Source organism: Gorilla gorilla, chromosome 7 (assembly GCF_029281585.2).
Source record: "Gorilla gorilla gorilla isolate KB3781 chromosome 7, NHGRI_mGorGor1-v2.1_pri, whole genome shotgun sequence".
NCBI classification, from domain to species: Eukaryota; Metazoa; Chordata; class Mammalia; order Primates; family Hominidae; genus Gorilla; species Gorilla gorilla.
In genome coordinates, this window is record NC_073231.2 from 11,651,790 (window position 1) to 11,776,279 (window position 124,490).

The 124,490-nt window shown below is 47.9% G+C and overlaps 10 protein-coding genes and 6 pseudogenes across 10 annotated transcripts; all 16 read left to right on the forward strand.

Moving 5' to 3' along the window:
- Window positions 1-42,411: 42,411 nt before the first annotated feature.
- LOC134758981 (ubiquitin carboxyl-terminal hydrolase 17-like protein 22) lies at window positions 42,412-44,207 on the forward strand. The gene has a single exon (XM_063708959.1). It carries the CDS (start codon window positions 42,412-42,414, stop codon window positions 44,002-44,004), a length of 1,593 nt encoding a protein of 530 aa, XP_063565029.1. The 3' UTR covers window positions 44,005-44,207.
- A 2,665-nt stretch (window positions 44,208-46,872) lies between these two features.
- Window positions 46,873-55,268, forward strand: LOC134759084 (putative ubiquitin carboxyl-terminal hydrolase 17-like protein 23). Its single transcript, XM_063709230.1, has 2 exons — window positions 46,873-47,964; window positions 55,187-55,268. The coding sequence occupies exons 1-2, from the start codon at window positions 47,156-47,158 to the stop codon at window positions 55,266-55,268; spliced, it is 891 nt and encodes a 296-aa protein (XP_063565300.1). The 5' UTR covers window positions 46,873-47,155.
- Window positions 55,269-55,931: 663 nt separating this feature from the next.
- LOC134758982 (ubiquitin carboxyl-terminal hydrolase 17-like protein 6) lies at window positions 55,932-58,238 on the forward strand. Its single transcript, XM_063708960.1, has one exon. The coding sequence runs from the start codon at window positions 56,646-56,648 to the stop codon at window positions 58,236-58,238; it is 1,593 nt and encodes a 530-aa protein (XP_063565030.1). The 5' UTR covers window positions 55,932-56,645.
- A 2,705-nt stretch (window positions 58,239-60,943) lies between these two features.
- On the forward strand, window positions 60,944-62,979 carry LOC134758983 (ubiquitin carboxyl-terminal hydrolase 17-like protein 22). The gene has a single exon (XM_063708962.1). It carries the CDS (start codon window positions 61,387-61,389, stop codon window positions 62,977-62,979), a length of 1,593 nt encoding a protein of 530 aa, XP_063565032.1. The 5' UTR covers window positions 60,944-61,386.
- A 2,866-nt stretch (window positions 62,980-65,845) lies between these two features.
- LOC134758985 (ubiquitin carboxyl-terminal hydrolase 17-like protein 6) lies at window positions 65,846-67,728 on the forward strand (annotated as a pseudogene).
- Window positions 67,729-70,569: 2,841 nt separating this feature from the next.
- Window positions 70,570-72,473, forward strand: LOC134758986 (ubiquitin carboxyl-terminal hydrolase 17-like protein 6; annotated as a pseudogene).
- Window positions 72,474-75,307: 2,834 nt separating this feature from the next.
- LOC134758987 (ubiquitin carboxyl-terminal hydrolase 17-like protein 22) lies at window positions 75,308-77,190 on the forward strand (annotated as a pseudogene).
- Window positions 77,191-80,055: 2,865 nt separating this feature from the next.
- On the forward strand, window positions 80,056-81,981 carry LOC134758988 (ubiquitin carboxyl-terminal hydrolase 17-like protein 6; annotated as a pseudogene).
- Window positions 81,982-84,291: 2,310 nt separating this feature from the next.
- On the forward strand, window positions 84,292-86,717 carry LOC134758989 (ubiquitin carboxyl-terminal hydrolase 17-like protein 6). Its single transcript, XM_063708963.1, has one exon. It carries the CDS (start codon window positions 85,091-85,093, stop codon window positions 86,681-86,683), a length of 1,593 nt encoding a protein of 530 aa, XP_063565033.1. The 5' UTR covers window positions 84,292-85,090; the 3' UTR covers window positions 86,684-86,717.
- Window positions 86,718-89,115: 2,398 nt separating this feature from the next.
- LOC134758990 (ubiquitin carboxyl-terminal hydrolase 17-like protein 6) lies at window positions 89,116-91,440 on the forward strand. The gene has a single exon (XM_063708964.1). It carries the CDS (start codon window positions 89,814-89,816, stop codon window positions 91,404-91,406), a length of 1,593 nt encoding a protein of 530 aa, XP_063565034.1. The 5' UTR covers window positions 89,116-89,813; the 3' UTR covers window positions 91,407-91,440.
- A 2,834-nt stretch (window positions 91,441-94,274) lies between these two features.
- LOC134758991 (ubiquitin carboxyl-terminal hydrolase 17-like protein 6) lies at window positions 94,275-96,150 on the forward strand. Its single transcript, XM_063708965.1, has one exon. The coding sequence runs from the start codon at window positions 94,558-94,560 to the stop codon at window positions 96,148-96,150; it is 1,593 nt and encodes a 530-aa protein (XP_063565035.1). The 5' UTR covers window positions 94,275-94,557.
- A 2,862-nt stretch (window positions 96,151-99,012) lies between these two features.
- LOC134759085 (putative ubiquitin carboxyl-terminal hydrolase 17-like protein 23) lies at window positions 99,013-102,660 on the forward strand. Its single transcript, XM_063709231.1, is given in 3 exon segments — window positions 99,013-99,346; window positions 99,348-99,853; window positions 102,579-102,660. Coding segments are annotated over 3 exon segments (639 nt in total). The 5' UTR covers window positions 99,013-99,295.
- A 1,100-nt stretch (window positions 102,661-103,760) lies between these two features.
- On the forward strand, window positions 103,761-105,643 carry LOC134758992 (ubiquitin carboxyl-terminal hydrolase 17-like protein 22; annotated as a pseudogene).
- Window positions 105,644-113,536: 7,893 nt separating this feature from the next.
- Window positions 113,537-115,129, forward strand: LOC134758993 (ubiquitin carboxyl-terminal hydrolase 17-like protein 22). Its single transcript, XM_063708966.1, has one exon. The coding sequence runs from the start codon at window positions 113,537-113,539 to the stop codon at window positions 115,127-115,129; it is 1,593 nt and encodes a 530-aa protein (XP_063565036.1).
- Window positions 115,130-118,003: 2,874 nt separating this feature from the next.
- On the forward strand, window positions 118,004-121,652 carry LOC129524393 (putative ubiquitin carboxyl-terminal hydrolase 17-like protein 23). The gene is given in 3 exon segments (XM_063709232.1): window positions 118,004-118,337; window positions 118,339-118,844; window positions 121,571-121,652. Coding segments are annotated over 3 exon segments (639 nt in total). The 5' UTR covers window positions 118,004-118,286.
- A 1,102-nt stretch (window positions 121,653-122,754) lies between these two features.
- Window positions 122,755-124,490, forward strand: part of LOC134758994 (ubiquitin carboxyl-terminal hydrolase 17-like protein 6) — a 1,883-nt pseudogene continuing 147 nt past the window's right edge.

The window sequence follows — 124,490 nt, forward strand, 5'->3', positions numbered from 1 at the left end:
GAACGCTTCCCTGCAGTGCCTGACATACACACCGCCCCTTGCCAACTACATGCTGTCCCGGGAGCACTCTCAAACGTGTCATCGTCACAAGGGCTGCATGCTCTGTACTATGCAAGCTCACATCACACGGGCCCTCTACCGTCCTGGCCATGTCATCCAGCCCTCACAGGCATTGGCTGCTGGCTTCCATAGAGGCAAGCAGGAAGATGCCCATGAATTTCTCATGTTCACTGTGGATGCCATGAAAAAGGCATGCCTTCCCGGGCACAAGCAGGTAGATCATCACTCCAAGGACACCACCCTCATCCACCAAATATTTGGAGGGTACTGGAGATCTCAAATCAAGTGTCTCCACTGCCACGGCATTTCAGACACCTTTGACCCTTACCTGGACATCGCCCTGGATATCCAGGCAGCTCAGAGTGTCAAGCAAGCTTTGGAACAGTTGGTGAAGCCCGAAGAACTCAATGGAGAGAATGCCTATCATTGTGCTCTTTGTCTCCAGAAGGCGCCTGCCTCCAAGACGTTAACTTTACACACTTCTGCCAAGGTCCTCATCCTTGTATTGAAGAGATTCTCCGATGTCACAGGCAACAAACTTGCCAAGAATGTGCAATATCCTGAGTGCCTTGACATGCAGCCATACATGTCTCAGCAGAACACAGGACCTCTTGTCTATGTCCTCTATGCTGTGCTGGTCCACGCTGGGTGGAGTTGTCACAACGGACATTACTTCTCTTATGTCAAAGCTCAAGAAGGCCAGTGGTATAAAATGGATGATGCCGAAGTCACTGCCTCTGGCATCACTTCTGCCCTGAGTCAACAGGCCTATGTCCTCTTTTACATCCAGAAGAGTGAATGGGAAAGACACAGTGAGAGTGTGTCAAGAGGCAGGGAACCAAGAGCCCTTGGCGCTGAAGACACAGACAGGCGAGCAACGCAAGGAGAGCTCAAGAGAGACCACCCCTGCCTCCAGGTACCCGAGTTGGACGAGCACTTGGTGGAAAGAGACACTCAGGAAAGCACCCTAGACCACTGGAAATTCCTCCAAGAGCAAAACAAAACGAAGCCTGAGTTCAACGTCAGAAAAGTCGAAGGTACCTTGCCTCCCAACGTACTTGTGATTCGTCAATCAAAATACAAGTGTGGGATGAAAAACCATCATCCTGAACAGCAAAGCTCCCTGCTAAACCTCTCTTCGACGAACCCGACAGATCAGGAGTCCATGAACACGGGCACACTCCCTTCTCTGCAAGGGAGGACCAGGAGACCCAAAGGGAAGAACAAACACAGCAAGAGGGCTCTGCTTGTGTGCCAGTGATCTCTGTTTAAGTGCCGACCCACACGTAGGGGTGCACACGCACACACACACACACACACACACACACAAACAGAAATACACCCACAAGCGTGCACGGAAACGCACACACACCCACACAAACACGAACACCGTCAATCCTACATAAAGTAATGAGGAGCCCAAGATTCTGTCTCTACAACAGGGACAACTGGATAGTGATGGCTGCGTCTCAGGATGAGCCCACACCTGGGAAACATCAAGTTTTGGAGTGGTGAGTCTTCCGAACATCTGGAGGGACTGTCTGTGTGTCTGTGTTCATGGTAGATGACATTCAGTGTGTATTTCTGAATATGACCTATTGACGTGTAGGTTTACGTGTGAGGTTACTGCAGGAGACAGGGTTTACTATTTTCTCTTGGAGTGTGTTTCATTCGTCAGTTGTTGGTCGGCAAGAGAAGGTGAAATTTTGCTCATGTGGGACATCCGTGGATCATTCTCGCCACCTTGAATGGTGGAAACTGGAATTCAATTGGAAGATAGGAACGGTGCTCTTCTTTCTTACCCTGGCTCGCCCATTTTAGTTTGGTTTCTGAATGGACCTCAGACGCCCTGGGACTTGTGCTCCTGCTGGAACCCACATAACGCCGGAAACAGACAGACCGACTTGCCTGTTTCACGGTGTCCACTTCCAATGAGTCGAAACAGAAAATTTTCCCACTGGCATGGAAGTCATTGGGAACAAAGTCTTATTGATAATAAAGGAAATCCAACACTAGAGTGTGTGTACTCAACTAAAATACATTCAGTCAGCCCTGAAATAAATCTCATTTGGTGTGTTTAAAAACGGCATATGTGCAGATTCCAGGTCATTCGTCCAGCTGCGAAAGCTGCATCTCTGAAGCACAGACCCTGTCCTGCAATCAGACTTATTTATCCGACATGGTGTTCCTGTGGAAATAATTGTGGGAAATGGTCCCTTCCTTTTCTGTATTTGCTGATTAGATTTCATGGTCCCTTTCTTGCTAGGTGCAGTGATCAAAGTTGACCAACCCCTGAGGAAAGCTGTCCAGGACACAACTCAGGGCTCCGTAGAACCACAGAATCTTGGGCGCAACCCTCCTCAAGCACCCAAATATGCATACGAACAGGGTCTGTGTGTGACGTGTGTGAAAACTAGTCTGATGAACATGACTCCCAGAAGGGTTATCGATTGGGCTCTCCTCAAAATCAGTTATGAGCATTAAAGAACACCGATGCCCAGGTCCCAGCTCCAAGAATAAGACCCTCCAGCGTCTTGTGTGAAGCCACGGCATCTGGATTGCTCATGCTTCTGGGGAACATTCTCCTGAAAATGGTGGCTCCTTTCTCCCTGTGGAGCACCTTTCTAAGCAGTGCCCTTTCTTCACCCAGGACACTTTACATCAGGCACAGGAAGCCTTCTGATGGAGCACACCTGGCCCATGAAAACTAAAGGGAAAGAAAAGGGGCCAAAGGTCACAGTCCTCTCATTCCACCATTCTCCTTAAAATCATCCTAATTTCATGGGCCCTGAGGCCACGGCTGTCTCTTTACACCTCGAGGCCTTGGCGCCGGGCCTCAATTCTGTCCTGTTGCTTACTGTCTAAGACATTATGGGAAAATCCCTAGAGCCAGGATCTTCATTCCTGGTAAGCCAGAGAGCCTGGAGACACACCCAAATTCTGTCCCTCTTAGTTCAGGGAACATGTCCATTTTCGTCAGCATTAAAAGTTTTGCACCAAATATGCTAATTGCAGTTCCACCATACCATGCGTAACTGGAAATGGAGGCAACATCTCAGATCCTGAACAATTGATGCGAGAATCCAGGAGACACACGGCTTATTTTTGCCTTTTCCCACTGAAACAAGGGCCAGTATTAACAATGTTAAGCTATCCTCGGTTTCACTCCCTGCTTTTAAATCTCTCCGGTGTTTGCTTCTTGAGACAGGGCCTCACACCCGTCACCCGGGCTTTTTGACGGTGCAGTTTTCGGTGTTTGCTTTTGTCAAATTTAGAACTTTCCACTTCATCTCTATCCAATGTTGATCCATTATCACATACGTATGAAAATATTATCACCCATGCTGTGAGACACGTTGTTGTTATTTTCGTCAATTCTTCAAGAAACCAAAGGTCATACTTGGGATACCTTGTGATTTCTCAAATTTTTTGTTTCATGTTTTCTTAAACTGCCGTCGCAAGTCCGAAACCACACACTATACAATGTCATGACCATCTCTCTTTTCTGGCAAACATAAATTTGTGGAATGTCATCAGTCTCTCGGTGATTGCACGATTTCCCCAAATTCTTTCACACTCTACATTGTGCACTGAGTATCTCTTCAGACTTCAGTGCATGTTTCTACCATTGATGCTTTCTTATTTGGAAATCTAGCTTCCACAAGAGCATTTCATGCAAAGACTGGTCTTGTTCTCCACTGGCAGGTAATTTCACTCGGATATAGAATCAATAGGCTGAACGTGGAAAGGTTATCGCTGGAATGGGCTGTTTGATTCCACAGATCTCTCCTTTCTTATTAAGGAAGAAATACACTGTGCTAATTACTATACTTCATTGACTATTCTCAGGTCAGAAAGCGCACTTCCGACTTCTTGTCCTTCCATCGCTGAGAGGATGATGGTATCTGCCAAAAGCACATACTTGGAAGTACATCCCGGCACAAACACACACACACGCACACGCACGCACACGCACACACACACACACACACACACACAAACACACACGTAGGTTTCATAGGTAAAGATTTCTTCCCTGACATTGTTTTACCTAAAATAAGGCAACTGTGTGGCCACTGTCCCAACCCGGTTACACTCATGTTACGTGTGCCTATCAGCCTGAGGAGTAATTTGATTCAGGTGTTCTAGAAGTCATGATGTGGGCTGTGCCTGTTGAATTCCCAGCGATGCAAGGGGACACACCCTGTGACTCATTCCTTAATTGAGTGCTGATATTTGATTGGTTTATGGAGCACCTGATGGGTGGGTGGGGTGTTCGCGGTTGGTGGGGGTGAGTTCTATAAGGGCTGATGCGGCCAGAGAGCTCGTCATTTGAAGACTCTCTCGGAAGAGATAGCGTCTTTCTGCAACCTGCGGTCCCAGCAGAAAAACCTTGTGATCCTTGTTCCAGGCGACATGGAGGACGACTCACTCTACTTGGGAGGTGAGTGGCAGTTCAACCACTTTTCAAAACTCACATCTTCTCGGCCAGATGCAGCTTTTGCTGAAATCCAGCGGACTTCTCTCCCTGAGAAGTCACCACTCTCATGTGAGACCCGTGTCGACTTCTGTGATGATTTGGCTCCTGTGGCAAGACAGCTTGCTCCCAGGGAGAAGCTTCCTCTGAGTAGCAGGAGACCTGCTGCGGTGGGGGCTGGGCTCCAGAATATGGGAAATACCTGCTACGTGAACGCTTCCCTGCAGTGCCTGACATACACACCGCCCCTTGCCAACTACATGCTGTCCCGGGAGCACTCTCAAACGTGTCATCGTCACAAGGGCTGCATGCTCTGTACTATGCAAGCTCACATCACACGGGCCCTCTACCGTCCTGGCCATGTCATCCAGCCCTCACAGGCATTGGCTGCTGGCTTCCATAGAGGCAAGCAGGAAGATGCCCATGAATTTCTCATGTTCACTGTGGATGCCATGAAAAAGGCATGCCTTCCCGGGCACAAGCAGGTAGATCATCACTCCAAGGACACCACCCTCATCCACCAAATATTTGGAGGGTACTGGAGATCTCAAATCAAGTGTCTCCACTGCCACGGCATTTCAGACACCTTTGACCCTTACCTGGACATCGCCCTGGATATCCAGGCAGCTCAGAGTGTCAAGCAAGCTTTGGAACAGTTGGTGAAGCCCGAAGAACTCAATGGAGAGAATGCCTATCATTGTGGTCTTTGTCTCCAGAAGGCGCCTGCCTCCAAGACGTTAACTTTACACACTTCTGCCAAGGTCCTCATCCTTGTATTGAAGAGATTCTCCGATGTCACAGGCAACAAACTTGCCAAGAATGTGCAATATCCTGAGTGCCTTGACATGCAGCCATACATGTCTCAGCAGAACACAGGACCTCTTGTCTATGTCCTCTATGCTGTGCTGGTCCACGCTGGGTGGAGTTGTCACAACGGACATTACTTCTCTTATGTCAAAGCTCAAGAAGGCCAGTGGTATAAAATGGATGATGCCGAAGTCACTGCCTCTGGCATCACTTCTGCCCTGAGTCAACAGGCCTATGTCCTCTTTTACATCCAGAAGAGTGAATGGGAAAGACACAGTGAGAGTGTGTCAAGAGGCAGGGAACCAAGAGCCCTTGGCGCTGAAGACACAGACAGGCGAGCAACGCAAGGAGAGCTCAAGAGAGACCACCCCTGCCTCCAGGTACCCGAGTTGGACGAGCACTTGGTGGAAAGAGACACTCAGGAAAGCACCCTAGACCACTGGAAATTCCTCCAAGAGCAAAACAAAACGAAGCCTGAGTTCAACGTCAGAAAAGTCGAAGGTACCTTGCCTCCCAACGTACTTGTGATTCGTCAATCAAAATACAAGTGTGGGATGAAAAACCATCATCCTGAACAGCAAAGCTCCCTGCTAAACCTCTCTTCGACGAACCCGACAGATCAGGAGTCCATGAACACGGGCACACTCCCTTCTCTGCAAGGGAGGACCAGGAGATCCAAAGGGAAGAACAAACACAGCAAGAGGGCTCTGCTTGTGTGCCAGTGATCTCTGTTTAAGTGCCGACCCACACGTAGGGGTGCACACGCACACACACACACACACACACACACACACAAACAGAAATACACCCACAAGCGTGCACGGAAACACACACACACCCACACAAACACGAACACCGTCAATCCTACATAAAGTAATGAGGAGCCCAAGATTCTGTCTCTACAACAGGGACAACTGGATAGTGATGGCTGCGTCTCAGGATGAGCCCACACCTGGGAAACATCAAGTTTTGGAGTGGTGAGTCTTCCGAACATCTGGAGGGACTGTCTGTGTGTCTGTGTTCATGGTAGATGACATTCAGTGTGTATTTCTGAATATGACCTATTGACGTGTAGGTTTACGTGTGAGGTTACTGCAGGAGACAGGGTTTACTATTTTCTCTTGGAGTGTGTTTCATTCGTCAGTTGTTGGTCGGCAAGAGAAGGTGAAATTTTGCTCATGTGGGACATCCGTGGATCATTCTCGCCACCTTGAATGGTGGAAACTGGAATTCAATTGGAAGATAGGAACGGTGCTCTTCTTTCTTACCCTGGCTCGCCCATTTTAGTTTGGTTTCTGAATGGACCTCAGACGCCCTGGGACTTGTGCTCCTGCTGGAACCCACATAACGCCGGAAACAGACAGACCGACTTGCCTGTTTCACGGTGTCCACTTCCAATGAGTCGAAACAGAAAATTTTCCCACTGGCATGGAAGTCATTGGGAACAAAGTCTTATTGATAATAAAGGAAATCCAACACTGGAGTGTGTGTACTCAACTAAAATACATTCAGTCCGCCCTGAAATAAATCTCATTTGGTGTGTTTAAAAACGGCATATGTGCAGATTCCAGGTCATTCGTCCAGCTGCGAAAGCTGCATCTCTGAAGCACAGACCCTGTCCTGCAATCAGACTTATTTATCCGACATGGTGTTCCTGTGGAAATAATTGTGGGAAATGGTCCCTTCCTTTTCTGTATTTGCTGATTAGATTTCATGGTCCCTTTCTTGCTAGGTGCAGTGATCAAAGTTGACCAACCCCTGAGGAAAGCTGTCCAGGACACAACTCAGGGCTCCGTAGAACCACAGAATCTTGGGCGCAACCCTCCTCAAGCACCCAAATATGCATACGAACAGGGTCTGTGTGTGACGTGTGTGAAAACTAGTCTGATGAACATGACTCCCAGAAGGGTTATCGATTGGGCTCTCCTCAAAATCAGTTATGAGCATTAAAGAACACCGATGCCCAGGTCCCAGCTCCAAGAATAAGACCCTCCAGCGTCTTGTGTGAAGCCACGGCATCTGGATTGCTCATGCTTCTGGGGATCATTCTCCTGAAAATGGTGGCTCCTTTCTCCCTGTGGAGCACCTTTCTAAGCAGTGCCCTTTCTTCACCCAGGACACTTTACATCAGGCACAGGAAGCCTTCTGATGGAGCACACCTGGCCCATGAAAACTAAAGGGAAAGAAAAGGGGCCAAAGGTCACAGTCCTCTCATTCCACCATTCTCCTTAAAATCATCCTAATTTCATGGGCCCTGAGGCCACGGCTGTCTCTTTACACCTCGAGGCCTTGGCGCCGGGCCTCAATTCTGTCCTGTTGCTTACTGTCTAAGACATTATGGGAAAATCCCTAGAGCCAGGATCTTCATTCCTGGTAAGCCAGAGAGCCTGGAGACACACCCAAATTCTGTCCCTCTTAGTTCAGGGAACATGTCCATTTTCGTCAGCATTAAAAGTTTTGCACCAAATATGCTAATTGCAGTTCCACCATACCATGCGTAACTGGAAATGGAGGCAACATCTCAGATCCTGAACAATTGATGCGAGAATCCAGGAGACACACGGCTTATTTTTGCCTTTTCCCACTGAAACAAGGGCCAGTATTAACAATGTTAAGCTATCCTCGGTTTCACTCCCTGCTTTTAAATCTCTCCGGTGTTGGCTTCTTGAGACAGGGCCTCACACCCGTCACCCGGGCTTTTTGACGGTGCAGTTTTCGGTGTTTGCTTTTGTCAAATTTAGAACTTTCCACTTCATCTCTATCCAATGTTGATCCATTATCACATACGTATGAAAATATTATCACCCATGCTGTGAGACACGTTGTTGTTATTTTCGTCAATTCTTTAAGAAACCAAAGGTCATACTTGGGATACCTTGTGATTTCTCAAATTTTTTGTTTCATGTTTTCTTAAACTGCCGTCGCAAGTCCGAAACCACACACTATACAATGTCATGACCATCTCTCTTTTCTGGCAAACATAAATTTGTGGAATGTCATCAGTCTCTCGGTGATTGCACGATTTCCCCAAAGTCTTTCACACTCTACATTGTGCACTGAGTATCTCTTCAGACTTCAGTGCATGTTTCTACCATTGATGCTTTCTTATTTGGAAATCTAGCTTCCACAAGAGCATTTCATGCAAAGACTGGTCTTGTTCTCCACTGGCAGGTAATTTCACTCGGATATAGAATCAATAGGCTGAACGTGGAAAGGTTATCGCTGGAATGGGCTGTTTGATTCCACAGATCTCTCCTTTCTCATTAAGGAAGAAATACACTGTGCTAATTACTATACTTCATTGACTATTCTCAGGTCAGAAAGCGCACTTCCGACTTCTTGTCCTTCCATCGCTGAGAGGATGATGGTATCTGCCAAAAGCACATACTTGGAAGTACATCCCGGCACAAACACACACACACGCACACGCACGCACACGCACACACACACACACACACACACACACACAAACACACACGTAGGTTTCATAGGTAAAGATTTCTTCCCTGACATTGTTTTACCTAAAATAAGGCAACTGTGTGGCCACTGTCCCAACCCGGTTACACTCATGTTACGTGTGCCTATCAGCCTGAGGAGTAATTTGATTCAGGTGTTCTAGAAGTCATGATGTGGGCTGTGCCTGTTGAATTCCCAGCGATGCAAGGGGACACACCCTGTGACTCATTCCTTAATTGAGTGCTGATATTTGATTGGTTTATGGAGCACCTGATGGGTGGGTGGGGTGTTCGCGGTTGGTGGGGGTGAGTTCTATAAGGGCTGATGCGGCCAGAGAGCTCGTCATTTGAAGACTCTCTCGGAAGAGATAGCGTCTTTCTGCAACCTGCGGTCCCAGCAGAAAAACCTTGTGATCCTTGTTCCAGGCGACATGGAGGACGACTCACTCTACTTGGGAGGTGAGTGGCAGTTCAACCACTTTTCAAAACTCACATCTTCTCGGCCAGATGCAGCTTTTGCTGAAATCCAGCGGACTTCTCTCCCTGAGAAGTCACCACTCTCATGTGAGACCCGTGTCGACTTCTGTGATGATTTGGCTCCTGTGGCAAGACAGCTTGCTCCCAGGGAGAAGCTTCCTCTGAGTAGCAGGAGACCTGCTGCGGTGGGGGCTGGGCTCCAGAATATGGGAAATACCTGCTACGTGAACGCTTCCCTGCAGTGCCTGACATACACACCGCCCCTTGCCAACTACATGCTGTCCCGGGAGCACTCTCAAACGTGTCATCGTCACAAGGGCTGCATGCTCTGTACTATGCAAGCTCACATCACACGGGCCCTCTACCGTCCTGGCCATGTCATCCAGCCCTCACAGGCATTGGCTGCTGGCTTCCATAGAGGCAAGCAGGAAGATGCCCATGAATTTCTCATGTTCACTGTGGATGCCATGAAAAAGGCATGCCTTCCCGGGCACAAGCAGGTAGATCATCACTCCAAGGACACCACCCTCATCCACCAAATATTTGGAGGGTACTGGAGATCTCAAATCAAGTGTCTCCACTGCCACGGCATTTCAGACACCTTTGACCCTTACCTGGACATCGCCCTGGATATCCAGGCAGCTCAGAGTGTCAAGCAAGCTTTGGAACAGTTGGTGAAGCCCGAAGAACTCAATGGAGAGAATGCCTATCATTGTGCTCTTTGTCTCCAGAAGGCGCCTGCCTCCAAGACGTTAACTTTACACACTTCTGCCAAGGTCCTCATCCTTGTATTGAAGAGATTCTCCGATGTCACAGGCAACAAACTTGCCAAGAATGTGCAATATCCTGAGTGCCTTGACATGCAGCCATACATGTCTCAGCAGAACACAGGACCTCTTGTCTATGTCCTCTATGCTGTGCTGGTCCACGCTGGGTGGAGTTGTCACAACGGACATTACTTCTCTTATGTCAAAGCTCAAGAAGGCCAGTGGTATAAAATGGATGATGCCGAAGTCACTGCCTCTGGCATCACTTCTGCCCTGAGTCAACAGGCCTATGTCCTCTTTTACATCCAGAAGAGTGAATGGGAAAGACACAGTGAGAGTGTGTCAAGAGGCAGGGAACCAAGAGCCCTTGGCGCTGAAGACACAGACAGGCGAGCAACGCAAGGAGAGCTCAAGAGAGACCACCCCTGCCTCCAGGTACCCGAGTTGGACGAGCACTTGGTGGAAAGAGACACTCAGGAAAGCACCCTAGACCACTGGAAATTCCTCCAAGAGCAAAACAAAACGAAGCCTGAGTTCAACGTCAGAAAAGTCGAAGGTACCTTGCCTCCCAACGTACTTGTGATTCGTCAATCAAAATACAAGTGTGGGATGAAAAACCATCATCCTGAACAGCAAAGCTCCCTGCTAAACCTCTCTTCGACGAACCCGACAGATCAGGAGTCCATGAACACGGGCACACTCCCTTCTCTGCAAGGGAGGACCAGGAGATCCAAAGGGAAGAACAAACACAGCAAGAGGGCTCTGCTTGTGTGCCAGTGATCTCTGTTTAAGTGCCGACCCACACGTAGGGGTGCACACGCACACACACACACACACACACACACACACAAACAGAAATACACCCACAAGCGTGCACGGAAACACACACACACCCACACAAACACGAACACCGTCAATCCTACATAAAGTAATGAGGAGCCCAAGATTCTGTCTCTACAACAGGGACAACTGGATAGTGATGGCTGCGTCTCAGGATGAGCCCACACCTGGGAAACATCAAGTTTTGGAGTGGTGAGTCTTCCGAACATCTGGAGGGACTGTCTGTGTGTCTGTGTTCATGGTAGATGACATTCAGTGTGTATTTCTGAATATGACCTATTGACGTGTAGGTTTACGTGTGAGGTTACTGCAGGAGACAGGGTTTACTATTTTCTCTTGGAGTGTGTTTCATTCGTCAGTTGTTGGTCGGCAAGAGAAGGTGAAATTTTGCTCATGTGGGACATCCGTGGATCATTCTCGCCACCTTGAATGGTGGAAACTGGAATTCAATTGGAAGATAGGAACGGTGCTCTTCTTTCTTACCCTGGCTCGCCCATTTTAGTTTGGTTTCTGAATGGACCTCAGACGCCCTGGGACTTGTGCTCCTGCTGGAACCCACATAACGCCGGAAACAGACAGACCGACTTGCCTGTTTCACGGTGTCCACTTCCAATGAGTCGAAACAGAAAATTTTCCCACTGGCATGGAAGTCATTGGGAACAAAGTCTTATTGATAATAAAGGAAATCCAACACTGGAGTGTGTGTACTCAACTAAAATACATTCAGTCCGCCCTGAAATAAATCTCATTTGGTGTGTTTAAAAACGGCATATGTGCAGATTCCAGGTCATTCGTCCAGCTGCGAAAGCTGCATCTCTGAAGCACAGACCCTGTCCTGCAATCAGACTTATTTATCCGACATGGTGTTCCTGTGGAAATAATTGTGGGAAATGGTCCCTTCCTTTTCTGTATTTGCTGATTAGATTTCATGGTCCCTTTCTTGCTAGGTGCAGTGATCAAAGTTGACCAACCCCTGAGGAAAGCTGTCCAGGACACAACTCAGGGCTCCGTAGAACCACAGAATCTTGGGCGCAACCCTCCTCAAGCACCCAAATATGCATACGAACAGGGTCTGTGTGTGACGTGTGTGAAAACTAGTCTGATGAACATGACTCCCAGAAGGGTTATCGATTGGGCTCTCCTCAAAATCAGTTATGAGCATTAAAGAACACCGATGCCCAGGTCCCAGCTCCAAGAATAAGACCCTCCAGCGTCTTGTGTGAAGCCACGGCATCTGGATTGCTCATGCTTCTGGGGATCATTCTCCTGAAAATGGTGGCTCCTTTCTCCCTGTGGAGCACCTTTCTAAGCAGTGCCCTTTCTTCACCCAGGACACTTTACATCAGGCACAGGAAGCCTTCTGATGGAGCACACCTGGCCCATGAAAACTAAAGGGAAAGAAAAGGGGCCAAAGGTCACAGTCCTCTCATTCCACCATTCTCCTTAAAATCATCCTAATTTCATGGGCCCTGAGGCCACGGCTGTCTCTTTACACCTCGAGGCCTTGGCGCCGGGCCTCAATTCTGTCCTGTTGCTTACTGTCTAAGACATTATGGGAAAATCCCTAGAGCCAGGATCTTCATTCCTGGTAAGCCAGAGAGCCTGGAGACACACCCAAATTCTGTCCCTCTTAGTTCAGGGAACATGTCCATTTTCGTCAGCATTAAAAGTTTTGCACCAAATATGCTAATTGCAGTTCCACCATACCATGCGTAACTGGAAATGGAGGCAACATCTCAGATCCTGAACAATTGATGCGAGAATCCAGGAGACACACGGCTTATTTTTGCCTTTTCCCACTGAAACAAGGGCCAGTATTAACAATGTTAAGCTATCCTCGGTTTCACTCCCTGCTTTTAAATCTCTCCGGTGTTGGCTTCTTGAGACAGGGCCTCACACCCGTCACCCGGGCTTTTTGACGGTGCAGTTTTCGGTGTTTGCTTTTGTCAAATTTAGAACTTTCCACTTCATCTCTATCCAATGTTGATCCATTATCACATACGTATGAAAATATTATCACCCATGCTGTGAGACACGTTGTTGTTATTTTCGTCAATTCTTTAAGAAACCAAAGGTCATACTTGGGATACCTTGTGATTTCTCAAATTTTTTGTTTCATGTTTTCTTAAACTGCCGTCGCAAGTCCGAAACCACACACTATACAATGTCATGACCATCTCTCTTTTCTGGCAAACATAAATTTGTGGAATGTCATCAGTCTCTCGGTGATTGCACGATTTCCCCAAAGTCTTTCACACTCTACATTGTGCACTGAGTATCTCTTCAGACTTCAGTGCATGTTTCTACCATTGATGCTTTCTTATTTGGAAATCTAGCTTCCACAAGAGCATTTCATGCAAAGACTGGTCTTGTTCTCCACTGGCAGGTAATTTCACTCGGATATAGAATCAATAGGCTGAACGTGGAAAGGTTATCGCTGGAATGGGCTGTTTGATTCCACAGATCTCTCCTTTCTCATTAAGGAAGAAATACACTGTGCTAATTACTATACTTCATTGACTATTCTCAGGTCAGAAAGCGCACTTCCGACTTCTTGTCCTTCCATCGCTGAGAGGATGATGGTATCTGCCAAAAGCACATACTTGGAAGTACATCCCGGCACAAACACACACACACGCACACGCACGCACACGCACACACACACACACACACACACACACACAAACACACACGTAGGTTTCATAGGTAAAGATTTCTTCCCTGACATTGTTTTACCTAAAATAAGGCAACTGTGTGGCCACTGTCCCAACCCGGTTACACTCATGTTACGTGTGCCTATCAGCCTGAGGAGTAATTTGATTCAGGTGTTCTAGAAGTCATGATGTGGGCTGTGCCTGTTGAATTCCCAGCGATGCAAGGGGACACACCCTGTGACTCATTCCTTAATTGAGTGCTGATATTTGATTGGTTTATGGAGCACCTGATGGGTGGGTGGGGTGTTCGCGGTTGGTGGGGGTGAGTTCTATAAGGGCTGATGCGGCCAGAGAGCTCGTCATTTGAAGACTCTCTCGGAAGAGATAGCGTCTTTCTGCAACCTGCGGTCCCAGCAGAAAAACCTTGTGATCCTTGTTCCAGGCGACATGGAGGACGACTCACTCTACTTGGGAGGTGAGTGGCAGTTCAACCACTTTTCAAAACTCACATCTTCTCGGCCAGATGCAGCTTTTGCTGAAATCCAGCGGACTTCTCTCCCTGAGAAGTCACCACTCTCATGTGAGACCCGTGTCGACTTCTGTGATGATTTGGCTCCTGTGGCAAGACAGCTTGCTCCCAGGGAGAAGCTTCCTCTGAGTAGCAGGAGACCTGCTGCGGTGGGGGCTGGGCTCCAGAATATGGGAAATACCTGCTACGTGAACGCTTCCCTGCAGTGCCTGACATACACACCGCCCCTTGCCAACTACATGCTGTCCCGGGAGCACTCTCAAACGTGTCATCGTCACAAGGGCTGCATGCTCTGTACTATGCAAGCTCACATCACACGGGCCCTCTACCGTCCTGGCCATGTCATCCAGCCCTCACAGGCATTGGCTGCTGGCTTCCATAGAGGCAAGCAGGAAGATGCCCATGAATTTCTCATGTTCACTGTGGATGCCATGAAAAAGGCATGCCTTCCCGGGCACAAGCAGGTAGATCATCACTCCAAGGACACCACCCTCATCCACCAAATATTTGGAGGGTACTGGAGATCTCAAATCAAGTGTCTCCACTGCCACGGCATTTCAGACACCTTTGACCCTTACCTGGACATCGCCCTGGATATCCAGGCAGCTCAGAGTGTCAAGCAAGCTTTGGAACAGTTGGTGAAGCCCGAAGAACTCAATGGAGAGAATGCCTATCATTGTGCTCTTTGTCTCCAGAAGGCGCCTGCCTCCAAGACGTTAACTTTACACACTTCTGCCAAGGTCCTCATCCTTGTATTGAAGAGATTCTCCGATGTCACAGGCAACAAACTTGCCAAGAATGTGCAATATCCTGAGTGCCTTGACATGCAGCCATACATGTCTCAGCAGAACACAGGACCTCTTGTCTATGTCCTCTATGCTGTGCTGGTCCACGCTGGGTGGAGTTGTCACAACGGACATTACTTCTCTTATGTCAAAGCTCAAGAAGGCCAGTGGTATAAAATGGATGATGCCGAAGTCACTGCCTCTGGCATCACTTCTGCCCTGAGTCAACAGGCCTATGTCCTCTTTTACATCCAGAAGAGTGAATGGGAAAGACACAGTGAGAGTGTGTCAAGAGGCAGGGAACCAAGAGCCCTTGGCGCTGAAGACACAGACAGGCGAGCAACGCAAGGAGAGCTCAAGAGAGACCACCCCTGCCTCCAGGTACCCGAGTTGGACGAGCACTTGGTGGAAAGAGACACTCAGGAAAGCACCCTAGACCACTGGAAATTCCTCCAAGAGCAAAACAAAACGAAGCCTGAGTTCAACGTCAGAAAAGTCGAAGGTACCTTGCCTCCCAACGTACTTGTGATTCGTCAATCAAAATACAAGTGTGGGATGAAAAACCATCATCCTGAACAGCAAAGCTCCCTGCTAAACCTCTCTTCGACGAACCCGACAGATCAGGAGTCCATGAACACGGGCACACTCCCTTCTCTGCAAGGGAGGACCAGGAGATCCAAAGGGAAGAACAAACACAGCAAGAGGGCTCTGCTTGTGTGCCAGTGATCTCTGTTTAAGTGCCGACCCACACGTAGGGGTGCACACGCACACACACACACACACACACACACAAACAGAAATACACCCACAAGCGTGCACGGAAACACACACACACCCACACAAACACGAACACCGTCAATCCTACATAAAGTAATGAGGAGCCCAAGATTCTGTCTCTACAACAGGGACAACTGGATAGTGATGGCTGCGTCTCAGGATGAGCCCACACCTGGGAAACATCAAGTTTTGGAGTGGTGAGTCTTCCGAACATCTGGAGGGACTGTCTGTGTGTCTGTGTTCATGGTAGATGACATTCAGTGTGTATTTCTGAATATGACCTATTGACGTGTAGGTTTACGTGTGAGGTTACTGCAGGAGACAGGGTTTACTATTTTCTCTTGGAGTGTGTTTCATTCGTCAGTTGTTGGTCGGCAAGAGAAGGTGAAATTTTGCTCATGTGGGACATCCGTGGATCATTCTCGCCACCTTGAATGGTGGAAACTGGAATTCAATTGGAAGATAGGAACGGTGCTCTTCTTTCTTACCCTGGCTCGCCCATTTTAGTTTGGTTTCTGAATGGACCTCAGACGCCCTGGGACTTGTGCTCCTGCTGGAACCCACATAACGCCGGAAACAGACAGACCGACTTGCCTGTTTCACGGTGTCCACTTCCAATGAGTCGAAACAGAAAATTTTCCCACTGGCATGGAAGTCATTGGGAACAAAGTCTTATTGATAATAAAGGAAATCCAACACTAGAGTGTGTGTACTCAACTAAAATACATTCAGTCAGCCCTGAAATAAATCTCATTTGGTGTGTTTAAAAACGGCATATGTGCAGATTCCAGGTCATTCGTCCAGCTGCGAAAGCTGCATCTCTGAAGCACAGACCCTGTCCTGCAATCAGACTTATTTATCCGACATGGTGTTCCTGTGGAAATAATTGTGGGAAATGGTCCCTTCCTTTTCTGTATTTGCTGATTAGATTTCATGGTCCCTTTCTTGCTAGGTGCAGTGATCAAAGTTGACCAACCCCTGAGGAAAGCTGTCCAGGACACAACTCAGGGCTCCGTAGAACCACAGAATCTTGGGCGCAACCCTCCTCAAGCACCCAAATATGCATACGAACAGGGTCTGTGTGTGACGTGTGTGAAAACTAGTCTGATGAACATGACTCCCAGAAGGGTTATCGATTGGGCTCTCCTCAAAATCAGTTATGAGCATTAAAGAACACCGATGCCCAGGTCCCAGCTCCAAGAATAAGACCCTCCAGCGTCTTGTGTGAAGCCACGGCATCTGGATTGCTCATGCTTCTGGGGATCATTCTCCTGAAAATGGTGGCTCCTTTCTCCCTGTGGAGCACCTTTCTAAGCAGTGCCCTTTCTTCACCCAGGACACTTTACATCAGGCACAGGAAGCCTTCTGATGGAGCACACCTGGCCCATGAAAACTAAAGGGAAAGAAAAGGGGCCAAAGGTCACAGTCCTCTCATTCCACCATTCTCCTTAAAATCATCCTAATTTCATGGGCCCTGAGGCCACGGCTGTCTCTTTACACCTCGAGGCCTTGGCGCCGGGCCTCAATTCTGTCCTGTTGCTTACTGTCTAAGACATTATGGGAAAATCCCTAGAGCCAGGATCTTCATTCCTGGTAAGCCAGAGAGCCTGGAGACACACCCAAATTCTGTCCCTCTTAGTTCAGGGAACATGTCCATTTTCGTCAGCATTAAAAGTTTTGCACCAAATATGCTAATTGCAGTTCCACCATACCATGCGTAACTGGAAATGGAGGCAACATCTCAGATCCTGAACAATTGATGCGAGAATCCAGGAGACACACGGCTTATTTTTGCCTTTTCCCACTGAAACAAGGGCCAGTATTAACAATGTTAAGCTATCCTCGGTTTCACTCCCTGCTTTTAAATCTCTCCGGTGTTGGCTTCTTGAGACAGGGCCTCACACCCGTCACCCGGGCTTTTTGACGGTGCAGTTTTCGGTGTTTGCTTTTGTCAAATTTAGAACTTTCCACTTCATCTCTATCCAATGTTGATCCATTATCACATACGTATGAAAATATTATCACCCATGCTGTGAGACACGTTGTTGTTATTTTCGTCAATTCTTTAAGAAACCAAAGGTCATACTTGGGATACCTTGTGATTTCTCAAATTTTTTGTTTCATGTTTTCTTAAACTGCCGTCGCAAGTCCGAAACCACACACTATACAATGTCATGACCATCTCTCTTTTCTGGCAAACATAAATTTGTGGAATGTCATCAGTCTCTCGGTGATTGCACGATTTCCCCAAAGTCTTTCACACTCTACATTGTGCACTGAGTATCTCTTCAGACTTCAGTGCATGTTTCTACCATTGATGCTTTCTTATTTGGAAATCTAGCTTCCACAAGAGCATTTCATGCAAAGACTGGTCTTGTTCTCCACTGGCAGGTAATTTCACTCGGATATAGAATCAATAGGCTGAACGTGGAAAGGTTATCGCTGGAATGGGCTGTTTGATTCCACAGATCTCTCCTTTCTTATTAAGGAAGAAATACACTGTGCTAATTACTATACTTCATTGACTATTCTCAGGTCAGAAAGCGCACTTCCGACTTCTTGTCCTTCCATCGCTGAGAGGATGATGGTATCTGCCAAAAGCACATACTTGGAAGTACATCCCGGCACAAACACACACACACGCACACGCACGCACACGCACACACACACACACACACACACACACAAACACACACGTAGGTTTCATAGGTAAAGATTTCTTCCCTGACATTGTTTTACCTAAAATAAGGCAACTGTGTGGCCACTGTCCCAACCCGGTTACACTCATGTTACGTGTGCCTATCAGCCTGAGGAGTAATTTGATTCAGGTGTTCTAGAAGTCATGATGTGGGCTGTGCCTGTTGAATTCCCAGCGATGCAAGGGGACACACCCTGTGACTCATTCCTTAATTGAGTGCTGATATTTGATTGGTTTATGGAGCACCTGATGGGTGGGTGGGGTGTTCGCGGTTGGTGGGGGTGAGTTCTATAAGGGCTGATGCGGCCAGAGAGCTCGTCATTTGAAGACTCTCTCGGAAGAGATAGCGTCTTTCTGCAACCTGCGGTCCCAGCAGAAAAACCTTGTGATCCTTGTTCCAGGCGACATGGAGGACGACTCACTCTACTTGGGAGGTGAGTGGCAGTTCAACCACTTTTCAAAACTCACATCTTCTCGGCCAGATGCAGCTTTTGCTGAAATCCAGCGGACTTCTCTCCCTGAGAAGTCACCACTCTCATGTGAGACCCGTGTCGACTTCTGTGATGATTTGGCTCCTGTGGCAAGACAGCTTGCTCCCAGGGAGAAGCTTCCTCTGAGTAGCAGGAGACCTGCTGCGGTGGGGGCTGGGCTCCAGAATATGGGAAATACCTGCTACGTGAACGCTTCCCTGCAGTGCCTGACATACACACCGCCCCTTGCCAACTACATGCTGTCCCGGGAGCACTCTCAAACGTGTCATCGTCACAAGGGCTGCATGCTCTGTACTATGCAAGCTCACATCACACGGGCCCTCTACCGTCCTGGCCATGTCATCCAGCCCTCACAGGCATTGGCTGCTGGCTTCCATAGAGGCAAGCAGGAAGATGCCCATGAATTTCTCATGTTCACTGTGGATGCCATGAAAAAGGCATGCCTTCCCGGGCACAAGCAGGTAGATCATCACTCCAAGGACACCACCCTCATCCACCAAATATTTGGAGGGTACTGGAGATCTCAAATCAAGTGTCTCCACTGCCACGGCATTTCAGACACCTTTGACCCTTACCTGGACATCGCCCTGGATATCCAGGCAGCTCAGAGTGTCAAGCAAGCTTTGGAACAGTTGGTGAAGCCCGAAGAACTCAATGGAGAGAATGCCTATCATTGTGCTCTTTGTCTCCAGAAGGCGCCTGCCTCCAAGACGTTAACTTTACACACTTCTGCCAAGGTCCTCATCCTTGTATTGAAGAGATTCTCCGATGTCACAGGCAACAAACTTGCCAAGAATGTGCAATATCCTGAGTGCCTTGACATGCAGCCATACATGTCTCAGCAGAACACAGGACCTCTTGTCTATGTCCTCTATGCTGTGCTGGTCCACGCTGGGTGGAGTTGTCACAACGGACATTACTTCTCTTATGTCAAAGCTCAAGAAGGCCAGTGGTATAAAATGGATGATGCCGAAGTCACTGCCTCTGGCATCACTTCTGCCCTGAGTCAACAGGCCTATGTCCTCTTTTACATCCAGAAGAGTGAATGGGAAAGACACAGTGAGAGTGTGTCAAGAGGCAGGGAACCAAGAGCCCTTGGCGCTGAAGACACAGACAGGCGAGCAACGCAAGGAGAGCTCAAGAGAGACCACCCCTGCCTCCAGGTACCCGAGTTGGACGAGCACTTGGTGGAAAGAGACACTCAGGAAAGCACCCTAGACCACTGGAAATTCCTCCAAGAGCAAAACAAAACGAAGCCTGAGTTCAACGTCAGAAAAGTCGAAGGTACCTTGCCTCCCAACGTACTTGTGATTCGTCAATCAAAATACAAGTGTGGGATGAAAAACCATCATCCTGAACAGCAAAGCTCCCTGCTAAACCTCTCTTCGACGAACCCGACAGATCAGGAGTCCATGAACACGGGCACACTCCCTTCTCTGCAAGGGAGGACCAGGAGATCCAAAGGGAAGAACAAACACAGCAAGAGGGCTCTGCTTGTGTGCCAGTGATCTCTGTTTAAGTGCCGACCCACACGTAGGGGTGCACACGCACACACACACACACACACACACACACAAACAGAAATACACCCACAAGCGTGCACGGAAACACACACACACCCACACAAACACGAACACCGTCAATCCTACATAAAGTAATGAGGAGCCCAAGATTCTGTCTCTACAACAGGGACAACTGGATAGTGATGGCTGCGTCTCAGGATGAGCCCACACCTGGGAAACATCAAGTTTTGGAGTGGTGAGTCTTCCGAACATCTGGAGGGACTGTCTGTGTGTCTGTGTTCATGGTAGATGACATTCAGTGTGTATTTCTGAATATGACCTATTGACGTGTAGGTTTACGTGTGAGGTTACTGCAGGAGACAGGGTTTACTATTTTCTCTTGGAGTGTGTTTCATTCGTCAGTTGTTGGTCGGCAAGAGAAGGTGAAATTTTGCTCATGTGGGACATCCGTGGATCATTCTCGCCACCTTGAATGGTGGAAACTGGAATTCAATTGGAAGATAGGAACGGTGCTCTTCTTTCTTACCCTGGCTCGCCCATTTTAGTTTGGTTTCTGAATGGACCTCAGACGCCCTGGGACTTGTGCTCCTGCTGGAACCCACATAACGCCGGAAACAGACAGACCGACTTGCCTGTTTCACGGTGTCCACTTCCAGTGAGTCGAAACAGAAAATTTTCCCACTGGCATGGAAGTCATTGGGAACAAAGTCTTATTGATAATAAAGGAAATCCAACACTAGAGTGTGTGTACTCAACTAAAATACATTCAGTCAGCCCTGAAATAAATCTCATTTGGTGTGTTTAAAAACGGCATATGTGCAGATTCCAGGTCATTCGTCCAGCTGCGAAAGCTGCATCTCTGAAGCACAGACCCTGTCCTGCAATCAGACTTATTTATCCGACATGGTGTTCCTGTGGAAATAATTGTGGGAAATGGTCCCTTCCTTTTCTGTATTTGCTGATTAGATTTCATGGTCCCTTTCTTGCTAGGTGCAGGGATCAAAGTTGACCAACCCCTGAGGAAAGCTGTCCAGGACACAACTCAGGGCTCCGTAGAACCACAGAATCTTGGGCGCAACCCTCCTCAAGCACCCAAATGTGCATACGAACAGGGTCTGTGTGTGACGTGTGTGAAAACTACAGTCTGATGAACATGACTCCCAGAAAGGTTATCGATTGGGCTCCCCTCAAAATCAGTTATGAGCATTAAAGAACACCGATGCCCAGGTCCCAGCTCCAAGAATAAGACCCTCCAGCGTCTTGTGTGAAGCCACGGCATCTGGATTGCTCATGCTTCTGGGGATCATTCTCCTGAAAATGGTGGCTCCTTTCTCCCTGTGGAGCACCTTTCTAAGCAGTGCCCTTTCTTCACCCAGGACACTTTACATCAGGCACAGGAAGCCTTCTGATGGAGCACACCTGGCCCATGAAAAGTAAAGGGAAAGAAAAGGGGCCAAAGGTCACAGTCCTCTCATTCCACCATTCTCCTTAAAATCATCCTAATTTCATGGGCCCTGAGGCCACGGCTGTCTCTTTACACCTCGAGGCCTTGGCGCCGGGCCTCAATTCTGTCCTGTTGCTTACTGTCTAAGACATTATGGGGAAATCCCTGGAGCCAGGATCTTCATTCCTGGTAAGCCAGAGAGCCTGGAGACACACCCAAATTCTGTCCCTCTTAGTTCAGGGAACATGTCCATTTTCGTCAGCATTAAAAGTTTTGCACCAAATGTGCTAACTGCAGTTCCACCATACCATGCGTAACTGGAAATGGAGGCAACATCTCAGATCCTGAACAATTGATGCGAGAATCCAGGAGACACACGGCTTATTTTTGCCTTTTCCCACTGAAACAAGGGCCAGTATTAACAATGTTAAGCTATCCTCGGTTTCACTCCCTGCTTTTAAATCTCTCCGGTGTTTGCTTCTTGAGACAGGGCCTCACACCCGTCACCCGGGCTTTCTGACGGTGCAGTTTTCGGTGTTTGCTTTTGTCAAATTTAGAACTTTCCACTTCATCTCTATCCAATGTTGATCCATTATCACATACGTATGAAAATATTATCACCCATGCTGTGAGACACGTTGTTGTTATTTTCGTCAATTCTTTAAGAAACCAAAGGTCATACTTGGGATACCTTGTGATTTCTCAAATTTTTTGTTTCATGTTTTCTTAAACTGCCGTCGCACGTCCGAAACCACACACTATACAATGTCATGACCATCTCTCTTTTCTGGCAAACATAAATTTGCGGAATGTCATCAGTCTCTCGGTGATTGCACGATTTCCCCAAAGTCTTTCACACTCTACATTGTGCACTGAGTATCTCTTCAAACTTCAGTGCATGTTTCTACCATTGATGCTTTCTTATTTGGCAATCTAGCTTCCACAAGAGCATTTCATGCAAAGACTGCTCTTGTTCTCCACTGGCAGGTAATTTCACTCGGATATAGAATCAATAGGCTGAACGTGGAAAGGTTATCGCTGGAATGGGCTGTTTGATTCCACAGATCTCTCCTTTCTTATTAAGGAAGAAATACACTGTGCTAATTACTATACTTCATTGACTATTCTCAGGTCAGAAAGCGCACTTCCGACTTCTTGTCCTTCCATCGCTGAGAGGATGATGGTATCTGCAAAAGGCACATACTTGGAAGTACATCCCGGCACAAACACACACACACGCACACGCACGCACACGCACACACACACACACACACACACACACAAACACACACGTAGGTTTCATAGGTAAAGATTTCTTCCCTGACATTGTTTTACCTAAAATAAGGCAACTGTGTGGCCACTGTCCCAACCCGGTTACACTCATGTTACATGTGCCTATCAGCCTGAGGAGTAATTTGATTCAGGTGTTCTAGAAGTCATGATGTGGGCTGTGCCTGTTGAATTCCCAGCGATGCAAGGGGACACACCCTGTGACTCATTCCTTAATTGAGTGCTGATATTTGATTGGTTTATGGAGCACCTGATGGGTGGGTGGGGTGTTCGCGGTTGGTGGGGGTGAGTTCTATAAGGGCTGATGCGGCCAGAGAGCTCGTCATTTGAAGACTCTCTCGGAAGAGATAGCGTCTTTCTGCAACCTGCGGTCCCAGCAGAAAAACCTTGTGATCCTTGTTCCAGGCGACATGGAGGACGACTCACTCTACTTGGGAGGTGAGTGGCAGTTCAACCACTTTTCAAAACTCACATCTTCTCGGCCAGATGCAGCTTTTGCTGAAATCCAGCGGACTTCTCTCCCTGAGAAGTCACCACTCTCATGTGAGACCCGTGTCGACTTCTGTGATGATTTGGCTCCTGTGGCAAGACAGCTTGCTCCCAGGGAGAAGCTTCCTCTGAGTAGCAGGAGACCTGCTGCGGTGGGGGCTGGGCTCCAGAATATGGGAAATACCTGCTACGTGAACGCTTCCCTGCAGTGCCTGACATACACACCGCCCCTTGCCAACTACATGCTGTCCCGGGAGCACTCTCAAACGTGTCATCGTCACAAGGGCTGCATGCTCTGTACTATGCAAGCTCACATCACACGGGCCCTCTACCGTCCTGGCCATGTCATCCAGCCCTCACAGGCATTGGCTGCTGGCTTCCATAGAGGCAAGCAGGAAGATGCCCATGAATTTCTCATGTTCACTGTGGATGCCATGAAAAAGGCATGCCTTCCCGGGCACAAGCAGGTAGATCATCACTCCAAGGACACCACCCTCATCCACCAAATATTTGGAGGGTACTGGAGATCTCAAATCAAGTGTCTCCACTGCCACGGCATGTCAGACACCTTTGACCCTTACCTGGACATCGCCCTGGATATCCAGGCAGCTCAGAGTGTCAAGCAAGCTTTGGAACAGTTGGTGAAGCCCGAAGAACTCAATGGAGAGAATGCCTATCATTGTGCTCTTTGTCTCCAGAAGGCGCCTGCCTCCAAGACGTTAACTTTACACACTTCTGCCAAGGTCCTCATCCTTGTATTGAAGAGATTCTCCGATGTCACAGGCAACAAACTTGCCAAGAATGTGCAATATCCTGAGTGCCTTGACATGCAGCCATACATGTCTCAGCAGAACACAGGACCTCTTGTCTATGTCCTCTATGCTGTGCTGGTCCACGCTGGGTGGAGTTGTCACAACGGACATTACTTCTCTTATGTCAAAGCTCAAGAAGGCCAGTGGTATAAAATGGATGATGCCGAAGTCACTGCCTCTGGCATCACTTCTGCCCTGAGTCAACAGGCCTATGTCCTCTTTTACATCCAGAAGAGTGAATGGGAAAGACACAGTGAGAGTGTGTCAAGAGGCAGGGAACCAAGAGCCCTTGGCGCTGAAGACACAGACAGGCGAGCAATGCAAGGAGAGCTCAAGAGAGACCACCCCTGCCTCCAGGTACCCGAGTTGGACGAGCACTTGGTGGAAAGAGACACTCAGGAAAGCACCCTAGACCACTGGAAATTCCTCCAAGAGCAAAACAAAACGAAGCCTGAGTTCAACGTCAGAAAAGTCGAAGGTACCTTGCCTCCCAACGTACTTGTGATTCGTCAATCAAAATACAAGTGTGGGATGAAAAACCATCATCCTGAACAGCAAAGCTCCCTGCTAAACCTCTCTTCGACGAACCCGACAGATCAGGAGTCCATGAACACGGGCACACTCGCTTCTCTGCAAGGGACGACCAGGAGATCCAAAGGGAAGAACAAACACAGCAAGAGGGCTCTGCTTGTGTGCCAGTGATCTCAGTTGAAGTGTCGACCCACACGTAGGGGTGCACACGCACACACACACACACACACACAAACAGAAATACACCCACAAGCGCGCACGGAAACACAAACACACCCACACAAACACGAACACCGTCAATCCTACATAAAGTAATGAGGAGCCCAAGATTCTGTCTCTACAACAGGGACAACTGGATAGTGATGGCTGCGTCTCAGGATGAGCAAACACCTGGGAAACATCAAGTTTTGGAGTGGTGAGTCTTCCGAACATCTGGAGGGACTGTCTGTGTGTCTGTGTTCATGGTAGATGACATTCAGTGTGTATTTCTGAATATGACCTATTGACGTGTAGGTTTACGTATGAGGTTATTGCAGGAGACAGGGTTTACTATTTTCTCTTGGAGTGTGTTTCATTCGTCAGTTGTTGGTCGGCAAGAGAAGGTGAAATTTTGCTCATGTGGGACATCCGTGGATCATTCTCGCCACCTTGAATGGTGGAAACTGGAATTCAATTGGAAGATAGGAACGGTGCTCTTCTTTCTTACCCTGGCTCGCCCATTTTAGTTTGGTTTCTGAATGGACCTCAGACGCCCTGGGACTTGTGCTCCTGCTGGAACCCACATAACGCCGGAAACAGACAGACCGACTTGCCTGTTTCACGGTTTCCACTTCCAATGAGTCGAAACAGAAAATTTTCCCACTGGCATGGAAGTCATTGGGAACAAACTCTTATTGATAATAAAGGAAATCCAACACTGGAGTGTGTGTACTCAACTAAAATACATTCAGTCAGCCCTGAAATAAATCTCATTTGGTGTGTTTAAAGACGGCATATGTGTAGATTCCAGGTCATTCGTCCAGCTGCGAAAGCTGCATCTCTGAAGCACAGACCCTGTCCTGCAATCAGACTTATTTATCCGACATGGTGTTCCTGTGGAAATAATTGTGGGAAATGGTCCCTTCCTTTTCTGTATTTGCTGATTAGATTTCATGGTCCCTTTCTTGCTAGGTGCAGGGATCAAAGTTGACCAACCCCTGAGGAAAGCTGTCCAGGACACAACTCAGGGCTCCGTAGAACCACAGAATCTTGGGCGCAACCCTCCTCAAGCACCCAAATGTGCATACGAACAGGGTCTGTGTGTGACGTGTGTGAAAACTACAGTCTGATGAACATGACTCCCAGAAGGGTTATCGATTGGGCTCTCCTCAAAATCAGTTATGAGCATTAAAGAACACCGATGCCCAGGTCCCAGCTCCAAGAATAAGACCCTCCAGCGTCTTGTGTGAAGCCACGGCATCTGGATTGCTCATGCTTCTGGGGATCATTCTCCTGAAAATGGTGGCTCCTTTCTCCCTGTGGAGCACCTTTCTAAGCAGTGCCCTTTCTTCACCCAGGACACTTTACATCAGGCACAGGAAGCCTTCTGATGGAGCACACCTGGCCCATGAAAAGTAAAGGGAAAGAAAAGGGGCCAAAGGTCACAGTCCTCTCATTCCACCATTCTCCTTAAAATCATCCTAATTTCATGGGCCCTGAGGCCACGGCTGTCTCTTTACACCTCGAGGCCTTGGCGCCGGGCCTCAATTCTGTCCTGTTGCTTACTGTCTAAGACATTATGGGAAAATCCCTAGAGCCAGGATCTTCATTCCTGGTAAGCCAGAGAGCCTGGAGACACACCCAAATTCTGTCCCTCTTAGTTCAGGGAACATGTCCATTTTCGTCAGCATTAAAAGTTTTGCACCAAATGTGCTAATTGCAGTTCCACCATACCATGCGTAACTGGAAATGGAGGCAACATCTCAGATCCTGAACAATTGATGCGAGAATCCAGGAGACACACGGCTTATTTTTGCCTTTTCCCACTGAAACAAGGGCCAGTATTAACAATGTTAAGCTATCCTCGGTTTCACTCCCTGCTTTTAAATCTCTCCGGTGTTTGCTTCTTGAGACAGGGCCTCACACCCGTCACCCGGGCTTTTTGACGGTGCAGTTTTCGGTGTTTGCTTTTGTCAAATTTAGAACTTTTCATTTCATCTCTATCCAATGTTGATCCATTATCACATACGTATGAAAATATTATCACCCATGCTGTGAGACACGTTGTTGTTATTTTCGTCAATTCTTTAAGAAACCAAAGGTCATACTTGGGATACCTTGTGATTTCTCAAATTTTTTGTTTCATGTTTTCTTAAACTGCCGTCGCACGTCCGAAACCACACACTATACAATGTCATGACCATCTCTCTTTTCTGGCAAACATAAATTTGCGGAATGTCATCAGTCTCTCGGTGATTGCACGATTTCCCCAGTCTTTCACACTCTACATTGTGCACTGAGTATCTCTTCAAACTTCAGTGCATGTTTCTACCATTGATGCTTTCTTATTTGGCAATCTAGCTTCCACAAGAGCATTTCATGCAAAGACTGGTCTTGTTCTCCACTGGTAGGTAATTTCACTCGGATATAGAATCAATAGGCTGAACGTGGAAAGGTTATCGCTGGAATGGGCTGTTTGATTCCACAGATCTCTCCTTTCTTATTAAGGAAGAAATACACTGTGCTAATTACTATACTTCATTGACTATTCTCAGGTCAGAAAGCGCACTTCTGACTTCTTGTCCTTCCATCGCTGAGAGGATGATGGTATCTGCAAAAAGCACATACTTGGAAGTACATCCCGGCACAAACACACACACACGCACACGCACGCACACGCACACACACACACACACACACACAAACACACACATAGGTTTCATAGGTAAAGATTTCTTCCCTGACATTGTTTTACCTAAAATAAGGCAACTGTGTGGCCACTGTCCCAACCCGGTTACACTCATGTTACATGTGCCTATCAGCCTGAGGAGTAATTTGATTCAGGTGTTCTAGAAGTCATGATGTGGGCTGTGCCTGTTGAATTCCCAGCGATGCAAGGGGACACACCCTGTGACTCATTCCTTAATTGAGTGCTGATATTTGATTGGTTTATGGAGCACCTGATGGGTGGGTGGGGTGTTCGCGGTTGGTGGGGGTGAGTTCTATAAGGGCTGATGCGGCCAGAGAGCTCGTCATTTGAAGACTCTCTCGGAAGAGATAGCGTCTTTCTGCAACCTGCGGTCCCAGCAGAAAAACCTTGTGATCCTTGTTCCAGGCGACATGGAGGACGACTCACTCTACTTGGGAGGTGAGTGGCAGTTCAACCACTTTTCAAAACTCACATCTTCTTGGCCAGATGCAGCTTTTGCTGAAATCCAGCGGACTTCTCTCCCTGAGAAGTCACCACTCTCATGTGAGACCCGTGTCGACTTCTGTGATGATTTGGCTCCTGTGGCAAGACAGCTTGCTCCCAGGGAGAAGCTTCCTCTGAGTAGCAGGAGACCTGCTGCGGTGGGGGCTGGGCTCCAGAATATGGGAAATACCTGCTACGTGAACGCTTCCCTGCAGTGCCTGACATACACACCGCCCCTTGCCAACTACATGCTGTCCCGGGAGCACTCTCAAACGTGTCATCGTCACAAGGGCTGCATGCTCTGTACTATGCAAGCTCACATCACACGGGCCCTCTACCGTCCTGGCCATGTCATCCAGCCCTCACAGGCATTGGCTGCTGGCTTCCATAGAGGCAAGCAGGAAGATGCCCATGAATTTCTCATGTTCACTGTGGATGCCATGAAAAAGGCATGCCTTCCCGGGCACAAGCAGGTAGATCATCACTCCAAGGACACCACCCTCATCCACCAAATATTTGGAGGGTACTGGAGATCTCAAATCAAGTGTCTCCACTGCCACGGCATTTCAGACACCTTTGACCCTTACCTGGACATCGCCCTGGATATCCAGGCAGCTCAGAGTGTCAAGCAAGCTTTGGAACAGTTGGTGAAGCCCGAAGAACTCAATGGAGAGAATGCCTATCATTGTGCTCTTTGTCTCCAGAAGGCGCCTGCCTCCAAGACGTTAACTTTACACACTTCTGCCAAGGTCCTCATCCTTGTATTGAAGAGATTCTCCGATGTCACAGGCAACAAACTTGCCAAGAATGTGCAATATCCTGAGTGCCTTGACATGCAGCCATACATGTCTCAGCAGAACACAGGACCTCTTGTCTATGTCCTCTATGCTGTGCTGGTCCACGCTGGGTGGAGTTGTCACAACGGACATTACTTCTCTTATGTCAAAGCTCAAGAAGGCCAGTGGTATAAAATGGATGATGCCGAAGTCACTGCCTCTGGCATCACTTCTGCCCTGAGTCAACAGGCCTATGTCCTCTTTTACATCCAGAAGAGTGAATGGGAAAGACACAGTGAGAGTGTGTCAAGAGGCAGGGAACCAAGAGCCCTTGGCGCTGAAGACACAGACAGGCGAGCAACGCAAGGAGAGCTCAAGAGAGACCACCCCTGCCTCCAGGTACCCGAGTTGGACGAGCACTTGGTGGAAAGAGACACTCAGGAAAGCACCCTAGACCACTGGAAATTCCTCCAAGAGCAAAACAAAACGAAGCCTGAGTTCAACGTCAGAAAAGTCGAAGGTACCTTGCCTCCCAACGTACTTGTGATTCGTCAATCAAAATACAAGTGTGGGATGAAAAACCATCATCCTGAACAGCAAAGCTCCCTGCTAAACCTCTCTTCGACGAACCCGACAGATCAGGAGTCCATGAACACGGGCACACTCGCTTCTCTGCAAGGGACGACCAGGAGATCCAAAGGGAAGAACAAACACAGCAAGAGGGCTCTGCTTGTGTGCCAGTGATCTCAGTTGAAGTGTCGACCCACACGTAGGGGTGCACACGCACACACACACACACACACACAAACAGAAATACACCCACAAGCGCGCACGGAAACACAAACACACCCACACAAACACGAACACCGTCAATCCTACATAAAGTAATGAGGAGCCCAAGATTCTGTCTCTACAACAGGGACAACTGGATAGTGATGGCTGCGTCTCAGGATGAGCAAACACCTGGGAAACATCAAGTTTTGGAGTGGTGAGTCTTCCGAACCTCTGGAGGGACTGTCTGTGTGTCTGTGTTCATGGTAGTTGACATTCAGTGTGTTTTTCTGAATATGACCTATTGACGTGTAGGTTTACGTGTGAGGTTATTGCAGGAGACAGGGTTTACTATTTTCTCTTGGGGTGTGTTTCATTCGTCAGTTGTTGGTCGGCAAGAGAAGGTGAAATTTTGCTCATGTGGGACATCCGTGGATCATTCTCGCCACCTTGAATGGTGGAAACTGGAATTAAATTGGAAGATAGGAACGGTGCTCTTCTTTCTTACCCTGGCTCGCCCATTTTAGTTTGGTTTCTGAATGGACCTCAGACGCCCTGGGACTTGTGCTCCTGCTGGAACCCACATAACGCCGGAAACAGACAGACCGACTTGCCTGTTTCACGGTTTCCACTTCCAATGAGTCGAAACAGAAAATTTTCCCACTGGCATGGAAGTCATTGGGAACAAAGTCTTATTGATAATAAAGGAAATCCAACACTGGAGTGTGTGTACTCAACTAAAATACATTCAGTCAGCCCTGAAATAAATCTCATTTGGTGTGTTTAAAGACGGCATATGTGTAGATTCCAGGTCATTCGTCCAGCTGCGAAAGCTGCATCTCTGAAGCACAGACCCTGTCCTGCAATCAGACTTATTTATCCGACATGGTGTTCCTGTGGAAATAATTGTGGGAAATGGTCCCTTCCTTTTCTGTATTTGCTGATTAGATTTCATGGTCCCTTTCTTGCTAGGTGCAGGGATCAAAGTTGACCAACCCCTGAGGAAAGCTGTCCAGGACACAACTCAGGGCTCCGTAGAACCACAGAATCTTGGGCGCAACCCTCCTCAAGCACCCAAATGTGCATACGAACAGGGTCTGTGTGTGACGTGTGTGAAAACTACAGTCTGATGAACATGACTCCCAGAAGGGTTATCGATTGGGCTCTCCTCAAAATCAGTTATGAGCATTAAAGAACACCGATGCCCAGGTCCCAGCTCCAAGAATAAGACCCTCCAGCGTCTTGTGTGAAGCCACGGCATCTGGATTGCTCATGCTTCTGGGGATCATTCTCCTGAAAATGGTGGCTCCTTTCTCCCTGTGGAGCACCTTTCTAAGCAGTGCCCTTTCTTCACCCAGGACACTTTACATCAGGCACAGGAAGCCTTCTGATGGAGCACACCTGGCCCATGAAAAGTAAAGGGAAAGAAAAGGGGCCAAAGGTCACAGTCCTCTCATTCCACCATTCTCCTTAAAATCATCCTAATTTCATGGGCCCTGAGGCCACGGCTGTCTCTTTACACCTCGAGGCCTTGGCGCCGGGCCTCAATTCTGTCCTGTTGCTTACTGTCTAAGACATTATGGGAAAATCCCTAGAGCCAGGATCTTCATTCCTGGTAAGCCAGAGAGCCTGGAGACACACCCAAATTCTGTCCCTCTTAGTTCAGGGAACATGTCCATTTTCGTCAGCATTAAAAGTTTTGCACCAAATGTGCTAATTGCAGTTCCACCATACCATGCGTAACTGGAAATGGAGGCAACATCTCAGATCCTGAACAATTGATGCGAGAATCCAGGAGACACACGGCTTATTTTTGCCTTTTCCCACTGAAACAAGGGCCAGTATTAACAATGTTAAGCTATCCTCGGTTTCACTCCCTGCTTTTAAATCTCTCCGGTGTTGGCTTCTTGAGACAGGGCCTCACACCCGTCACCCGGGCTTTTTGACGGTGCAGTTTTCGGTGTTTGCTTTTGTCAAATTTAGAACTTTTCATTTCATCTCTATCCAATGTTGATCCATTATCACATACGTATGAAAATATTATCACCCATGCTGTGAGACACGTTGTTGTTATTTTCGTCAATTCTTTAAGAAACCAAAGGTCATACTTGGGATACCTTGTGATTTCTCAAATTTTTTGTTTCATGTTTTCTTAAACTGCCGTCGCACGTCCGAAACCACACACTATACAATGTCATGACCATCTCTCTTTTCTGGCAAACATAAATTTGCGGAATGTCATCAGTCTCTCGGTGATTGCACGATTTCCCCAAAGTCTTTCACACTCTACATTGTGCACTGAGTATCTCTTCAAACTTCAGTGCATGTTTCTACCATTGATGCTTTCTTATTTGGCAATCTAGCTTCCACAAGAGCATTTCATGCAAAGACTGGTCTTGTTCTCCACTGGCAGGTAATTTCACTCGGATATAGAATCAATAGGCTGAACGTGGAAAGGTTATCGCTGGAATGGGCTGTTTGATTCCACAGATCTCTCCTTTCTTATTAAGGAAGAAATACACTGTGCTAATTACTATACTTCATTGACTATTCTCAGGTCAGAAAGCGCACTTCCGACTTCTTGTCCTTCCATCGCTGAGAGGATGATGGTATCTGCCAAAAGCACATACTTGGAAGTACATCCCGGCACAAACACACACACACGCACACGCACGCACACGCACACACACACACACACACACACAAACACACACATAGGTTTCATAGGTAAAGATTTCTTCCCTGACATTGTTTTACCTAAAATAAGGCAACTGTGTGGCCACTGTCCCAACCCGGTTACACTCATGTTACATGTGCCTATCAGCCTGAGGAGTAATTTGATTCAGGTGTTCTAGAAGTCATGATGTGGGCTGTGCCTGTTGAATTCCCAGCGATGCAAGGGGACACACCCTGTGACTCATTCCTTAATTGAGTGCTGATATTTGATTGGTTTATGGAGCACCTGATGGGTGGGTGGGGTGTTCGCGGTTGGTGGGGGTGAGTTCTATAAGGGCTGATGCGGCCAGAGAGCTCGTCATTTGAAGACTCTCTCGGAAGAGATAGCGTCTTTCTGCAACCTGCGGTCCCAGCAGAAAAACCTTGTGATCCTTGTTCCAGGCGACATGGAGGACGACTCACTCTACTTGGGAGGTGAGTGGCAGTTCAACCACTTTTCAAAACTCACATCTTCTCGGCCAGATGCAGCTTTTGCTGAAATCCAGCGGACTTCTCTCCCTGAGAAGTCACCACTCTCATGTGAGACCCGTGTCGACTTCTGTGATGATTTGGCTCCTGTGGCAAGACAGCTTGCTCCCAGGGAGAAGCTTCCTCTGAGTAGCAGGAGACCTGCTGCGGTGGGGGCTGGGCTCCAGAATATGGGAAATACCTGCTACGTGAACGCTTCCCTGCAGTGCCTGACATACACACCGCCCCTTGCCAACTACATGCTGTCCCGGGAGCACTCTCAAACGTGTCATCGTCACAAGGGCTGCATGCTCTGTACTATGCAAGCTCACATCACACGGGCCCTCTACCGTCCTGGCCATGTCATCCAGCCCTCACAGGCATTGGCTGCTGGCTTCCATAGAGGCAAGCAGGAAGATGCCCATGAATTTCTCATGTTCACTGTGGATGCCATGAAAAAGGCATGCCTTCCCGGGCACAAGCAGGTAGATCATCACTCCAAGGACACCACCCTCATCCACCAAATATTTGGAGGGTACTGGAGATCTCAAATCAAGTGTCTCCACTGCCACGGCATGTCAGACACCTTTGACCCTTACCTGGACATCGCCCTGGATATCCAGGCAGCTCAGAGTGTCAAGCAAGCTTTGGAACAGTTGGTGAAGCCCGAAGAACTCAATGGAGAGAATGCCTATCATTGTGCTCTTTGTCTCCAGAAGGCGCCTGCCTCCAAGACGTTAACTTTACACACTTCTGCCAAGGTCCTCATCCTTGTATTGAAGAGATTCTCCGATGTCACAGGCAACAAACTTGCCAAGAATGTGCAATATCCTGAGTGCCTTGACATGCAGCCATACATGTCTCAGCAGAACACAGGACCTCTTGTCTATGTCCTCTATGCTGTGCTGGTCCACGCTGGGTGGAGTTGTCACAACGGACATTACTTCTCTTATGTCAAAGCTCAAGAAGGCCAGTGGTATAAAATGGATGATGCCGAAGTCACTGCCTCTGGCATCACTTCTGCCCTGAGTCAACAGGCCTATGTCCTCTTTTACATCCAGAAGAGTGAATGGGAAAGACACAGTGAGAGTGTGTCAAGAGGCAGGGAACCAAGAGCCCTTGGCGCTGAAGACACAGACAGGCGAGCAACGCAAGGAGAGCTCAAGAGAGACCACCCCTGCCTCCAGGTACCCGAGTTGGACGAGCACTTGGTGGAAAGAGACACTCAGGAAAGCACCCTAGACCACTGGAAATTCCTCCAAGAGCAAAACAAAACGAAGCCTGAGTTCAACGTCAGAAAAGTCGAAGGTACCTTGCCTCCCAACGTACTTGTGATTCGTCAATCAAAATACAAGTGTGGGATGAAAAACCATCATCCTGAACAGCAAAGCTCCCTGCTAAACCTCTCTTCGACGAACCCGACAGATCAGGAGTCCATGAACACGGGCACACTCGCTTCTCTGCAAGGGACGACCAGGAGATCCAAAGGGAAGAACAAACACAGCAAGAGGGCTCTGCTTGTGTGCCAGTGATCTCAGTTGAAGTGTCGACCCACACGTAGGGGTGCACACGCACACACACACACACACACACAAACAGAAATACACCCACAAGCGCGCACGGAAACACAAACACACCCACACAAACACGAACACCGTCAATCCTACATAAAGTAATGAGGAGCCCAAGATTCTGTCTCTACAACAGGGACAACTGGATAGTGATGGCTGCGTATCAGGATGAGCAAACACCTGGGAAACATCAAGTTTTGGAGTGGTGAGTCTTCCGAACCTCTGGAGGGACTGTCTGTGTGTCTGTGTTCATGGTAGTTGACATTCAGTGTGTTTTTCTGAATATGACCTATTGACGTGTAGGTTTACGTGTGAGGTTATTGCAGGAGACAGGGTTTACTATTTTCTCTTGGGGTGTGTTTCCTTCGTCAGTTGTTGGTCGGCAAGAGAAGGTGAAATTTTGCTCATGTGGGACATCCGTGGATCATTCTCGCCACTTTGAATGATGGAAACTGGAATTCAATTGGAAGATAGGAAAGGTGCTCTTCTTTCTTACCCTTTCTCGCCCATTTTAGTTTGGTTTGTGAATGGACCTCAGACGCCCTGGGACTTGTGCTCTTGCTGGAACCCACATAACGCCGGAAACAGACAGACCGACTTGCCTGTTTCACGGTGTCCACTTCCAATGAGTCGAAACAGAAAATTTTCCCACTGCCATGGAAGTCATTTGCAACAAAGTCTTATTGATAATAAAGGAAATCCAACACTGGAGTGTGTGTACTCAACTAAAATACATTCAGTCAGCCCTGAAATAAATCTCATTTGCTGTGTTTAAAAACGGCATATGTGCAGATTCCAGGTCATTCGTCCAGCTGCGAAAGCTGCATCTCTGAAGCACAGACCCTGTCCTGCAATCAGACTTATTTATCCGACATGGTGTTCCTGTGGAAATAATTGTGGGAAATGGTCCCTTCCTTTTCTGTATTTGCTGATTAGATTTCATGGTCCCTTTCTTGCTAGGTGCAGGGATCAAAGTTGACCAACCCCTGAGGAAAGCTGTCCAGGACACAACTCAGGGCTCCGTAGAACCACAGAATCTTGGGCGCAACCCTCCTCATGCACCCAAATGTGCATACGAACAGGGTCTGTGTGTGACGTGTGTGAAAACTACAGTCTGATGAACATGACTCCCAGAAGGGTTATCGATTGGGCTCTCCTCAAAATCAGTTATGAGCATTAAAGAACACCGATGCCCAGGTCCCAGCTCCAAGAATAAGACCCTCCAGCGTCTTGTGTGAAGCCACGGCATCTGGATTGCTCATGCTTCTGGGGATCATTCTCCTGAAAATGGTGGCTCCTTTCTCCCTGTGGAGCACCTTTCTAAGCAGTGCCCTTTCTTCACCCAGGACACTTTACATCAGGCACAGGAAGCCTTCTGATGGAGCACACCTGGCCCATGAAAACTAAATTGAAAGAAAAGGGGCCAAAGGTCACAGTCCTCTCATTCCACCATTCTCCTAAAAATCATCCTAATTTCATGGGCCCTGAGGCCACGGCTGTCTCTTTACACCTCGAGGCCTTGGCGCCGGGCCTCAATTCTGTCCTGTTGCTTACTGTCTAAGACATTATGGGAAAATCCCTAGAGCCAGGATCTTCATTCCTGGTAAGCCAGAGAGCCTGGAGACACACCCAAATTCTGTCCCTCTTAGTTCAGGGAACATGTCCGTTTTCGTCATCATTGAAAGTTTTGCACCAAATGTGTTAAATGCAGTTCCACCATACCATGCGTAACTGGAAATGGAGGCAACATCTCAGATCCTGAACAATTGATGCGAGAATCCAGGAGACACACGGCTTATTTTTGCCTTTTCCCACTGAAACAAGGGCCAGTATTAACAATGTTAAGCTATCCTCCGTTTCACTCCCTGCTTTTAAATCTCTCCGGTGTTGGCTTCTTGAGACAGGGCCTCACACCCGTCACCCGGGCTTTTTGACGGTGCAGTTTTCGGTGTTTGCTTTTGTCAAATTTAGAACTTTTCATTTGATCTCTATCCAATGTTGATCCATTATCACATACGTATGAAAATATTATCACCCATGCTGTGAGACACGTTGTTGTTATTTTCGTCAATTCTTTAAGAAACCAAAGGTCATACTTGGGATACCTTGTGATTTCTCAAATTTTTTGTTTCATGTTTTCTTAAACTGCCGTCGCAAGTCCGAAACCACACACTATACAATGTCATGACCATCTCTCTTTTCTGGCAAACATAAATTTGCGGAATGTCATCAATTAGTCTCTCGGTGATTGCATGATTTCCCCAAAGTCTTTCACACTCTACATTGTGCACTGAGTATCTCTTCAAACTTCAGTGCATGTTTCTACCATTGATGCTTTCTTATTTGGCAATCTAGCTTCCACAAGAGCATTTCATGCAAAGACTGGTCTTGTTCTCCACTGGCAGGTAATTTCACTCTTATAGAGAATCAATAGGCTGAACGAGGAAAGGTTATCGCTGGAATGGACTGTTTGATTCCACGGATCTCTCCTTTCTCATTAAGGAAGAAATACACTGTGCTAATTACTATAGTTCATTGACTATTCTCAGGTCAGAAAGCGCACTTCCGACTTCTTGTCCTTCCATCGCTGAGAGGATGATGGTATCTGCAAAAAGCACATACTTGGAAGTACATCCCGGCACAAACACACACACACGCACACCACGCACACACACACACACAAACACACACATAGGTTTCATAGGTAAAGATTTCTTCCCTGACATTGTTTTACCTAAAATAAGGCAACTGTGTGGCCACTGTCCCAACCCGGTTACACTCATGTTACATGTGCCTATCAGCCTGAGGAGTAATTTGATTCAGGTGTTCTAGAAGTCATGATGAGGGCTGTGTCTGTTGAATTCCCAGCGATGCAAGGGGACACACCCTGTGACTCATTCCTTAATTGAGTGCTGATATTTGATTGGTTTATGGAGCACCTGATGGGTGGGTGGGGTGTTCGCGGTTGGTGGGGGTGAGTTCTATAAGGGCTGATGCGGCCAGAGAGCTCGTCATTTGAAGACTCTCTCGGAAGAGATAGCGTCTTTCTGCAACCTGCGGTCCCAGCAGAAAAACCTTGTGATCCTTGTTCCAGGCGACATGGAGGACGACTCACTCTACTTGGGAGGTGAGTGGCAGTTCAACCACTTTTCAAAACTCACATCTTCTCGGCCAGATGCAGCTTTTGCTGAAATCCAGCGGACTTCTCTCCCTGAGAAGTCACCACTCTCATGTGAGACCCGTGTCGACTTCTGTGATGATTTGGCTCCTGTGGCAAGACAGCTTGCTCCCAGGGAGAAGCTTCCTCTGAGTAGCAGGAGACCTGCTGCGGTGGGGGCTGGGCTCCAGAATATGGGAAATACCTGCTACGTGAACGCTTCCCTGCAGTGCCTGACATACACACCGCCCCTTGCCAACTACATGCTGTCCCGGGAGCACTCTCAAACGTGTCATCGTCACAAGGGCTGCATGCTCTGTACTATGCAAGCTCACATCACACGGGCCCTCTACCGTCCTGGCCATGTCATCCAGCCCTCACAGGCATTGGCTGCTGGCTTCCATAGAGGCAAGCAGGAAGATGCCCATGAATTTCTCATGTTCACTGTGGATGCCATGAAAAAGGCATGCCTTCCCGGGCACAAGCAGGTAGATCATCACTCCAAGGACACCACCCTCATCCACCAAATATTTGGAGGGTACTGGAGATCTCAAATCAAGTGTCTCCACTGCCACGGCATGTCAGACACCTTTGACCCTTACCTGGACATCGCCCTGGATATCCAGGCAGCTCAGAGTGTCAAGCAAGCTTTGGAACAGTTGGTGAAGCCCGAAGAACTCAATGGAGAGAATGCCTATCATTGTGCTCTTTGTCTCCAGAAGGCGCCTGCCTCCAAGACGTTAACTTTACACACTTCTGCCAAGGTCCTCATCCTTGTATTGAAGAGATTCTCCAATGTCACAGGCAACAAACTTGCCAAGAATGTGCAATATCCTGAGTGCCTTGACATGCAGCCATACATGTCTCAGCAGAACACAGGACCTCTTGTCTATGTCCTCTATGCTGTGCTGGTCCACGCTGGGTGGAGTTGTCACAACGGACATTACTTCTCTTATGTCAAAGCTCAAGAAGGCCAGTGGTATAAAATGGATGATGCCGAAGTCACTGCCTCTGGCATCACTTCTGCCCTGAGTCAACAGGCCTATGTCCTCTTTTACATCCAGAAGAGTGAATGGGAAAGACACAGTGAGAGTGTGTCAAGAGGCAGGGAACCAAGAGCCCTTGGCGCTGAAGACACAGACAGGCGAGCAACGCAAGGAGAGCTCAAGAGAGACCACCCCTGCCTCCAGGTAACCGAGTTGGGCGAGCAATTGGTGGAAAGAGACACTCAGGAAAGCACCCTAGACCACTGGAAATTCCTCCAAGAGCAAAACTAAACGAAGCCTGAGTTCAACGTCAGAAAAGTCGAAGGTACCTTGCCTCCCAACGTACTTGTGATTCATCAATCAAAATACAAGTGTGGGATGAAAAACCATCATCCTGAACAGCAAAGTTCCCTGCTAAACCTCTCTTCGACGAACCCGACAGATCAGGAGTCCATGAACACGGGCACACTCGCTTCTCTGCAAGGGAGGACCAGGAGATCCAAAGGGAAGAACAAACACAGCAAGAGGGCTCTGCTTGTGTGCCAGTGATCTCAGTTGAAGTGTGGACCCACACGTAGGGGTGCACACGCACACACACACACACACACACAAACAGAAATACACCCACAAGCGCGCACGGAAACACAAACACACCCACACAAACACGAACACCGTCAATCCTACATAAAGTAATGAGGAGCCCAAGATTCTGTCTCTACAACAGGGACAACTGGATAGTGATGGCTGCGTCTCAGGATGAGCCCACACCTGGGAAACGTCAAGTTTTGGAGTGGTGAGTCTTCCGAACATCTGGAGGGACTGTCTGTGTGTCTGTGTTCATGGTAGATGACATTCAGTGTGTATTTCTGAATATGACCTATTGACGTGTAGGTTTACGTATGAGGTTATTGCAGGAGACAGGGTTTACTATTTTCTCTTGGGGTGTGTTTCATTCGTCAGTTGTTGGTCGGCAAGAGAAGGTGAAATTTTGCTCATGTGGGACATCCGTGGATCATTCTCGCCACCTTGAATGGTGGAAACTGGAATTCAATTGGAAGATAGGAACGGTGCTCTTCTTTCTTACCCTGGCTCGCCCATTTTAGTTTGGTTTCTGAATGGACCTCAGACGCCCTGGGACTTGTGCTCCTGCTGGAACCCACATAACGCCGGAAACAGACAGACCGACTTGCCTGTTTCACGGTGTCCACTTTCAATGAGTCGAAACAGAAAATTTTCCCACTGGCATGGAAGTCATTGGGAACAAAGTCTTATTGATAATAAAGGAAATCCAACACTGGAGTGTGTGTACTCAACTAAAATACATTCAGTCCGCCCTGAAATAAATCTCATTTGGTGTGTTTAAAAACGGCATATGTGCAGATTCCAGGTCATTCGTCCAGCTGCGAAAGCTGCATCTCTGAAGCACAGACCCTGTCCTGCAATCAGACTTATTTATCCGACATGGTGTTCCTGTGGAAATAATTGTGGGAAATGGTCCCTTCCTTTTCTGTATTTGCTGATTAGATTTCATGGTCCCTTTCTTGCTAGGTGCAGTGATCAAAGTTGACCAACCCCTGAGGAAAGCTGTCCAGGACACAACTCAGGGCTCCGTAGAACCACAGAATCTTGGGCGCAACCCTCCTCAAGCACCCAAATGTGCATACGAACAGGGTCTGTGTGTGACGTGTGTGAAAACTACAGTCTGATGAACATGACTCCCAGAAGGGTTATCGATTGGGCTCTCCTCAAAATCAGTTATGAGCATTAAAGAACACCGATGCCCAGGTCCCAGCTCCGAGAATAAGACCCTCCAGCGTCTTGTGTGAAGCCACGGCATCTGGATTGCTCATGCTTCTGGGGATCATTCTCCTGAAAATGGTGGCTCCTTTCTCCCTGTGGAGCACCTTTCTAAGCAGTGCCCTTTCTTCACCCAGGACACTTTACATCAGGCACAGGAAGCCTTCTGATGGAGCACACCTGGCCCATGAAAACTAAAGGGAAAGAAAAGGGGCCAAAGGTCACAGTCCTCTCATTCCACCATTCTCCTTAAAATCATCCTAATTTCATGGGCCCTGAGGCCACGGCTGTCTCTTTACACCTCGAGGCCTTGGCGCCGGGCCTCAATTCTGTCCTGTTGCTTACTGTCTAAGACATTATGGGAAAATCCCTAGAGCCAGGATCTTCATTCCTGGTAAGCCAGAGAGCCTGGAGACACACCCAAATTCTGTCCCTCTTAGTTCAGGGAACATGTCCGTTTTCGTCATCATTGAAAGTTTTGCACCAAATGTGTTAAATGCAGTTCCACCATACCATGCGTAACTGGAAATGGAGGCAACATCTCAGATCCTGAACAATTGATGCGAGAATCCAGGAGACACACGGCTTATTTTTGCCTTTTCCCACTGAAACAAGGGCCAGTATTAACAATGTTAAGCTATCCTCCGTTTCACTCCCTGCTTTTAAATCTCTCCGGTGTTGGCTTCTTGAGACAGGGCCTCACACCCGTCACCCGGGCTTTTTGACGGTGCAGTTTTCGGTGTTTGCTTTTGTCAAATTTAGAACTTTTCATTTGATCTCTATCCAATGTTGATCCATTATCACATACGTATGAAAATATTATCACCCATGCTGTGAGACACGTTGTTGTTATTTTCGTCAATTCTTTAAGAAACCAAAGGTCATACTTGGGATACCTTGTGATTTCTCAAATTTTTTGTTTCATGTTTTCTTAAACTGCCGTCGCACGTCCGAAACCACACACTATACAATGTCATGACCATCTCTCTTTTCTGGCAAACATAAATTTGCGGAATGTCATCAATTAGTCTCTCGGTGATTGCATGATTTCCCCAAAGTCTTTCACACTCTACATTGTGCACTGAGTATCTCTTCAAACTTCAGTGCATGTTTCTACCATTGATGCTTTCTTATTTGGCAATCTAGCTTCCACAAGAGCATTTCATGCAAAGACTGGTCTTGTTCTCCACTGGCAGGTAATTTCACTCTTATAGAGAATCAATAGGCTGAACGAGGAAAGGTTATCGCTGGAATGGACTGTTTGATTCCACGGATCTCTCCTTTCTCATTAAGGAAGAAATACACTGTGCTAATTACTATAGTTCATTGACTATTCTCAGGTCAGAAAGCGCACTTCCGACTTCTTGTCCTTCCATCGCTGAGAGGATGATGGTATCTGCCAAAAGCACATACTTGGAAGTACACCCCGGCACAAACACACACACACACACACACACAAACACACACGTAGGTTTCATAGGTAAAGATTTCTTCCCTGACATTGTTTTACCTAAAATAAGGCAACTGTGTGGCCACTCCCAACCCGGTTACACTCATGTTACATGTGCCTATCAGCCTGAGGAGTAATTTGATTCAGGTGTTCTAGAAGTCATGATGTGGGCTGTGCCTGTTGAATTCCCAGCGATGCAAGGGGACACACCCTGTGACTCATTCCTTAATTGAGTGCTGATATTTGATTGGTTTATGGAGCACCTGATGGGTGGGTGGGGTGTTCGCGGTTGGTGGGGGTGAGTTCTATAAGGGCTGATGTGGCCAGAGAGCTCGTAATTTGAAGACTCTCTCGGAAGAGATAGCGTCTTTCTGCAACCTGCGGTCCCAGCAGAAAAACCTTGTGATCCTTGTTCCAGGCGACATGGAGGACGACTCACTCTACTTGGGAGGTGAGTGGCAGTTCAACCACTTTTCAAAACTCACATCTTCTCGGCCAGATGCAGCTTTTGCTGAAATCCAGCGGACTTCTCTCCCTGAGAAGTCACCACTCTCATGTGAGACCCGTGTCGACTTCTGTGATGATTTGGCTCCTGTGGCAAGACAGCTTGCTCCCAGGGAGAAGCTTCCTCTGAGTAGCAGGAGACCTGCTGCGGTGGGGGCTGGGCTCCAGAATATGGGAAATACCTGCTACGTGAACGCTTCCCTGCAGTGCCTGACATACACACCGCCCCTTGCCAACTACATGCTGTCCCGGGAGCACTCTCAAACGTGTCATCGTCACAAGGGCTGCATGCTCTGTACTATGCAAGCTCACATCACACGGGCCCTCTACCGTCCTGGCCATGTCATCCAGCCCTCACAGGCATTGGCTGCTGGCTTCCATAGAGGCAAGCAGGAAGATGCCCATGAATTTCTCATGTTCACTGTGGATGCCATGAAAAAGGCATGCCTTCCCGGGCACAAGCAGGTAGATCATCACTCCAAGGACACCACCCTCATCCACCAAATATTTGGAGGGTACTGGAGATCTCAAATCAAGTGTCTCCACTGCCACGGCATTTCAGACACCTTTGACCCTTACCTGGACATCGCCCTGGATATCCAGGCAGCTCAGAGTGTCAAGCAAGCTTTGGAACAGTTGGTGAAGCCCGAAGAACTCAATGGAGAGAATGCCTATCATTGTGGTCTTTGTCTCCAGAAGGCGCCTGCCTCCAAGACGTTAACTTTACACACTTCTGCCAAGGTCCTCATCCTTGTATTGAAGAGATTCTCCGATGTCACAGGCAACAAACTTGCCAAGAATGTGCAATATCCTGAGTGCCTTGACATGCAGCCATACATGTCTCAGCAGAACACAGGACCTCTTGTCTATGTCCTCTATGCTGTGCTGGTCCACGCTGGGTGGAGTTGTCACAACGGACATTACTTCTCTTATGTCAAAGCTCAAGAAGGCCAGTGGTATAAAATGGATGATGCCGAAGTCACTGCCTCTGGCATCACTTCTGCCCTGAGTCAACAGGCCTATGTCCTCTTTTACATCCAGAAGAGTGAATGGGAAAGACACAGTGAGAGTGTGTCAAGAGGCAGGGAACCAAGAGCCCTTGGCGCTGAAGACACAGACAGGCGAGCAACGCAAGGAGAGCTCAAGAGAGACCACCCCTGCCTCCAGGTACCCGAGTTGGGCGAGCAATTGGTGGAAAGAGACACTCAGGAAAGCACCCTAGACCACTGGAAATTCCTCCAAGAGCAAAACAAAACGAAGCCTGAGTTCAACGTCAGAAAAGTCGAAGGTACCTTGCCTCCCAACGTACTTGTGATTCATCAATCAAAATACAAGTGTGGGATGAAAAACCATCATCCTGAACAGCAAAGTTCCCTGCTAAACCTCTCTTCGACGAACCCGACAGATCAGGAGTCCATGAACACGGGCACACTCGCTTCTCTGCAAGGGCGGACCAGGAGATCCAAAGGGAAGAACAAACACAGCAAGAGGGCTCTGCTTGTGTGCCAGTGATCTCAGTTGAAGTGTCGACCCACACGTAGGGGTGCACACGCACACACACACACACACACACAAACAGAAATACACCCACAAGCGCGCACGGAAACACAAACACACCCACACAAACACGAACACCGTCAATCCTACATAAAGTAATGAGGAGCCCAAGATTCTGTCTCTACAACAGGGACAACTGGATAGTGATGGCTGCGTCTCAGGATGAGCCCACACCTGGGAAACGTCAAGTTTTGGAGTGGTGAGTCTTCCGAACATCTGGAGGGACTGTCTGTGTGTCTGTGTTCATGGTAGATGACATTCAGTGTGTATTTCTGAATATGACCTATTGACGTGTAGGTTTACGTATGAGGTTATTGCAGGAGACAGGGTTTACTATTTTCTCTTGGGGTGTGTTTCATTCGTCAGTTGTTGGTCGGCAAGAGAAGGTGAAATTTTGCTCATGTGGGACATCCGTGGATCATTCTCGCCACCTTGAATGGTGGAAACTGGAATTCAATTGGAAGATAGGAACGGTGCTCTTCTTTCTTACCCTGGCTTGCCCATTTTAGTTTGGTTTCTGAATGGACCTCAGACGCCCTGGGACTTGTGCTCCTGCTGGAACCCACATAACGCCGGAAACAGACAGACCGACTTGCCTGTTTCACGGTGTCCACTTTCAATGAGTCGAAACAGAAAATTTTCCCACTGCCATGGAAGTCATTGGGAACAAAGTCTTATTGATAATAAAGGAAATCCAACACTGGAGTGTGTGTACTCAACTAAAATACATTCAGTCAGCCCTGAAATAAATCTCATTTGGTGTGTTTAAAAACGGCATATGTGCAGATTCCAGGTCATTCGTCCAGCTGCGAAAGCTGCATCTCTGAAGCACAGACCCTGTCCTGCAATCAGACTTATTTATCCGACATGGTGTTCCTGTGGAAATAATTGTGGGAAATGGTCCCTTCCTTTTCTGTATTTGCTGATTAGATTTCATGGTCCCTTTCTTGCTAGGTGCAGTGATCAAAGTTGACCAACCCCTGAGGAAAGCTGTCCAGGACACAACTCAGGGCTCCGTAGAACCACAGAATCTTGGGCGCAACCCTCCTCAAGCACCCAAATGTGCATACGAACAGGGTCTGTGTGTGACGTGTGTGAAAACTACAGTCTGATGAACATGACTCCAAGAAGGGTTATCGATTGGGCTCCCCTCAAAATCAGTTATGAGCATTAAAGAACACCGATGCCCAGGTCCCAGCTCCAAGAATAAGACCCTCCAGCGTCTTGTGTGAAGCCACGGCATCTGGATTGCTCATGCTTCTGGGGATCATTCTCCTGAAAATGGTGGCTCCTTTCTCCCTGTGGAGCACCTTTCTAAGCAGTGCCCTTTCTTCACCCAGGACACTTTACATCAGGCACAGGAAGCCTTCTGATGGAGCACACCTGGCCCATGAAAACTAAAGGGAAAGAAAAGGGGCCAAAGGTCACAGTCCTCTCATTCCACCATTCTCCTTAAAATCATCCTAATTTCATGGGCCCTGAGGCCACGGCTGTCTCTTTACACCTCGAGGCCTTGGCGCCGGGCCTCAATTCTGTCCTGTTGCTTACTGTCTAAGACATTATGGGAAAATCCCTAGAGCCAGGATCTTCATTCCTGGTAAGCCAGAGAGCCTGGAGACACACCCAAATTCTGTCCCTCTTAGTTCAGGGAACATGTCCGTTTTCGTCATCATTGAAAGTTTTGCACCAAATGTGTTAAATGCAGTTCCACCATACCATGCGTAACTGGAAATGGAGGCAACATCTCAGATCCTGAACAATTGATGCGAGAATCCAGGAGACACACGGCTTATTTTTGCCTTTTCCCACTGAAACAAGGGCCAGTATTAACAATGTTAAGCTATCCTCCGTTTCACTCCCTGCTTTTAAATCTCTCCGGTGTTGGCTTCTTGAGACAGGGCCTCACACCCGTCACCCGGGCTTTTTGACGGTGCAGTTTTCGGTGTTTGCTTTTGTCAAATTTAGAACTTTTCATTTCATCTCTATCCAATGTTGATCCATTATCACATACGTATGAAAATATTATCACCCATGCTGTGAGACACGTTGTTGTTATTTTCGTCAATTCTTTAAGAAACCAAAGGTCATACTTGGGATACCTTGTGATTTCTCAAATTTTTTGTTTCATGTTTTCTTAAACTGCCGTCGCACGTCCGAAACCACACACTATACAATGTCATGACCATCTCTCTTTTCTGGCAAACATAAATTTGCGGAATGTCATCAATTAGTCTCTCGGTGATTGCATGATTTCCCCAAAGTCTTTCACACTCTACATTGTGCACTGAGTATCTCTTCAAACTTCAGTGCATCTTTCTACCATTGATGCTTTCTTATTTGGCAATCTAGCTTCCACAAGAGCATTTCATGCAAAGACTGGTCTTGTTCTCCACTGGCAGGTAATTTCACTCTTATAGAGAATCAATAGGCTGAACGAGGAAAGGTTATCGCTGGAATGGACTGTTTGATTCCACGGATCTCTCCTTTCTCATTAAGGAAGAAATACACTGTGCTAATTACTATACTTCATTGACTATTCTCAGGTCAGAAAGCGCACTTCCGACTTCTTGTCCTTCCATCGCTGAGAGGATGATGGTATCTGCCAAAAGCACATACTTGGAAGTACACCCCGGCACAAACACACACACACGCACACGCACGCCCACGCACACACACACACACACACACACAAACACACACGTAGGTTTCATAGGTAAAGATTTCTTCCCTGACATTGTTTTACCTAAAATAAGGCAACTGTGTGGCCACTCCCAACCCGGTTACACTCATGTTACATGTGCCTATCAGCCTGAGGAGTAATTTGATTCAGGTGTTCTAGAAGTCATGATGTGGGCTGTGCCTGTTGAATTCCCAGCGATGCAAGGGGACACACCCTGTGACTCATTCCTTAATTGAGTGCTGATATTTGATTGGTTTATGGAGCACCTGATGGGTGGGTGGGGTGTTCGCGGTTGGTGGGGGTGAGTTCTATAAGGGCTGATGCGGCCAGAGAGCTCGTCATTTGAAGACTCTCTCGGAAGAGATAGCGTCTTTCTGCAACCTGCGGTCCCAGCAGAAAAACCTTGTGATCCTTGTTCCAGGCGACATGGAGGACGACTCACTCTACTTGGGAGGTGAGTGGCAGTTCAACCACTTTTCAAAACTCACATCTTCTCGGCCAGATGCAGCTTTTGCTGAAATCCAGCGGACTTCTCTCCCTGAGAAGTCACCACTCTCATGTGAGACCCGTGTCGACTTCTGTGATGATTTGGCTCCTGTGGCAAGACAGCTTGCTCCCAGGGAGAAGCTTCCTCTGAGTAGCAGGAGACCTGCTGCGGTGGGGGCTGGGCTCCAGAATATGGGAAATACCTGCTACGTGAACGCTTCCCTGCAGTGCCTGACATACACACCGCCCCTTGCCAACTACATGCTGTCCCGGGAGCACTCTCAAACGTGTCATCGTCACAAGGGCTGCATGCTCTGTACTATGCAAGCTCACATCACACGGGCCCTCTACCGTCCTGGCCATGTCATCCAGCCCTCACAGGCATTGGCTGCTGGCTTCCATAGAGGCAAGCAGGAAGATGCCCATGAATTTCTCATGTTCACTGTGGATGCCATGAAAAAGGCATGCCTTCCCGGGCACAAGCAGGTAGATCATCACTCCAAGGACACCACCCTCATCCACCAAATATTTGGAGGGTACTGGAGATCTCAAATCAAGTGTCTCCACTGCCACGGCATGTCAGACACCTTTGACCCTTACCTGGACATCGCCCTGGATATCCAGGCAGCTCAGAGTGTCAAGCAAGCTTTGGAACAGTTGGTGAAGCCCGAAGAACTCAATGGAGAGAATGCCTATCATTGTGCTCTTTGTCTCCAGAAGGCGCCTGCCTCCAAGACGTTAACTTTACACACTTCTGCCAAGGTCCTCATCCTTGTATTGAAGAGATTCTCCAATGTCACAGGCAACAAACTTGCCAAGAATGTGCAATATCCTGAGTGCCTTGACATGCAGCCATACATGTCTCAGCAGAACACAGGACCTCTTGTCTATGTCCTCTATGCTGTGCTGGTCCACGCTGGGTGGAGTTGTCACAACGGACATTACTTCTCTTATGTCAAAGCTCAAGAAGGCCAGTGGTATAAAATGGATGATGCCGAAGTCACTGCCTCTGGCATCACTTCTGCCCTGAGTCAACAGGCCTATGTCCTCTTTTACATCCAGAAGAGTGAATGGGAAAGACACAGTGAGAGTGTGTCAAGAGGCAGGGAACCAAGAGCCCTTGGCGCTGAAGACACAGACAGGCGAGCAACGCAAGGAGAGCTCAAGAGAGACCACCCCTGCCTCCAGGTACCCGAGTTGGACGAGCACTTGGTGGAAAGAGACACTCAGGAAAGCACCCTAGACCACTGGAAATTCCTCCAAGAGCAAAACAAAACGAAGCCTGAGTTCAACGTCAGAAAAGTCGAAGGTACCTTGCCTCCCAACGTACTTGTGATTCATCAATCAAAATACAAGTGTGGGATGAAAAACCATCATCCTGAACAGCAAAGCTCCCTGCTAAACCTCTCTTCGACGAACCCGACAGATCAGGAGTCCATGAACACGGGCACACTCCCTTCTCTGCAAGGGAGGACCAGGAGATCCAAAGGGAAGAACAAACACAGCAAGAGGGCTCTGCTTGTGTGCCAGTGATCTCAGTTGAAGTGTCGACCCACACGTAGGGGTGCACACGCACACACACACACACACACACACACAAACAGAAATACACCCACAAGCGCGCACGGAAACACAAACACACCCACACAAACACGAACACCGTCAATCCTACATAAAGTAATGAGGAGCCCAAGATTCTGTCTCTACAACAGGGACAACTGGATAGTGATGGCTGCGTCTCAGGATGAGCCCACACCTGGGAAACATCAAGTTTTGGAGTGGTGAGTCTTCCGAACATCTGGAGGGACTGTCTGTGTGTCTGTGTTCATGGTAGATGACATTCAGTGTGTATTTCTGAATATGACCTATTGACGTGTAGGTTTACGTATGAGGTTATTGCAGGAGACAGGGTTTACTATTTTCTCCTGGGGTGTGTTTCATTCGTCAGTTGTTGGTCGGCAAGAGAAGGTGAAATTTTGCTCATGTGGGACATCCGTGGATCATTCTCGCCACCTTGAATGGTGGAAACTGGAATTCAATTGGAAGATAGGAACGGTGCTCTTCTTTCTTACCCTGGCTCGCCCATTTTAGTTTGGTTTCTGAATGGACCTCAGACGCCCTGGGACTTGTGCTCTTGCTGGAACCCACATAACGCCGGAAACAGACAGACCGACTTGCCTGTTTCACGGTGTCCACTTCCAATGAGTCGAAACAGAAAATTTTCCCACTGGCATGGAAGTCATTGGGAACAAAGTGTTATTGATAATAAAGGAAATCCAACACTGGAGTGTGTGTACTCAACTAAAATACATTCAGTCAGCCCTGAAATAAATCTCATTTGGTGTGTTTAAAAACGGCATATGTGCAGATTCCAGGTCATTCGTCCAGCTGCGAAAGCTGCATCTCTGAAGCACAGACCCTGTCCTGCAATCAGACTTATTTATCCGACATGGTGTTCCTGTGGAAATAATTGTGGGAAATGGTCCCTTCCTTTTCTGTATTTGCTGATTAGATTTCATGGTCCCTTTCTTGCTAGGTGCAGTGATCAAAGTTGACCAACCCCTGAGGAAAGCTGTCCAGGACACAACTCAGGGCTCCGTAGAACCACAGAATCTTGGGCGCAACCCTCCTCAAGCACCCAAATGTGCATACGAACAGGGTCTGTGTGTGACGTGTGTGAAAACTACAGTCTGATGAACATGACTCCCAGAAGGGTTATCGATTGGGCTCCCCTCAAAATCAGTTATGAGCATTAAAGAACACCGATGCCCAGGTCCCAGCTCCAAGAATAAGACCCTCCAGCGTCTTGTGTGAAGCCACGACATCTGGATTGCTCATGCTTCTGGGGATCATTCTCCTGAAAATGGTGGCTCCTTTCTCCCTGTGGAGCACCTTTCTAAGCAGTGCCCTTTCTTCACCCAGGACACTTTACATCAGGCACAGGAAGCCTTCTGATGGAGCACACCTGGCCCATGAAAACTAAAGGGAAAGAAAAGGGGCCAAAGGTCACAGTCCTCTCATTCCACCATTCTCCTTAAAATCATCCTAATTTCATGGGCCCTGAGGCCACGGCTGTCTCTTTACACCTCGAGGCCTTGGCGCCGGGCCTCAATTCTGTCCTGTTGCTTACTGTCTAAGACATTATGGGGAAATCCCTAGAGCCAGGATCTTCATTCCTGGTAAGCCAGAGAGCCTGGAGACACACCCAAATTCTGTCCCTCTTAGTTCAGGGAACATGTCCATTTTCGTCAGCATTAAAAGTTTTGCACCAAATGTGCTAACTGCAGTTCCACCATACCATGCGTAACTGGAAATGGAGGCAACATCTCAGATCCTGAACAATTGATGCGAGAATCCAGGAGACACACGGCTTATTTTTGCCTTTTCCCACTGAAACAAGGGCCAGTATTAACAATGTTAAGCTATCCTCGGTTTCACTCCCTGCTTTTAAATCTCTCCGGTGTTTGCTTCTTGAGACAGGGCCTCACACCCGTCACCCGGGCTTTTTGACGGTGCAGTTTTCGGTGTTTGCTTTTGTCAAATTTAGAACTTTTCATTTCATCTCTATCCAATGTTGATCCATTATCACATACGTATGAAAATATTATCACCCATGCTGTGAGACACGTTGTTGTTATTTTCGTCAATTCTTTAATAAACCAAAGGTCATACTTGGGATACCTTGTGATTTCTCAAATTTTTTGTTTCATGTTTTCTTAAACTGCCGTCGCACGTCCGAAACCACACACTATACAATGTCATGACCATCTCTCTTTTCTGGCAAACATAAATTTGCGGAATGTCATCAATTAGTCTCTCGGTGATTGCATGATTTCCCCAAAGTCTTTCACACTCTACATCGTGCACTGAGTATCTCTTCAAACTTCAGTGCATGTTTCTACCATTGATGCTTTCTTATTTGGCAATCTAGCTTCCACAAGAGCATTTCATGCAAAGACTGGTCTTGTTCTCCACTGGCAGGTAATTTCACTCTTATAGAGAATCAATAGGCTGAACGTGGAAAGGTTATCGCTGGAATGGACTGTTTGATTCCACGGATCTCTCCTTTCTTATTAAGGAAGAAATACACTGTGCTAATTACTATACTTCATTGACTATTCTCAGGTCAGAAAGCGCACTTCCGACTTCTTGTCCTTCCATCGCTGAGAGGATGATGGTATCTGCCAAAAGCACATACTTGGAAGTACATCCCGGCACAAACACACACACACGCACACGCACGCACACGCACACACACACACACACACAAACACACACATAGGTTTCATAGGTAAAGATTTCTCCCCTGACATTGTTTTACCTAAAATAAGGCAACTGTGTGGCCACTGTCCCAACCCGGTTACACTCATGTTACATGTGCCTATCAGCCTGAGGAGTAATTTGATTCAGGTGTTCTAGAAGTCATGATGTGGGCTGTGCCTGTTGAATTCCCAGCGATGCAAGGGGACACACCCTGTGACTCATTCCTTAATTGAGTGCTGATATTTGATTGGTTTATGGAGCACCTGATGGGTGGGTGGGGTGTTCGCGGTTGGTGGGGGTGAGTTCTATAAGGGCTGATGCGGCCAGAGAGCTCGTCATTTGAAGACTCTCTCGGAAGAGATAGCGTCTTTCTGCAACCTGCGGTCCCAGCAGAAAAACCTTGTGATCCTTGTTCCAGGCGACATGGAGGACGACTCACTCTACTTGGGAGGTGAGTGGCAGTTCAACCACTTTTCAAAACTCACATCTTCTCGGCCAGATGCAGCTTTTGCTGAAATCCAGCGGACTTCTCTCCCTGAGAAGTCACCACTCTCATGTGAGACCCGTGTCGACTTCTGTGATGATTTGGCTCCTGTGGCAAGACAGCTTGCTCCCAGGGAGAAGCTTCCTCTGAGTAGCAGGAGACCTGCTGCGGTGGAGGCTGGGCTCCAGAATATGGGAAATACCTGCTACGTGAACGCTTCCCTGCAGTGCCTGACATACACACCGCCCCTTGCCAACTACATGCTGTCCCGGGAGCACTCTCAAACGTGTCATCGTCACAAAGGCTGCATGCTCTGTACTATGCAAGCTCACATCACACGGGCCCTCTACCGTCCTGGCCATGTCATCCAGCCCTCACAGGCATTGGCTGCTGGCTTCCATAGAGGCAAGCAGGAAGATGCCCATGAATTTCTCATGTTCACTGTGGATGCCATGAAAAAGGCATGCCTTCCCGGGCACAAGCAGGTAGATCATCACTCCAAGGACACCACCCTCATCCACCAAATATTTGGAGGGTACTGGAGATCTCAAATCAAGTGTCTCCACTGCCACGGCATGTCAGACACCTTTGACCCTTACCTGGACATCGCCCTGGATATCCAGGCAGCTCAGAGTGTCAAGCAAGCTTTGGAACAGTTGGTGAAGCCCGAAGAACTCAATGGAGAGAATGCCTAACATTGTGCTCTTTGTCTCCAGAAGGCGCCTGCCTCCAAGACGTTAACTTTACACACTTCTGCCAAGGTCCTCATCCTTGTATTGAAGAGATTCTCCGATGTCACAGGCAACAAACTTGCCAAGAATGTGCAATATCCTGAGTGCCTTGACATGCAGCCATACATGTCTCAGCAGAACACAGGACCTCTTGTCTATGTCCTCTATGCTGTGCTGGTCCACGCTGGGTGGAGTTGTCACAACGGACATTACTTCTCTTATGTCAAAGCTCAAGAAGGCCAGTGGTATAAAATGGATGATGCCGAAGTCACTGCCTCTGGCATCACTTCTGCCCTGAGTCAACAGGCCTATGTCCTCTTTTACATCCAGAAGAGTGAATGGGAAAGACACAGTGAGAGTGTGTCAAGAGGCAGGGAACCAAGAGCCCTTGGCGCTGAAGACACAGACAGGCGAGCAACGCAAGGAGAGCTCAAGAGAGACCACCCCTGCCTCCAGGTACCCGAGTTGGGCGAGCACTTGGTGGAAAGAGACACTCAGGAAAGCACCCTAGACCACTGGAAATTCCTCCAAGAGCAAAACAAAACGAAGCCTGAGTTCAACGTCAGAAAAGTCGAAGGTACCTTGCCTCCCAACGTACTTGTGATTCATCAATCAAAATACAAGTGTGGGATGAAAAACCATCATCCTGAACAGCAAAGCTCCCTGCTAAACCTCTCTTCGACGAACCCGACAGATCAGGAGTGCATGAACATGGGCACACTCGCTTCTCTGCAAGGGACGACCAGGAGATCCAAAGGGAAGAACAAACACAGCAAGAGGGCTCTGCTTGTGTGCCAGTGATCTCAGTTGAATTGCCGACCCACACGTAGGGGTGCACACGCACACACACACACACACACACACACAAACAGAAGTACACCCACAAGCGCGCACGGAAACACAAACACACCCACACAAACACGAACACCGTCAATCCTACATAAAGTCATGAGGAGCCCAAGATTCTGTCTCTACAACAGGGACAACTGGATACTGATGGCTGCGTCTCAGGATGAGCCCACACCTGGGAAACATCAAGTTTTGGGGTGGTGAGTCTTCCGAACCTCTGGAGGGACTGTCTGTGTGTCTGTGTTCATGGTAGATGACATTCAGTGTGTATTTCTGAATATGACCTATTGACGTGTAGGTTTACGTGTGAGGTTATTGCAGGAGACAGGGTTTACTATTTTCTCTTGGGGTGTGTTTCATTCGTCAGTTGTTGGTCGGCAAGAGAAGGTGAAATTTTGCCCATGTGGGACATCCGTGGATCATTCTCGCCACCTTGAATGGTGGAAACTGGAATTCAATTGGAAGATAGGAACGATGCTCTTCTTTCTTACCCTGGCTCGCCCATTTTAGTTTGGTTTCTGAATGGACCTCAGACGCCCTGGGACTTGTGCTCTTGCTGGAACCCACATAACGCCGGAAACAGACAGACCGACTTGCCTGTTTCACGGTGTCCACTTCCAATGAGTCGAAACAGAAAATTTTCCCACTGGCATGGAAGTCATTTGGAACAAAGTGTTATTGATAATAAAGGAAATCCAACACTGGAGTGTGTGTACTCAACTAAAATACATTCAGTCAGCCCTGAAATAAATCTCATTTGGTGTGTTTAAAAACGGCATATGTGCAGATTCCAGGTCATTCGTCCAGCTGCGAAAGCTGCATCTCTGAAGCACAGACCCTGTCCTGCAATCAGACTTATTTATCCGACATGGTGTTCCTGTGGAAATAATTGTGGGAAATGGTCCCTTCCTTTTCTGTATTTGCTGATTAGATTTCATGGTCCCTTTCTTGCTAGGTGCAGTGATCAAAGTTGACCAACCCCTGAGGAAAGCTGTCCAGGACACAACTCAGGGCTCCGTAGAACCACAGAATCTTGGGCGCAACCCTCCTCAAGCACCCAAATGTGCATACGAACAGGGTCTGTGTGTGACGTGTGTGAAAACTACAGTCTGATGAACATGACTCCCAGAAGGGTTATCGATTGGGCTCCCCTCAAAATCAGTTATGAGCATTAAAGAACACCGATGCCCAGGTCCCAGCTCCAAGAATAAGACCCTCCAGCGTCTTGTGTGAAGCCACGGCATCTGGATTGCTCATGCTTCTGGGGATCATTCTCCTGAAAATGGTGGATCCTTTCTCCCTGTGGAGCACCTTTCTAAGCAGTGCCCTTTCTTCACCCAGGACACTTTACATCAGGCACAGGAAGCCTTCTGATGGAGCACACCTGGCCCATGAAAAGTAAAGGGAAAGAAAAGGGGCCAAAGGTCACAGTCCTCTCATTCCACCATTCTCCTTAAAATCATCCTAATTTCATGGGCCCTGAGGCCACGGCTGTCTCTTTACACCTCGAGGCCTTGGCGCCGGGCCTCAATTCTGTCCTGTTGTTTACTGTCTAAGACATTATGGGAAAATCCCTAGAGCCAGGATCTTCATTCCTGGTAAGCCAGAGAGCCTGGAGACACACCCAAATTCTGTCCCTCTTAGTTCAGGGAACATGTCCATCTTCGTCAGCTTTAAAAGTTTTGCACCAAATGTGTTAACTGCAGTTGCACCATACCATGCGTAACTGGAAATGGAGGCAACATCTCAGATCCTGAACAATTGATGCGAGAATCCAGGACACACGCCTTATTTTTGCCTTTTCCCACTGAAACAAAGGCCAGTATTAACAATGTTAAGCTATCCTCGGTTTCACTCCCTGCTTTTAAATCTCTCCGGTGTCTGCTTCTTGAGACAGGGCCTCACACCCGTCACCCGGGCTTTTTGACGGTGCAGTTTTCGGTGTTTGCTTTTGTCAAATTTAGAACTTTTCATTTCATCTCTATCCAATGTTGATCCATTATCACATACGTATGAAAATATTATCACCCATGCTGTGAGACACGTTGTTGTTATTTTCGTCAATTCTTTAATAAACCAAAGGTCATACTTGGGATACCTTGTGATTTCTCAAATTTTTTGTTTCATGTTTTCTTAAACTGCCGTCGCACGTCCGAAACCACACACTATACAATGTCATGACCATCTCTCTTTTCTGGCAAACATAAATTTGCGGAATGTCATCAATTAGTCTCTCGGTGATTGCATGATTTCCCCAAAGTCTTTCACACTCTACATCGTGCACTGAGTATCTCTTCAAACTTCAGTGCATGTTTCTACCATTGATGCTTTCTTATTTGGCAATCTAGCTTCCACAAGAGCATTTCATGCAAAGACTGGTCTTGTTCTCCACTGGCAGGTAATTTCACTCTTATAGAGAATCAATAGGCTGAACGTGGAAAGGTTATCGCTGGAATGGACTGTTTGATTCCACGGATCTCTCCTTTCTTATTAAGGAAGAAATACACTGTGCTAATTACTATACTTCATTGACTATTCTCAGGTCAGAAAGCGCACTTCCGACTTCTTGTCCTTCCATCGCTGAGAGGATGATGGTATCTGCCAAAAGCACATACTTGGAAGTACATCCCGGCACAAACACACACACACGCACACGCACGCACACGCACACACACACACACACACAAACACACACATAGGTTTCATAGGTAAAGATTTCTCCCCTGACATTGTTTTACCTAAAATAAGGCAACTGTGTGGCCACTGTCCCAACCCGGTTACACTCATGTTACATGTGCCTATCAGCCTGAGGAGTAATTTGATTCAGGTGTTCTAGAAGTCATGATGTGGGCTGTGCCTGTTGAATTCCCAGCGATGCAAGGGGACACACCCTGTGACTCATTCCTTAATTGAGTGCTGATATTTGATTGGTTTATGGAGCACCTGATGGGTGGGTGGGGTGTTCGCGGTTGGTGGGGGTGAGTTCTATAAGGGCTGATGCGGCCAGAGAGCTCGTCATTTGAAGACTCTCTCGGAAGAGATAGCGTCTTTCTGCAACCTGCGGTCCCAGCAGAAAAACCTTGTGATCCTTGTTCCAGGCGACATGGAGGACGACTCACTCTACTTGGGAGGTGAGTGGCAGTTCAACCACTTTTCAAAACTCACATCTTCTCGGCCAGATGCAGCTTTTGCTGAAATCCAGCGGACTTCTCTCCCTGAGAAGTCACCACTCTCATGTGAGACCCGTGTCGACTTCTGTGATGATTTGGCTCCTGTGGCAAGACAGCTTGCTCCCAGGGAGAAGCTTCCTCTGAGTAGCAGGAGACCTGCTGCGGTGGGGGCTGGGCTCCAGAATATGGGAAATACCTGCTACGTGAACGCTTCCCTGCAGTGCCTGACATACACACCGCCCCTTGCCAACTACATGCTGTCCCGGGAGCACTCTCAAACGTGTCATCGTCACAAGGGCTGCATGCTCTGTACTATGCAAGCTCACATCACACGGGCCCTCTACCGTCCTGGCCATGTCATCCAGCCCTCACAGGCATTGGCTGCTGGCTTCCATAGAGGCAAGCAGGAAGATGCCCATGAATTTCTCATGTTCACTGTGGATGCCATGAAAAAGGCATGCCTTCCCGGGCACAAGCAGGTAGATCATCACTCCAAGGACACCACCCTCATCCACCAAATATTTGGAGGGTACTGGAGATCTCAAATCAAGTGTCTCCACTGCCACGGCATTTCAGACACCTTTGACCCTTACCTGGACATCGCCCTGGATATCCAGGCAGCTCAGAGTGTCAAGCAAGCTTTGGAACAGTTGGTGAAGCCCGAAGAACTCAATGGAGAGAATGCCTATCATTGTGCTCTTTGTCTCCAGAAGGCGCCTGCCTCCAAGACGTTAACTTTACACACTTCTGCCAAGGTCCTCATCCTTGTATTGAAGAGATTCTCCGATGTCACAGGCAACAAACTTGCCAAGAATGTGCAATATCCTGAGTGCCTTGACATGCAGCCATACATGTCTCAGCAGAACACAGGACCTCTTGTCTATGTCCTCTATGCTGTGCTGGTCCACGCTGGGTGGAGTTGTCACAACGGACATTACTTCTCTTATGTCAAAGCTCAAGAAGGCCAGTGGTATAAAATGGATGATGCCGAAGTCACTGTCTCTGGCATCACTTCTGCCCTGAGTCAACAGGCCTATGTCCTCTTTTACATCCAGAAGAGTGAATGGGAAAGACACAGTGAGAGTGTGTCAAGAGGCAGGGAACCAAGAGCCCTTGGCGCTGAAGACACAGACAGGCGAGCAACGCAAGGAGAGCTCAAGAGAGACCACCCCTGCCTCCAGGTACCTGAGTTGGACGCGCACTTGGTGGAAAGAGACACTCAGGAAAGCACCCTAGACCACTGGAAATTCCTCCAAGAGCAAAACAAAACGAAGCCTGAGTTCAACGTCAGAAAAGTCGAAGGTACATTGCCTCCCAACGTACATGTGATTCGTCAATCAAAATACAAGTGTGGGATGAAAAACAATCATCCTGAACAGCAAAGCTCCCTGCTAAACCTCTCTTCGACGAACCCGACAGATCAGGAGTCCATGAACACAGGCACACTCGCTTCTCTGCAAGGGACGACCAGGAGATCCAAAGGGAAGAACAAACACAGCAAGAGGGCTCTGCTTGTGTGCCAGTGATCTCAGTTTCAGCGCCGACCCACACGTAGGGGTGCACACGCACACACACACACACACACAAACAGAAGTACACCCACAAGCACGCACGGAAACACACACACACCCACACAAACACGAACACCGTCAATCCTAAATAAAATGAGGAGGAGCCCAAGATTCTGTCTCTACAACAGGGACAACTGGATAGTGATGGCTGTGTCTCAGGATGAGCCCACACATGGGAAACATCAAGTTTTGGGGTGGTGAGTCTTCCGAACCTCTGGAGGGACTGTCTGTGTGTCTGTGTTCATGGTAGATGACATTCAGTGTGTATTTCTGAATATGACCTATTGACGTGTAGGTTTACGTGTGAGGTTATTGCAGGAGACAGGGTTTACTATTTTCTCTTGGGGTGTGTTTCATTCGTCAGTTGTTGGTCGGCAAGAGAAGGTGAAATTTTGCTCATGTGGGACATCCGTGGATCATTCTCGCCAGCTTGAATGGTGGAAACTGGAATTCAATTGGAAGATAGGAACGGTGCTCTTCTTTCTTACCCTGGCTCGCCCATTTTAGTTTGGTTTCTGAATGGACCTCAGACGCCCTGGGACTTGTGCTCTTGCTGGAACCCACATAACGCCGGAAACAGACAGACCGACTTGCCTGTTTCACGGTGTCCACTTCCAATGAGTCGAAACAGAAAATTTTCCCACTGGCATGGAAGTCATTGGGAACAAAGTGTTATTGATAATAAAGGAAATCCAACACTGGAGTGTGTGTACTCAACTAAATACATTCAGTCAGCCCTGAAATAAATCTCATTTGGTGTGTTTAAAAACGGCATATGTGCAGATTCCAGGTCATTCGTCCAGCTGCGAAAGCTGCATCTCTGAAGCACAGACCCTGTCCTGCAATCAGACTTATTTATCCGACATGGTGTTCCTGTGGAAATAATTGTGGTAAATGGTCCCTTCCTTTTCTGTATTTGCTGATTAGATTTCATGGTCCCTTTCTTGCTAGGTGCAGGGATCAAAGTTGACCAACCCCTGAGGAAAGCTGTCCAGGACACAACTCAGGGCTCCGTAGAACCACAGAATCTTGGGCGCAACCCTCCTCAAGCACCCAAATGTGCATACGAACAGGGTCTGTGTGTGACGTGTGTGAAAACTACAGTCTGATGAACATGACTCCCAGAAGGGTTATCGATTGGGCTCCCCTCAAAATCAGTTATGAGCATTAAAGAACACCGATGCCCAGGTCCCAGCTCCAAGAATAAGACCCTCCAGCGTCTTGTGTGAAGCCACGGCATCTGGATTGCTCATGCTTCTGGGGATCATTCTCCTGAAAATGGTGGCTCCTTTCTCCCTGTGGAGCACCTTTCTAAGCAGTGCCCTTTCTTCACCCAGGACACTTTACATCAGGCACAGGAAGCCTTCTGATGGAGCACACCTGGCCCATGAAAACTAAAGGGAAAGAAAAGGGGCCAAAGGTCACAGTCCTCTCATTCCACCATTCTCCTTAAAATCATCCTAATTTCATGGGCCCTGAGGCCACGGCTGTCTCTTTACACCTCGAGGCCTTGGCGCCGGGCCTCAATAATGTCCTGTTGCTTACTGTCTAAGACATTATGGGGAAATCCCTAGAGCCAGGATCTTCATTCCTGGTAAGCCAGAGAGCCTGGAGACACACCCAAATTCTGTCCCTCTTAGTTCAGGGAACATGTCCATTTTCGTCAGCATTAAAAGTTTTGCACCAAATGTGCTAACTGCAGTTCCACCATACCATGCGTAACTGGAAATGGAGGCAACATCTCAGATCCTGAACAATTGATGCGAGAATCCAGGACACACACGGCTTATTTTTGCCTTTTCCCACTGAAACAAGGGCCAGTATTAACAATGTTAAGCTATCCTCGGTTTCACTCCCTGCTTTTAAATCTCTCCGGTGTTTGCTTCTTGAGACAGGGCCTCACACCCGTCACCCGGGCTTTTTGACGGTGCAGTTTTCGGTGTTTGCTTTTGTCAAATTTAGAACTTTTCATTTCATCTCTATCCAATGTTGATCCATTATCACATACGTATGAAAATATTATCACCCATGCTGTGAGACACGTTGTTGTTATTTTCGTCAATTCTTTAATAAACCAAAGGTCATACTTGGGATACCTTGTGATTTCTCAAATTTTTTGTTTCATGTTTTCTTAAACTGCCGTCGCACGTCCGAAACCACACACTATACAATGTCATGACCATCTCTCTTTTCTGGCAAACATAAATTTGCGGAATGTCATCAATTAGTCTCTCGGTGATTGCATGATTTCCCCAAAGTCTTTCACACTCTACATCGTGCACTGAGTATCTCTTCAAACTTCAGTGCATGTTTCTACCATTGATGCTTTCTTATTTGGCAATCTAGCTTCCACAAGAGCATTTCATGCAAAGACTGGTCTTGTTCTCCACTGGCAGGTAATTTCACTCTTATAGAGAATCAATAGGCTGAACGTGGAAAGGTTATCGCTGGAATGGACTGTTTGATTCCACGGATCTCTCCTTTCTTATTAAGGAAGAAATACACTGTGCTAATTACTATACTTCATTGACTATTCTCAGGTCAGAAAGCGCACTTCCGACTTCTTGTCCTTCCATCGCTGAGAGGATGATGGTATCTGCCAAAAGCACATACTTGGAAGTACATCCTGGCACAAACACACACACACGCACACGCACGCACACGCACACACACACACACACACACAAACACACACATAGGTTTCATAGGTAAAGATTTCTCCCCTGACATTGTTTTACCTAAAATAAGGCAACTGTGTGGCCACTGTCCCAACCCGGTTACACTCATGTTACATGTGCCTATCAGCCTGAGGAGTAATTTGATTCAGGTGTTCTAGAAGTCATGATGTGGGCTGTGCCTGTTGAATTCCCAGCGATGCAAGGGGACACACCCTGTGACTCATTCCTTAATTGAGTGCTGATATTTGATTGGTTTATGGAGCACCTGATGGGTGGGTGGGGTGTTCGCGGTTGGTGGGGGTGAGTTCTATAAGGGCTGATGCGGCCAGAGAGCTCGTCATTTGAAGACTCTCTCGGAAGAGATAGCGTCTTTCTGCAACCTGCGGTCCCAGCAGAAAAACCTTGTGATCCTTGTTCCAGGCGACATGGAGGACGACTCACTCTACTTGGGAGGTGAGTGGCAGTTCAACCACTTTTCAAAACTCACATCTTCTCGGCCAGATGCAGCTTTTGCTGAAATCCAGCGGACTTCTCTCCCTGAGAAGTCACCACTCTCATGTGAGACCCGTGTCGACTTCTGTGATGATTTGGCTCCTGTGGCAAGACAGCTTGCTCCCAGGGAGAAGCTTCCTCTGAGTAGCAGGAGACCTGCTGCGGTGGGGGCTGGGCTCCAGAATATGGGAAATACCTGCTACGTGAACGCTTCCCTGCAGTGCCTGACATACACACCGCCCCTTGCCAACTACATGCTGTCCCGGGAGCACTCTCAAACGTGTCATCGTCACAAAGGCTGCATGCTCTGTACTATGCAAGCTCACATCACACGGGCCCTCTACCGTCCTGGCCATGTCATCCAGCCCTCACAGGCATTGGCTGCTGGCTTCCATAGAGGCAAGCAGGAAGATGCCCATGAATTTCTCATGTTCACTGTGGATGCCATGAAAAAGGCATGCCTTCCCGGGCACAAGCAGGTAGATCATCACTCCAAGGACACCACCCTCATCCACCAAATATTTGGAGGGTACTGGAGATCTCAAATCAAGTGTCTCCACTGCCACGGCATTTCAGACACCTTTGACCCTTACCTGGACATCGCCCTGGATATCCAGGCAGCTCAGAGTGTCAAGCAAGCTTTGGAACAGTTGGTGAAGCCCGAAGAACTCAATGGAGAGAATGCCTATCATTGTGCTCTTTGTCTCCAGAAGGCGCCTGCCTCCAAGACGTTAACTTTACACACTTCTGCCAAGGTCCTCATCCTTGTATTGAAGAGATTCTCCGATGTCACAGGCAACAAACTTGCCAAGAATGTGCAATATCCTGAGTGCCTTGACATGCAGCCATACATGTCTCAGCAGAACACAGGACCTCTTGTCTATGTCCTCTATGCTGTGCTGGTCCACGCTGGGTGGAGTTGTCACAACGGACATTACTTCTCTTATGTCAAAGCTCAAGAAGGCCAGTGGTATAAAATGGATGATGCCGAAGTCACTGCCTCTGGCATCACTTCTGCCCTGAGTCAACAGGCCTATGTCCTCTTTTACATCCAGAAGAGTGAATGGGAAAGACACAGTGAGAGTGTGTCAAGAGGCAGGGAACCAAGAGCCCTTGGCGCTGAAGACACAGACAGGCGAGCAACGCAAGGAGAGCTCAAGAGAGACCACCCCTGCCTCCAGGTACCCGAGTTGGACGAGCACTTGGTGGAAAGAGACACTCAGGAAAGCACCCTAGACCACTGGAAATTCCTCCAAGAGCAAAACAAAACGAAGCCTGAGTTCAACGTCAGAAAAGTCGAAGGTACCTTGCCTCCCAACGTACTTGTGATTCATCAATCAAAATACAAGTGTGGGATGAAAAACCATCATCCTGAACAGCAAAGCTCCCTGCTAAACCTCTCTTCGACGAACCCGACAGATCAGGAGTGCATGAACATGGGCACACTCGCTTCTCTGCAAGGGACGACCAGGAGATCCAAAGGGAAGAACAAACACAGCAAGAGGGCTCTGCTTGTGTGCCAGTGATCTCAGTTGAATTGCCGACCCACACGTAGGGGTGCACACGCACACACACACACACACACACACAAACAGAAGTACACCCACAAGCGCGCACGGAAACACAAACACACCCACACAAACACGAACACCGTCAATCCTACATAAAGTAATGAGGAGCCCAAGATTCTGTCTCTACAACAGGGACAACTGGATACTGATGGCTGCGTCTCAGGATGAGCCCACACCTGGGAAACATCAAGTTTTGGGGTGGTGGGTCTTCCGAACCTCTGGAGGGACTGTCTGTGTGTCTGTGTTCATGGTAGATGACATTCAGTGTGTATTTCTGAATATGACCTATTGACGTGTAGGTTTACGTGTGAGGTTATTGCAGGAGACAGGGTTTACTATTTTCTCTTGGGGTGTGTTTCATTCGTCAGTTGTTGGTCGGCAAGAGAAGGTGAAATTTTGCCCATGTGGGACATCCGTGGATCATTCTCGCCACCTTGAATGGTGGAAACTGGAATTCAATTGGAAGATAGGAACGATGCTCTTCTTTCTTACCCTGGCTCGCCCATTTTAGTTTGGTTTCTGAATGGACCTCAGACGCCCTGGGACTTGTGCTCTTGCTGGAACCCACATAACGCCGGAAACAGACAGACCGACTTGCCTGTTTCACGGTGTCCACTTCCAATGAGTCGAAACAGAAAATTTTCCCACTGGCATGGAAGTCATTTGGAACAAAGTGTTATTGATAATAAAGGAAATGCAACACTGGAGTGTGTGTACTCAACTAAAATACATTCAGTCAGCCCTGAAATAAATCTCATTTGGTGTGTTTAAAAACGGCATATGTGCAGATTCCCGGTCATTCGTCCAGCTGCAAAAGCTGCATCTCTGAAGCACAGACCCTGTCCTGCAATCAGACTTACTTATCCGACATGGTGTTCCTGTGGAACTAATTGTGGGAAATGGTCCCTTCCTTTTCTGTATTTGCTGATTAGATTTCATGGTCCCTTTCTTGCTAGGTGCAGTGATCAAAGTTGACCAACCCCTGAGGAAAGCTGTCCAGGACACAACTCAGGGCTCCGTAGAACCACAGAATCTTGGGCGCAACCCTCCTCAAGCACCCAAATGTGCATACGAACAGGGTCTGTGTGTGACGTGTGTGAAAACTACAGTCTGATGAACATGACTCCCAGAAGGGTTATCGATTGGGCTCCCCTCAAAATCAGTTATGAGCATTAAAGAACACCGATGCCCAGGTCCCAGCTCCAAGAATAAGACCCTCCAGCGTCTTGTGTGAAGCCACGGCATCTGGATTGCTCATGCTTCTGGGGATCATTCTCCTGAAAATGGTGGCTCCTTTCTCCCTGTGGAGCACCTTTCTAAGCAGTGCCCTTTCTTCACCCAGGACACTTTACATCAGGCACAGGAAGCCTTCCGATGGAGCACACCTGGCCCATGAAAAGTAAAGGGAAAGAAAAGGGGCCAAAGGTCACAGTCCTCATTCCACCATTCTCCTTAAAATCATCCTAATTTCATGGGCCCTGAGGCCACGGCTGTCTCTTTACACCTCGAGGCCTTGGCGCCGGGCCTCAATTCTGTCCTGTTGTTTACTGTCTAAGACATTATGGGAAAATCCCTAGAGCCAGGATCTTCATTCCTGGTAAGCCAGAGAGCCTGGAGACACACCCAAATTCTGTCCCTCTTAGTTCAGGGAACATGTCCATCTTCGCCAGCTTTAAAAGTTTTGCACCAAATGTGTTAACTGCAGTTGCACCATACCATGCGTAACTGGAAATGGAGGCAACATCTCAGATCCTGAACAATTGATGCGAGAATCCAGGACACACGCCTTATTTTTGCCTTTTCCCACTGAAACAAAGGCCAGTATTAACAATGTTAAGCTATCCTCGGTTTCACTCCCTGCTTTTAAATCTCTCCGGTGTCTGCTTCTTGAGACAGGGCCTCACACCCGTCACCCGGGCTTTTTGACGGTGCAGTTTTCGGTGTTTGCTTTTGTCAAATTTAGAACTTTTCATTTCATCTCTATCCAATGTTGATCCATTATCACATACGTATGAAAATATTATCACCCATGCTGTGAGACACGTTGTTGTTATTTTCAACAATTCTTTAATAAACCAAAGGTCATACTTGGGATACCTTGTGATTTCTCAAATTTTTTGTTTCATGTTTTCTTAAACTGCCGTCCCACGTCTGAAACCACACACTATACAATGTCATGACCATCTCTCTTTTCTGGCAAACATAAATTTGCGGAATGTCATCAATTAGTCTCTCGGTGATTGCATGATTTCCCCAAAGTCTTTCACACTCTACATTGTGCACTGAGTATCTCTTCAAACTTCAGTGCATGTTTCTACCATTGATGCTTTCTTATTTGGCAATCTAGCTTCCACAAGAGCATTTCATGCAAAGACTGGTCTTGTTCTCCACTGGCAGGTAATTTCACTCTTATAGAGAATCAATAGGCTGAACGAGGAAAGGTTATCGCTGGAATGGACTGTTTGATTCCACGGATCTCTCCTTTCTCATTAAGGAAGAAATACACTGTGCTAATTACTATACTTCATTGACTATTCTCAGGTCAGAAAGCGCACTTCCGACTTCTTGTCCTTCCATCGCTGAGAGGATGATGGTATCTGCCAAAAGCACATACTTGGAAGTACACCCCGGCACAAACACACACACACGCACACGCACGCCCACGCACACACACACACACACACACACAAACACACACGTAGGTTTCATAGGTAAAGATTTCTTCCCTGACATTGTTTTACCTAAAATAAGGCAACTGTGTGGCCACTCCCAACCCGGTTACACTCATGTTACATGTGCCTATCAGCCTGAGGAGTAATTTGATTCAGGTGTTCTAGAAGTCATGATGTGGGCTGTGCCTGTTGAATTCCCAGCGATGCAAGGGGACACACCCTGTGACTCATTCCTTAATTGAGTGCTGATATTTGATTGGTTTATGGAGCACCTGATGGGTGGGTGGGGTGTTCGCGGTTGGTGGGGGTGAGTTCTATAAGGGCTGATGCGGCCAGAGAGCTCGTCATTTGAAGACTCTCTCGGAAGAGATAGCGTCTTTCTGCAACCTGCGGTCCCAGCAGAAAAACCTTGTGATCCTTGTTCCAGGCGACATGGAGGACGACTCACTCTACTTGGGAGGTGAGTGGCAGTTCAACCACTTTTCAAAACTCAAAACTCACATCTTCTCGGCCAGATGCAGCTTTTGCTGAAATCCAGCGGACTTCTCTCCCTGAGAAGTCACCACTCTCATGTGAGACCCGTGTCGACTTCTGTGATGATTTGGCTCCTGTGGCAAGACAGCTTGCTCCCAGGGAGAAGCTTCCTCTGAGTAGCAGGAGACCTGCTGCGGTGGGGGCTGGGCTCCAGAATATGGGAAATACCTGCTACGTGAACGCTTCCCTGCAGTGCCTGACATACACACCGCCCCTTGCCAACTACATGCTGTCCCGGGAGCACTCTCAAACGTGTCATCGTCACAAGGGCTGCATGCTCTGTACTATGCAAGCTCACATCACACGGGCCCTCTACCGTCCTGGCCATGTCATCCAGCCCTCACAGGCATTGGCTGCTGGCTTCCATAGAGGCAAGCAGGAAGATGCCCATGAATTTCTCATGTTCACTGTGGATGCCATGAAAAAGGCATGCCTTCCCGGGCACAAGCAGGTAGATCATCACTCCAAGGACACCACCCTCATCCACCAAATATTTGGAGGGTACTGGAGATCTCAAATCAAGTGTCTCCACTGCCACGGCATTTCAGACACCTTTGACCCTTACCTGGACATCGCCCTGGATATCCAGGCAGCTCAGAGTGTCAAGCAAGCTTTGGAACAGTTGGTGAAGCCCGAAGAACTCAATGGAGAGAATGCCTATCATTGTGCTCTTTGTCTCCAGAAGGCGCCTGCCTCCAAGACGTTAACTTTACACACTTCTGCCAAGGTCCTCATCCTTGTATTGAAGAGATTCTCCGATGTCACAGGCAACAAACTTGCCAAGAATGTGCAATATCCTGAGTGCCTTGACATGCAGCCATACATGTCTCAGCAGAACACAGGACCTCTTGTCTATGTCCTCTATGCTGTGCTGGTCCACGCTGGGTGGAGTTGTCACAACGGACATTACTTCTCTTATGTCAAAGCTCAAGAAGGCCAGTGGTATAAAATGGATGATGCCGAAGTCACTGCCTCTGGCATCACTTCTGCCCTGAGTCAACAGGCCTATGTCCTCTTTTACATCCAGAAGAGTGAATGGGAAAGACACAGTGAGAGTGTGTCAAGAGGCAGGGAACCAAGAGCCCTTGGCGCTGAAGACACAGACAGGCGAGCAACGCAAGGAGAGCTCAAGAGAGACCACCCCTGCCTCCAGGTACCTGAGTTGGACGCGCACTTGGTGGAAAGAGACACTCAGGAAAGCACCCTAGACCACTGGAAATTCCTCCAAGAGCAAAACAAAACGAAGCCTGAGTTCAACGTCAGAAAAGTCGAAGGTACATTGCCTCCCAACGTACATGTGATTCGTCAATCAAAATACAAGTGTGGGATGAAAAACCATCATCCTGAACAGCAAAGCTCCCTGCGAAACCTCTCTTCGACGAACCCGACAGATCAGGAGTCCATGAACACAGGCACACTCGCTTCTCTGCAAGGGACGACCAGGAGATCCAAAGGGAAGAACAAACACAGCAAGAGGGCTCTGCTTGTGTGCCAGTGATCTCAGTTTCAGCACAGACCCACACGTAGGGGTGCACACGCACACACACACACACACAAACAGAAGTACACCCACAAGCGCGCACGGAAACACACACACACCCACACAAACACGAACACCGTCAATCCTACATAAAATAAGGAGGAGCCCAAGATTCTGTCTCTACAACAGGGACAACTGGATAGTGATGGCTGTGTCTCAGGATGAGCCCACACATGGGAAACATCAAGTTTTGGGGTGGTGAGACTTCCGAACCTCTGGGGGGACTGTCTGTGTGTCTGTGTTCATGGTAGATGACATTCAGTGTGTATTTCTGAATATGACCTATTGACGTGTAGGTTTACGTGTGAGGTTATTGCAGGAGACAGGGTTTACTATTTTCTCTTGGGGTGTGTTTCATTCGTCAGTTGTTGGTCGGCAAGAGAAGGTGAAATTTTGCTCATGTGGGACATCCGTGGATCATTCTCGCCACCTTGAATGGTGGAAACTGGAATTCAATTGGAAGATAGGAACGGTGCTCTTCTTTCTTACCCTGGCTCGCCCATTTTAGTTTGGTTTCTGAATGGACCTCAGACGCCCTGGGACTTGTGCTCTTGCTGGAACCCACATAACGCCGGAAACAGACAGACCGACTTGCCTGTTTCACGGTGTCCACTTCCAATGAGTCGAAACAGAAAATTTTCCCACTGGCATGGAAGTCATTGGGAACAAAGTGTTATTGATAATAAAGGAAATCCAACACTGGAGTGTGTGTACTCAACTAAAATACATTCAGTCAGCCCTGAAATAAATCTCATTTGGTGTGTTTAAAAACGGCATATGTGCAGATTCCAGGTCATTCGTCCAGCTGCGAAAGCTGCATCTCTGAAGCACAGACCCTGTCCTGCAATCAGACTTATTTATCCGACATGGTGTTCCTGTGGAAATAATTGTGGGAAATGGTCCCTTCCTTTTCTGTATTTGCTGATTAGATTTCATGGTCCCTTTCTTGCTAGGTGCAGTGATCAAAGTTGACCAACCCCTGAGGAAAGCTGTCCAGGACACAACTCAGGGCTCCGTAGAACCACAGAATCTTGGGCGCAACCCTCCTCAAGCACCCAAATGTGCATACGAACAGGGTCTGTGTGTGACGTGTGTGAAAACTACAGTCTGATGAACATGACTCCCAGAAGGGTTATCGATTGGGCTCCCCTCAAAATCAGTTATGAGCATTAAAGAACACCGATGCCCAGGTCCCAGCTCCAAGAATAAGACCCTCCAGCGTCTTGTGTGAAGCCACGGCATCTGGATTGCTCATGCTTCTGGGGATCATTCTCCTGAAAATGGTGGATCCTTTCTCCCTGTGGAGCACCTTTCTAAGCAGTGCCCTTTCTTCACCCAGGACACTTTACATCAGGCACAGGAAGCCTTCTGATGGAGCACACCTGGCCCATGAAAAGTAAAGGGAAAGAAAAGGGGCCAAAGGTCACAGTCCTCTCATTCCACCATTCTCCTTAAAATCATCCTAATTTCATGGGCCCTGAGGCCACGGCTGTCTCTTTACACCTCGAGGCCTTGGCGCCGGGCCTCAATTCTGTCCTGTTGTTTACTGTCTAAGACATTATGGGAAAATCCCTAGAGCCAGGATCTTCATTCCTGGTAAGCCAGAGAGCCTGGAGACACACCCAAATTCTGTCCCTCTTAGTTCAGGGAACATGTCCATCTTCGTCAGCTTTAAAAGTTTTGCACCAAATGTGTTAACTGCAGTTGCACCATACCATGCGTAACTGGAAATGGAGGCAACATCTCAGATCCTGAACAATTGATGCGAGAATCCAGGACACACGCCTTATTTTTGCCTTTTCCCACGGAAACAAAGGCCAGTATTAACAATGTTAAGCTATCCTCGGTTTCACTCCCTGCTTTTAAATCTCTCCGGTGTCTGCTTCTTGAGACAGGGCCTCACACCCGTCACCCGGGCTTTTTGACGGTGCAGTTTTCGGTGTTTGCTTTTGTCAAATTTAGAACTTTTCATTTCATCTCTATCCAATGTTGATCCATTATCACATACGTATGAAAATATTATCACCCATGCTGTGAGACACGTTGTTGTTATTTTCAACAATTCTTTAATAAACCAAAGGTCATACTTGGGATACCTTGTGATTTCTCAAATTTTTTGTTTCATGTTTTCTTAAACTGCCGTCCCACGTCTGAAACCACACACTATACAATGTCATGACCATCTCTCTTTTCTGGCAAACATAAATTTGCGGAATGTCATCAATTAGTCTCTCGGTGATTGCATGATTTCCCCAAAGTCTTTCACACTCTACATTGTGCACTGAGTATCTCTTCAAACTTCAGTGCATGTTTCTACCATTGATGCTTTCTTATTTGGCAATCTAGCTTCCACAAGAGCATTTCATGCAAAGACTGGTCTTGTTCTCCACTGGCAGGTAATTTCACTCTTATAGAGAATCAATAGGCTGAACGAGGAAAGGTTATCGCTGGAATGGACTGTTTGATTCCACGGATCTCTCCTTTCTCATTAAGGAAGAAATACACTGTGCTAATTACTATAGTTTATTGACTATTCTCAGGTCAGAAAGCGCACTTCCGACTTCTTGTCCTTCCATCGCTGAGAGGATGATGGTATCTGCCAAAAGCACATACTTGGAAGTACACCCCGGCACAAACACACACACACGCACACGCACGCACACGCACACACACACACACACACACAAACACACACGTAGGTTTCATAGGTAAAGATTTCTTCCCTGACATTGTTTTACCTAAAATAAGGCAACTGTGTGGCCACTGTCCCAACCCGGTTACACTCATGTTACATGTGCCTATCAGCCTGAGGAGTAATTTGATTCAGGTGTTCTAGAAGTCATGATGTGGGCTGTGCCTGTTGAATTCCCAGCGATGCAAGGGGACACACCCTGTGACTCATTCCTTAATTGAGTGCTGATATTTGATTGGTTTATGGAGCACCTGATGGGTGGGTGGGGTGTTCGCGGTTGGTGGGGGTGAGTTCTATAAGGGCTGATGCGGCCAGAGAGCTCGTCATTTGAAGACTCTCTCGGAAGAGATAGCGTCTTTCTGCAACCTGCGGTCCCAGCAGAAAAACCTTGTGATCCTTGTTCCAGGCGACATGGAGGACGACTCACTCTACTTGGGAGGTGAGTGGCAGTTCAACCACTTTTCAAAACTCAAAACTCACATCTTCTCGGCCAGATGCAGCTTTTGCTGAAATCCAGCGGACTTCTCTCCCTGAGAAGTCACCACTCTCATGTGAGACCCGTGTCGACTTCTGTGATGATTTGGCTCCTGTGGCAAGACAGCTTGCTCCCAGGGAGAAGCTTCCTCTGAGTAGCAGGAGACCTGCTGCGGTGGGGGCTGGGCTCCAGAATATGGGAAATACCTGCTACGTGAACGCTTCCCTGCAGTGCCTGACATACACACCGCCCCTTGCCAACTACATGCTGTCCCGGGAGCACTCTCAAACGTGTCATCGTCACAAGGGCTGCATGCTCTGTACTATGCAAGCTCACATCACACGGGCCCTCTACCGTCCTGGCCATGTCATCCAGCCCTCACAGGCATTGGCTGCTGGCTTCCATAGAGGCAAGCAGGAAGATGCCCATGAATTTCTCATGTTCACTGTGGATGCCATGAAAAAGGCATGCCTTCCCGGGCACAAGCAGGTAGATCATCACTCCAAGGACACCACCCTCATCCACCAAATATTTGGAGGGTACTGGAGATCTCAAATCAAGTGTCTCCACTGCCACGGCATTTCAGACACCTTTGACCCTTACCTGGACATCGCCCTGGATATCCAGGCAGCTCAGAGTGTCAAGCAAGCTTTGGAACAGTTGGTGAAGCCCGAAGAACTCAATGGAGAGAATGCCTATCATTGTGCTCTTTGTCTCCAGAAGGCGCCTGCCTCCAAGACGTTAACTTTACACACTTCTGCCAAGGTCCTCATCCTTGTATTGAAGAGATTCTCCGATGTCACAGGCAACAAACTTGCCAAGAATGTGCAATATCCTGAGTGCCTTGACATGCAGCCATACATGTCTCAGCAGAACACAGGACCTCTTGTCTATGTCCTCTATGCTGTGCTGGTCCACGCTGGGTGGAGTTGTCACAACGGACATTACTTCTCTTATGTCAAAGCTCAAGAAGGCCAGTGGTATAAAATGGATGATGCCGAAGTCACTGCCTCTGGCATCACTTCTGCCCTGAGTCAACAGGCCTATGTCCTCTTTTACATCCAGAAGAGTGAATGGGAAAGACACAGTGAGAGTGTGTCAAGAGGCAGGGAACCAAGAGCCCTTGGCGCTGAAGACACAGACAGGCGAGCAACGCAAGGAGAGCTCAAGAGAGACCACCCCTGCCTCCAGGTACCTGAGTTGGACGCGCACTTGGTGGAAAGAGACACTCAGGAAAGCACCCTAGACCACTGGAAATTCCTCCAAGAGCAAAACAAAACGAAGCCTGAGTTCAACGTCAGAAAAGTCGAAGGTACATTGCCTCCCAACGTACATGTGATTCGTCAATCAAAATACAAGTGTGGGATGAAAAACCATCATCCTGAACAGCAAAGCTCCCTGCGAAACCTCTCTTCGACGAACCCGACAGATCAGGAGTCCATGAACACAGGCACACTCGCTTCTCTGCAAGGGACGACCAGGAGATCCAAAGGGAAGAACAAACACAGCAAGAGGGCTCTGCTTGTGTGCCAGTGATCTCAGTTTCAGCGCAGACCCACACGTAGGGGTGCACACGCACACACACACACACACAAACAGAAGTACACCCACAAGCGTGCACGGAAACACACACACACCCACACAAACACGAACACCGTCAATCCTACATAAAATAAGGAGGAGCCCAAGATTCTGTCTCTACAACAGGGACAACTGGATAGTGATGGCTGTGTCTCAGGATGAGCCCACACATGGGAAACATCAAGTTTTGGGGTGGTGAGACTTCCGAACCTCTGGAGGGACTGTCTGTGTGTCTGTGTTCATGGTAGATGACATTCAGTGTGTATTTCTGAATATGACCTATTGACGTGTAGGTTTACGTGTGAGGTTATTGCAGGAGACAGGGTTTACTATTTTCTCTTGGGGTGTGTTTCATTCGTCAGTTGTTGGTCGGCAAGAGAAGGTGAAATTTTGCTCATGTGGGACATCCGTGGATCATTCTCGCCACCTTGAATGGTGGAAACTGGAATTCAATTGGAAGATAGGAACGGTGCTCTTCTTTCTTACCCTGGCTCGCCCATTTTAGTTTGGTTTCTGAATGGACCTCAGACGCCCTGGGACTTGTGCTCTTGCTGGAACCCACATAACGCCGGAAACAGACAGACCGACTTGCCTGTTTCACGGTGTCCACTTCCAATGAGTCGAAACAGAAAATTTTCCCACTGGCATGGAAGTCATTGGGAACAAAGTGTTATTGATAATAAAGGAAATCCAACACTGGAGTGTGTGTACTCAACTAAAATACATTCAGTCAGCCCTGAAATAAATCTCATTTGGTGTGTTTAAAAACGGCATATGTGCAGATTCCAGGTCATTCGTCCAGCTGCGAAAGCTGCATCTCTGAAGCACAGACCCTGTCCTGCAATCAGACTTATTTATCCGACATGGTGTTCCTGTGGAAATAATTGTGGGAAATGGTCCCTTCCTTTTCTGTATTTGCTGATTAGATTTCATGGTCCCTTTCTTGCTAGGTGCAGTGATCAAAGTTGACCAACCCCTGAGGAAAGCTGTCCAGGACACAACTCAGGGCTCCGTAGAACCACAGAATCTTGGGCGCAACCCTCCTCAAGCACCCAAATGTGCATACGAACAGGGTCTGTGTGTGACGTGTGTGAAAACTACAGTCTGATGAACATGACTCCCAGAAGGGTTATCGATTGGGCTCCCCTCAAAATCAGTTATGAGCATTAAAGAACACCGATGCCCAGGTCCCAGCTCCAAGAATAAGACCCTCCAGCGTCTTGTGTGAAGCCACGGCATCTGGATTGCTCATGCTTCTGGGGATCATTCTCCTGAAAATGGTGGATCCTTTCTCCCTGTGGAGCACCTTTCTAAGCAGTGCCCTTTCTTCACCCAGGACACTTTACATCAGGCACAGGAAGCCTTCTGATGGAGCACACCTGGCCCATGAAAAGTAAAGGGAAAGAAAAGGGGCCAAAGGTCACAGTCCTCTCATTCCACCATTCTCCTTAAAATCATCCTAATTTCATGGGCCCTGAGGCCACGGCTGTCTCTTTACACCTCGAGGCCTTGGCGCCGGGCCTCAATTCTGTCCTGTTGTTTACTGTCTAAGACATTATGGGAAAATCCCTAGAGCCAGGATCTTCATTCCTGGTAAGCCAGAGAGCCTGGAGACACACCCAAATTCTGTCCCTCTTAGTTCAGGGAACATGTCCATCTTCGTCAGCTTTAAAAGTTTTGCACCAAATGTGTTAACTGCAGTTGCACCATACCATGCGTAACTGGAAATGGAGGCAACATCTCAGATCCTGAACAATTGATGCGAGAATCCAGGACACACGCCTTATTTTTGCCTTTTCCCACGGAAACAAAGGCCAGTATTAACAATGTTAAGCTATCCTCGGTTTCACTCCCTGCTTTTAAATCTCTCCGGTGTCTGCTTCTTGAGACAGGGCCTCACACCCGTCACCCGGGCTTTTTGACGGTGCAGTTTTCGGTGTTTGCTTTTGTCAAATTTAGAACTTTTCATTTCATCTCTATCCAATGTTGATCCATTATCACATACGTATGAAAATATTATCACCCATGCTGTGAGACACGTTGTTGTTATTTTCAACAATTCTTTAATAAACCAAAGGTCATACTTGGGATACCTTGTGATTTCTCAAATTTTTTGTTTCATGTTTTCTTAAACTGCCGTCCCACGTCTGAAACCACACACTATACAATGTCATGACCATCTCTCTTTTCTGGCAAACATAAATTTGCGGAATGTCATCAATTAGTCTCTCGGTGATTGCATGATTTCCCCAAAGTCTTTCACACTCTACATTGTGCACTGAGTATCTCTTCAAACTTCAGTGCATGTTTCTACCATTGATGCTTTCTTATTTGGCAATCTAGCTTCCACAAGAGCATTTCATGCAAAGACTGGTCTTGTTCTCCACTGGCAGGTAATTTCACTCTTATAGAGAATCAATAGGCTGAACGAGGAAAGGTTATCGCTGGAATGGACTGTTTGATTCCACGGATCTCTCCTTTCTCATTAAGGAAGAAATACACTGTGCTAATTACTATAGTTCATTGACTATTCTCAGGTCAGAAAGCGCACTTCCGACTTCTTGTCCTTCCATCGCTGAGAGGATGATGGTATCTGCCAAAAGCACATACTTGGAAGTACACCCCGGCACAAACACACACACACGCACACGCACAAACACACACGTAGGTTTCATAGGTAAAGATTTCTTCCCTGACATTGTTTTACCTAAAATAAGGCAACTGTGTGGCCACTGTCCCAACCCGGTTACACTCATGTTACATGTGCCTATCAGCCTGAGGAGTAATTTGATTCAGGTGTTCTAGAAGTCATGATGTGGGCTGTGCCTGTTGAATTCCCAGCGATGCAAGGGGACACACCCTGTGACTCATTCCTTAATTGAGTGCTGATATTTGATTGGTTTATGGAGCACCTGATGGGTGGGTGGGGTGTTCGCGGTTGGTGGGGGTGAGTTCTATAAGGGCTGATGCGGCCAGAGAGCTCGTCATTTGAAGACTCTCTCGGAAGAGATAGCGTCTTTCTGCAACCTGCGGTCCCAGCAGAAAAACCTTGTGATCCTTGTTCCAGGCGACATGGAGGACGACTCACTCTACTTGGGAGGTGAGTGGCAGTTCAACCACTTTTCAAAACTCAAAACTCACATCTTCTCGGCCAGATGCAGCTTTTGCTGAAATCCAGCGGACTTCTCTCCCTGAGAAGTCACCACTCTCATGTGAGACCCGTGTCGACTTCTGTGATGATTTGGCTCCTGTGGCAAGACAGCTTGCTCCCAGGGAGAAGCTTCCTCTGAGTAGCAGGAGACCTGCTGCGGTGGGGGCTGGGCTCCAGAATATGGGAAATACCTGCTACGTGAACGCTTCCCTGCAGTGCCTGACATACACACCGCCCCTTGCCAACTACATGCTGTCCCGGGAGCACTCTCAAACGTGTCATCGTCACAAGGGCTGCATGCTCTGTACTATGCAAGCTCACATCACACGGGCCCTCTACCGTCCTGGCCATGTCATCCAGCCCTCACAGGCATTGGCTGCTGGCTTCCATAGAGGCAAGCAGGAAGATGCCCATGAATTTCTCATGTTCACTGTGGATGCCATGAAAAAGGCATGCCTTCCCGGGCACAAGCAGGTAGATCATCACTCCAAGGACACCACCCTCATCCACCAAATATTTGGAGGGTACTGGAGATCTCAAATCAAGTGTCTCCACTGCCACGGCATTTCAGACACCTTTGACCCTTACCTGGACATCGCCCTGGATATCCAGGCAGCTCAGAGTGTCAAGCAAGCTTTGGAACAGTTGGTGAAGCCCGAAGAACTCAATGGAGAGAATGCCTATCATTGTGCTCTTTGTCTCCAGAAGGCGCCTGCCTCCAAGACGTTAACTTTACACACTTCTGCCAAGGTCCTCATCCTTGTATTGAAGAGATTCTCCGATGTCACAGGCAACAAACTTGCCAAGAATGTGCAATATCCTGAGTGCCTTGACATGCAGCCATACATGTCTCAGCAGAACACAGGACCTCTTGTCTATGTCCTCTATGCTGTGCTGGTCCACGCTGGGTGGAGTTGTCACAACGGACATTACTTCTCTTATGTCAAAGCTCAAGAAGGCCAGTGGTATAAAATGGATGATGCCGAAGTCACTGCCTCTGGCATCACTTCTGCCCTGAGTCAACAGGCCTATGTCCTCTTTTACATCCAGAAGAGTGAATGGGAAAGACACAGTGAGAGTGTGTCAAGAGGCAGGGAACCAAGAGCCCTTGGCGCTGAAGACACAGACAGGCGAGCAACGCAAGGAGAGCTCAAGAGAGACCACCCCTGCCTCCAGGTACCTGAGTTGGACGCGCACTTGGTGGAAAGAGACACTCAGGAAAGCACCCTAGACCACTGGAAATTCCTCCAAGAGCAAAACAAAACGAAGCCTGAGTTCAACGTCAGAAAAGTCGAAGGTACATTGCCTCCCAACGTACATGTGATTCGTCAATCAAAATACAAGTGTGGGATGAAAAACCATCATCCTGAACAGCAAAGCTCCCTGCTAAACCTCTCTTCAACGAACCCGACAGATCAGGAGTCCATGAACACAGGCACACTCGCTTCTCTGCAAGGGACGACCAGGAGATCCAAAGGGAAGAACAAACACAGCAAGAGGGCTCTGCTTGTGTGCCAGTGATCTCAGTTTCAGCGCCGACCCACACGTAGGGGAGCACACGCACACACACACACACACACACACACACAAACAGAAATACACCCACAAGCGCGCACGGAAACACACACACACCCACACAAACACGAACACCGTCAATCCTAAATAAAATGAGGAGGAGCCCAAGATTCTGTCTCTACAACAGGGACAACTGGATAGTGATGGCTGTGTCTCAGGATGAGCCCACACATGGGAAACATCAAGTTTTGGGGTGGTGGGTCTTCCGAACCTCTGGAGGGACTGTCTGTGTGTCTGTGTTCATGGTAGATGACATTCAGTGTGTATTTCTGAATATGACCTATTGACGTGTAGGTTTACGTGTGAGGTTATTGCAGGAGACAGGGTTTACTATTTTCTCTTGGGGTGTGTTTCATTCGTCAGTTGTTGGTCGGCAAGAGAAGGTGAAATTTTGCTCATGTGGGACATCCGTGGATCATTCTCGCCAGCTTGAATGGTGGAAACTGGAATTCAATTGGAAGATAGGAACGGTGCTCTTCTTTCTTACCCTGGCTCGCCCATTTTAGTTTGGTTTCTGAATGGACCTCAGACGCCCTGGGACTTGTGCTCTTGCTGGAACCCACATAACGCCGGAAACAGACAGACCGACTCGCCTGTTTCACGGTGTCCACTTCCAATGAGTCGAAACAGAAAATTTTCCCACTGGCATGGAAGTCATTGGGAACAAAGTGTTATTGATAATAAAGGAAATCCAACACTGGAGTGTGTGTACTCAACTAAAATACATTCAGTCAGCCCTGAAATAAATCTCATTTGGTGTGTTTAAAAACGGCATATGTGCAGATTCCAGGTCATTCGTCCAGCTGCGAAAGCTGCATCTCTGAAGCACAGACCCTGTCCTGCAATCAGACTTATTTATCCGACATGGTGTTCCTGTGGAAATAATTGTGGGAAATGGTCCCTTCCTTTTCTGTATTTGCTGATTAGATTTCATGGTCCCTTTCTTGCTAGGTGCAGTGATCAAAGTTGACCAACCCCTGAGGAAAGCTGTCCAGGACACAACTCAGGGCTCCGTAGAACCACAGAATCTTGGGCGCAACCCTCCTCAAGCACCCAAATGTGCATACGAACAGGGTCTGTGTGTGACGTGTGTGAAAACTACAGTCTGATGAACATGACTCCCAGAAGGGTTATCGATTGGGCTCCCCTCAAAATCAGTTATGAGCATTAAAGAACACCGATGCCCAGGTCCCAGCTCCAAGAATAAGACCCTCCAGCGTCTTGTGTGAAGCCACGGCATCTGGATTGCTCATGCTTCTGGGGATCATTCTCCTGAAAATGGTGGCTCCTTTCTCCCTGTGGAGCACCTTTCTAAGCAGTGCCCTTTCTTCACCCAGGACACTTTACATCAGGCACAGGAAGCCTTCTGATGGAGCACACCTGGCCCATGAAAACTAAAGGGAAAGAAAAGGGGCCAAAGGTCACAGTCCTCTCATTCCACCATTCTCCTTAAAATCATCCTAATTTCATGGGCCCTGAGGCCACGGCTGTCTCTTTACACCTCGAGGCCTTGGCGCCGGGCCTCAATTCTGTCCTGTTGCTTACTGTCTAAGACATTATGGGGAAATCCCTAGAGCCAGGATCTTCATTCCTGGTAAGCCAGAGAGCCTGGAGACACACCCAAATTCTGTCCCTCTTAGTTCAGGGAACATGTCCATTTTCGTCAGCATTAAAAGTTTTGCACCAAATGTGCTAACTGCAGTTCCACCATACCATGCGTAACTGGAAATGGAGGCAACATCTCAGATCCTGAACAATTGATGCGAGAATCCAGGAGACACACGGCTTATTTTTGCCTTTTCCCACTGAAACAAGGGCCAGTATTAACAATGTTAAGCTATCCTCGGTTTCACTCCCTGCTTTTAAATCTCTCCGGTGTTTGCTTCTTGAGACAGGGCCTCACACCCGTCACCCGGGCTTTTTGACGGTGCAGTTTTCGGTGTTTGCTTTTGTCAAATTTAGAACTTTTCATTTCATCTCTATCCAATGTTGATCCATTATCACATACGTATGAAAATATTATCACCCATGATGTGAGACACGTTGTTGTTATTTTCGTCAATTCTTTAATAAACCAAAGGTCATACTTGGGATACCTTGTGATTTCTCAAATTTTTTGTTTCATGATTTCTTAAACTGCCGTCGCACGTCCGAAACCACACACTATACAATGTCATGACCATCTCTCTTTTCTGGCAAACATAAATTTGCGGAATGTCATCAATTAGTCTCTCGGTGATTGCATGATTTCCCCAAAGTCTTTCACACTCTACATCGTGCACTGAGTATCTCTTCAAACTTCAGTGCATGTTTCTACCATTGATGCTTTCTTATTTGGCAATCTAGCTTCCACAAGAGCATTTCATGCAAAGACTGGTCTTGTTCTCCACTGGCAGGTAATTTCACTCTTATAGAGAATCAATAGGCTGAACGTGGAAAGGTTATCGCTGGAATGGACAGTTTGATTCCACGGATCTCTCCTTTCTTATTAAGGAAGAAATACACTGTGCTAATTACTATACTTCATTGACTATTCTCAGGTCAGAAAGCGCACTTCCGACTTCTTGTCCTTCCATCGCTGAGAGGATGATGGTATCTGCCAAAAGCACATACTTGGAAGTACATCCCGGCACAAACACACACACACGCACACGCACGCACACGCACACACACACACACACACAAACACACACATAGGTTTCATAGGTAAAGATTTCTCCCCTGACATTGTTTTACCTAAAATAAGGCAACTGTGTGGCCACTGTCCCAACCCGGTTACACTCATGTTACATGTGCCTATCAGCCTGAGGAGTAATTTGATTCAGGTGTTCTAGAAGTCATGATGTGGGCTGTGCCTGTTGAATTCCCAGCGATGCAAGGGGACACACCCTGTGACTCATTCCTTAATTGAGTGCTGATATTTGATTGGTTTATGGAGCACCTGATGGGTGGGTGGGGTGTTCGCGGTTGGTGGGGGTGAGTTCTATAAGGGCTGATGCGGCCAGAGAGCTCGTCATTTGAAGACTCTCTCGGAAGAGATAGCGTCTTTCTGCAACCTGCGGTCCCAGCAGAAAAACCTTGTGATCCTTGTTCCAGGCGACATGGAGGACGACTCACTCTACTTGGGAGGTGAGTGGCAGTTCAACCACTTTTCAAAACTCAAAACTCACATCTTCTCGGCCAGATGCAGCTTTTGCTGAAATCCAGCGGACTTCTCTCCCTGAGAAGTCACCACTCTCATGTGAGACCCGTGTCGACTTCTGTGATGATTTGGCTCCTGTGGCAAGACAGCTTGCTCCCAGGGAGAAGCTTCCTCTGAGTAGCAGGAGACCTGCTGCGGTGGGGGCTGGGCTCCAGAATATGGGAAATACCTGCTACGTGAACGCTTCCCTGCAGTGCCTGACATACACACCGCCCCTTGCCAACTACATGCTGTCCCGGGAGCACTCTCAAACGTGTCATCGTCACAAGGGCTGCATGCTCTGTACTATGCAAGCTCACATCACACGGGCCCTCTACCGTCCTGGCCATGTCATCCAGCCCTCACAGGCATTGGCTGCTGGCTTCCATAGAGGCAAGCAGGAAGATGCCCATGAATTTCTCATGTTCACTGTGGATGCCATGAAAAAGGCATGCCTTCCCGGGCACAAGCAGGTAGATCATCACTCCAAGGACACCACCCTCATCCACCAAATATTTGGAGGGTACTGGAGATCTCAAATCAAGTGTCTCCACTGCCACGGCATTTCAGACACCTTTGACCCTTACCTGGACATCGCCCTGGATATCCAGGCAGCTCAGAGTGTCAAGCAAGCTTTGGAACAGTTGGTGAAGCCCGAAGAACTCAATGGAGAGAATGCCTATCATTGTGCTCTTTGTCTCCAGAAGGCGCCTGCCTCCAAGACGTTAACTTTACACACTTCTGCCAAGGTCCTCATCCTTGTATTGAAGAGATTCTCCGATGTCACAGGCAACAAACTTGCCAAGAATGTGCAATATCCTGAGTGCCTTGACATGCAGCCATACATGTCTCAGCAGAACACAGGACCTCTTGTCTATGTCCTCTATGCTGTGCTGGTCCACGCTGGGTGGAGTTGTCACAACGGACATTACTTCTCTTATGTCAAAGCTCAAGAAGGCCAGTGGTATAAAATGGATGATGCCGAAGTCACTGCCTCTGGCATCACTTCTGCCCTGAGTCAACAGGCCTATGTCCTCTTTTACATCCAGAAGAGTGAATGGGAAAGACACAGTGAGAGTGTGTCAAGAGGCAGGGAACCAAGAGCCCTTGGCGCTGAAGACACAGACAGGCGAGCAACGCAAGGAGAGCTCAAGAGAGACCACCCCTGCCTCCAGGTAACCGAGTTGGGCGAGCACTTGGTGGAAAGAGACACTCAGGAAAGCACCCTAGACCACTGGAAATTCCTCCAAGAGCAAAACAAAACGAAGCCTGAGTTCAACGTCAGAAAAGTCGAAGGTACCTTGCCTCCCAACGTACTTGTGATTCATCAATCAAAATACAAGTGTGGGATGAAAAACCATCATCCTGAACAGCAAAGCTCCCTGCTAAACCTCTCTTCGACGAACCCGACAGATCAGGAGTGCATGAACATGGGCACACTCGCTTCTCTGCAAGGGACGACCAGGAGATCCAAAGGGAAGAACAAACACAGCAAGAGGGCTCTGCTTGTGTGCCAGTGATCTCAGTTGAAGTGCCGACCCACACGTAGGGGTGCACACGCACACACACACACACACAAACAGAAGTACACCCACAAGCGCGCACGGAAACACAAACACACCCACACAAACACGAACACCGTCAATCCTACATAAAGTCATGAGGAGCCCAAGATTCTGTCTCTACAACAGGGACAACTGGATACTGATGGCTGCGTCTCAGGATGAGCCCACACCTGGGAAACATCAAGTTTTGGGGTGGTGAGTCTTCCGAACCTCTGGAGGGACTGTCTGTGTGTCTGTGTTCATGGTAGATGACATTCAGTGTGTATTTCTGAATATGACCTATTGACGTGTAGGTTTACGTGTGAGGTTATTGCAGGAGACAGGGTTTACTATTTTCTCTTGGGGTGTGTTTCATTCGTCAGTTGTTGGTCGGCAAGAGAAGGTGAAATTTTGCCCATGTGGGACATCCGTGGATCATTCTCGCCACCTTGAATGGTGGAAACTGGAATTCAATTGGAAGATAGGAACGATGCTCTTCTTTCTTACCCTGGCTCGCCCATTTTAGTTTGGTTTCTGAATGGACCTCAGACGCCCTGGGACTTGTGCTCTTGCTGGAACCCACATAACGCCGGAAACAGACAGACCGACTTGCCTGTTTCACGGTGTCCACTTCCAATGAGTCGAAACAGAAAATTTTCCCACTGGCATGGAAGTCATTTGGAACAATGTCTTATTGATAATAAAGGAAATGCAACACTGGAGTGTGTGTACTCAACTAAAATACATTCAGTCAGCCCTGAAATAAATCTCATTTGGTGTGTTTAAAAACGGCATATGTGCAGATTCCAGGTCATTCGTCCAGCTGCGAAACCTGCATCTCTGAAGCACAGACCCTGTCCTGCAATCAGACTTATTTATCCGACATGGTGTTCCTGTGGAAATAATTGTGGGAAATGGTCTCTTCCTTTTCTGTATTTGCTGATTAGATTTCATGGTCCCTTTCTTGCTAGGTGCAGTGATCAAAGTTGACCAACCCCTGAGGAAAGCTGTCCAGGACACAACTCAGGGCTCCGTAGAACCACAGAATCTTGGGCGCAACCCTCCTCAAGCACCCAAATGTGCATACGAACAGGGTCTGTGTGTGACGTGTGTGAAAACTACAGTCTGATGAACATGACTCCCAGAAGGGTTATCGATTGGGCTCCCCTCAAAATCAGTTATGAGCATTAAAGAACACCGATGCCCAGGTCCCAGCTCCAAGAATAAGACCCTCCAGCGTCTTGTGTGAAGCCACGGCATCTGGATTGCTCATGCTTCTGGGGATCATTCTCCTGAAAATGGTGGCTCCTTTCTCCCTGTGGAGCACCTTTCTAAGCAGTGCCCTTTCTTCACCCAGGACACTTTACATCAGGCACAGGAAGCCTTCTGATGGAGCACACCTGGCCCATGAAAAGTAAAGGGAAAGAAAAGGGGCCAAAGGTCACAGTCCTCTCATTCCACCATTCTCCTTAAAATCATCCTAATTTCATGGGCCCTGAGGCCACGGCTGTCTCTTTACACCTCGAGGCCTTGGCGCCGGGCCTCAATAATGTCCTGTTGCTTACTGTCTAAGACATTATGGGGAAATCCCTAGAGCCAGGATCTTCATTCCTGGTAAGCCAGAGAGCCTGGAGACACACCCAAATTCTGTCCCTCTTAGTTCAGGGAACATGTCCATTTTCGTCAGCATTAAAAGTTTTGCACCAAATGTGCTAACTGCAGTTCCACCATACCATGCGTAACTGGAAATGGAGGCAACATCTCAGATCCTGAACAATTGATGCGAGAATCCAGGACACACACGGCTTATTTTTGCCTTTTCCCACTGAAACAAGGGCCAGTATTAACAATGTTAAGCTATCCTCGGTTTCACTCCCTGCTTTTAAATCTCTCCGGTGTTTGCTTCTTGAGACAGGGCCTCACACCCGTCACCCGGGCTTTTTGACGGTGCAGTTTTCGGTGTTTGCTTTTGTCAAATTTAGAACTTTTCATTTCATCTCTATCCAATGTTGATCCATTATCACATACGTATGAAAATATTATCACCCATGATGTGAGACACGTTGTTGTTATTTTCGTCAATTCTTTAATAAACCAAAGGTCATACTTGGGATACCTTGTGATTTCTCAAATTTTTTGTTTCATGATTTCTTAAACTGCCGTCGCACGTCCGAAACCACACACTATACAATGTCATGACCATCTCTCTTTTCTGGCAAACATAAATTTGCGGAATGTCATCAATTAGTCTCTCGGTGATTGCATGATTTCCCCAAAGTCTTTCACACTCTACATCGTGCACTGAGTATCTCTTCAAACTTCAGTGCATGTTTCTACCATTGATGCTTTCTTATTTGGCAATCTAGCTTCCACAAGAGCATTTCATGCAAAGACTGGTCTTGTTCTCCACTGGCAGGTAATTTCACTCTTATAGAGAATCAATAGGCTGAACGTGGAAAGGTTATCGCTGGAATGGACTGTTTGATTCCACGGATCTCTCCTTTCTTATTAAGGAAGAAATACACTGTGCTAATTACTATACTTCATTGACTATTCTCAGGTCAGAAAGCGCACTTCCGACTTCTTGTCCTTCCATCGCTGAGAGGATGATGGTATCTGCCAAAAGCACATACTTGGAAGTACATCCCGGCACAAACACACACACACGCACACGCACGCACACGCACACACACACACACACACAAACACACACATAGGTTTCATAGGTAAAGATTTCTCCCCTGACATTGTTTTACCTAAAATAAGGCAACTGTGTGGCCACTGTCCCAACCCGGTTACACTCATGTTACATGTGCCTATCAGCCTGAGGAGTAATTTGATTCAGGTGTTCTAGAAGTCATGATGTGGGCTGTGCCTGTTGAATTCCCAGCGATGCAAGGGGACACACCCTGTGACTCATTCCTTAATTGAGTGCTGATATTTGATTGGTTTATGGAGCACCTGATGGGTGGGTGGGGTGTTCGCGGTTGGTGGGGGTGAGTTCTATAAGGGCTGATGCGGCCAGAGAGCTCGTCATTTGAAGACTCTCTCGGAAGAGATAGCGTCTTTCTGCAACCTGCGGTCCCAGCAGAAAAACCTTGTGATCCTTGTTCCAGGCGACATGGAGGACGACTCACTCTACTTGGGAGGTGAGTGGCAGTTCAACCACTTTTCAAAACTCACATCTTCTCGGCCAGATGCAGCTTTTGCTGAAATCCAGCGGACTTCTCTCCCTGAGAAGTCACCACTCTCATGTGAGACCCGTGTCGACTTCTGTGATGATTTGGCTCCTGTGGCAAGACAGCTTGCTCCCAGGGAGAAGCTTCCTCTGAGTAGCAGGAGACCTGCTGCGGTGGGGGCTGGGCTCCAGAATATGGGAAATACCTGCTACGTGAACGCTTCCCTGCAGTGCCTGACATACACACCGCCCCTTGCCAACTACATGCTGTCCCGGGAGCACTCTCAAACGTGTCATCGTCACAAGGGCTGCATGCTCTGTACTATGCAAGCTCACATCACACGGGCCCTCTACCGTCCTGGCCATGTCATCCAGCCCTCACAGGCATTGGCTGCTGGCTTCCATAGAGGCAAGCAGGAAGATGCCCATGAATTTCTCATGTTCACTGTGGATGCCATGAAAAAGGCATGCCTTCCCGGGCACAAGCAGGTAGATCATCACTCCAAGGACACCACCCTCATCCACCAAATATTTGGAGGGTACTGGAGATCTCAAATCAAGTGTCTCCACTGCCACGGCATTTCAGACACCTTTGACCCTTACCTGGACATCGCCCTGGATATCCAGGCAGCTCAGAGTGTCAAGCAAGCTTTGGAACAGTTGGTGAAGCCCGAAGAACTCAATGGAGAGAATGCCTATCATTGTGCTCTTTGTCTCCAGAAGGCGCCTGCCTCCAAGACGTTAACTTTACACACTTCTGCCAAGGTCCTCATCCTTGTATTGAAGAGATTCTCCGATGTCACAGGCAACAAACTTGCCAAGAATGTGCAATATCCTGAGTGCCTTGACATGCAGCCATACATGTCTCAGCAGAACACAGGACCTCTTGTCTATGTCCTCTATGCTGTGCTGGTCCACGCTGGGTGGAGTTGTCACAACGGACATTACTTCTCTTATGTCAAAGCTCAAGAAGGCCAGTGGTATAAAATGGATGATGCCGAAGTCACTGCCTCTGGCATCACTTCTGCCCTGAGTCAACAGGCCTATGTCTTCTTTTACATCCAGAAGAGTGAATGGGAAAGACACAGTGAGAGTGTGTCAAGAGGCAGGGAACCAAGAGCCCTTGGCGCTGAAGACACAGACAGGCGAGCAACGCAAGGAGAGCTCAAGAGAGACCACCCCTGCCTCCAGGTAACCGAGTTGGGCGAGCACTTGGTGGAAAGAGACACTCAGGAAAGCACCCTAGACCACTGGAAATTCCTCCAAGAGCAAAACAAAACGAAGCCTGAGTTCAACGTCAGAAAAGTCGAAGGTACCTTGCCTCCCAACGTACTTGTGATTCATCAATCAAAATACAAGTGTGGGATGAAAAACCATCATCCTGAACAGCAAAGCTCCCTGCTAAACCTCTCTTCGACGAACCCGACAGATCAGGAGTGCATGAACATGGGCACACTCGCTTCTCTGCAAGGGACGACCAGGAGATCCAAAGGGAAGAACAAACACAGCAAGAGGGCTCTGCTTGTGTGCCAGTGATCTCAGTTGAAGTGCCGACCCACACGTAGGGGTGCACACGCACACACACACACACACACAAACAGAAGTACACCCACAAGCGTGCACGGAAACACAAACACACCCACGCAAACACGAACACCGTCAATCCTACATAAAGTCATGAGGAGCCCAAGATTCTGTCCCTACAACAGGGACAACTGGATACTGATGGCTGCGTCTCAGGATGAGCCCACACCTGGGAAACATCAAGTTTTGGGGTGGTGAGTCTTCCGAACCTCTGGAGGGACTGTCTGTGTGTCTGTGTTCATGGTAGATGACATTCAGTGTGTATTTCTGAATATGACCTATTGACGTGTAGGTTTACGTGTGAGGTTATTGCAGGAGACAGGGTTTACTATTTTCTCTTGGGGTGTGTTTCATTCGTCAGTTGTTGGTCGGCAAGAGAAGGTGAAATTTTGCCCATGTGGGACATCCGTGGATCATTCTCGCCACCTTGAATGGTGGAAACTGGAATTCAATTGGAAGACAGGAACGATGCTCTTCTTTCTTACCCTGGCTCGCCCATTTTAGTTTGGTTTCTGAATGGACCTCAGACGCCCTGGGACTTGTGCTCTTGCTGGAACCCACATAACGCCGGAAACAGACAGACCGACTTGCCTGTTTCACGGTGTCCACTTCCAATGAGTCGAAACAGAAAATTTTCCCACTGGCATGGAAGTCATTTGGAACAATGTCTTATTGATAATAAAGGAAATGCAACACTGGAGTGTGTGTACTCAACTAAAATACATTCAGTCAGCCCTGAAATAAATCTCATTTGGTGTGTTTAAAAACGGCATATGTGCAGATTCCCGGTCATTCGTCCAGCTGCAAAAGCTGCATCTCTGAAGCACAGACCCTGTCCTGCAATCAGACTTACTTATCCGACATGGTGTTCCTGTGGAACTAATTGTGGGAAATGGTCCCTTCCTTTTCTGTATTTGCTGATTAGATTTCATGGTCCCTTTCTTGCTAGGTGCAGTGATCAAAGTTGACCAACCCCTGAGGAAAGCTGTCCAGGACACAACTCAGGGCTCCGTAGAACCACAGAATCTTGGGCGCAACCCTCCTCAAGCACCCAAATGTGCATACGAACAGGGTCTGTGTGTGACGTGTGTGAAAACTACAGTCTGATGAACATGACTCCCAGAAGGGTTATCGATTGGGCTCCCCTCAAAATCAGTTATGAGCATTAAAGAACACCGATGCCCAGGTCCCAGCTCCAAGAATAAGACCCTCCAGCGTCTTGTGTGAAGCCACGGCATCTGGATTGCTCATGCTTCTGGGGATCATTCTCCTGAAAATGGTGGCTCCTTTCTCCCTGTGGAGCACCTTTCTAAGCAGTGCCCTTTCTTCACCCAGGACACTTTACATCAGGCACAGGAAGCCTTCTGATGGAGCACACCTGGCCCATGAAAACTAAAGGGAAAGAAAAGGGGCCAAAGGTCACAGTCCTCTCATTCCACCATTCTCCTTAAAATCATCCTAATTTCATGGGCCCTGAGGCCACGGCTGTCTCTTTACACCTCGAGGCCTTGGCGCCGGGCCTCAATTCTGTCCTGTTGCTTACTGTCTAAGACATTATGGGGAAATCCCTAGAGCCAGGATCTTCATTCCTGGTAAGCCAGAGAGCCTGGAGACACACCCAAATTCTGTCCTTCTTAGTTCAGGGAACATGTCCATTTTCGTCAGCATTAAAAGTTTTGCACCAAATGTGCTAACTGCAGTTCCACCATACCATGCGTAACTGGAAATGGAGGCAACATCTCAGATCCTGAACAATTGATGCGAGAATCCAGGACACACACGGCTTATTTTTGCCTTTTCCCACTGAAACAAGGGCCAGTATTAACAATGTTAAGCTATCCTCGGTTTCACTCCCTGCTTTTAAATCTCTCCGGTGTTTGCTTCTTGAGACAGGGCCTCACACCCGTCACCCGGGCTTTTTGACGGTGCAGTTTTCGGTGTTTGCTTTTGTCAAATTTAGAACTTTTCATTTCATCTCTATCCAATGTTGATCCATTACACATACGTATGAAAATATTATCACCCATGATGTGAGACACGTTGTTGTTATTTTCGTCAATTCTTTAATAAACCAAAGGTCATACTTGGGATACCTTGTGATTTCTCAAATTTTTTGTTTCATGATTTCTTAAACTGCCGTCGCACGTCCGAAACCACACACTATACAATGTCATGACCATCTCTCTTTTCTGGCAAACATAAATTTGCGGAATGTCATCAATTAGTCTCTCGGTGATTGCATGATTTCCCCAAAGTCTTTCACACTCTACATCGTGCACTGAGTATCTCTTCAAACTTCAGTGCATGTTTCTACCATTGATGCTTTCTTATTTGGCAATCTAGCTTCCACAAGAGCATTTCATGCAAAGACTGGTCTTGTTCTCCACTGGCAGGTAATTTCACTCTTATAGAGAATCAATAGGCTGAACGTGGAAAGGTTATCGCTGGAATGGACTGTTTGATTCCACGGATCTCTCCTTTCTTATTAAGGAAGAAATACACTGTGCTAATTACTATACTTCATTGACTATTCTCAGGTCAGAAAGCGCACTTCCGACTTCTTGTCCTTCCATCGCTGAGAGGATGATGGTATCTGCCAAAAGCACATACTTGGAAGTACATCCCGGCACAAACACACACACACGCACACACACACACACACACAAACACACACATAGGTTTCATAGGTAAAGATTTCTCCCCTGACATTGTTTTACCTAAAATAAGGCAACTGTGTGGCCACTGTCCCAACCCGGTTACACTCATGTTACATGTGCCTATCAGCCTGAGGAGTAATTTGATTCAGGTGTTCTAGAAGTCATGATGTGGGCTGTGCCTGTTGAATTCCCAGCGATGCAAGGGGACACACCCTGTGACTCATTCCTTAATTGAGTGCTGATATTTGATTGGTTTATGGAGCACCTGATGGGTGGGTGGGGTGTTCGCGGTTGGTGGGGGTGAGTTCTATAAGGGCTGATGCGGCCAGAGAGCTCGTCATTTGAAGACTCTCTCGGAAGAGATAGCGTCTTTCTGCAACCTGCGGTCCCAGCAGAAAAACCTTGTGATCCTTGTTCCAGGCGACATGGAGGACGACTCACTCTACTTGGGAGGTGAGTGGCAGTTCAACCACTTTTCAAAACTCACATCTTCTCGGCCAGATGCAGCTTTTGCTGAAATCCAGCGGACTTCTCTCCCTGAGAAGTCACCACTCTCATGTGAGACCCGTGTCGACTTCTGTGATGATTTGGCTCCTGTGGCAAGACAGCTTGCTCCCAGGGAGAAGCTTCCTCTGAGTAGCAGGAGACCTGCTGCGGTGGGGGCTGGGCTCCAGAATATGGGAAATACCTGCTACGTGAACGCTTCCCTGCAGTGCCTGACATACACACCGCCCCTTGCCAACTACATGCTGTCCCGGGAGCACTCTCAAACGTGTCATCGTCACAAGGGCTGCATGCTCTGTACTATGCAAGCTCACATCACACGGGCCCTCTACCGTCCTGGCCATGTCATCCAGCCCTCACAGGCATTGGCTGCTGGCTTCCATAGAGGCAAGCAGGAAGATGCCCATGAATTTCTCATGTTCACTGTGGATGCCATGAAAAAGGCATGCCTTCCCGGGCACAAGCAGGTAGATCATCACTCCAAGGACACCACCCTCATCCACCAAATATTTGGAGGGTACTGGAGATCTCAAATCAAGTGTCTCCACTGCCACGGCATTTCAGACACCTTTGACCCTTACCTGGACATCGCCCTGGATATCCAGGCAGCTCAGAGTGTCAAGCAAGCTTTGGAACAGTTGGTGAAGCCCGAAGAACTCAATGGAGAGAATGCCTATCATTGTGCTCTTTGTCTCCAGAAGGCGCCTGCCTCCAAGACGTTAACTTTACACACTTCTGCCAAGGTCCTCATCCTTGTATTGAAGAGATTCTCCGATGTCACAGGCAACAAACTTGCCAAGAATGTGCAATATCCTGAGTGCCTTGACATGCAGCCATACATGTCTCAGCAGAACACAGGACCTCTTGTCTATGTCCTCTATGCTGTGCTGGTCCACGCTGGGTGGAGTTGTCACAACGGACATTACTTCTCTTATGTCAAAGCTCAAGAAGGCCAGTGGTATAAAATGGATGATGCCGAAGTCACTGCCTCTGGCATCACTTCTGCCCTGAGTCAACAGGCCTATGTCTTCTTTTACATCCAGAAGAGTGAATGGGAAAGACACAGTGAGAGTGTGTCAAGAGGCAGGGAACCAAGAGCCCTTGGCGCTGAAGACACAGACAGGCGAGCAACGCAAGGAGAGCTCAAGAGAGACCACCCCTGCCTCCAGGTAACCGAGTTGGGCGAGCACTTGGTGGAAAGAGACACTCAGGAAAGCACCCTAGACCACTGGAAATTCCTCCAAGAGCAAAACAAAACGAAGCCTGAGTTCAACGTCAGAAAAGTCGAAGGTACCTTGCCTCCCAACGTACTTGTGATTCATCAATCAAAATACAAGTGTGGGATGAAAAACCATCATCCTGAACAGCAAAGCTCCCTGCTAAACCTCTCTTCGACGAACCCGACAGATCAGGAGTGCATGAACATGGGCACACTCGCTTCTCTGCAAGGGACGACCAGGAGATCCAAAGGGAAGAACAAACACAGCAAGAGGGCTCTGCTTGTGTGCCAGTGATCTCAGTTGAAGTGCCGACCCACACGTAGGGGTGCACACGCACACACACACACACACACAAACAGAAGTACACCCACAAGCGTGCACGGAAACACAAACACACCCACGCAAACACGAACACCGTCAATCCTACATAAAGTCATGAGGAGCCCAAGATTCTGTCCCTACAACAGGGACAACTGGATACTGATGGCTGCGTCTCAGGATGAGCCCACACCTGGGAAACATCAAGTTTTGGGGTGGTGAGTCTTCCGAACCTCTGGAGGGACTGTCTGTGTGTCTGTGTTCATGGTAGATGACATTCAGTGTGTATTTCTGAATATGACCTATTGACGTGTAGGTTTACGTGTGAGGTTATTGCAGGAGACAGGGTTTACTATTTTCTCTTGGGGTGTGTTTCATTCGTCAGTTGTTGGTCGGCAAGAGAAGGTGAAATTTTGCCCATGTGGGACATCCGTGGATCATTCTCGCCACCTTGAATGGTGGAAACTGGAATTCAATTGGAAGACAGGAACGATGCTCTTCTTTCTTACCCTGGCTCGCCCATTTTAGTTTGGTTTCTGAATGGACCTCAGACGCCCTGGGACTTGTGCTCTTGCTGGAACCCACATAACGCCGGAAACAGACAGACCGACTTGCCTGTTTCACGGTGTCCACTTCCAATGAGTCGAAACAGAAAATTTTCCCACTGGCATGGAAGTCATTTGGAACAATGTCTTATTGATAATAAAGGAAATGCAACACTGGAGTGTGTGTACTCAACTAAAATACATTCAGTCAGCCCTGAAATAAATCTCATTTGGTGTGTTTAAAAACGGCATATGTGCAGATTCCCGGTCATTCGTCCAGCTGCAAAAGCTGCATCTCTGAAGCACAGACCCTGTCCTGCAATCAGACTTACTTATCCGACATGGTGTTCCTGTGGAACTAATTGTGGGAAATGGTCCCTTCCTTTTCTGTATTTGCTGATTAGATTTCATGGTCCCTTTCTTGCTAGGTGCAGTGATCAAAGTTGACCAACCCCTGAGGAAAGCTGTCCAGGACACAACTCAGGGCTCCGTAGAACCACAGAATCTTGGGCGCAACCCTGCTCAAGCACCCAAATGTGCATACGAACAGGGTCTGTGTGTGACGTGTGTGAAAACTACAGTCTGATGAACATGACTCCCAGAAGGGTTATCGATTGGGCTCCCCTCAAAATCAGTTATGAGCATTAAAGAACACCGATGCCCAGGTCCCAGCTCCAAGAATAAGACCCTCCAGCGTCTTGTGTGAAGCCACGGCATCTGGATTGCTCATGCTTCTGGGGATCATTCTCCTGAAAATGGTGGATCCTTTCTCCCTGTGGAGCACCTTTCTAAGCAGTGCCCTTTCTTCACCCAGGACACTTTACATCAGGCACAGGAAGCCTTCCGATGGAGCACACCTGGCCCATGAAAAGTAAAGGGAAAGAAAAGGGGCCAAAGGTCACAGTCCTCATTCCACCATTCTCGTTAAAATCATCCTAATTTCATGGGCCCTGAGGCCACGGCTGTCTCTTTACACCTCGAGGCCTTGGCGCCGGGCCTCAATTCTGTCCTGTTGTTTACTGTCTAAGACATTATGGGAAAATCCCTAGAGCCAGGATCTTCATTCCTGGTAAGCCAGAGAGCCTGGAGACACACCCAAATTCTGTCCCTCTTAGTTCAGGGAACATGTCCATCTTCGTCAGCTTTAAAAGTTTTGCACCAAATGTGTTAACTGCAGTTGCACCATACCATGCGTAACTGGAAATGGAGGCAACATCTCAGATCCTGAACAATTGATGCGAGAATCCAGGACACACGTCTTATTTTTGCCTTTTCCCACTGAAACAAAGGCCAGTATTAACAATGTTAAGCTATCCTCGGTTTCACTCCCTGCTTTTAAATCTCTCCGGTGTCTGCTTCTTGAGACAGGGCCTCACACCCGTCACCCGGGCTTTTTGACGGTGCAGTTTTCGGTGTTTGCTTTTGTCAAATTTAGAACTTTTCATTTCATCTCTATCCAATGTTGATCCATTATCACATACGTATGAAAATATTATCACCCATGCTGTGAGACACGTTGTTGTTATTTTCAACAATTCTTTAATAAACCAAAGGTCATACTTGGGATACCTTGTGATTTCTCAAATTTTTTGTTTCATGTTTTCTTAAACTGCCGTCCCACGTCCGAAACCACACACTATACAATGTCATGACCATCTCTCTTTTCTGGCAAACATAAATTTGCGGAATGTCATCAATTAGTCTCTCGGTGATTGCATGATTTCCCCAAAGTCTTTCACACTCTACATTGTGCACTGAGTATCTCTTCAAACTTCAGTGCATGTTTCTACCATTGATGCTTTCTTATTTGGCAATCTAGCTTCCACAAGAGCATTTCATGCAAAGACTGGTCTTGTTCTCCACTGGCAGGTAATTTCACTCTTATAGAGAATCAATAGGCTGAACGAGGAAAGGTTATCGCTGGAATGGACTGTTTGATTCCACGGATCTCTCCTTTCTCATTAAGGAAGAAATACACTGTGCTAATTACTATAGTTCATTGACTATTCTCAGGTCAGAAAGCGCACTTCCGACTTCTTGTCCTTCCATCGCTGAGAGGATGATGGTATCTGCCAAAAGCACATACTTGGAAGTACACCCCGGCACAAACACACACACACGCACACGCACGCCCACGCACACACACACACACACACACATACACAAACACACACATAGGTTTCATAGGTAAAGATTTCTTCCCTGACATTGTTTTACCTAAAATAAGGCAACTGTGTGGCCACTGTCCCAACCCGGTTACACTCATGTTACATGTGCCTATCAGCCTGAGGAGTAATTTGATTCAGGTGTTCTAGAAGTCATGATGTGGGCTGTGCCTGTTGAATTCCCAGCGATGCAAGGGGACACACCCTGTGACTCATTCCTTAATTGAGTGCTGATATTTGATTGGTTTATGGAGCACCTGATGGGTGGGTGGGGTGTTCGCGGTTGGTGGGGGTGAGTTCTATAAGGGCTGATGCGGCCAGAGAGCTCGTCATTTGAAGACTCTCTCGGAAGAGATAGCGTCTTTCTGCAACCTGCGGTCCCAGCAGAAAAACCTTGTGATCCTTGTTCCAGGCGACATGGAGGACGACTCACTCTACTTGGGAGGTGAGTGGCAGTTCAACCACTTTTCAAAACTCACATCTTCTCGGCCAGATGCAGCTTTTGCTGAAATCCAGCGGACTTCTCTCCCTGAGAAGTCACCACTCTCATGTGAGACCCGTGTCGACTTCTGTGATGATTTGGCTCCTGTGGCAAGACAGCTTGCTCCCAGGGAGAAGCTTCCTCTGAGTAGCAGGAGACCTGCTGCGGTGGGGGCTGGGCTCCAGAATATGGGAAATACCTGCTACGTGAACGCTTCCCTGCAGTGCCTGACATACACACCGCCCCTTGCCAACTACATGCTGTCCCGGGAGCACTCTCAAACGTGTCATCGTCACAAGGGCTGCATGCTCTGTACTATGCAAGCTCACATCACACGGGCCCTCTACCGTCCTGGCCATGTCATCCAGCCCTCACAGGCATTGGCTGCTGGCTTCCATAGAGGCAAGCAGGAAGATGCCCATGAATTTCTCATGTTCACTGTGGATGCCATGAAAAAGGCATGCCTTCCCGGGCACAAGCAGGTAGATCATCACTCCAAGGACACCACCCTCATCCACCAAATATTTGGAGGGTACTGGAGATCTCAAATCAAGTGTCTCCACTGCCACGGCATTTCAGACACCTTTGACCCTTACCTGGACATCGCCCTGGATATCCAGGCAGCTCAGAGTGTCAAGCAAGCTTTGGAACAGTTGGTGAAGCCCGAAGAACTCAATGGAGAGAATGCCTATCATTGTGCTCTTTGTCTCCAGAAGGCGCCTGCCTCCAAGACGTTAACTTTACACACTTCTGCCAAGGTCCTCATCCTTGTATTGAAGAGATTCTCCGATGTCACAGGCAACAAACTTGCCAAGAATGTGCAATATCCTGAGTGCCTTGACATGCAGCCATACATGTCTCAGCAGAACACAGGACCTCTTGTCTATGTCCTCTATGCTGTGCTGGTCCACGCTGGGTGGAGTTGTCACAACGGACATTACTTCTCTTATGTCAAAGCTCAAGAAGGCCAGTGGTATAAAATGGATGATGCCGAAGTCACTGCCTCTGGCATCACTTCTGCCCTGAGTCAACAGGCCTATGTCCTCTTTTACATCCAGAAGAGTGAATGGGAAAGACACAGTGAGAGTGTGTCAAGAGGCAGGGAACCAAGAGCCCTTGGCGCTGAAGACACAGACAGGCGAGCAACGCAAGGAGAGCTCAAGAGAGACCACCCCTGCCTCCAGGTACCTGAGTTGGACGCGCACTTGGTGGAAAGAGACACTCAGGAAAGCACCCTAGACCACTGGAAATTCCTCCAAGAGCAAAACAAAACGAAGCCTGAGTTCAACGTCAGAAAAGTCGAAGGTACATTGCCTCCCAACGTACATGTGATTCGTCAATCAAAATACAAGTGTGGGATGAAAAACCATCATCCTGAACAGCAAAGCTCCCTGCGAAACCTCTCTTCGACGAACCCGACAGATCAGGAGTCCATGAACACAGGCACACTCGCTTCTCTGCAAGGGACGACCAGGAGATCCAAAGGGAAGAACAAACACAGCAAGAGGGCTCTGCTTGTGTGCCAGTGATCTCAGTTTCAGCGCAGACCCACACGTAGGGGTGCACACGCACACACACACACACACAAACAGAAGTACACCCACAAGCGTGCACGGAAACACACACACACCCACACAAACACGAACACCGTCAATCCTACATAAAATAAGGAGGAGCCCAAGATTCTGTCTCTACAACAGGGACAACTGGATAGTGATGGCTGTGTCTCAGGATGAGCCCACACATGGGAAACATCAAGTTTTGGGGTGGTGAGACTTCCGAACCTCTGGAGGGACTGTCTGTGTGTCTGTGTTCATGGTAGATGACATTCAGTGTGTATTTCTGAATATGACCTATTGACGTGTAGGTTTACGTGTGAGGTTATTGCAGGAGACAGGGTTTACTATTTTCTCTTGGGGTGTGTTTCATTCGTCAGTTGTTGGTCGGCAAGAGAAGGTGAAATTTTGCTCATGTGGGACATCCGTGGATCATTCTCGCCACCTTGAATGGTGGAAACTGGAATTCAATTGGAAGATAGGAACGGTGCTCTTCTTTCTTACCCTGGCTCGCCCATTTTAGTTTGGTTTCTGAATGGACCTCAGACGCCCTGGGACTTGTGCTCTTGCTGGAACCCACATAACGCCGGAAACAGACAGACCGACTTGCCTGTTTCACGGTGTCCACTTCCAATGAGTCGAAACAGAAAATTTTCCCACTGGCATGGGAGTCATTGGGAACAAAGTCTTATTGATAATAAAGGAAATCCAACACTGGAGTGTGTGTACTCAACTAAAATACATTCAGTCAGCCCTGAAATAAATCTCATTTGGTGTGTTTAAAAACGGCATATGTGCAGATTCCAGGTCATTCGTCCAGCTGCAAAAGCTGCATCTCTGAAGCCCAGACCCTGTCCTGCAATCAGACTTATTTATCCGACATGGTGTTCCTGTGGAAATAATTGTGGGAAATGGTCCCTTCCTTTTCTGTATTTGCTGATTAGATTTCATGGTCCCTTTCTTGCTAGGTGCAGTGATCAAAGTTGACCAACCCCTGAGGAAAGCTGTCCAGGACACAACTCAGGGCTCCGTAGAACCACAGAATCTTGGGCGCAACCCTCCTCAAGCACCCAAATGTGCATACGAACAGGGTCTGTGTGTGACGTGTGTGAAAACTACAGTCTGATGAACATGACTCCCAGAAGGGTTATCGATTGGGCTCCCCTCAAAATCAGTTATGAGCATTAAAGAACACCGATGCCCAGGTCCCAGCTCCAAGAATAAGACCCTCCAGCGTCTTGTGTGAAGCCACGGCATCTGGATTGCTCATGCTTCTGGGGATCATTCTCCTGAAAATGGTGGCTCCTTTCTCCCTGTGGAGCACCTTTCTAAGCAGTGCCCTTTCTTCACCCAGGACACTTTACATCAGGCACAGGAAGCCTTCTGATGGAGCACACCTGGCCCATGAAAACTAAAGGGAAAGAAAAGGGGCCAAAGGTCACAGTCCTCTCATTCCACCATTCTCCTTAAAATCATCCTAATTTCATGGGCCCTGAGGCCACGGCTGTCTCTTTACACCTCGAGGCCTTGGCGCCGGGCCTCAATTCTGTCCTGTTGTTTACTGTCTAAGACATTATGGGAAAATCCCTAGAGCCAGGATCTTCATTCCTGGTAAGCCAGAGAGCCTGGAGACACACCCAAATTCTGTCCCTCTTAGTTCAGGGAACATGTCCATCTTCGTCAGCTTTAAAAGTTTTGCACCAAATGTGTTAACTGCAGTTGCACCATACCATGCGTAACTGGAAATGGAGGCAACATCTCAGATCCTGAACAATTGATGCGAGAATCCAGGACACACGCCTTATTTTTGCCTTTTCCCACTGAAACAAAGGCCAGTATTAACAATGTTAAGCTATCCTCGGTTTCACTCCCTGCTTTTAAATCTCTCCGGTGTCTGCTTCTTGAGACAGGGCCTCACACCCGTCACCCGGGCTTTTTGACGGTGCAGTTTTCGGTGTTTGCTTTTGTCAAATTTAGAACTTTTCATTTCATCTCTATCCAATGTTGATCCATTATCACATACGTATGAAAATATTATCACCCATGCTGTGAGACACGTTGTTGTTATTTTCAACAATTCTTTAATAAACCAAAGGTCATACTTGGGATACCTTGTGATTTCTCAAATTTTTTGTTTCATGTTTTCTTAAACTGCCGTCGCACGTCCGAAACCACACACTATACAATGTCATGACCATCTCTCTTTTCTGGCAAACATAAATTTGCGGAATGTCATCAATTAGTCTCTCGGTGATTGCATGATTTCCCCAAAGTCTTTCACACTCTACATTGTGCACTGAGTATCTCTTCAAACTTCAGTGCATGTTTCTACCATTGATGCTTTCTTATTTGGCAATCTAGCTTCCACAAGAGCATTTCATGCAAAGACTGGTCTTGTTCTCCACTGGCAGGTAATTTCACTCTTATAGAGAATCAATAGGCTGAACGAGGAAAGGTTATCGCTGGAATGGACTGTTTGATTCCACGGATCTCTCCTTTCTCATTAAGGAAGAAATACACTGTGCTAATTACTATAGTTCATTGACTATTCTCAGGTCAGAAAGCGCACTTCCGACTTCTTGTCCTTCCATCGCTGAGAGGATGATGGTATCTGCCAAAAGCACATACTTGGAAGTACACCCCGGCACAAACACACACACACGCACACGCACGCCCACGCACACACACACACACACACACACAAACACACACGTAGGTTTCATAGGTAAAGATTTCTTCCCTGACATTGTTTTACCTAAAATAAGGCAACTGTGTGGCCACTCCCAACCCGGTTACACTCATGTTACATGTGCCTATCAGCCTGAGGAGTAATTTGATTCAGGTGTTCTAGAAGTCATGATGTGGGCTGTGCCTGTTGAATTCCCAGCGATGCAAGGGGACACACCCTGTGACTCATTCCTTAATTGAGTGCTGATATTTGATTGGTTTATGGAGCACCTGATGGGTGGGTGGGGTGTTCGCGGTTGGTGGGGGTGAGTTCTATAAGGGCTGATGCGGCCAGAGAGCTCGTCATTTGAAGACTCTCTCGGAAGAGATAGCGTCTTTCTGCAACCTGCGGTCCCAGCAGAAAAACCTTGTGATCCTTGTTCCAGGCGACATGGAGGACGACTCACTCTACTTGGGAGGTGAGTGGCAGTTCAACCACTTTTCAAAACTCAAAACTCACATCTTCTCGGCCAGATGCAGCTTTTGCTGAAATCCAGCGGACTTCTCTCCCTGAGAAGTCACCACTCTCATGTGAGACCCGTGTCGACTTCTGTGATGATTTGGCTCCTGTGGCAAGACAGCTTGCTCCCAGGGAGAAGCTTCCTCTGAGTAGCAGGAGACCTGCTGCGGTGGGGGCTGGGCTCCAGAATATGGGAAATACCTGCTACGTGAACGCTTCCCTGCAGTGCCTGACATACACACCGCCCCTTGCCAACTACATGCTGTCCCGGGAGCACTCTCAAACGTGTCATCGTCACAAGGGCTGCATGCTCTGTACTATGCAAGCTCACATCACACGGGCCCTCTACCGTCCTGGCCATGTCATCCAGCCCTCACAGGCATTGGCTGCTGGCTTCCATAGAGGCAAGCAGGAAGATGCCCATGAATTTCTCATGTTCACTGTGGATGCCATGAAAAAGGCATGCCTTCCCGGGCACAAGCAGGTAGATCATCACTCCAAGGACACCACCCTCATCCACCAAATATTTGGAGGGTACTGGAGATCTCAAATCAAGTGTCTCCACTGCCACGGCATTTCAGACACCTTTGACCCTTACCTGGACATCGCCCTGGATATCCAGGCAGCTCAGAGTGTCAAGCAAGCTTTGGAACTGTTGGTGAAGCCCGAAGAACTCAATGGAGAGAATGCCTATCATTGTGCTCTTTGTCTCGAGAAGGCGCCTGCCTCCAAGACGTTAACTTTACACACTTCTGCCAAGGTCCTCATCCTTGTATTGAAGAGATTCTCCGATGTCACAGGCAACAAACTTGCCAAGAATGTGCAATATCCTGAGTGCCTTGACATGCAGCCATACATGTCTCAGCAGAACACAGGACCTCTTGTCTATGTCCTCTATGCTGTGCTGGTCCACGCTGGGTGGAGTTGTCACAACGGACATTACTTCTCTTATGTCAAAGCTCAAGAAGGCCAGTGGTATAAAATGGATGATGCCGAAGTCACTGCCTCTGGCATCACTTCTGCCCTGAGTCAACAGGCCTATGTCCTCTTTTACATCCAGAAGAGTGAATGGGAAAGACACAGTGAGAGTGTGTCAAGAGGCAGGGAACCAAGAGCCCTTGGCGCTGAAGACACAGACAGGCGAGCAACGCAAGGAGAGCTCAAGAGAGACCACCCTGCCTCCAGGTACCCGAGTTGGACGCGCACTTGGTGGAAAGAGACACTCAGGAAAGCACCCTAGACCACTGGAAATTCCTCCAAGAGCAAAACAAAACGAAGCCTGAGTTCAACGTCAGAAAAGTCGAAGGTACATTGCCTCCCAACGTACATGTGATTCGTCAATCAAAATACAAGTGTGGGATGAAAAACCATCATCCTGAACAGCAAAGCTCCCTGCGAAACCTCTCTTCGACGAACCCGACAGATCAGGAGTCGATGAACACAGGCACACTCGCTTCTCTGCAAGGGACGACCAGGAGATCCAAAGGGAAGAACAAACACAGCAAGAGGGCTCTGCTTGTGTGCCAGTGATCTCAGTTTCAGCGCAGACCCACACGTAGGGGAGCACACACACACACACACACACACAAACAGAAGTACACCCACAAGCTTGCACGGAAACACACACACACCCACACAAACACGAACACCGTCAATCCTAAATAAAATGAGGAGGAGCCCAAGATTCTGTCTCTACAACAGGGACAACTGGATAGTGATGGCTGTGTCTCAGGATGAGCCCACACATGGGAAACATCAAGTTTTGGGGTGGTGAGTCTTCCGAACCTCTGGAGGGACTGTCTGTGTGTCTGTGTTCATGGTAGATGACATTCAGTGTGTATTTCTGAATATGACCTATTGACGTGTAGGTTTACGTGTGAGGTTATTGCAGGAGACAGGGTTTACTATTTTCTCTTGGGGTGTGTTTCATTCGTCAGTTGTTGGTCGGCAAGAGAAGGTGAAATTTTGCTCATGTGGGACATCCGTGGATCATTCTCGCCAGCTTGAATGGTGGAAACTGGAATTCAATTGGAAGATAGGAACGGTGCTCTTCTTTCTTACCCTGGCTCGCCCATTTTAGTTTGGTTTCTGAATGGACCTCAGACGCCCTGGGACTTGTGCTCTTGCTGGAACCCACATAACGCCGGAAACAGACAGACCGACTTGCCTGTTTCACGGTGTCCACTTCCAATGAGTCGAAACAGAAAATTTTCCCACTGGCATGGAAGTCATTGGGAACAAAGTCTTATTGATAATAAAGGAAATCCAACACTGGAGTGTGTGTACTCAACTAAAATACATTCAGTCAGCCCTGAAATAAATCTCATTTGGTGTGTTTAAAAACGGCATATGTGCAGATTCCAGGTCATTCGTCCAGCTGCGAAAGCTGCATCTCTGAAGCACAGACCCTGTCCTGCAATCAGACTTATTTATCCGACATGGTGTTCCTGTGGAAATAATTGTGGGAAATGGTCCCTTCCTTTTCTGTATTTGCTGATTAGATTTCATGGTCCCTTTCTTGCTAGGTGCAGTGATCAAAGTTGACCAACCCCTGAGGAAAGCTGTCCAGGACACAACTCAGGGCTCCGTAGAACCACAGAATCTTGGGCGCAACCCTCCTCAAGCACCCAAATGTGCATACGAACAGGGTCTGTGTGTGACGTGTGTGAAAACTACAGTCTGATGAACATGACTCCCAGAAGGGTTATCGATTGGGCTCCCCTCAAAATCAGTTATGAGCATTAAAGAACACCGATGCCCAGGTCCCAGCTCCAAGAATAAGACCCTCCAGCGTCTTGTGTGAAGCCACGGCATCTGGATTGCTCATGCTTCTGGGGATCATTCTCCTGAAAATGGTGGATCCTTTCTCCCTGTGGAGCACCTTTCTAAGCAGTGCCCTTTCTTCACCCAGGACACTTTACATCAGGCACAGGAAGCCTTCTGATGGAGCACACCTGGCCCATGAAAAGTAAAGGGAAAGAAAAGGGGCCAAAGGTCACAGTCCTCTCATTCCACCATTCTCCTTAAAATCATCCTAATTTCATGGGCCCTGAGGCCACGGCTGTCTCTTTACACCTCGAGGCCTTGGCGCCGGGCCTCAATTCTGTCCTGTTGTTTACTGTCTAAGACATTATGGGAAAATCCCTAGAGCCAGGATCTTCATTCCTGGTAAGCCAGAGAGCCTGGAGACACACCCAAATTCTGTCCCTCTTAGTTCAGGGAACATGTCCATCTTCGTCAGCTTTAAAAGTTTTGCACCAAATGTGTTAACTGCAGTTGCACCATACCATGCGTAACTGGAAATGGAGGCAACATCTCAGATCCTGAACAATTGATGCGAGAATCCAGGACACACGCCTTATTTTTGCCTTTTCCCACGGAAACAAAGGCCAGTATTAACAATGTTAAGCTATCCTCGGTTTCACTCCCTGCTTTTAAATCTCTCCGGTGTCTGCTTCTTGAGACAGGGCCTCACACCCGTCACCCGGGCTTTTTGACGGTGCAGTTTTCGGTGTTTGCTTTTGTCAAATTTAGAACTTTTCATTTCATCTCTATCCAATGTTGATCCATTATCACATACGTATGAAAATATTATCACCCATGCTGTGAGACACGTTGTTGTTATTTTCAACAATTCTTTAATAAACCAAAGGTCATACTTGGGATACCTTGTGATTTCTCAAATTTTTTGTTTCATGTTTTCTTAAACTGCCGTCGCACGTCCGAAACCACACACTATACAATGTCATGACCATCTCTCTTTTCTGGCAAACATAAATTTGCGGAATGTCATCAATTAGTCTCTCGGTGATTGCATGATTTCCCCAAAGTCTTTCACACTCTACATTGTGCACTGAGTATCTCTTCAAACTTCAGTGCATGTTTCTACCATTGATGCTTTCTTATTTGGCAATCTAGCTTCCACAAGAGCATTTCATGCAAAGACTGGTCTTGTTCTCCACTGGCAGGTAATTTCACTCTTATAGAGAATCAATAGGCTGAACGAGGAAACGTTATCGCTGGAATGGACTGTTTGATTCCACGGATCTCTCCTTTCTCATTAAGGAAGAAATACACTGTGCTAATTACTATACTTCATTGACTATTCTCAGGTCAGAAAGCGCACTTCCGACTTCTTGTCCTTCCATCGCTGAGAGGATGATGGTATCTGCCAAAAGCACATACTTGGAAGTACACCCCGGCACAAACACACACACACGCACACGCACGCCCACGCACACACACACACACACACACACACAAACACACACGTAGGTTTCATAGGTAAAGATTTCTTCCCTGACATTGTTTTACCTAAAATAAGGCAACTGTGTGGCCACTGTCCCAACCCGGTTACACTCATGTTACATGTGCCTATCAGCCTGAGGAGTAATTTGATTCAGGTGTTCTAGAAGTCATGATGTGGGCTGTGCCTGTTGAATTCCCAGCGATGCAAGGGGACACACCCTGTGACTCATTCCTTAATTGAGTGCTGATATTTGATTGGTTTATGGAGCACCTGATGGGTGGGTGGGGTGTTCGCGGTTGGTGGGGGTGAGTTCTATAAGGGCTGATGCGGCCAGAGAGCTCGTCATTTGAAGACTCTCTCGGAAGAGATAGCGTCTTTCTGCAACCTGCGGTCCCAGCAGAAAAACCTTGTGATCCTTGTTCCAGGCGACATGGAGGACGACTCACTCTACTTGGGAGGTGAGTGGCAGTTCAACCACTTTTCAAAACTCAAAACTCACATCTTCTCGGCCAGATGCAGCTTTTGCTGAAATCCAGCGGACTTCTCTCCCTGAGAAGTCACCACTCTCATGTGAGACCCGTGTCGACTTCTGTGATGATTTGGCTCCTGTGGCAAGACAGCTTGCTCCCAGGGAGAAGCTTCCTCTGAGTAGCAGGAGACCTGCTGCGGTGGGGGCTGGGCTCCAGAATATGGGAAATACCTGCTACGTGAACGCTTCCCTGCAGTGCCTGACATACACACCGCCCCTTGCCAACTACATGCTGTCCCGGGAGCACTCTCAAACGTGTCATCGTCACAAGGGCTGCATGCTCTGTACTATGCAAGCTCACATCACACGGGCCCTCTACCGTCCTGGCCATGTCATCCAGCCCTCACAGGCATTGGCTGCTGGCTTCCATAGAGGCAAGCAGGAAGATGCCCATGAATTTCTCATGTTCACTGTGGATGCCATGAAAAAGGCATGCCTTCCCGGGCACAAGCAGGTAGATCATCACTCCAAGGACACCACCCTCATCCACCAAATATTTGGAGGGTACTGGAGATCTCAAATCAAGTGTCTCCACTGCCACGGCATTTCAGACACCTTTGACCCTTACCTGGACATCGCCCTGGATATCCAGGCAGCTCAGAGTGTCAAGCAAGCTTTGGAACAGTTGGTGAAGCCCGAAGAACTCAATGGAGAGAATGCCTATCATTGTGCTCTTTGTCTCCAGAAGGCGCCTGCCTCCAAGACGTTAACTTTACACACTTCTGCCAAGGTCCTCATCCTTGTATTGAAGAGATTCTCCGATGTCACAGGCAACAAACTTGCCAAGAATGTGCAATATCCTGAGTGCCTTGACATGCAGCCATACATGTCTCAGCAGAACACAGGACCTCTTGTCTATGTCCTCTATGCTGTGCTGGTCCACGCTGGGTGGAGTTGTCACAACGGACATTACTTCTCTTATGTCAAAGCTCAAGAAGGCCAGTGGTATAAAATGGATGATGCCGAAGTCACTGCCTCTGGCATCACTTCTGCCCTGAGTCAACAGGCCTATGTCCTCTTTTACATCCAGAAGAGTGAATGGGAAAGACACAGTGAGAGTGTGTCAAGAGGCAGGGAACCAAGAGCCCTTGGCGCTGAAGACACAGACAGGCGAGCAACGCAAGGAGAGCTCAAGAGAGACCACCCCTGCCTCCAGGTACCCGAGTTGGGCGAGCACTTGGTGGAAAGAGACACTCAGGAAAGCACCCTAGACCACTGGAAATTCCTCCAAGAGCAAAACAAAACGAAGCCTGAGTTCAACGTCAGAAAAGTCGAAGGTACCTTGCCTCCCAACGTACTTGTGATTCATCAATCAAAATACAAGTGTGGGATGAAAAACCATCATCCTGAACAGCAAAGCTCCCTGCTAAACCTCTCTTCGACGAACCCGACAGATCAGGAGTGCATGAACATGGGCACACTCGCTTCTCTGCAAGGGACGACCAGGAGATCCAAAGGGAAGAACAAACACAGCAAGAGGGCTCTGCTTGTGTGCCAGTGATCTCAGTTGAATTGCCGACCCACACGTAGGGGTGCACACGCACACACACACACACACACACACAAACAGAAGTACACCCACAAGCGCGCACGGAAACACAAACACACCCACACAAACACGAACACCGTCAATCCTACATAAAGTCATGAGGAGCCCAAGATTCTGTCTCTACAACAGGGACAACTGGATACTGATGGCTGCGTCTCAGGATGAGCCCACACCTGGGAAACATCAAGTTTTGGGGTGGTGAGTCTTCCGAACCTCTGGAGGGACTGTCTGTGTGTCTGTGTTCATGGTAGATGACATTCAGTGTGTATTTCTGAATATGACCTATTGACGTGTAGGTTTACGTGTGAGGTTATTGCAGGAGACAGGGTTTACTATTTTCTCTTGGGGTGTGTTTCATTCGTCAGTTGTTGGTCGGCAAGAGAAGGTGAAATTTTGCCCATGTGGGACATCCGTGGATCATTCTCGCCACCTTGAATGGTGGAAACTGGAATTCAATTGGAAGACAGGAACGATGCTCTTCTTTCTTACCCTGGCTCGCCCATTTTAGTTTGGTTTCTGAATGGACCTCAGACGCCCTGGGACTTGTGCTCTTGCTGGAACCCACATAACGCCGGAAACAGACAGACCGACTTGCCTGTTTCACGGTGTCCACTTCCAATGAGTCGAAACAGAAAATTTTCCCACTGGCATGGAAGTCATTTGGAACAATGTCTTATTGATAATAAAGGAAATGCAACACTGGAGTGTGTGTACTCAACTAAAATACATTCAGTCAGCCCTGAAATAAATCTCATTTGGTGTGTTTAAAAACGGCATATGTGCAGATTCCAGGTCATTCGTCCAGCTGCAAAAGCTGCATCTCTGAAGCACAGACCCTGTCCTGCAATCAGACTTACTTATCCGACATGGTGTTCCTGTGGAACTAATTGTGGGAAATGGTCCCTTCCTTTTCTGTATTTGCTGATTAGATTTCATGGTCCCTTTCTTGCTAGGTGCAGTGATCAAAGTTGACCAACCCCTGAGGAAAGCTGTCCAGGACACAACTCAGGGCTCCGTAGAACCACAGAATCTTGGGCGCAACCCTGCTCAAGCACCCAAATGTGCATACGAACAGGGTCTGTGTGTGACGTGTGTGAAAACTACAGTCTGATGAACATGACTCCCAGAAGGGTTATCGATTGGGCTCCCCTCAAAATCAGTTATGAGCATTAAAGAACACCGATGCCCAGGTCCCAGCTCCAAGAATAAGACCCTCCAGCGTCTTGTGTGAAGCCACGGCATCTGGATTGCTCATGCTTCTGGGGATCATTCTCCTGAAAATGGTGGCTCCTTTCTCCCTGTGGAGCACCTTTCTAAGCAGTGCCCTTTCTTCACCCAGGACACTTTACATCAGGCACAGGAAGCCTTCTGATGGAGCACACCTGGCCCATGAAAACTAAAGGGAAAGAAAAGGGGCCAAAGGTCACAGTCCTCTCATTCCACCATTCTCCTTAAAATCATCCTAATTTCATGGGCCCTGAGGCCACGGCTGTCTCTTTACACCTCGAGGCCTTGGCGCCGGGCCTCAATTCTGTCCTGTTGCTTACTGTCTAAGACATTATGGGGAAATCCCTAGAGCCAGGATCTTCATTCCTGGTAAGCCAGAGAGCCTGGAGACACACCCAAATTCTGTCCCTCTTAGTTCAGGGAACATGTCCATTTTCGTCAGCATTAAAAGTTTTGCACCAAATGTGCTAACTGCAGTTCCACCATACCATGCGTAACTGGAAATGGAGGCAACATCTCAGATCCTGAACAATTGATGCGAGAATCCAGGACACACACGGCTTATTTTTGCCTTTTCCCACTGAAACAAGGGCCAGTATTAACAATGTTAAGCTATCCTCGGTTTCACTCCCTGCTTTTAAATCTCTCCGGTGTTTGCTTCTTGAGACAGGGCCTCACACCCGTCACCCGGGCTTTTTGACGGTGCAGTTTTCGGTGTTTGCTTTTGTCAAATTTAGAACTTTTCATTTCATCTCTATCCAATGTTGATCCATTATCACATACGTATGAAAATATTATCACCCATGATGTGAGACACGTTGTTGTTATTTTCGTCAATTCTTTAATAAACCAAAGGTCATACTTGGGATACCTTGTGATTTCTCAAATTTTTTGTTTCATGATTTCTTAAACTGCCGTCGCACGTCCGAAACCACACACTATACAATGTCATGACCATCTCTCTTTTCTGGCAAACATAAATTTGCGGAATGTCATCAATTAGTCTCTCGGTGATTGCATGATTTCCCCAAAGTCTTTCACACTCTACATCGTGCACTGAGTATCTCTTCAAACTTCAGTGCATGTTTCTACCATTGATGCTTTCTTATTTGGCAATCTAGCTTCCACAAGAGCATTTCATGCAAAGACTGGTCTTGTTCTCCACTGGCAGGTAATTTCACTCTTATAGAGAATCAATAGGCTGAACGTGGAAAGGTTATCGCTGGAATGGACTGTTTGATTCCACGGATCTCTCCTTTCTTATTAAGGAAGAAATACACTGTGCTAATTACTATACTTCATTGACTATTCTCAGGTCAGAAAGCGCACTTCCGACTTCTTGTCCTTCCATCGCTGAGAGGATGATGGTATCTGCCAAAAGCACATACTTGGAAGTACATCCCGGCACAAACACACACACACGCACACGCACGCACACGCACACACACACACACACACAAACACACACATAGGTTTCATAGGTAAAGATTTCTCCCCTGACATTGTTTTACCTAAAATAAGGCAACTGTGTGGCCACTGTCCCAACCCGGTTACACTCATGTTACATGTGCCTATCAGCCTGAGGAGTAATTTGATTCAGGTGTTCTAGAAGTCATGATGTGGGCTGTGCCTGTTGAATTCCCAGCGATGCAAGGGGACACACCCTGTGACTCATTCCTTAATTGAGTGCTGATATTTGATTGGTTTATGGAGCACCTGATGGGTGGGTGGGGTGTTCGCGGTTGGTGGGGGTGAGTTCTATAAGGGCTGATGCGGCCAGAGAGCTCGTCATTTGAAGACTCTCTCGGAAGAGATAGCGTCTTTCTGCAACCTGCGGTCCCAGCAGAAAAACCTTGTGATCCTTGTTCCAGGCGACATGGAGGACGACTCACTCTGCTCGGGAGGTGAGTGGCAGTTCAACCACTTTTCAAAACTCACATCTTCTCGGCCAGATGCAGCTTTTGCTGAAATCCAGCGGACTTCTCTCCCTGAGAAGTCACCACTCTCATGTGAGACCCGTGTCGACTTCTGTGATGATTTGGCTCCTGTGGCAAGACAGCTTGCTCCCAGGGAGAAGCTTCCTCTGAGTAGCAGGAGACCTGCTGCGGTGGGGGCTGGGCTCCAGAATATGGGAAATACCTGCTACGTGAACGCTTCCCTGCAGTGCCTGACATACACACCGCCCCTTGCCAACTACATGCTGTCCCGGGAGCACTCTCAAACGTGTCATCGTCACAAGGGCTGCATGCTCTGTACTATGCAAGCTCACATCACACGGGCCCTCTACCGTCCTGGCCATGTCATCCAGCCCTCACAGGCATTGGCTGCTGGCTTCCATAGAGGCAAGCAGGAAGATGCCCATGAATTTCTCATGTTCACTGTGGATGCCATGAAAAAGGCATGCCTTCCCGGGCACAAGCAGGTAGATCATCACTCCAAGGACACCACCCTCATCCACCAAATATTTGGAGGGTACTGGAGATCTCAAATCAAGTGTCTCCACTGCCACGGCATTTCAGACACCTTTGACCCTTACCTGGACATCGCCCTGGATATCCAGGCAGCTCAGAGTGTCAAGCAAGCTTTGGAACAGTTGGTGAAGCCCGAAGAACTCAATGGAGAGAATGCCTATCATTGTGCTCTTTGTCTCCAGAAGGCGCCTGCCTCCAAGACGTTAACTTTACACACTTCTGCCAAGGTCCTCATCCTTGTATTGAAGAGATTCTCCGATGTCACAGGCAACAAACTTGCCAAGAATGTGCAATATCCTGAGTGCCTTGACATGCAGCCATACATGTCTCAGCAGAACACAGGACCTCTTGTCTATGTCCTCTATGCTGTGCTGGTCCACGCTGGGTGGAGTTGTCACAACGGACATTACTTCTCTTATGTCAAAGCTCAAGAAGGCCAGTGGTATAAAATGGATGATGCCGAAGTCACTGCCTCTGGCATCACTTCTGCCCTGAGTCAACAGGCCTATGTCCTCTTTTACATCCAGAAGAGTGAATGGGAAAGACACAGTGAGAGTGTGTCAAGAGGCAGGGAACCAAGAGCCCTTGGCGCTGAAGACACAGACAGGCGAGCAACGCAAGGAGAGCTCAAGAGAGACCACCCCTGCCTCCAGGTACCCGAGTTGGGCGAGCACTTGGTGGAAAGAGACACTCAGGAAAGCACCCTAGACCACTGGAAATTCCTCCAAGAGCAAAACAAAACGAAGCCTGAGTTCAACGTCAGAAAAGTCGAAGGTACCTTGCCTCCCAACGTACTTGTGATTCACCAATCAAAATACAAGTGTGGGATGAAAAACCATCATCCTGAACAGCAAAGCTCCCTGCTAAACCTCTCTTCGACGAACCCGACAGATCAGGAGTGCATGAACATGGGCACACTCGCTTCTCTGCAAGGGACGACCAGGAGATCCAAAGGGAAGAACAAACACAGCAAGAGGGCTCTGCTTGTGTGCCAGTGATCTCAGTTGAAGTGCCGACCCACACGTAGGGGTGCACACGCACACACACACACACACACACAAACAGAAGTACACCCACAAGCGCGCACGGAAACACAAACACACCCACACAAACACGAACACCGTCAATCCTACATAAAGTCATGAGGAGCCCAAGATTCTGTCTCTACAACAGGGACAACTGGATACTGATGGCTGCGTCTCAGGATGAGCCCACACCTGGGAAACATCAAGTTTTGGGGTGGTGAGTCTTCCGAACCTCTGGAGGGACTGTCTGTGTGTCTGTGTTCATGGTAGATGACATTCAGTGTGTATTTCTGAATATGACCTATTGACGTGTAGGTTTACGTGTGAGGTTATTGCAGGAGACAGGGTTTACTATTTTCTCTTGGGGTGTGTTTCATTCGTCAGTTGTTGGTCGGCAAGAGAAGGTGAAATTTTGCCCATGTGGGACATCCGTGGATCATTCTCGCCACCTTGAATGGTGGAAACTGGAATTCAATTGGAAGATAGGAACGATGCTCTTCTTTCTTACCCTGGCTCGCCCATTTTAGTTTGGTTTCTGAATGGACCTCAGACGCCCTGGGACTTGTGCTCTTGCTGGAACCCACATAACGCCGGAAACAGACAGACCGACTTGCCTGTTTCACGGTGTCCACTTCCAATGAGTCGAAACAGAAAATTTTCCCACTGGCATGGAAGTCATTTGGAACAATGTCTTATTGATAATAAAGGAAATGCAACACTGGAGTGTGTGTACTCAACTAAAATACATTCAGTCAGCCCTGAAATAAATCTCATTTGGTGTGTTTAAAAACGGCATATGTGCAGATTCCAGGTCATTCGTCCAGCTGCGAAAGCTGCATCTCTGAAGCACAGACCCTGTCCTGCAATCAGACTTATTTATCCGACATGGTGTTCCTGTGGAAATAATTGTGGGAAATGGTCCCTTCCTTTTCTGTATTTGCTGATTAGATTTCATGGTCCCTTTCTTGCTAGGTGCAGTGATCAAAGTTGACCAACCCCTGAGGAAAGCTGTCCAGGACACAACTCAGGGCTCCGTAGAACCACAGAATCTTGGGCGCAACCCTCCTCAAGCACCCAAATGTGCATACGAACAGGGTCTGTGTGTGACGTGTGTGAAAACTACAGTCTGATGAACATGACTCCCAGAAGGGTTATCGATTGGGCTCCCCTCAAAATCAGTTATGAGCATTAAAGAACACCGATGCCCAGGTCCCAGCTCCAAGAATAAGACCCTCCAGCGTCTTGTGTGAAGCCACGGCATCTGGATTGCTCATGCTTCTGGGGATCATTCTCCTGAAAATGGTGGCTCCTTTCTCCCTGTGGAGCACCTTTCTAAGCAGTGCCCTTTCTTCACCCAGGACACTTTACATCAGGCACAGGAAGCCTTCTGATGGAGCACACCTGGCCCATGAAAAGTAAAGGGAAAGAAAAGGGGCCAAAGGTCACAGTCCTCTCATTCCACCATTCTCCTTAAAATCATCCTAATTTCATGGGCCCTGAGGCCACGGCTGTCTCTTTACACCTCGAGGCCTTGGCGCCGGGCCTCAATAATGTCCTGTTGCTTACTGTCTAAGACATTATGGGGAAATCCCTAGAGCCAGGATCTTCATTCCTGGTAAGCCAGAGAGCCTGGAGACACACCCAAATTCTGTCCCTCTTAGTTCAGGGAACATGTCCATTTTCGTCAGCATTAAAAGTTTTGCACCAAATGTGCTAACTGCAGTTCCACCATACCATGCGTAACTGGAAATGGAGGCAACATCTCAGATCCTGAACAATTGATGCGAGAATCCAGGACACACACGGCTTATTTTTGCCTTTTCCCACTGAAACAAGGGCCAGTATTAACAATGTTAAGCTATCCTCGGTTTCACTCCCTGCTTTTAAATCTCTCCGGTGTTTGCTTCTTGAGACAGGGCCTCACACCCGTCACCCGGGCTTTTTGACGGTGCAGTTTTCGGTGTTTGCTTTTGTCAAATTTAGAACTTTTCATTTCATCTCTATCCAATGTTGATCCATTATCACATACGTATGAAAATATTATCACCCATGATGTGAGACACGTTGTTGTTATTTTCGTCAATTCTTTAATAAACCAAAGGTCATACTTGGGATACCTTGTGATTTCTCAAATTTTTTGTTTCATGATTTCTTAAACTGCCGTCGCACGTCCGAAACCACACACTATACAATGTCATGACCATCTCTCTTTTCTGGCAAACATAAATTTGCGGAATGTCATCAATTAGTCTCTCGGTGATTGCATGATTTCCCCAAAGTCTTTCACACTCTACATCGTGCACTGAGTATCTCTTCAAACTTCAGTGCATGTTTCTACCATTGATGCTTTCTTATTTGGCAATCTAGCTTCCACAAGAGCATTTCATGCAAAGACTGGTCTTGTTCTCCACTGGCAGGTAATTTCACTCTTATAGAGAATCAATAGGCTGAACGTGGAAAGGTTATCGCTGGAATGGACTGTTTGATTCCACGGATCTCTCCTTTCTTATTAAGGAAGAAATACACTGTGCTAATTACTATACTTCATTGACTATTCTCAGGTCAGAGAGCGCACTTCCGACTTCTTGTCCTTCCATCGCTGAGAGGATGATGGTATCTGCCAAAAGCACATACTTGGAAGTACATCCCGGCACAAACACACACACACGCACACGCACGCACACGCACACACACACACACACACAAACACACACATAGGTTTCATAGGTAAAGATTTCTCCCCTGACATTGTTTTACCTAAAATAAGGCAACTGTGTGGCCACTGTCCCAACCCGGTTACACTCATGTTACATGTGCCTATCAGCCTGAGGAGTAATTTGATTCAGGTGTTCTAGAAGTCATGATGTGGGCTGTGCCTGTTGAATTCCCAGCGATGCAAGGGGACACACCCTGTGACTCATTCCTTAATTGAGTGCTGATATTTGATTGGTTTATGGAGCACCTGATGGGTGGGTGGGGTGTTCGCGGTTGGTGGGGGTGAGTTCTATAAGGGCTGATGCGGCCAGAGAGCTCGTCATTTGAAGACTCTCTCGGAAGAGATAGCGTCTTTCTGCAACCTGCGGTCCCAGCAGAAAATCCTTGTGATCCTTGTTCCAGGCGACATGGAGGACGACTCACTCTACTTGGGAGGTGAGTGGCAGTTCAACCACTTTTCAAAACTCACATCTTCTTGGCCAGATGCAGCTTTTGCTGAAATCCAGCGGACTTCTCTCCCTGAGAAGTCACCACTCTCATGTGAGACCCGTGTCGACTTCTGTGATGATTTGGCTCCTGTGGCAAGACAGCTTGCTCCCAGGGAGAAGCTTCCTCTGAGTAGCAGGAGACCTGCTGCGGTGGGGGCTGGGCTCCAGAATATGGGAAATACCTGCTACGTGAACGCTTCCCTGCAGTGCCTGACATACACACCGCCCCTTGCCAACTACATGCTGTCCCGGGAGCACTCTCAAACGTGTCATCGTCACAAGGGCTGCATGCTCTGTACTATGCAAGCTCACATCACACGGGCCCTCTACCGTCCTGGCCATGTCATCCAGCCCTCACAGGCATTGGCTGCTGGCTTCCATAGAGGCAAGCAGGAAGATGCCCATGAATTTCTCATGTTCACTGTGGATGCCATGAAAAAGGCATGCCTTCCCGGGCACAAGCAGGTAGATCATCACTCCAAGGACACCACCCTCATCCACCAAATATTTGGAGGGTACTGGAGATCTCAAATCAAGTGTCTCCACTGCCACGGCATTTCAGACACCTTTGACCCTTACCTGGACATCGCCCTGGATATCCAGGCAGCTCAGAGTGTCAAGCAAGCTTTGGAACAGTTGGTGAAGCCCGAAGAACTCAATGGAGAGAATGCCTATCATTGTGCTCTTTGTCTCCAGAAGGCGCCTGCCTCCAAGACGTTAACTTTACACACTTCTGCCAAGGTCCTCATCCTTGTATTGAAGAGATTCTCCGATGTCACAGGCAACAAACTTGCCAAGAATGTGCAATATCCTGAGTGCCTTGACATGCAGCCATACATGTCTCAGCAGAACACAGGACCTCTTGTCTATGTCCTCTATGCTGTGCTGGTCCACGCTGGGTGGAGTTGTCACAACGGACATTACTTCTCTTATGTCAAAGCTCAAGAAGGCCAGTGGTATAAAATGGATGATGCCGAAGTCACTGCCTCTGGCATCACTTCTGCCCTGAGTCAACAGGCCTATGTCCTCTTTTACATCCAGAAGAGTGAATGGGAAAGACACAGTGAGAGTGTGTCAAGAGGCAGGGAACCAAGAGCCCTTGGCGCTGAAGACACAGACAGGCGAGCAACGCAAGGAGAGCTCAAGAGAGACCACCCCTGCCTCCAGGTACCCGAGTTGGACGAGCACTTGGTGGAAAGAGACACTCAGGAAAGCACCCTAGACCACTGGAAATTCCTCCAAGAGCAAAACAAAACGAAGCCTGAGTTCAACGTCAGAAAAGTCGAAGGTACCTTGCCTCCGAACGTACTTGTGATTCGTCAATCAAAATACAAGTGTGGGATGAAAAACCATCATCCTGAACAGCAAAGCTCCCTGCTAAACCTCTCTTCGACGAACCCGACAGATCAGGAGTCCATGAACACGGGCACACTCGCTTCTCTGCAAGGGACGACCAGGAGATCCAAAGGGAAGAACAAACACAGCAAGAGGGCTCTGCTTGTGTGCCAGTGATCTCAGTTGAAGTGCCGACCCACACGTAGGGGTGCACACGCACACACACACACACACACACACAAACAGAAGTACACCCACAAGCGCGCACGGAAACACAAACACACCCACACAAACACGAACACCGTCAATCCTACATAAAGTAATGAGGAGCCCAAGATTCTGTCTCTACAACAGGGACAACTGGATAGTGATGGCTGCGTCTCAGGACGAGCCCACACCTGGGAAACATCAAGTTTTGGGGTGGTGAGTCTTCCGAACCTCTGGAGGGACTGTCTGTGTGTCTGTGTTCATGGTAGATGACATTCAGTGTGTATTTCTGAATATGACCTATTGACGTGTAGGTTTACGTGTGAGGTTATTGCAGGAGACAGGGTTTACTATTTTCTCTTGGGGTGTGTTTCATTCGTCAGTTGTTGGTCGGCAAGAGAAGGTGAAATTTTGCCCATGTGGGACATCCGTGGATCATTCTCGCCACCTTGAATGGTGGAAACTGGAATTCAATTGGAAGATAGGAACGATGCTCTTCTTTCTTACCCTGGCTCGCCCATTTTAGTTTGGTTTCTGAATGGACCTCAGACGCCCTGGGACTTGTGCTCTTGCTGGAACCCACATAACGCCGGAAACAGACAGACCGACTTGCCTGTTTCACGGTGTCCACTTCCAATGAGTCGAAACAGAAAATTTTCCCACTGGCATGGAAGTCATTTGGAACAATGTCTTATTGATAATAAAGGAAATGCAACACTGGAGTGTGTGTACTCAACTAAAATACATTCAGTCAGCCCTGAAATAAATCTCATTTGGTGTGTTTAAAAACGGCATATGTGCAGATTCCCGGTCATTCGTCCAGCTGCAAAAGCTGCATCTCTGAAGCACAGACCCTGTCCTGCAATCAGACTTACTTATCCGACATGGTGTTCCTGTGGAACTAATTGTGGGAAATGGTCCCTTCCTTTTCTGTATTTGCTGATTAGATTTCATGGTCCCTTTCTTGCTAGGTGCAGTGATCAAAGTTGACCAACCCCTGAGGAAAGCTGTCCAGGACACAACTCAGGGCTCCGTAGAACCACAGAATCTTGGGCGCAACCCTGCTCAAGCACCCAAATGTGCATACGAACAGGGTCTGTGTGTGACGTGTGTGAAAACTACAGTCTGATGAACATGACTCCCAGAAGGGTTATCGATTGGGCTCCCCTCAAAATCAGTTATGAGCATTAAAGAACACCGATGCCCAGGTCCCAGCTCCAAGAATAAGACCCTCCAGCGTCTTGTGTGAAGCCACGGCATCTGGATTGCTCATGCTTCTGGGGATCATTCTCCTGAAAATGGTGGATCCTTTCTCCCTGTGGAGCACCTTTCTAAGCAGTGCCCTTTCTTCACCCAGGACACTTTACATCAGGCACAGGAAGCCTTCTGATGGAGCACACCTGGCCCATGAAAAGTAAAGGGAAAGAAAAGGGGCCAAAGGTCACAGTCCTCTCATTCCACCATTCTCCTTAAAATCATCCTAATTTCATGGGCCCTGAGGCCACGGCTGTCTCTTTACACCTCGAGGCCTTGGCGCCGGGCCTCAATTCTGTCCTGTTGTTTACTGTCTAAGACATTATGGGAAAATCCCTAGAGCCAGGATCTTCATTCCTGGTAAGCCAGAGAGCCTGGAGACACACCCAAATTCTGTCCCTCTTAGTTCAGGGAACATGTCCATCTTCGTCAGCTTTAAAAGTTTTGCACCAAATGTGTTAACTGCAGTTGCACCATACCATGCGTAACTGGAAATGGAGGCAACATCTCAGATCCTGAACAATTGATGCGAGAATCCAGGACACACGCCTTATTTTTGCCTTTTCCCACTGAAACAAAGGCCAGTATTAACAATGTTAAGCTATCCTCGGTTTCACTCCCTGCTTTTAAATCTCTCCGGTGTCTGCTTCTTGAGACAGGGCCTCACACCCGTCACCCGGGCTTTTTGACGGTGCAGTTTTCGGTGTTTTCTTTTGTCAAATTTAGAACTTTTCATTTCATCTCTATCCAATGTTGATCCATTATCACATACGTATGAAAATATTATCACCCATGCTGTGAGACACGTTGTTGTTATTTTCAACAATTCTTTAATAAACCAAAGGTCATACTTGGGATACCTTGTGATTTCTCAAATTTTTTGTTTCATGTTTTCTTAAACTGCCGTCGCACGTCCGAAACCACACACTATACAATGTCATGACCATCTCTCTTTTCTGGCAAACATAAATTTGCGGAATGTCATCAATTAGTCTCTCGGTGATTGCATGATTTCCCCAAAGTCTTTCACACTCTACATTGTGCACTGAGTATCTCTTCAAACTTCAGTGCATGTTTCTACCATTGATGCTTTCTTATTTGGCAATCTAGCTTCCACAAGAGCATTTCATGCAAAGACTGGTCTTGTTCTCCACTGGCAGGTAATTTCACTCTTATAGAGAATCAATAGGCTGAACGAGGAAAGGTTATCGCTGGAATGGACTGTTTGATTCCACGGATCTCTCCTTTCTCATTAAGGAAGAAATACACTGTGCTAATTACTATAGTTCATTGACTATTCTCAGGTCAGAAAGCGCACTTCCGACTTCTTGTCCTTCCATCGCTGAGAGGATGATGGTATCTGCCAAAAGCACATACTTGGAAGTACACCCCGGCACAAACACACACACACGCACACGCACGCCCACGCACACACACACACACACACACACACACAAACACACACGTAGGTTTCATAGGTAAAGATTTCTTCCCTGACATTGTTTTACCTAAAATAAGGCAACTGTGTGGCCACTGTCCCAACCCGGTTACACTCATGTTACATGTGCCTATCAGCCTGAGGAGTAATTTGATTCAGGTGTTCTAGAAGTCATGATGTGGGCTGTGCCTGTTGAATTCCCAGCGATGCAAGGGGACACACCCTGTGACTCATTCCTTAATTGAGTGCTGATATTTGATTGGTTTATGGAGCACCTGATGGGTGGGTGGGGTGTTCGCGGTTGGTGGGGGTGAGTTCTATAAGGGCTGATGCGGCCAGAGAGCTCGTCATTTGAAGACTCTCTCGGAAGAGATAGCGTCTTTCTGCAACCTGCGGTCCCAGCAGAAAAACCTTGTGATCCTTGTTCCAGGCGACATGGAGGACGACTCACTCTACTTGGGAGGTGAGTGGCAGTTCAACCACTTTTCAAAACTCAAAACTCACATCTTCTCGGCCAGATGCAGCTTTTGCTGAAATCCAGCGGACTTCTCTCCCTGAGAAGTCACCACTCTCATGTGAGACCCGTGTCGACTTCTGTGATGATTTGGCTCCTGTGGCAAGACAGCTTGCTCCCAGGGAGAAGCTTCCTCTGAGTAGCAGGAGACCTGCTGCGGTGGGGGCTGGGCTCCAGAATATGGGAAATACCTGCTACGTGAACGCTTCCCTGCAGTGCCTGACATACACACCGCCCCTTGCCAACTACATGCTGTCCCGGGAGCACTCTCAAACGTGTCATCGTCACAAGGGCTGCATGCTCTGTACTATGCAAGCTCACATCACACGGGCCCTCTACCGTCCTGGCCATGTCATCCAGCCCTCACAGGCATTGGCTGCTGGCTTCCATAGAGGCAAGCAGGAAGATGCCCATGAATTTCTCATGTTCACTGTGGATGCCATGAAAAAGGCATGCCTTCCCGGGCACAAGCAGGTAGATCATCACTCCAAGGACACCACCCTCATCCACCAAATATTTGGAGGGTACTGGAGATCTCAAATCAAGTGTCTCCACTGCCACGGCATTTCAGACACCTTTGACCCTTACCTGGACATCGCCCTGGATATCCAGGCAGCTCAGAGTGTCAAGCAAGCTTTGGAACAGTTGGTGAAGCCCGAAGAACTCAATGGAGAGAATGCCTATCATTGTGCTCTTTGTCTCCAGAAGGCGCCTGCCTCCAAGACGTTAACTTTACACACTTCTGCCAAGGTCCTCATCCTTGTATTGAAGAGATTCTCCGATGTCACAGACAACAAACTTGCCAAGAATGTGCAATATCCTGAGTGCCTTGACATGCAGCCATACATGTCTCAGCAGAACACAGGACCTCTTGTCTATGTCCTCTATGCTGTGCTGGTCCACGCTGGGTGGAGTTGTCACAACGGACATTACTTCTCTTATGTCAAAGCTCAAGAAGGCCAGTGGTATAAAATGGATGATGCCGAAGTCACTGCCTCTGGCATCACTTCTGCCCTGAGTCAACAGGCCTATGTCCTCTTTTACATCCAGAAGAGTGAATGGGAAAGACACAGTGAGAGTGTGTCAAGAGGCAGGGAACCAAGAGCCCTTGGCGCTGAAGACACAGACAGGCGAGCAACGCAAGGAGAGCTCAAGAGAGACCACCCCTGCCTCCAGGTACCTGAGTTGGACGCGCACTTGGTGGAAAGAGACACTCAGGAAAGCACCCTAGACCACTGGAAATTCCTCCAAGAGCAAAACAAAACGAAGCCTGAGTTCAACGTCAGAAAAGTCGAAGGTACATTGCCTCCCAACGTACATGTGATTCGTCAATCAAAATACAAGTGTGGGATGAAAAACCATCATCCTGAACAGCAAAGCTCCCTGCGAAACCTCTCTTCGACGAACCCGACAGATCAGGAGTCCATGAACACAGGCACACTCGCTTCTCTGCAAGGGACGACCAGGAGATCCAAAGGGAAGAACAAACACAGCAAGAGGGCTCTGCTTGTGTGCCAGTGATCTCAGTTTCAGCGCAGACCCACACGTAGGGGTGCACACGCACACACACACACACACAAACAGAAGTACACCCACAAGCGTGCACGGAAACACACACACACCCACACAAACACGAACACCGTCAATCCTACATAAAATAAGGAGGAGCCCAAGATTCTGTCTCTACAACAGGGACAACTGGATAGTGATGGCTGTGTCTCAGGATGAGCCCACACATGGGAAACATCAAGTTTTGGGGTGGTGAGACTTCCGAACCTCTGGAGGGACTGTCTGTGTGTCTGTGTTCATGGTAGATGACATTCAGTGTGTATTTCTGAATATGACCTATTGACGTGTAGGTTTACGTGTGAGGTTATTGCAGGAGACAGGGTTTACTATTTTCTCTTGGGGTGTGTTTCATTCGTCAGTTGTTGGTCGGCAAGAGAAGGTGAAATTTTGCTCATGTGGGACATCCGTGGATCATTCTCGCCAGCTTGAATGGTGGAAACTGGAATTCAATTGGAAGATAGGAACGGTGCTCTTCTTTCTTACCCTGGCTCGCCCATTTTAGTTTGGTTTCTGAATGGACCTCAGACGCCCTGGGACTTGTGCTCTTGCTGGAACCCACATAACGCCGGAAACAGACAGACCGACTTGCCTGTTTCACGGTGTCCACTTCCAATGAGTCGAAACAGAAAATTTTCCCACTGGCATGGAAGTCATTGGGAACAAAGTCTTATTGATAATAAAGGAAATCCAACACTGGAGTGTGTGTACTCAACTAAAATACATTCAGTCAGCCCTGAAATAAATCTCATTTGGTGTGTTTAAAAACGGCATATGTGCAGATTCCAGGTCATTCGTCCAGCTGCAAAAGCTGCATCTCTGAAGCACAGACCCTGTCCTGCAATCAGACTTATTTATCCGACATGGTGTTCCTGTGGAAATAATTGTGGGAAATGGTCCCTTCCTTTTCTGTATTTGCTGATTAGATTTCATGGTCCCTTTCTTGCTAGGTGCAGTGATCAAAGTTGACCAACCCCTGAGGAAAGCTGTCCAGGACACAACTCAGGGCTCCGTAGAACCACAGAATCTTGGGCGCAACCCTGCTCAAGCACCCAAATGTGCATACGAACAGGGTCTGTGTGTGACGTGTGTGAAAACTACAGTCTGATGAACATGACTCCCAGAAGGGTTATCGATTGGGCTCCCCTCAAAATCAGTTATGAGCATTAAAGAACACCGATGCCCAGGTCCCAGCTCCAAGAATAAGACCCTCCAGCGTCTTGTGTGAAGCCACGGCATCTGGATTGCTCATGCTTCTGGGGATCATTCTCCTGAAAATGGTGGATCCTTTCTCCCTGTGGAGCACCTTTCTAAGCAGTGCCCTTTCTTCACCCAGGACACTTTACATCAGGCACAGGAAGCCTTCTGATGGAGCACACCTGGCCCATGAAAAGTAAAGGGAAAGAAAAGGGGCCAAAGGTCACAGTCCTCTCATTCCACCATTCTCCTTAAAATCATCCTAATTTCATGGGCCCTGAGGCCACGGCTGTCTCTTTACACCTCGAGGCCTTGGCGCCGGGCCTCAATTCTGTCCTGTTGTTTACTGTCTAAGACATTATGGGGAAATCCCTAGAGCCAGGATCTTCATTCCTGGTAAGCCAGAGAGCCTGGAGACACACCCAAATTCTGTCCCTCTTAGTTCAGGGAACATGTCCATCTTCGTCAGCTTTAAAAGTTTTGCACCAAATGTGTTAACTGCAGTTGCACCATACCATGCGTAACTGGAAATGGAGGCAACATCTCAGATCCTGAACAATTGATGCGAGAATCCAGGACACACGCCTTATTTTTGCCTTTTCCCACTGAAACAAAGGCCAGTATTAACAATGTTAAGCTATCCTCGGTTTCACTCCCTGCTTTTAAATCTCTCCGGTGTCTGCTTCTTGAGACAGGGCCTCACACCCGTCACCCGGGCTTTTTGACGGTGCAGTTTTCGGTGTTTGCTTTTGTCAAATTTAGAACTTTTCATTTCATCTCTATCCAATGTTGATCCATTATCACATACGTATGAAAATATTATCACCCATGCTGTGAGACACGTTGTTGTTATTTTCAACAATTCTTTAATAAACCAAAGGTCATACTTGGGATACCTTGTGATTTCTCAAATTTTTTGTTTCATGTTTTCTTAAACTGCCGTCGCACGTCCGAAACCACACACTATACAATGTCATGACCATCTCTCTTTTCTGGCAAACATAAATTTGCGGAATGTCATCAATTAGTCTCTCGGTGATTGCATGATTTCCCCAAAGTCTTTCACACTCTACATTGTGCACTGAGTATCTCTTCAAACTTCAGTGCATGTTTCTACCATTGATGCTTTCTTATTTGGCAATCTAGCTTCCACAAGAGCATTTCATGCAAAGACTGGTCTTGTTCTCCACTGGCAGGTAATTTCACTCTTATAGAGAATCAATAGGCTGAACGAGGAAACGTTATCGCTGGAATGGACTGTTTGATTCCACGGATCTCTCCTTTCTCATTAAGGAAGAAATACACTGTGCTAATTACTATAGTTCATTGACTATTCTCAGGTCAGAAAGCGCACTTCCGACTTCTTGTCCTTCCATCGCTGAGAGGATGATGGTATCTGCCAAAAGCACATACTTGGAAGTACACCCCGGCACAAACACACACACACGCACACGCACGCCCACGCACACACACACACACACACACACACACAAACACACACGTAGGTTTCATAGGTAAAGATTTCTTCCCTGACATTGTTTTACCTAAAATAAGGCAACTGTGTGGCCACTGTCCCAACCCGGTTACACTCATGTTACATGTGCCTATCAGCCTGAGGAGTAATTTGATTCAGGTGTTCTAGAAGTCATGATGTGGGCTGTGCCTGTTGAATTCCCAGCGATGCAAGGGGACACACCCTGTGACTCATTCCTTAATTGAGTGCTGATATTTGATTGGTTTATGGAGCACCTGATGGGTGGGTGGGGTGTTCGCGGTTGGTGGGGGTGAGTTCTATAAGGGCTGATGCGGCCAGAGAGCTCGTCATTTGAAGACTCTCTCGGAAGAGATAGCGTCTTTCTGCAACCTGCGGTCCCAGCAGAAAAACCTTGTGATCCTTGTTCCAGGCGACATGGAGGACGACTCACTCTACTTGGGAGGTGAGTGGCAGTTCAACCACTTTTCAAAACTCAAAACTCACATCTTCTCGGCCAGATGCAGCTTTTGCTGAAATCCAGCGGACTTCTCTCCCTGAGAAGTCACCACTCTCATGTGAGACCCGTGTCGACTTCTGTGATGATTTGGCTCCTGTGGCAAGACAGCTTGCTCCCAGGGAGAAGCTTCCTCTGAGTAGCAGGAGACCTGCTGCGGTGGGGGCTGGGCTCCAGAATATGGGAAATACCTGCTACGTGAACGCTTCCCTGCAGTGCCTGACATACACACCGCCCCTTGCCAACTACATGCTGTCCCGGGAGCACTCTCAAACGTGTCATCGTCACAAGGGCTGCATGCTCTGTACTATGCAAGCTCACATCACACGGGCCCTCTACCGTCCTGGCCATGTCATCCAGCCCTCACAGGCATTGGCTGCTGGCTTCCATAGAGGCAAGCAGGAAGATGCCCATGAATTTCTCATGTTCACTGTGGATGCCATGAAAAAGGCATGCCTTCCCGGGCACAAGCAGGTAGATCATCACTCCAAGGACACCACCCTCATCCACCAAATATTTGGAGGGTACTGGAGATCTCAAATCAAGTGTCTCCACTGCCACGGCATTTCAGACACCTTTGACCCTTACCTGGACATCGCCCTGGATATCCAGGCAGCTCAGAGTGTCAAGCAAGCTTTGGAACAGTTGGTGAAGCCCGAAGAACTCAATGGAGAGAATGCCTATCATTGTGCTCTTTGTCTCCAGAAGGCGCCTGCCTCCAAGACGTTAACTTTACACACTTCTGCCAAGGTCCTCATCCTTGTATTGAAGAGATTCTCCGATGTCACAGGCAACAAACTTGCCAAGAATGTGCAATATCCTGAGTGCCTTGACATGCAGCCATACATGTCTCAGCAGAACACAGGACCTCTTGTCTATGTCCTCTATGCTGTGCTGGTCCACGCTGGGTGGAGTTGTCACAACGGACATTACTTCTCTTATGTCAAAGCTCAAGAAGGCCAGTGGTATAAAATGGATGATGCCGAAGTCACTGCCTCTGGCATCACTTCTGCCCTGAGTCAACAGGCCTATGTCCTCTTTTACATCCAGAAGAGTGAATGGGAAAGACACAGTGAGAGTGTGTCAAGAGGCAGGGAACCAAGAGCCCTTGGCGCTGAAGACACAGACAGGCGAGCAACGCAAGGAGAGCTCAAGAGAGACCACCCCTGCCTCCAGGTACCTGAGTTGGACGCGCACTTGGTGGAAAGAGACACTCAGGAAAGCACCCTAGACCACTGGAAATTCCTCCAAGAGCAAAACAAAACGAAGCCTGAGTTCAACGTCAGAAAAGTCGAAGGTACATTGCCTCCCAACGTACATGTGATTCGTCAATCAAAATACAAGTGTGGGATGAAAAACCATCATCCTGAACAG

Coding starts and splice junctions, on each gene's coding strand:
- LOC134758981 (XM_063708959.1), top strand. CDS start 42,412: ATGGAGGACGACTCACTCTACTTGGGAGGTGAGTGGCAGTTCAACCAC.
- LOC134759084 (XM_063709230.1), top strand. CDS start 47,156: ATGGAGGACGACTCACTCTACTTGGGAGGTGAGTGGCAGTTCAACCAC. Junction 47,965..55,186: donor TCCAAGACGTTAACTTTACA/CACTTCTGCCAA, acceptor TGTCCCTCTTAG/TTCAGGGAACATGTCCATCT.
- LOC134758982 (XM_063708960.1), top strand. CDS start 56,646: ATGGAGGACGACTCACTCTACTTGGGAGGTGAGTGGCAGTTCAACCAC.
- LOC134758983 (XM_063708962.1), top strand. CDS start 61,387: ATGGAGGACGACTCACTCTACTTGGGAGGTGAGTGGCAGTTCAACCAC.
- LOC134758989 (XM_063708963.1), top strand. CDS start 85,091: ATGGAGGACGACTCACTCTACTTGGGAGGTGAGTGGCAGTTCAACCAC.
- LOC134758990 (XM_063708964.1), top strand. CDS start 89,814: ATGGAGGACGACTCACTCTACTTGGGAGGTGAGTGGCAGTTCAACCAC.
- LOC134758991 (XM_063708965.1), top strand. CDS start 94,558: ATGGAGGACGACTCACTCTACTTGGGAGGTGAGTGGCAGTTCAACCAC.
- LOC134758993 (XM_063708966.1), top strand. CDS start 113,537: ATGGAGGACGACTCACTCTACTTGGGAGGTGAGTGGCAGTTCAACCAC.